Source organism: Muntiacus reevesi, chromosome 2 (genome assembly GCF_963930625.1).
Source record: "Muntiacus reevesi chromosome 2, mMunRee1.1, whole genome shotgun sequence".
NCBI lineage: Eukaryota > Metazoa > Chordata > Mammalia > Artiodactyla > Cervidae > Muntiacus > Muntiacus reevesi.
The window spans coordinates 90,967,335-91,103,321 of record NC_089250.1 but is presented as its reverse complement, the minus strand read 5'-3'; the positions used below and the strand labels follow the sequence as shown (position 1 = coordinate 91,103,321).

Genomic DNA, 135,987 nt, shown 5'->3' with positions numbered 1-135,987 from the left:
TTTGTCAGCATTAGCTGGTTCCCTTGTTCAACAAGCCCCTGAACACAGGGGTGCCTGGAACAGGGTCTTCTCCCCAGAGGCCTGTCTCTGGGGATGCACACTCTCGGCGGCAACGCCTGCACCATTCCATTGGTTCTTGTGTGCTTACATGTCACTTGCCGACTGCCGAATCCTTCACCACAAGACACAGAACACTCTGCCCACGTGCCTGTGAGCCACCTAAGAACAAAAACTACAGGAGCTTAGTAGGACGGTCCCTATAGGGACTGTCTTCCAAAGAGAAAGCCCATACCAGCAGTATGACTGTTTCAGGGCAGACACATGTCTCTGGGAGTGGGCAGCAGCACAGTAACTCCCAGCCATACTCTCACATTTCCTTTCACACAGAGGCAACAGAATCACCGTGCAGACACAATAGCATCGGGGTGGGATAAAGTCGTCCTCAGGGAGGCAAGAGCCATCAACTGTGTGGCCTCAGAGATCAGAGACAGGGCAAAATTAGGTGGAAATTTTGGAAAGGTGAATTTCAACTCATTGAAACCAAAGGGAAGAAAAAAGGAGGAAGCACCTGGGTGCTCCTTGTTGGTGGTGGTTGGTCGCTCAGATGTGTCTGATTCTTGCAACCCCACGGGCTGTAGCCCACCAGGCTCCTCTGTCCATGGGATTTTCCAAGCAAGAATACTGAAGTGGGTTGCTACCTCCTCCCCCAGAGGATCTTCCCAAGCCAGGGATCGAACCTGTCTCCTGCAGCTCCTGCATTGGCAGGCAGATTCTTCACCACTCGCGCCATCTGGGAAGATGAACTGGGAGACTGGGACTGACATATACACTACTGTGTATAAAACAAATAACTAATGAAAGCTACTGTATCGCAAAGGGAACTTTACTCAGCATGCTGTGGTGACCTAAACGGGAAGGAAATCCAGAAAAGAGGGGATGTGTGTATACATATGTGACTCACTAACTTTGCTCTACAGTAGAAACACATCGTAAAGCAACTATCCTCCAATAAAAAATAAATAAAAGATGCTTCTGCTTATAGAGTGGACAAGGCGCTCTAGAGAGGAGACAAATTCATGAGGTTCCTGATATGGCCTGTATGAGGAATGACAAAGACATTGGGAACAGTGGGAAACTGACAGGAATGGATGGAAGTGAGAGGAAAGAGGGGTGGGTAGCTTAGGATGTAGTCATTGTGATCTGGAACACTAACTAGGGGCAGATCAGATTTGGTGGAGATTATGAGTTTGATTTTGGATACTTTTTAAGCTATTGATTTGTGTCATCTATGATATCAAAAAGGTTATTAATGGCTTTACCCCTGGGGATGCAGATGATACCACTCTAATGACAGAAAGTGAAGAGAAACTAAAGAGCCTCTTGATGAGGGTGAAGGAGCAGAGTGAAAGAGCCAGCTTAAAACTACATAGTAAAAAAAACTAAATTCATGGCATATGGCTACATTGCTGCATGGCAAATAGAAGGGGAAAACGTGTAAGTAGTGACAGATTTCCTCTTCTTGGGCTTCAAAATCACTGTGGATGGTGACTGTAGCCATGAAATCAGAAGAGGACTGCTTCTTGCCAGGAAAGTGATGAGAAACCTAGACAGTGTGTTGAAAAGCAGAGACATTATTACTCTGTCAACAAAGGTCTGTATAGTCAAGACTGTGGTCTTCCCAGTGAGCATGTGTAATTGTGAGAGCTGGACCAAAAAGAAGGCAGATCACCAAAGAAGTGATGCCTTTGAACTGTGGTGCTGGTGAAAACTCTTGAAAGTCCTTTGGACAGCAAGGATAGCAAACCAGTCAATCTTAAGGGAGATCAACCTGAATATTCACTGGAGGGACTAATGCTGAAGCTGAAGCTCCAGCATTTTGGTCACCTGATGAGAACAGATGCCTCACTGGAAAAGTCCCTGATGCTGGGAAAGACCTAGGGCAGAAGGAGAAGAGGGCATTAGAGGATGAAATGGCTAGACGGCATCACCAATGCAATGAACATGAACTTGGGCAAACTCCAAGAGATGGTGAGGGGCAGGGAGGCCTGGCCTACTACAGTCTATAGGATCACAAAGAGTCAGACACGACAGGCAACTGGATAACACCACCACCTGTGGGGGTAGAGTCTAAGGAATGGTGCTTCTCACGAGTGCCTCTTGTGATGCTGCCCTTCTGCCATATCTCTTAGGTGAACCCATGAAGTCAGCTTCCCTATGCTCTTAAGGTCCATTTGTGAGTGCAGGGAGCAGGTAAGAGTGGCAACTAAGACCAGAAGCTCTGAAATCGGACTAACCTGATTTGAATTCTGGCCCTCGTACCTGTGTGGCCTAGGGGGGTTTTCCAACTGTATAATAGAGAATGAACAACACTGGAGACATCCCTGGAGGTCCAGGGGTTAAGACTCTGAGCTTCCAGTGCAGGGGACTTGGGTTCAATCCCTGATTGGTTAGGTGGTGTAGCATAACTGAAAAAAAAAAGTGAAATAAAATAATTTTTTTATAAAAGAAAATGATTGACTTGATAGATGACTATGAAGTGATCCACATAAACTACTTAGCTGAGCACCAAGTATAGTCCACATAAAACAAATCTTAGTGGTTGAGTCATTCAGTCCAAATTACTGTGCATTTTAAAGCAAGTCAAACCCTGGTAGCAAGGAGAGAAGAGTGACTGCACACACCTCGGGGGGCAGCCCCCGATGTTACAGGGCTATCCCTGTGGCTCCCTGTGGTTACAGGATGTCCCATGGCTCCCGGAACTGGTCACAGAAGGCCTCGCTCACTTCCTCCCATTGGCCATCAGGCACTGGGGTCTCTGACCTTGGGCTCCCAAGTGGCCGCACGTGGCAGAACAATGAGTCCAGTTGCCAAGCTCCCAGAAAGTCTCTGCAGAAAGAAAAGGAATCTCACAGATGGCCGCCGGAGGAAAAGGGATGATGGGCTAGAGACAACCTGGCCAAAGACAACTATGAGCTGCTTTCTGGTTAGCTGCCCATCGGGCTCTCTGAGCAGCACACAGAGAATCTGCCATCAGATGGGGTAAAGTGGCCCTTTAAATCTCATTTTCCCTTGACTAGCTCGTTGTCATAACCGTGGGGGGTTATTACAGCCAGGATGGAGCCTTTAGTCCTGCAGCTGAACTGGAACCCAGTGTGTCTGTTGCCAAATCTACCTCTTTCAAAATACTACCTCACATTTCACAAAGGCCCCTTGACAGTTCAAGGTAAGACATACAGCCTGAGAAAGAGGTTGTCTCATGCCAGCTAGATCTGCCAGAAAAGTCCCAGAGAAGGAGGAGAAACTCTGTGCAGTGGGCCGGCTTCTCAAGAGTCTCCAAGCAGAGCCAAGAGGACAAGAGAGGAGGGTCTCTCTAGGGGATGCCCTAATGGATCCTCTTTCTCAAAAGTGGATCAGACTGAGAGAGATGAAAGATGATTTAGCCAGGAGAAGAGATTAAGCAGACAGGATCAAGATACATTTCAATGCCATTCTTACTTCTCCACTAATTCTTAATCTAAACTTCAGATGAGTCTTGAAGCTGAATAAACAATTTGCCATAGAGCCCTCTGGAAAGGTGAAAATGGGAGTTTCCTTTAAAAAAGCTGAAGTTGACCACCTCCAACAGCCATGGCTTGTTTTCCTTTTAGTCCTCGTTCCAAGCAGTCTTTCCTTTCCCTTCAACACTGGATAAAAAGATGAAGTAGGGCATGACGATGACAGATTTGTGTATGATCATAGAAAGTACCAGATTTTCTTGTAATAATCACAAGTAAGTAATAGCTACCAGCTGTGTCCACAGGTTGCTCCACCGAGTACACCTATGCCTTTAACTGAAGTGTTTCCCGGTGCTTCCTTTTGATTTTGGAATTTTGTCCTAAGTTGCATAACACTTGCAAAACAGAACAGTACACATTTTTTAACTGCCCAACAGTTTATGTAAAACATTTTTTTAGAAATAGCTAAGCTTATTGAGAAGTTTTCAGGTGATAGGTACTGAGTTAAACACTTTAACATCAATTTTCCATTTAATTTTCACAGCCATCTTGTGATTTAGATTATTTTTACTTGCAGAGGTAGAAATGGAAAGAAGCTATGTGACTTTTCCAGGGCCCTGTAGCTGGACTGGAACCCAGTGTGTCTGATGCCATACCTAACTCTATGACACATTTCATAAAGGCAAGAAAATAAGAGCTACCAAGGGACATTTCATGCAAAGATGGGTACAATAAAGGACAGAAAGCAGAAGATATTAAGAGAGGTGGCAAGAATACACAGAAGAACTATACAAAAAAGATCACCATGACCCAGATTACCATGATGGTGTGATCACTCACCTACAGCCAGACATCCTGGAATGTGAAGTCAAGCAGGCCTTAGGAAGCATCACTACAAACAAAGCAAGTGGAGGCAATGGAATTCCAGTTGAGTTATTTCAAATCCTAAAAAATGATGCTGTGAAAGTGCTGCACTCAAAATGCCAGTAAATTTGAAAAACTCAGCAGTGGCCACAGGACTGGAAAAGGTCAGTTTTCATTCCAATCCCAAAGAAAGGCAATGCCAAAGATTGTCCCAACTACTGCACAATTGTACTCATCTCATTCGCTAGCAAAGTAAGGCTCAAAATTCTCCAAGTCATGCTTCAACAGTACGTGAACTGTGAGATTCCAGATGTTCAAGCTGGATTTAGAAAAGGCAGAGGAAGCAGAGATCAAACTGCCAACATCTGTTGGATCATCAAAAAAGCAAGAGTTCCAGAAAACCATCTACTTCTGCTTATTGACTATGTCAAAGCCTTTGGCTGTGTGGATCACAACAAACTGTGGAAAATACTTCAAGAGATGGGAATACCAGGCCACCCAACCTGGGAAATCTGTATGCAGGTCAAGAAGCAACAGTTAGAACCGGACATGGAACAACAGACTGGTTCCAAATCAGGAAAAGAGTACATCAAGGCTGTATATTGTCACCCTGCTTATTTAACTCATATGCAGAGTACATCATGTGAAATGCTGGGCTGGATGAAGCACAAGCTGGAATCAAGATTGTTGAGAGAAATGTCAATTACCTCAGATATGCAGATGACACCACTCTTATGGTAGAAAACAAAGAACAACTAAAGAGCCTCTTGATGAAAGAGAAAGAGGAGAGTGAAAAAGTTGGCTTAAAACTCAACATTCAGAAAACTAAGATCATGGCTTCTGGTTCCATCACTTCATGGCAAAGAGATGGTGAAACAATGGAATCAGTAAGATACTTTATTTTGGGGGGCTTGAAAATCACTGCAGATAGTGACTGTAGCCATGAAATTAAAAGATGCTTTCTCTTTTGAAGAAAAGCTATGACCAACCTAGACAGCATATTAAAAAGCAGAGACATTACTTTGCCAACAAAGGTCCATCTAAACCAAGGCTATGGTTTTCCAGTAGTCATGTATGGATATGAGAGTTGGACCATAAAGAAAGCTGAGCATCGAAGAACTGATGCTTTTGAACTGTGGTGTTGGAGAAGACTCTTGAGAGTCTCTTAGACTGCAAGGAGATCCAACCAGTCAATCCTAAAGGAAATCAGTCCTGAACATTCATTGGAAGGACTGATGCTGAAGCTGAAACTCCAATACTTTGGCCCCCTGATGTGAAGAACTGACTCATTGGAAAAGACCCTGATGCTGGGAAAGATTGAAGTTGGGAAGAGAAGGGGATGACAGAGGATGAGATGGTTGGATGGTATCACTGACTCGATGGACATGAGTTTGACTCAATTCTGGGAGTTAGTGATGGACAGGGAAGCCTGGCATACTGTGGTCCATGAGGTCACAGAGAGTTGGACACAACTGAGTGACTGAACTGAACTACACTGCCCCTTCTCCCAGGCAACTACTTCTTTATTTCTGTCAACATACATCAGTAGTTCTGTTCTTGTGCTTCATACAATATGTACTCTCTTCTGTCTGGCTTCTTTTGTTTAACATAATGTTTTTGAGATTCACCCATATTGTTGTGTATATCAGTAACTCATTCTTTTTATTGCTGAATAGTATTCCATTGTATGAATATACCCTGGTTTGTTTATCCATTCTCCTATTGATGGTTATTATGACGTAAAGATTTCAAAGAACATGCTTGTATGTTTTTCTTTTTTTGTGTGTGAACATTTTTCTTGGGTAAATACCTGTGAATGGAATTGCTGGGTCAAGGGTAGGTGTGTGCTTAACTTTATTAGAAACTGCCACATAGTTTTCCAATGTGGTTGTCCCATTTTATCCATCTATCTGCAGTGCATTGGGAATTTCTATTGATGCCCCAAAGTTTATGTCATCAGTTGATTTTCACTCTTCTGGTAGGTGCGATACTGCATCTCATTGTGCCTTCAATTTTCATTTTCTTGATTCCATCTGTTAGTCTTTTTTGTGAACTTCAAGTCTTTTGCCATTGTCTTCCTCGAGGAGGGGAGAATTCATTGTTCAACTGTAATAGTTCCTCATATATTCTGGATATAAGTTCTTTATCAGACACAGGTACTACCAATCTTTCTGCCAGTCTAAGGCTTATGTATTTATATTCTTAATAGTGTCTTTGATTAGCAGATTTTTTTATGAGGTCCAATTTGATTTTTTTTTCCATTTTATGATGAATGATTTTTAACACAAATGAACTGAAAAAGTAGATCATTATTTCCTCCGATATAGAACTCCTCAGTGGCTTCTCATGTTTTGGGAATAAAACTCCAGTCTTTATGTGGACCTTCAAAGCCTTGAATGATTTGGTCCTCAGAAGCTCTCCAGCTTCATCTCACACCCCTTCTCCTTCTACCCCACTGAACCCTCACCACACGAGTCTTCTTTCTGTTCCTTGACCACGCAAAGCCTGTGCTTACTTTAGAGTCCTCGTGCTTACTGTTCCCTCTGCCAGAAATGCTCTTTCCTCACCTCTTGGGATGGATGGCTCCACCCCATCCTTTAGGTTTGAACTCACATATCACCTCCTCAGAAGGCTAAAGTAGTGATACGCAATCACCATTGGGCTCACCACCCTATTTCCTTTTTTTTTCATAGCACTTTCCACAGAGAAATAACCTGTACACTTATTTGTTTACTGGTTTCTTATCCATCTATCTGACTAGAATGGCAAATTCTTGAGGCTAGACATATTATATACTTATGTGCTCAGCCAGTATTTGTTAAGGTGACAAATGAATTTCTTTGAAATGCTAGCCACTGAAGGGTTGGCATATTCCACAATGTACACACACACATGTGTGTGTGTGTGTGTGTGTGTGTGGTGCATGTGTGTGTGTGTGTGTGCAGGAGGTCGTAGAACAATGTAGGTAGTTTCAATAAATCAAAGTTTTAAATATTCCAAAGATGTCACCTTTACCAGCAATTTCAGCCTCATGATCTTTTAATTATCTGATTTAAAGGCATTCATTTGATTTTCATGTTCCATTCCACATGGAACTTCTCTCTGCCTTTGCACATCCTGATTTCTCTGCCTGGAACATTCTTCTTTCTCCTCCCAGAGCAACATCCCGACTTATGTGGAAACTTGGTTGGCTTCTCCAGAGAGCATTAGGGACCCCTCCTCAGAGCTACTGTGTCCTTTGGAGCTAACTCACTGGAAAAGACCCTGATGCTGGGAAAGACTGAAGGCAAAAGGCAAAGGGGGTGGCAGAGGATGAGGGATGAGATGGTTAAATAGCATCACCGACTCAATGGACATGAATTTGAGCAAACTCCAGGAGACAGTGAGGGACAGGGAAGTGTGGCATACTGCAGTCTACAGGGTCTAAAAGTGTCAGACATGACTTAGTGGCTGAACAACAAACAACTATTACAGTGCTTGTCACTCTGCTTCAAAATATCTGTTCACATGACCATCTCCTTCTCTAGACTATGAGCTTCTCAAGGGCTAGGTCATTTACATATTCCCAGCTCTGGCAAAAGCAAGCAAGCACTGGGGAAATATTTGTTGAACATTGCTATGTTTGTTTCTGAATGTTTGTGTCTCTCTAAGATTTATGTGTCAAATCCTAACACCCAGAAGGTGGAGGCTTTGGGAAGTAATTAGGTCACATAGGCAGAGCCCTCATGAATGAAATTAGTGCCCTAATGAAAGAAACCCCAGGGCCCCTTCATCCCTTTGGCCATAAGAGGACACAGGGAAAAGATGACTGTCTGTGACCCAGGAAGCTGGCCCTCATCAGACATCAGATCTGGTCCTACCTTGATCTTGGATTTCCCTGCCCCCAGAACTGCAAGAAATAAATGCCTGTTGTTTATAAGTCACCCCGTCCATGCTGGTCTGCACTATGTTGTTATGGTGGTGCAAACAGACTAAGATGAATGTTGAATGAATGGATGAAGATGCTTGTAAGGATGGTAGCATGATGTCTAAAATAAGAGAAAATGGATCACTTAAATATCCCTAGATAATGATCTCATAAATAACATGAGCTGGCTTGTTGAATGGTGACTCAACACGATTTTCTCCTTCTATGCTCTCCCTGCATCCACATCTCTAGAGTCTCTATCTGCAGTTACATTCTACATGACATAACCTGAAAATGAAAGACACTAGCTAAAGCTTTAAAAGACTGAAATGATGTAGCCTTTACTGTTCCTATAGAGTAGACATAATAAAACATGAAGTCAGACAGCAACTTTTGTATATCCTTCGCAATTGACTCATTTTAAGCTACAAGGAACTGAGATCAGCAGTACGTGTTCCCTGTGATTCAAGCATTTCTGATTTTTGTCTTTATCCTAAGTACCAAGGATCTTTATTCTCAAGTCTGATATTAAATCTGTAGCTGTAGATATGTCACTATTTTGAGAATAAAGAGTCCCATCATCTTCATGCTTTGCAAGTCCTCAGCCACAGAGTTAAACCTCATTCTCATAAACATTTTGATTTTCTTAACTCTGCCCCTCTCTCTTGGCCTCTTAAAAAATTTTGCAAGACACACTTAGATTAGGTTCTTGTGACTAAGCACTGATACATAACAAAGTTAATATGTGTGGGAAAACATACTTGTGAAAGAAGACCAATGAAAGAATTGATTCAACAATCCTTAGCAAATCTTGCCTCTATAAACATTTACCAAGTTAGCAATCATTTTGCAACTAGAAAACCAATACCTGTGTTACCACAACTAATGATGGGCATTTGGGATATGAGCTCCATGGGCTTCCTCAGGAGTGAATTTTTTTTTAAAGCTTCCATATGGAAGGGATAAGTTGAACAAGTTCTTAGTTACACTAACATATAGCATCTCTACATGTTTTCAGGGTTTACAGCCTAACTAACAAGGTAGGAAAAAATACATTCACCAGAATTCCAGAAGGGACTGGAAGAAGCAGCTGGGGCTGACAGGCTCCTCCCATCCAGACAGCTTTGGGAACAGGACAAGGGGTGATGCTTTATAGGGGGCCTCACATGGTGACAGGTGCACGCTTTTAGGAAGGTTGTGCCTCATAAGTGTAAGAGCAGACGATGGTGGAGGGATGCTGTATATTGTGTGATGTCATTCTTGACTCCTCAGTCACGTGACTAGAGTCATGCACTGCCTGACTGCAGAGATGTCTGAAGAGAAGAGGTGTGTGGGGCAGAACTGAGACACCATTCAGACTCCTGAGTGGAGGAGGGAAGGAAGGGGTAAGGCCAGGACTGACTTCTCAGGGATTTGAGGGAAGGCACTAGCAGTAGACAGGCTAAGCCTACCCCATCTGTTGAAAATCTTCCATATTATGATCCTAGAGAACCACAGAGGTCTTTGGGCCTGGCGTGCTGCAGTCCATGGGGTCACAATGAGTCGGACATGACTTAGAGGCTGAACAACAACAGAAGAGGTACACCAGGGCCTTTCTGGCCAGCACTGAGAGTCCAGGAGGGTGATAGGAACACTGAAAGAGACAACTATATATTTGGGCTCTTGCACACACTTTTATGAGTCTCAGCTTTCCTCATTTATACAGCTGGATAAAATATTACTGCCCCCAACACTGCGCTATTGTAAACATCAGAAGAGGTATGGACATGAAAGTGCTTCCTGCATGACTATCCCAACTCCCCATCTATTTATGTCTCCATGCCTGCACGGTTGTGTCTGACTCTCTGCAACCTTATGGACTGCAGCCCACCAGACTACTCTATCCATGGGATTTCCCAGGCAACAATACTGGAGTGGGTTGCCATTTCCTCCTCCAGGTGATCTTTCTGATTCAGGGATTGAACCTGGGTCTCCTGAATTGCAGGTGGATTTTTTACCTCTGAACCATTGAGGAAACCCATTTATGTCTCAGGGCTCCTCTAACTGCCAGCAAGAAAGGCCATGGAGAAAGCTCTTTCTGTCATCCCCTTAGTTCAGCAGTGAATTCTATGTCATGCCACTTCTGCCATTGATCCAATATTATCAATTTATGAGACATTTATTTAATACTTACACCTGTCTGAGGTGCTGGAGGTACAATGAATGATGTCTCATGTCAGTCTAACTGACTTATGTGATTAACTCTCAATTGCTTCCAAACTCTAGGGGGAAAGAGGAGCATTATTTATTGAGTCTTCAAACCGTTGCAACTTGAAGCTCATCCTGGTGACAAGAGTTTCCTGAGTTCCAGATATTGTCCCTAAAGACAGCAGCAGAAGCATCCAAATGCCATCCTGTGCCAGGGGCTCACTGCAATGACCTTTCCCAAACTCTAATACTGATCCCACTGCAAGCTGTCTTAAGACTCCACTGACTAGTAATTATTGACCACCTGCTGGTTGCTTCATACTATATTATATTCTTAGGGCACAAAAGAAACATTAGACATGGCCTCTACCATGAAGGGACCCACAATTTAGTGGAGGAAACAACTGGAGACTAATGTGTGTCAGGACTCAGTCAGGGACCAAGCGGTGAGACCAGACAAAGGAGAGGTGAGACCAGACAAAGGAGAGGTCCAAAAGAGTCAGAGAAGGATTAACATAGATGAGAATTCAGGTGACTTAAAGGACGGTGAGACAGCTCATTCTTAGGTAGGAGAACAGGACCCTGGAGGAGAATGGGACAAAATTTTTTCCTACATTCCTTGTCTAAGTCACTTTTAAGACATTTTTTCTTAAGCTCTGAGCAGCTACAACAATCCATTTCCCCTAAGACTAACTTTGTTTAAGCGCAGAACTAACTAATGATTATATAACAACAATGTATCTTGCTTGAGGACATGTTTCTACTTCTTAACAAAAACCTTCTGACAATCCTGTTATTTTAAGATGTATGTTGTGAGACTGGGTCTAGAAAGACCTTTAAAACCACGAGATATTCTTTTAATCTGTTGCTAGTAACCAATTGAAAAAGTATATAAAGCCATACCCTAACAAGTGAGAGGGGCATTCACCACCCCCTTCTGAGGTCTATGTCAGAAGCTTTGTCTGTCCCTTTTTCACTGTAATAAAACTTTGGCAATATGAAGTTCTGAGGGACTGAAACTGTGTCTTTGGTCAAACAGCAAAATTCTCTCTTTTGGAGATTATGAATCCGACACTGTTCACCTTAAGCTACCAATGGGAGGTATTGGGGCAGCATGACTAACTCACTGAAGAACACCTCTTCCTGGGAGACCAGTATGAATGGAAGCCAGATTACCAGGGAAGCTGCATAGTGTGTGTGTGTGGTGTTGGATCACAGGTAGGGAAGCTGTGTGTGTGTGTGTGTGTGTGTGTGTGGTGTTGGATCACAGGGTAAGAAGCTGTGTGTGTGTGTGTGTGTGTGTGTGTGTGTGTGTGTGTGTGTGTCTGGTTTTGGATTACAGGGAGGGAAGCTCTGTGTGTGTGTGTGTGTGTGGTGTTGGATCACAGGTAGGGAAGCTGTGTGTGTGTGTGTGTGTGTGTGTGTGTGGTGTTGGATCACAGGGTAAGAAGCTCTGTGTGTGTGTGTGTGTGTGTGTCTGGTTTTGGATTACAGGGAGGGAAGCTCTGTGTGTGTGTGTGTGTGTGGTGTTGGATCACAGGCTGGGAAGCTCTGTGTGTGTGTGTGTGTGTGTGGGTGTGTGTGTCTGGTTTTGGATTACAGGGTGGGAAGCTCTGTGTGTGTGTGTGTGTGTGTGTGTGTGTGTGGTGTTGGATCACAGGGTGACAAGCTGTGTGTGTGTGTGTGTGTGTGTCTGGTTTTGGATTACAGGGTGGGAAACTCGGTGTGTGTGTGTGGTGTTGGATCACAGGGTGGGAAGCTGTGTGTGTGTGTGTGTGTGTGTGTGTGTGTGTGTGGTGTTGGATCACAGGGTGGGAAGCTGTGTGTGTGTGTGTGTGTGTGTGTGGTGTTGGATCACAGGGTGGGAAGCTGTGTGTGTTTGTGTGTGTGTGTGTGTGTGTGTGTGTGTCTGGTGTTGGATCACAGGGTGGGAAGCTCTGTGTGTGTGTGTGTGTGTGTGTGTGTGTGTGTGTGTGGTGTTGGATCACAGTGCGGGAAACTGCATTGCCTAGAAGAGAGTTTAGTTATAAATGAAGGAGATGTAGAGCCAGAATGGGCTTCCCAGGTGGTGCTAGCAGTAAAGAACCTGTCTGCCAACGCAGGGGATGAAGGAGATGTGGGTTTGATACCTGGGTTGGGAAGATCCCCTGGAGAACGACATGACAACCTACTTCAGGATGCTTGCCTCGAGGATGCTACAGTAAGCGGAGCCTGGCGGGCTACAGCCCATGGGGTCACAAACAGTCAGACAGGACTGAATCAACGTGGCACAGAAGCATGCACACGGAGGCAGAGTATGAAGGATCTTGATTCTGGGCAGAAAGTTAATATCTCATTGTGGATTCTTAGGCAGAGAAGCAGCAGCAAGGCAGTCACAGCCTTGTGAGAGAAGAACAGGTAAGACAGAGGGTTAAATTTAGAGGCGGTTTGTAAGTGGGCAGTGACAGCAATGGTGAAAGTCATATAACGTCCACTTGTAAACTCCTTGACTCCAGACTCCACAAAACCGGGTCCTACTTTGCACGTATTATGGGAAGCACTTGAAGACAACAAGGACTTGGTGCTTACCAAGCTAGTGGAGGACGGAATTGCTATTGCCTTTCCAAGAGCATTAGTGCCTGTGCAGACACAGGTTCCTTCACTTTCGAGGGAAAGGTTCTGCAACAAAAGGGATCCATTGAAAAGCAAGGAAATATTGTCACTCAGAGATTCTCCTATCATCAACGAAGTAACATCAGGATGAGGCCCACCCCTGGAATAAGAACAGATATGACCGGAAAGCCGTCAAGCCGTAGCCTATCTTCCAGCCAACAGGGCCTTTGGCCAGCCAGCCAGCCAGTCAGTCAGTCAGTCAGCGGCCATGGCGGGTAGCAGCGTGCCACCTTTTGGATCGCCACGGCCATAGCCCCTCTGCGGGAGGATGACCGGGGCCCCGACTCCCAACGCAGGCCGGAGGGCCACTCCGCATTCGGATTGCAAGAAACGAGATGACCGTCCGGTATGCTTGGACTCCACATGATATGCAACCCCACCCCTAACCCCACCCCCCGGCTCCACACCCTTCCCCCCTCCATTCTGGGTATCCCCCCGCACCCCAGTCGGCCCGCCCACACCCTTGCCCACTGACACACTCACACACACACTCCCATACACTCACTCTCTGGCCTTTGCACGGGGGCTGGGTCTTGCCTCAGGTAGCCAAGCCGAAGGGGACCTTTGAGACCTCGGCTGCCAAGACGTCTTGGGGACCCCACGGGGCTCTGCCAGCCCCAGGGCGCCGCGTCCAGCTGGGGCCCGGCCCGAGGCTGACGCCCCGCTCCCTTGGGGCAGCTGCTTCTTCCGCCTGGCCTCTCTCTGAGGTGTGTCAGGGACTGTGCCACTGTGTCTGGCTCGGATCGGATGCCATCCTCCTCCGGTGTCTGCCTCCCGTTTTCTGTCCGTCAGTCGCTGTGTCTCCCTCCCTCTCTGTCTCTGTGTGTGTGTGTGTGTGTGTGTGTGTGTGTGTGTGTGTGTGTGGTGTTGGATCACAGGGTGGGAAGCTGTGTGTGTGTGTGTGTGTGTGTGTGTGTGTGTGTGTCTGGTGTTGGATCACAGGGTGGGAAGCTGTGTGTGTGTGTGTGTGTGTGTGTGTGGTGTTGGATCACAGTGCGGAAAACTGCGTTGCCTAGAACAGAGTTTAGTTATAAATGAAGGAGATGTAGAGCCACAATGGGCTTCCCAGGTGGTGCTAGCAGTAAAGAACCTGTCTGCCAACGCAGGGGATGAAGGAGATGTGGGTTTGATACCTGGGTTGGGAAGATCCCCTGGAGAACGACATGACAACCTACTTCAGTATGCTTGCCTCGAGGATGCTACAGTAAGCGGAGCCTGGCGGGCTACAGCCCATGGGGTCACAAACAGTCAGACAGGACTGAATCAACGTGGCACAGAAGCATGCACACGGAGGCAGAGTATGAAGGATCTTGATTCTGGGCAGAAAGTTAATATCTCATTGTGGATTCTTAGGCAGAGAAGCAGCAGCAAGGCAGTCACAGCCTTGTGAGAGAAGAACAGGTAAGACAGAGGGTTAAATTTAGAGGCGGTTTGTAAGTGGGCAGTGACAGCAATGGTGAAAGTCATATAACGTCCACTTGTAAACTCCTTGACTCCAGACTCCACAAAACCGGGTCCTACTTTGCACGTATTATGGGAAGCACTTGAAGACAACAAGGACTTGGTGCTTACCAAGCTAGTGGAGGACGGAATTGCTATTGCCTTTCCAAGAGCATTAGTGCCTGTGCAGACACAGGTTCCTTCACTTTCGAGGGAAAGGTTCTGCAACAAAAGGGATCCATTGAAAAGCAAGGAAATATTGTCACTCAGAGATTCTCCTATCATCAACCAAGTAACATTAGGATGAGGCCCACCCCTGGAATAAGAACAGATATGACCGGAAAGCCGTCAAGCCGTAGCCTATCTTCCAGCCAACAGGGCCTTTGGCCAGCCAGCCAGCCAGTCAGTCAGTCAGTCAGCGGCCATGGCGGGTAGCAGCGTGCCACCTTTTGGATCGCCACGGCCATAGCCCCTCTGCGGGAGGATGACCGGGGCCCCGACTCCCAACGCAGGCCGGAGGGCCACTCCGCATTCGGATTGCAAGAAACGAGATGACCGTCCGGTATGCTTGGACTCCACATGATATGCAACCCCACCCCTACCCCCACCCCCCGGCTCCACACCCTTCCCCCCTCCATTCTGGGTATCCCCCCGCACCCCAGTCGGCCCGCCCACACCCTTGCCCACTGACACACTCACACACACACTCCCATACACTCACTCTCTGGCCTTTGCACGGGGGCTGGGTCTTGCCTCAGGTAGCCAAGCCGAAGGGAACCTTTGAGACCTCGGCTGCCAAGACGTCTTGGGGACCCCACGGGGCTCTGCCAGCCCCAGGGCGCCGCGTCCAGCTGGGGCCCGGCCCGAGGCTGACGCCCCGCTCCCTTGGGGCAGCTGCTTCTTCCGCCTGGCCTCTCTCTGAGGTGTGTCAGGGACTGTGCCACTGTGTCTGGCTCGGATCGGATGCCATCCTCTCTCCCGTGTCTGCCTGCCGTTTTCTGTCCGTCAGTCTCTGTGTCTCCCTCTGTGTGTGTGTGTGTGTGTGTGTGTGTGTGTGTGTGTGTGTGTCTGCGCGCGCGCGCCCGTCTGCCTGCCTGCCTGCCTGCCTGCATCTCCCTCTCGGCCGTCCTCGAGTCTTGTCTCTGAAGCTCCGTCCCTTTCTGTCTCTGTATCTCCTGACACGCGGCCTCCCGTCGCTTCCTCTGGCCCCGGCCTCTCACAGGTTGCTGGGGCTCTGGCTCTGGCTGACGAGCTTGCCCCGGCCGGCTTGTCTCAGCTGGCGTGGGCGCGTGCGAGTGTCTGTGTGTCCGTCCGTGTGGCTGCCTGTCTGTCGCCCGTGTGCTCTCTCAGGAAGGTCCTGTGCTTGGCTGGCGGCGTGGAGGCAAGTGGGGCCTCGTTCGGCCGAAGGGGCGGGGCTGACGCTCTGCTGTCGACCGCGCTGCTGGCTCCCCGTGGGTTTGGGCACCGGGCAGGTGCCGGGCAGGATGGGCGCTCAGGGCCCCGGCTGGGCTGCGCAGGAGGCCCAGAGGAGGCTCAGAGGTCCCCGGGCGGCGGGCGGCGGCGGGCAGCGGCGGGCCCGGAAGCCGGAGACCTCCGGGGCAACCTGGCCCTGTGCAGCGGACGACGGGATGGGGGTGGGGGCGCCGCCCAGCCCGGGGCGGGCCTGCAGAGGCCCGGGGTGGGAGAGCGCCGAGACCTCCGCGCCCCTCCCGCCCCCGCACGGACGCACGCACGCACGCACGCCGGGACTGCGGCTGGGGGGTCCCGGGAGCCCGGAGGGCCAGGCGGGTGCTGGCAGGGGGTGATGGTGTGCGGGGGCGGGGCGGCGTGCCGGAGTGCGGTGGCGGGTCGACCGGCTCAGGTACAGCGCGCGGCCCGTGGAGAGGTGCGGCCGGCTGGCCCGACCGGCAGGCAGGGCACAGCGAAAGGGAGGCGCGGCGCAGGGCTCTTAGGGAGCCTGGAGGCAGCCGCCTCCGTCTACGGCCATACCACCCTGAACGCGCCCGATCTCGTCTGATCTCGGAAGCTAAGCAGGGTCGGGCCTGGTTAGTACTTGGATGGGAGACCGCCTGGGAATACCGGGTGCTGTAGGCTTTTTGCCTCCCCTCTCCTTTAGCCCCCGCCCCACACCTCCCCCAGCCCCGGCGTGGCCCTGCACCGCAAGCCCCACCAGCCCCTGGCCCCTTGCACCCCAGCGCGCTCACAGCCGTCCGTCGCCTGCCTTCCAGCCGGCGGCCCTCGCAGGCAGCAGCAGCGTGCCAACTCTTGGATCCCCGCGGCCACAGCCCCTCCCCGGGTGGGAGACCGGGGCCGGGGGGTGGGGGTGGGGGTGGGGGTTAGGGGGCCCGATGCCCGCCACAGACCTGGGCTGCCTCCGCGCGGCCCGAGAGCCCCTCCGCTTTCGGCTTCCAAAAACCACATGACCTCCCGGTCTCCGTCTGGGGCTCCCTAGGCAAGCCTCAGTCCATCCCGGGGGCTGCCCCACGCCCCAGCCCCACCCACAACCCTAGTGCCATCCTCGCACGCGACAGCGCGTGCTCTCCCGCGGGCTCACACACACACACACACACGCAGACACACCCCCCCACACACACACACCCACACACCCAGCCCGCCGCCGAGGCAGGTCAGGAGCCAGGGACCACAGGTAAGGGAGATGGAGAAAGAGGGAGAGAGAAACCGCAAGAGGACCACACAGGCTTCCCAACAACCCACGGCCTCCACACCCTCGGCCCTCCAATCTGGGTATCCCCCCGGACCCCAGTCGGCCCGCCCACACCCTTGCCCACTGACACACTCACACACACACTCTCACACACTCACCCTCTGGCCTTTGGGCGGGGGCTGGGTCTTGCCTCAGGTAGCCAAGCCGAAGGGGACCTTTGAGACCTCGGCTGCCAAAGACGTCTTGGGGACCCCACGGGGCTCTGCCAGCCCCAGGGCACCGCGTCCAGCTGGGGCCCGGGCCCAAGGCTGACGCCCCGTCCCTTGGGGCAGCTGCTGCTTCCGCCTGGCCTCTGTCTGATGTGCGTCAGGGACTGTGCCACTGTGTCTGGCTCGGATCGGATGCCATCCTCCTCCGGTGTCTGCCTCCCGTTTTCTGTCCGTCAGTCGCTGTGTCTCCCTCCCTCTCTCTGTCTCTGTGTATGTGTGTGTGTGTGTGTGTGTGTGTGTGTGTGTGTGTGTGTGTGTGGTGTTGGATCACAGGGTGGGAAGCTGTGTGTGTGTGTGTGTGTGTGTGTGTGTGTGTGTGTGTCTGGTGTTGGATCACAGGGTGGGAAGCTGTGTGTGTGTGTGTGTGTGTGTGTGTGGTGTTGGATCACAGTGCGGGAAACTGCGTTGCCTAGAACAGAGTTTAGTTATAAATGAAGGAGATGTAGAGCCAGAATGGGCTTCCCAGGTGGTGCTAGCAGTAAAGAACCTGTCTGCCAACGCAGGGGATGAAGGAGATGTGGGTTTGATACCTGGGTTGGGAAGATCCCCTGGAGAACGACATGACAACCTACTTCAGTATGCTTGCCTCGAGGATGCTACAGTAAGCGGAGCCTGGCGGGCTACAGCCCATGGGGTCACAAACAGTCAGACAGGACTGAATCAACGTGGCACAGAAGCATGCACACGGAGGCAGAGTATGAAGGATCTTGATTCTGGGCAGAAAGTTAATATCTCATTGTGGATTCTTAGGCAGAGAAGCAGCAGCAAGGCAGTCACAGCCTTGTGAGAGAAGAACAGGTAAGACAGAGGGTTAAATTTAGAGGCGGTTTGTAAGTGGGCAGTGACAGCAATGGTGAAAGTCATATAACGTCCACTTGTAAACTCCTTGACTCCAGACTCCACAAAACCGGGTCCTACTTTGCACGTATTATGGGAAGCACTTGAAGACAACAAGGACTTGGTGCTTACCAAGCTAGTGGAGGACGGAATTGCTATTGCCTTTCCAAGAGCATTAGTGCCTGTGCAGACACAGGTTCCTTCACTTTCGAGGGAAAGGTTCTGCAACAAAAGGGATCCATTGAAAAGCAAGGAAATATTGTCACTCAGAGATTCTCCTATCATCAACCAAGTAACATTAGGATGAGGCCCACCCCTGGAATAAGAACAGATATGACCGGAAAGCCGTCAAGCCGTAGCCTATCTTCCAGCCAACAGGGCCTTTGGCCAGCCAGCCAGCCAGTCAGTCAGTCAGTCAGCGGCCATGGCGGGTAGCAGCGTGCCACCTTTTGGATCGCCACGGCCATAGCCCCTCTGCGGGAGGATGACCGGGGCCCCGACTCCCAACGCAGGCCGGAGGGCCACTCCGCATTCGGATTGCAAGAAACGAGATGACCGTCCGGTATGCTTGGACTCCACATGATATGCAACCCCACCCCTACCCCCACCCCCCGGCTCCACACCCTTCCCCCCTCCATTCTGGGTATCCCCCCGCACCCCAGTCGGCCCGCCCACACCCTTGCCCACTGACACACTCACACACACACTCCCATACACTCACTCTCTGGCCTTTGCACGGGGGCTGGGTCTTGCCTCAGGTAGCCAAGCCGAAGGGAACCTTTGAGACCTCGGCTGCCAAGACGTCTTGGGGACCCCACGGGGCTCTGCCAGCCCCAGGGCGCCGCGTCCAGCTGGGGCCCGGCCCGAGGCTGACGCCCCGCTCCCTTGGGGCAGCTGCTTCTTCCGCCTGGCCTCTCTCTGAGGTGTGTCAGGGACTGTGCCACTGTGTCTGGCTCGGATCGGATGCCATCCTCTCTCCCGTGTCTGCCTGCCGTTTTCTGTCCGTCAGTCTCTGTGTCTCCCTCTGTGTGTGTGTGTGTGTGTGTGTGTGTGTGTGTGTCTGCGCGCGCGCGCCCGTCTGCCTGCCTGCCTGCCTGCCTGCATCTCCCTCTCGGCCGTCCTCGAGTCTTGTCTCTGAAGCTCCGTCCCTTTCTGTCTCTGTATCTCCTGACACGCGGCCTCCCGTCGCTTCCTCTGGCCCCGGCCTCTCACAGGTTGCTGGGGCTCTGGCTCTGGCTGACGAGCTTGCCCCGGCCGGCTTGTCTCAGCTGGCGTGGGCGCGTGCGAGTGTCTGTGTGTCCGTCCGTGTGGCTGCCTGTCTGTCGCCCGTGTGCTCTCTCAGGAAGGTCCTGTGCTTGGCTGGCGGCGTGGAGGCAAGTGGGGCCTCGTTCGGCCGAAGGGGCGGGGCTGACGCTCTGCTGTCGACCGCGCTGCTGGCTCCCCGTGGGTTTGGGCACCGGGCAGGTGCCGGGCAGGATGGGCGCTCAGGGCCCCGGCTGGGCTGCGCAGGAGGCCCAGAGGAGGCTCAGAGGTCCCCGGGCGGCGGGCGGCGGCGGGCAGCGGCGGGCCCGGAAGCCGGAGACCTCCGGGGCAACCTGGCCCTGTGCAGCGGACGACGGGATGGGGGTGGGGGCGCCGCCCAGCCCGGGGCGGGCCTGCAGAGGCCCGGGGTGGGAGAGCGCCGAGACCTCCGCGCCCCTCCCGCCCCCGCACGGACGCACGCACGCACGCACGCCAGGACTGCGGCTGGGGGGTCCCGGGAGCCCGGAGGGCCAGGCGGGTGCTGGCAGGGGGTGATGGTGTGCGGGGGCGGGGCGGCGTGCCGGAGTGCGGTGGCGGGTCGACCGGCTCAGGTACAGCGCGCGGCCCGTGGAGAGGTGCGGCCGGCTGGCCCGACCGGCAGGCAGGGCACAGCGAAAGGGAGGCGCGGCGCAGGGCTCTTAGGGAGCCTGGAGGCAGCCGCCTCCGTCTACGGCCATACCACCCTGAACGCGCCCGATCTCGTCTGATCTCGGAAGCTAAGCAGGGTCGGGCCTGGTTAGTACTTGGATGGGAGACCGCCTGGGAATACCGGGTGCTGTAGGCTTTTTGCCTCCCCTCTCCTTTAGCCCCCGCCCCACACCTCCCCCAGCCCCGGCGTGGCCCTGCACCGCAAGCCCCACCAGCCCCTGGCCCCTTGCACCCCAGCGCGCTCACAGCCGTCCGTCGCCTGCCTTCCAGCCGGCGGCCCTCGCAGGCAGCAGCAGCGTGCCAACTCTTGGATCCCCGCGGCCACAGCCCCTCCCCGGGTGGGAGACCGGGGCCGGGGGGTGGGGGTGGGGGTGGGGGTTAGGGGGCCCGATGCCCGCCACAGACCTGGGCTGCCTCCGCGCGGCCCGAGAGCCCCTCCGCTTTCGGCTTCCAAAAACCACATGACCTCCCGGTCTCCGTCTGGGGCTCCCTAGGCAAGCCTCAGTCCATCCCGGGGGCTGCCCCACGCCCCAGCCCCACCCACAACCCTAGTGCCATCCTCGCACGCGACAGCGCGTGCTCTCCCGCGGGCTCACACACACACACACACACGCAGACACACCCCCCCACACACACACACCCACACACCCAGCCCGCCGCCGAGGCAGGTCAGGAGCCAGGGACCACAGGTAAGGGAGATGGAGAAAGAGGGAGAGAGAAACCGCAAGAGGACCACACAGGCTTCCCAACAACCCACGGCCTCCACACCCTCGGCCCTCCAATCTGGGTATCCCCCCGGACCCCAGTCGGCCCGCCCACACCCTTGCGCACTGACACACTCACACACACACTCTCACACACTCACCCTCTGGCCTTTGGGCGGGGGCTGGGTCTTGCCTCAGGTAGCCAAGCCGAAGGGGACCTTTGAGACCTCGGCTGCCAAAGACGTCTTGGGGACCCCACGGGGCTCTGCCAGCCCCAGGGCACCGCGTCCAGCTGGGGCCCGGGCCCAAGGCTGACGCCCCGTCCCTTGGGGCAGCTGCTTCTTCCGCCTGGCCTCTGTCTGATGTGCGTCAGGGACTGTGCCACTGTGTCTGGCTCGGATCGGATGCCATCCTCCTCCGGTGTCTGCCTCCCGTTTTCTGTCCGTCAGTCGCTGTGTCTCCCTCCCTCTCTCTGTCTCTGTGTGTGTGTGTGTGTGTGTGTGGTGTTGGATCACAGGGTGGGAAGCTGTGTGTGTGTGTGTGTGTGTGTGTGTGTGTGTGTGTGTGTGTGTGTGTCTGGTGTTGGATCACAGGGTGGGAAGCTGTGTGTGTGTGTGTGTGTGTGTGTGTGGTGTTGGATCACAGTGCGGGAAACTGCGTTGCCTAGAACAGAGTTTAGTTATAAATGAAGGAGATGTAGAGCCAGAATGGGCTTCCCAGGTGGTGCTAGCAGTAAAGAACCTGTCTGCCAACGCAGGGGATGAAGGAGATGTGGGTTTGATACCTGGGTTGGGAAGATCCCCTGGAGAACGACATGACAACCTACTTCAGTATGCTTGCCTCGAGGATGCTACAGTAAGCGGAGCCTGGCGGGCTACAGCCCATGGGGTCACAAACAGTCAGACAGGACTGAATCAACGTGGCACAGAAGCATGCACACGGAGGCAGAGTATGAAGGATCTTGATTCTGGGCAGAAAGTTAATATCTCATTGTGGATTCTTAGGCAGAGAAGCAGCAGCAAGGCAGTCACAGCCTTGTGAGAGAAGAACAGGTAAGACAGAGGGTTAAATTTAGAGGCGGTTTGTAAGTGGGCAGTGACAGCAATGGTGAAAGTCATATAACGTCTACTTGTAAACTCCTTGACTCCAGACTCCACAAAACCGGGTCCTACTTTGCACGTATTATGGGAAGCACTTGAAGACAACAAGGACTTGGTGCTTACCAAGCTAGTGGAGGACGGAATTGCTATTGCCTTTCCAAGAGCATTAGTGCCTGTGCAGACACAGGTTCCTTCACTTTCGAGGGAAAGGTTCTGCAACAAAAGGGATCCATTGAAAAGCAAGGAAATATTGTCACTCAGAGATTCTCCTATCATCAACCAAGTAACATTAGGATGAGGCCCACCCCTGGAATAAGAACAGATATGACCGGAAAGCCGTCAAGCCGTAGCCTATCTTCCAGCCAACAGGGCCTTTGGCCAGCCAGCCAGCCAGTCAGTCAGTCAGTCAGCGGCCATGGCGGGTAGCAGCGTGCCACCTTTTGGATCGCCACGGCCATAGCCCCTCTGCGGGAGGATGACCGGGGCCCCGACTCCCAACGCAGGCCGGAGGGCCACTCCGCATTCGGATTGCAAGAAACGAGATGACCGTCCGGTATGCTTGGACTCCACATGATATGCAACCCCACCCCTACCCCCACCCCCCGGCTCCACACCCTTCCCCCCTCCATTCTGGGTATCCCCCCGCACCCCAGTCGGCCCGCCCACACCCTTGCCCACTGACACACTCACACACACACTCCCATACACTCACTCTCTGGCCTTTGCACGGGGGCTGGGTCTTGCCTCAGGTAGCCAAGCCGAAGGGAACCTTTGAGACCTCGGCTGCCAAGACGTCTTGGGGACCCCACGGGGCTCTGCCAGCCCCAGGGCGCCGCGTCCAGCTGGGGCCCGGCCCGAGGCTGACGCCCCGCTCCCTTGGGGCAGCTGCTTCTTCCGCCTGGCCTCTCTCTGAGGTGTGTCAGGGACTGTGCCACTGTGTCTGGCTCGGATCGGATGCCATCCTCTCTCCCGTGTCTGCCTGCCGTTTTCTGTCCGTCAGTCTCTGTGTCTCCCTCTGTGTGTGTGTGTGTGTGTGTGTGTGTGTGTGTGTCTGCGCGCGCGCGCCCGTCTGCCTGCCTGCCTGCCTGCCTGCATCTCCCTCTCGGCCGTCCTCGAGTCTTGTCTCTGAAGCTCCGTCCCTTTCTGTCTCTGTATCTCCTGACACGCGGCCTCCCGTCGCTTCCTCTGGCCCCGGCCTCTCACAGGTTGCTGGGGCTCTGGCTCTGGCTGACGAGCTTGCCCCGGCCGGCTTGTCTCAGCTGGCGTGGGCGCGTGCGAGTGTCTGTGTGTCCGTCCGTGTGGCTGCCTGTCTGTCGCCCGTGTGCTCTCTCAGGAAGGTCCTGTGCTTGGCTGGCGGCGTGGAGGCAAGTGGGGCCTCGTTCGGCCGAAGGGGCGGGGCTGACGCTCTGCTGTCGACCGCGCTGCTGGCTCCCCGTGGGTTTGGGCACCGGGCAGGTGCCGGGCAGGATGGGCGCTCAGGGCCCCGGCTGGGCTGCGCAGGAGGCCCAGAGGAGGCTCAGAGGTCCCCGGGCGGCGGGCGGCGGCGGGCAGCGGCGGGCCCGGAAGCCGGAGACCTCCGGGGCAACCTGGCCCTGTGCAGCGGACGACGGGATGGGGGTGGGGGCGCCGCCCAGCCCGGGGCGGGCCTGCAGAGGCCCGGGGTGGGAGAGCGCCGAGACCTCCGCGCCCCTCCCGCCCCCGCACGGACGCACGCACGCACGCACGCCGGGACTGCGGCTGGGGGGTCCCGGGAGCCCGGAGGGCCAGGCGGGTGCTGGCAGGGGGTGATGGTGTGCGGGGGCGGGGCGGCGTGCCGGAGTGCGGTGGCGGGTCGACCGGCTCAGGTACAGCGCGCGGCCCGTGGAGAGGTGCGGCCGGCTGGCCCGACCGGCAGGCAGGGCACAGCGAAAGGGAGGCGCGGCGCAGGGCTCTTAGGGAGCCTGGAGGCAGCCGCCTCCGTCTACGGCCATACCACCCTGAACGCGCCCGATCTCGTCTGATCTCGGAAGCTAAGCAGGGTCGGGCCTGGTTAGTACTTGGATGGGAGACCGCCTGGGAATACCGGGTGCTGTAGGCTTTTTGCCTCCCCTCTCCTTTAGCCCCCGCCCCACACCTCCCCCAGCCCCGGCGTGGCCCTGCACCGCAAGCCCCACCAGCCCCTGGCCCCTTGCACCCCAGCGCGCTCACAGCCGTCCGTCGCCTGCCTTCCAGCCGGCGGCCCTCGCAGGCAGCAGCAGCGTGCCAACTCTTGGATCCCCGCGGCCACAGCCCCTCCCCGGGTGGGAGACCGGGGCCGGGGGGTGGGGGTGGGGGTGGGGGTTAGGGGGCCCGATGCCCGCCACAGACCTGGGCTGCCTCCGCGCGGCCCGAGAGCCCCTCCGCTTTCGGCTTCCAAAAACCACATGACCTCCCGGTCTCCGTCTGGGGCTCCCTAGGCAAGCCTCAGTCCATCCCGGGGGCTGCCCCACGCCCCAGCCCCACCCACAACCCTAGTGCCATCCTCGCACGCGACAGCGCGTGCTCTCCCGCGGGCTCACACACACACACACACACGCAGACACACCCCCCCACACACACACACCCACACACCCAGCCCGCCGCCGAGGCAGGTCAGGAGCCAGGGACCACAGGTAAGGGAGATGGAGAAAGAGGGAGAGAGAAACCGCAAGAGGACCACACAGGCTTCCCAACAACCCACGGCCTCCACACCCTCGGCCCTCCAATCTGGGTATCCCCCCGGACCCCAGTCGGCCCGCCCACACCCTTGCGCACTGACACACTCACACACACACTCTCACACACTCACCCTCTGGCCTTTGGGCGGGGGCTGGGTCTTGCCTCAGGTAGCCAAGCCGAAGGGGACCTTTGAGACCTCGGCTGCCAAAGACGTCTTGGGGACCCCACGGGGCTCTGCCAGCCCCAGGGCACCGCGTCCAGCTGGGGCCCGGGCCCAAGGCTGACGCCCCGTCCCTTGGGGCAGCTGCTTCTTCCGCCTGGCCTCTGTCTGATGTGCGTCAGGGACTGTGCCACTGTGTCTGGCTCGGATCGGATGCCATCCTCCTCCGGTGTCTGCCTCCCGTTTTCTGTCCGTCAGTCGCTGTGTCTCCCTCCCTCTCTCTGTCTCTGTGTGTGTGTGTGTGTGTGTGTGGTGTTGGATCACAGGGTGGGAAGCTGTGTGTGTGTGTGTGTGTGTGTGTGTGTGTGTGTGTGTGTGTGTGTGTCTGGTGTTGGATCACAGGGTGGGAAGCTGTGTGTGTGTGTGTGTGTGTGTGTGTGGTGTTGGATCACAGTGCGGGAAACTGCGTTGCCTAGAACAGAGTTTAGTTATAAATGAAGGAGATGTAGAGCCAGAATGGGCTTCCCAGGTGGTGCTAGCAGTAAAGAACCTGTCTGCCAACGCAGGGGATGAAGGAGATGTGGGTTTGATACCTGGGTTGGGAAGATCCCCTGGAGAACGACATGACAACCTACTTCAGTATGCTTGCCTCGAGGATGCTACAGTAAGCGGAGCCTGGCGGGCTACAGCCCATGGGGTCACAAACAGTCAGACAGGACTGAATCAACGTGGCACAGAAGCATGCACACGGAGGCAGAGTATGAAGGATCTTGATTCTGGGCAGAAAGTTAATATCTCATTGTGGATTCTTAGGCAGAGAAGCAGCAGCAAGGCAGTCACAGCCTTGTGAGAGAAGAACAGGTAAGACAGAGGGTTAAATTTAGAGGCGGTTTGTAAGTGGGCAGTGACAGCAATGGTGAAAGTCATATAACGTCCACTTGTAAACTCCTTGACTCCAGACTCCACAAAACCGGGTCCTACTTTGCACGTATTATGGGAAGCACTTGAAGACAACAAGGACTTGGTGCTTACCAAGCTAGTGGAGGACGGAATTGCTATTGCCTTTCCAAGAGCATTAGTGCCTGTGCAGACACAGGTTCCTTCACTTTCGAGGGAAAGGTTCTGCAACAAAAGGGATCCATTGAAAAGCAAGGAAATATTGTCACTCAGAGATTCTCCTATCATCAACCAAGTAACATTAGGATGAGGCCCACCCCTGGAATAAGAACAGATATGACCGGAAAGCCGTCAAGCCGTAGCCTATCTTCCAGCCAACAGGGCCTTTGGCCAGCCAGCCAGCCAGTCAGTCAGTCAGTCAGCGGCCATGGCGGGTAGCAGCGTGCCACCTTTTGGATCGCCACGGCCATAGCCCCTCTGCGGGAGGATGACCGGGGCCCCGACTCCCAACGCAGGCCGGAGGGCCACTCCGCATTCGGATTGCAAGAAACGAGATGACCGTCCGGTATGCTTGGACTCCACATGATATGCAACCCCACCCCTACCCCCACCCCCCGGCTCCACACCCTTCCCCCCTCCATTCTGGGTATCCCCCCGCACCCCAGTCGGCCCGCCCACACCCTTGCCCACTGACACACTCACACACACACTCCCATACACTCACTCTCTGGCCTTTGCACGGGGGCTGGGTCTTGCCTCAGGTAGCCAAGCCGAAGGGAACCTTTGAGACCTCGGCTGCCAAGACGTCTTGGGGACCCCACGGGGCTCTGCCAGCCCCAGGGCGCCGCGTCCAGCTGGGGCCCGGCCCGAGGCTGACGCCCCGCTCCCTTGGGGCAGCTGCTTCTTCCGCCTGGCCTCTCTCTGAGGTGTGTCAGGGACTGTGCCACTGTGTCTGGCTCGGATCGGATGCCATCCTCTCTCCCGTGTCTGCCTGCCGTTTTCTGTCCGTCAGTCTCTGTGTCTCCCTCTGTGTGTGTGTGTGTGTGTGTGTGTGTGTGTGTGTCTGCGCGCGCGCGCCCGTCTGCCTGCCTGCCTGCCTGCCTGCATCTCCCTCTCGGCCGTCCTCGAGTCTTGTCTCTGAAGCTCCGTCCCTTTCTGTCTCTGTATCTCCTGACACGCGGCCTCCCGTCGCTTCCTCTGGCCCCGGCCTCTCACAGGTTGCTGGGGCTCTGGCTCTGGCTGACGAGCTTGCCCCGGCCGGCTTGTCTCAGCTGGCGTGGGCGCGTGCGAGTGTCTGTGTGTCCGTCCGTGTGGCTGCCTGTCTGTCGCCCGTGTGCTCTCTCAGGAAGGTCCTGTGCTTGGCTGGCGGCGTGGAGGCAAGTGGGGCCTCGTTCGGCCGAAGGGGCGGGGCTGACGCTCTGCTGTCGACCGCGCTGCTGGCTCCCCGTGGGTTTGGGCACCGGGCAGGTGCCGGGCAGGATGGGCGCTCAGGGCCCCGGCTGGGCTGCGCAGGAGGCCCAGAGGAGGCTCAGAGGTCCCCGGGCGGCGGGCGGCGGCGGGCAGCGGCGGGCCCGGAAGCCGGAGACCTCCGGGGCAACCTGGCCCTGTGCAGCGGACGACGGGATGGGGGTGGGGGCGCCGCCCAGCCCGGGGCGGGCCTGCAGAGGCCCGGGGTGGGAGAGCGCCGAGACCTCCGCGCCCCTCCCGCCCCCGCACGGACGCACGCACGCACGCACGCCGGGACTGCGGCTGGGGGGTCCCGGGAGCCCGGAGGGCCAGGCGGGTGCTGGCAGGGGGTGATGGTGTGCGGGGGCGGGGCGGCGTGCCGGAGTGCGGTGGCGGGTCGACCGGCTCAGGTACAGCGCGCGGCCCGTGGAGAGGTGCGGCCGGCTGGCCCGACCGGCAGGCAGGGCACAGCGAAAGGGAGGCGCGGCGCAGGGCTCTTAGGGAGCCTGGAGGCAGCCGCCTCCGTCTACGGCCATACCACCCTGAACGCGCCCGATCTCGTCTGATCTCGGAAGCTAAGCAGGGTCGGGCCTGGTTAGTACTTGGATGGGAGACCGCCTGGGAATACCGGGTGCTGTAGGCTTTTTGCCTCCCCTCTCCTTTAGCCCCCGCCCCACACCTCCCCCAGCCCCGGCGTGGCCCTGCACCGCAAGCCCCACCAGCCCCTGGCCCCTTGCACCCCAGCGCGCTCACAGCCGTCCGTCGCCTGCCTTCCAGCCGGCGGCCCTCGCAGGCAGCAGCAGCGTGCCAACTCTTGGATCCCCGCGGCCACAGCCCCTCCCCGGGTGGGAGACCGGGGCCGGGGGGTGGGGGTGGGGGTGGGGGTTAGGGGGCCCGATGCCCGCCACAGACCTGGGCTGCCTCCGCGCGGCCCGAGAGCCCCTCCGCTTTCGGCTTCCAAAAACCACATGACCTCCCGGTCTCCGTCTGGGGCTCCCTAGGCAAGCCTCAGTCCATCCCGGGGGCTGCCCCACGCCCCAGCCCCACCCACAACCCTAGTGCCATCCTCGCACGCGACAGCGCGTGCTCTCCCGCGGGCTCACACACACACACACACACGCAGACACACCCCCCCCCACACACACACCCACACACCCAGCCCGCCGCCGAGGCAGGTCAGGAGCCAGGGACCACAGGTAAGGGAGATGGAGAAAGAGGGAGAGAGAAACCGCAAGAGGACCACACAGGCTTCCCAACAACCCACGGCCTCCACACCCTCGGCCCTCCAATCTGGGTATCCCCCCGGACCCCAGTCGGCCCGCCCACACCCTTGCCCACTGACACACTCACACACACACTCTCACACACTCACCCTCTGGCCTTTGGGCGGGGGCTGGGTCTTGCCTCAGGTAGCCAAGCCGAAGGGGACCTTTGAGACCTCGGCTGCCAAAGACGTCTTGGGGACCCCACGGGGCTCTGCCAGCCCCAGGGCACCGCGTCCAGCTGGGGCCCGGGCCCAAGGCTGACGCCCCGTCCCTTGGGGCAGCTGCTTCTTCCGCCTGGCCTCTGTCTGATGTGCGTCAGGGACTGTGCCACTGTGTCTGGCTCGGATCGGATGCCATCCTCCTCCGGTGTCTGCCTCCCGTTTTCTGTCCGTCAGTCGCTGTGTCTCCCTCCCTCTCTCTGTCTCTGTGTGTGTGTGTGTGTGTGTGTGGTGTTGGATCACAGGGTGGGAAGCTGTGTGTGTGTGTGTGTGTGTGTGTGTGTGTGTGTGTGTGTGTGTCTGGTGTTGGATCACAGGGTGGGAAGCTGTGTGTGTGTGTGTGTGTGTGTGTGGTGTTGGATCACAGTGCGGGAAACTGCGTTGCCTAGAACAGAGTTTAGTTATAAATGAAGGAGATGTAGAGCCAGAATGGGCTTCCCAGGTGGTGCTAGCAGTAAAGAACCTGTCTGCCAACGCAGGGGATGAAGGAGATGTGGGTTTGATACCTGGGTTGGGAAGATCCCCTGGAGAACGACATGACAACCTACTTCAGTATGCTTGCCTCGAGGATGCTACAGTAAGCGGAGCCTGGCGGGCTACAGCCCATGGGGTCACAAACAGTCAGACAGGACTGAATCAACGTGGCACAGAAGCATGCACACGGAGGCAGAGTATGAAGGATCTTGATTCTGGGCAGAAAGTTAATATCTCATTGTGGATTCTTAGGCAGAGAAGCAGCAGCAAGGCAGTCACAGCCTTGTGAGAGAAGAACAGGTAAGACAGAGGGTTAAATTTAGAGGCGGTTTGTAAGTGGGCAGTGACAGCAATGGTGAAAGTCATATAACGTCCACTTGTAAACTCCTTGACTCCAGACTCCACAAAACCGGGTCCTACTTTGCACGTATTATGGGAAGCACTTGAAGACAACAAGGACTTGGTGCTTACCAAGCTAGTGGAGGACGGAATTGCTATTGCCTTTCCAAGAGCATTAGTGCCTGTGCAGACACAGGTTCCTTCACTTTCGAGGGAAAGGTTCTGCAACAAAAGGGATCCATTGAAAAGCAAGGAAATATTGTCACTCAGAGATTCTCCTATCATCAACCAAGTAACATTAGGATGAGGCCCACCCCTGGAATAAGAACAGATATGACCGGAAAGCCGTCAAGCCGTAGCCTATCTTCCAGCCAACAGGGCCTTTGGCCAGCCAGCCAGCCAGTCAGTCAGTCAGTCAGCGGCCATGGCGGGTAGCAGCGTGCCACCTTTTGGATCGCCACGGCCATAGCCCCTCTGCGGGAGGATGACCGGGGCCCCGACTCCCAACGCAGGCCGGAGGGCCACTCCGCATTCGGATTGCAAGAAACGAGATGACCGTCCGGTATGCTTGGACTCCACATGATATGCAACCCCACCCCTACCCCCACCCCCCGGCTCCACACCCTTCCCCCCTCCATTCTGGGTATCCCCCCGCACCCCAGTCGGCCCGCCCACACCCTTGCCCACTGACACACTCACACACACACTCCCATACACTCACTCTCTGGCCTTTGCACGGGGGCTGGGTCTTGCCTCAGGTAGCCAAGCCGAAGGGAACCTTTGAGACCTCGGCTGCCAAGACGTCTTGGGGACCCCACGGGGCTCTGCCAGCCCCAGGGCGCCGCGTCCAGCTGGGGCCCGGCCCGAGGCTGACGCCCCGCTCCCTTGGGGCAGCTGCTTCTTCCGCCTGGCCTCTCTCTGAGGTGTGTCAGGGACTGTGCCACTGTGTCTGGCTCGGATCGGATGCCATCCTCTCTCCCGTGTCTGCCTGCCGTTTTCTGTCCGTCAGTCTCTGTGTCTCCCTCTGTGTGTGTGTGTGTGTGTGTGTGTGTGTGTGTGTCTGCGCGCGCGCGCCCGTCTGCCTGCCTGCCTGCCTGCCTGCATCTCCCTCTCGGCCGTCCTCGAGTCTTGTCTCTGAAGCTCCGTCCCTTTCTGTCTCTGTATCTCCTGACACGCGGCCTCCCGTCGCTTCCTCTGGCCCCGGCCTCTCACAGGTTGCTGGGGCTCTGGCTCTGGCTGACGAGCTTGCCCCGGCCGGCTTGTCTCAGCTGGCGTGGGCGCGTGCGAGTGTCTGTGTGTCCGTCCGTGTGGCTGCCTGTCTGTCGCCCGTGTGCTCTCTCAGGAAGGTCCTGTGCTTGGCTGGCGGCGTGGAGGCAAGTGGGGCCTCGTTCGGCCGAAGGGGCGGGGCTGACGCTCTGCTGTCGACCGCGCTGCTGGCTCCCCGTGGGTTTGGGCACCGGGCAGGTGCCGGGCAGGATGGGCGCTCAGGGCCCCGGCTGGGCTGCGCAGGAGGCCCAGAGGAGGCTCAGAGGTCCCCGGGCGGCGGGCGGCGGCGGGCAGCGGCGGGCCCGGAAGCCGGAGACCTCCGGGGCAACCTGGCCCTGTGCAGCGGACGACGGGATGGGGGTGGGGGCGCCGCCCAGCCCGGGGCGGGCCTGCAGAGGCCCGGGGTGGGAGAGCGCCGAGACCTCCGCGCCCCTCCCGCCCCCGCACGGACGCACGCACGCACGCACGCCGGGACTGCGGCTGGGGGGTCCCGGGAGCCCGGAGGGCCAGGCGGGTGCTGGCAGGGGGTGATGGTGTGCGGGGGCGGGGCGGCGTGCCGGAGTGCGGTGGCGGGTCGACCGGCTCAGGTACAGCGCGCGGCCCGTGGAGAGGTGCGGCCGGCTGGCCCGACCGGCAGGCAGGGCACAGCGAAAGGGAGGCGCGGCGCAGGGCTCTTAGGGAGCCTGGAGGCAGCCGCCTCCGTCTACGGCCATACCACCCTGAACGCGCCCGATCTCGTCTGATCTCGGAAGCTAAGCAGGGTCGGGCCTGGTTAGTACTTGGATGGGAGACCGCCTGGGAATACCGGGTGCTGTAGGCTTTTTGCCTCCCCTCTCCTTTAGCCCCCGCCCCACACCTCCCCCAGCCCCGGCGTGGCCCTGCACCGCAAGCCCCACCAGCCCCTGGCCCCTTGCACCCCAGCGCGCTCACAGCCGTCCGTCGCCTGCCTTCCAGCCGGCGGCCCTCGCAGGCAGCAGCAGCGTGCCAACTCTTGGATCCCCGCGGCCACAGCCCCTCCCCGGGTGGGAGACCGGGGCCGGGGGGTGGGGGTGGGGGTGGGGGTTAGGGGGCCCGATGCCCGCCACAGACCTGGGCTGCCTCCGCGCGGCCCGAGAGCCCCTCCGCTTTCGGCTTCCAAAAACCACATGACCTCCCGGTCTCCGTCTGGGGCTCCCTAGGCAAGCCTCAGTCCATCCCGGGGGCTGCCCCACGCCCCAGCCCCACCCACAACCCTAGTGCCATCCTCGCACGCGACAGCGCGTGCTCTCCCGCGGGCTCACACACACACACACACACGCAGACACACCCCCCCCCACACACACACCCACACACCCAGCCCGCCGCCGAGGCAGGTCAGGAGCCAGGGACCACAGGTAAGGGAGATGGAGAAAGAGGGAGAGAGAAACCGCAAGAGGACCACACAGGCTTCCCAACAACCCACGGCCTCCACACCCTCGGCCCTCCAATCTGGGTATCCCCCCGGACCCCAGTCGGCCCGCCCACACCCTTGCCCACTGACACACTCACACACACACTCTCACACACTCACCCTCTGGCCTTTGGGCGGGGGCTGGGTCTTGCCTCAGGTAGCCAAGCCGAAGGGGACCTTTGAGACCTCGGCTGCCAAAGACGTCTTGGGGACCCCACGGGGCTCTGCCAGCCCCAGGGCACCGCGTCCAGCTGGGGCCCGGGCCCAAGGCTGACGCCCCGTCCCTTGGGGCAGCTGCTTCTTCCGCCTGGCCTCTGTCTGATGTGCGTCAGGGACTGTGCCACTGTGTCTGGCTCGGATCGGATGCCATCCTCCTCCGGTGTCTGCCTCCCGTTTTCTGTCCGTCAGTCGCTGTGTCTCCCTCCCTCTCTCTGTCTCTGTGTGTGTGTGTGTGTGTGTGTGGTGTTGGATCACAGGGTGGGAAGCTGTGTGTGTGTGTGTGTGTGTGTGTGTGTGTGTGTGTGTGTGTGTGTGTCTGGTGTTGGATCACAGGGTGGGAAGCTGTGTGTGTGTGTGTGTGTGTGTGTGTGGTGTTGGATCACAGTGCGGGAAACTGCGTTGCCTAGAACAGAGTTTAGTTATAAATGAAGGAGATGTAGAGCCAGAATGGGCTTCCCAGGTGGTGCTAGCAGTAAAGAACCTGTCTGCCAACGCAGGGGATGAAGGAGATGTGGGTTTGATACCTGGGTTGGGAAGATCCCCTGGAGAACGACATGACAACCTACTTCAGTATGCTTGCCTCGAGGATGCTACAGTAAGCGGAGCCTGGCGGGCTACAGCCCATGGGGTCACAAACAGTCAGACAGGACTGAATCAACGTGGCACAGAAGCATGCACACGGAGGCAGAGTATGAAGGATCTTGATTCTGGGCAGAAAGTTAATATCTCATTGTGGATTCTTAGGCAGAGAAGCAGCAGCAAGGCAGTCACAGCCTTGTGAGAGAAGAACAGGTAAGACAGAGGGTTAAATTTAGAGGCGGTTTGTAAGTGGGCAGTGACAGCAATGGTGAAAGTCATATAACGTCCACTTGTAAACTCCTTGACTCCAGACTCCACAAAACCGGGTCCTACTTTGCACGTATTATGGGAAGCACTTGAAGACAACAAGGACTTGGTGCTTACCAAGCTAGTGGAGGACGGAATTGCTATTGCCTTTCCAAGAGCATTAGTGCCTGTGCAGACACAGGTTCCTTCACTTTCGAGGGAAAGGTTCTGCAACAAAAGGGATCCATTGAAAAGCAAGGAAATATTGTCACTCAGAGATTCTCCTATCATCAACCAAGTAACATTAGGATGAGGCCCACCCCTGGAATAAGAACAGATATGACCGGAAAGCCGTCAAGCCGTAGCCTATCTTCCAGCCAACAGGGCCTTTGGCCAGCCAGCCAGCCAGTCAGTCAGTCAGTCAGCGGCCATGGCGGGTAGCAGCGTGCCACCTTTTGGATCGCCACGGCCATAGCCCCTCTGCGGGAGGATGACCGGGGCCCCGACTCCCAACGCAGGCCGGAGGGCCACTCCGCATTCGGATTGCAAGAAACGAGATGACCGTCCGGTATGCTTGGACTCCACATGATATGCAACCCCACCCCTACCCCCACCCCCCGGCTCCACACCCTTCCCCCCTCCATTCTGGGTATCCCCCCGCACCCCAGTCGGCCCGCCCACACCCTTGCCCACTGACACACTCACACACACACTCCCATACACTCACTCTCTGGCCTTTGCACGGGGGCTGGGTCTTGCCTCAGGTAGCCAAGCCGAAGGGAACCTTTGAGACCTCGGCTGCCAAGACGTCTTGGGGACCCCACGGGGCTCTGCCAGCCCCAGGGCGCCGCGTCCAGCTGGGGCCCGGCCCGAGGCTGACGCCCCGCTCCCTTGGGGCAGCTGCTTCTTCCGCCTGGCCTCTCTCTGAGGTGTGTCAGGGACTGTGCCACTGTGTCTGGCTCGGATCGGATGCCATCCTCTCTCCCGTGTCTGCCTGCCGTTTTCTGTCCGTCAGTCTCTGTGTCTCCCTCTGTGTGTGTGTGTGTGTGTGTGTGTGTGTGTGTGTGTCTGCGCGCGCGCGCCCGTCTGCCTGCCTGCCTGCCTGCCTGCATCTCCCTCTCGGCCGTCCTCGAGTCTTGTCTCTGAAGCTCCGTCCCTTTCTGTCTCTGTATCTCCTGACACGCGGCCTCCCGTCGCTTCCTCTGGCCCCGGCCTCTCACAGGTTGCTGGGGCTCTGGCTCTGGCTGACGAGCTTGCCCCGGCCGGCTTGTCTCAGCTGGCGTGGGCGCGTGCGAGTGTCTGTGTGTCCGTCCGTGTGGCTGCCTGTCTGTCGCCCGTGTGCTCTCTCAGGAAGGTCCTGTGCTTGGCTGGCGGCGTGGAGGCAAGTGGGGCCTCGTTCGGCCGAAGGGGCGGGGCTGACGCTCTGCTGTCGACCGCGCTGCTGGCTCCCCGTGGGTTTGGGCACCGGGCAGGTGCCGGGCAGGATGGGCGCTCAGGGCCCCGGCTGGGCTGCGCAGGAGGCCCAGAGGAGGCTCAGAGGTCCCCGGGCGGCGGGCGGCGGCGGGCAGCGGCGGGCCCGGAAGCCGGAGACCTCCGGGGCAACCTGGCCCTGTGCAGCGGACGACGGGATGGGGGTGGGGGCGCCGCCCAGCCCGGGGCGGGCCTGCAGAGGCCCGGGGTGGGAGAGCGCCGAGACCTCCGCGCCCCTCCCGCCCCCGCACGGACGCACGCACGCACGCACGCCGGGACTGCGGCTGGGGGGTCCCGGGAGCCCGGAGGGCCAGGCGGGTGCTGGCAGGGGGTGATGGTGTGCGGGGGCGGGGCGGCGTGCCGGAGTGCGGTGGCGGGTCGACCGGCTCAGGTACAGCGCGCGGCCCGTGGAGAGGTGCGGCCGGCTGGCCCGACCGGCAGGCAGGGCACAGCGAAAGGGAGGCGCGGCGCAGGGCTCTTAGGGAGCCTGGAGGCAGCCGCCTCCGTCTACGGCCATACCACCCTGAACGCGCCCGATCTCGTCTGATCTCGGAAGCTAAGCAGGGTCGGGCCTGGTTAGTACTTGGATGGGAGACCGCCTGGGAATACCGGGTGCTGTAGGCTTTTTGCCTCCCCTCTCCTTTAGCCCCCGCCCCACACCTCCCCCAGCCCCGGCGTGGCCCTGCACCGCAAGCCCCACCAGCCCCTGGCCCCTTGCACCCCAGCGCGCTCACAGCCGTCCGTCGCCTGCCTTCCAGCCGGCGGCCCTCGCAGGCAGCAGCAGCGTGCCAACTCTTGGATCCCCGCGGCCACAGCCCCTCCCCGGGTGGGAGACCGGGGCCGGGGGGTGGGGGTGGGGGTGGGGGTTAGGGGGCCCGATGCCCGCCACAGACCTGGGCTGCCTCCGCGCGGCCCGAGAGCCCCTCCGCTTTCGGCTTCCAAAAACCACATGACCTCCCGGTCTCCGTCTGGGGCTCCCTAGGCAAGCCTCAGTCCATCCCGGGGGCTGCCCCACGCCCCAGCCCCACCCACAACCCTAGTGCCATCCTCGCACGCGACAGCGCGTGCTCTCCCGCGGGCTCACACACACACACACACACGCAGACACACCCCCCCACACACACACACCCACACACCCAGCCCGCTGCCGAGGCAGGTCAGGAGCCAGGGACCACAGGTAAGGGAGATGGAGAAAGAGGGAGAGAGAAACCGCAAGAGGACCACACAGGCTTCCCAACAACCCACGGCCTCCACACCCTCGGCCCTCCAATCTGGGTATCCCCCCGGACCCCAGTCGGCCCGCCCACACCCTTGCCCACTGACACACTCACACACACACTCTCACACACTCACCCTCTGGCCTTTGGGCGGGGGCTGGGTCTTGCCTCAGGTAGCCAAGCCGAAGGGGACCTTTGAGACCTCGGCTGCCAAAGACGTCTTGGGGACCCCACGGGGCTCTGCCAGCCCCAGGGCACCGCGTCCAGCTGGGGCCCGGGCCCAAGGCTGACGCCCCGTCCCTTGGGGCAGCTGCTTCTTCCGCCTGGCCTCTGTCTGATGTGCGTCAGGGACTGTGCCACTGTGTCTGGCTCGGATCGGATGCCATCCTCCTCCGGTGTCTGCCTCCCGTTTTCTGTCCGTCAGTCGCTGTGTCTCCCTCCCTCTCTCTGTCTCTGTGTGTGTGTGTGTGTGTGTGTGGTGTTGGATCACAGGGTGGGAAGCTGTGTGTGTGTGTGTGTGTGTGTGTGTGTGTGTGTGTGTGTGTGTGTCTGGTGTTGGATCACAGGGTGGGAAGCTGTGTGTGTGTGTGTGTGTGTGTGTGTGGTGTTGGATCACAGTGCGGGAAACTGCGTTGCCTAGAACAGAGTTTAGTTATAAATGAAGGAGATGTAGAGCCAGAATGGGCTTCCCAGGTGGTGCTAGCAGTAAAGAACCTGTCTGCCAACGCAGGGGATGAAGGAGATGTGGGTTTGATACCTGGGTTGGGAAGATCCCCTGGAGAACGACATGACAACCTACTTCAGTATGCTTGCCTCGAGGATGCTACAGTAAGCGGAGCCTGGCGGGCTACAGCCCATGGGGTCACAAACAGTCAGACAGGACTGAATCAACGTGGCACAGAAGCATGCACACGGAGGCAGAGTATGAAGGATCTTGATTCTGGGCAGAAAGTTAATATCTCATTGTGGATTCTTAGGCAGAGAAGCAGCAGCAAGGCAGTCACAGCCTTGTGAGAGAAGAACAGGTAAGACAGAGGGTTAAATTTAGAGGCGGTTTGTAAGTGGGCAGTGACAGCAATGGTGAAAGTCATATAACGTCCACTTGTAAACTCCTTGACTCCAGACTCCACAAAACCGGGTCCTACTTTGCACGTATTATGGGAAGCACTTGAAGACAACAAGGACTTGGTGCTTACCAAGCTAGTGGAGGACGGAATTGCTATTGCCTTTCCAAGAGCATTAGTGCCTGTGCAGACACAGGTTCCTTCACTTTCGAGGGAAAGGTTCTGCAACAAAAGGGATCCATTGAAAAGCAAGGAAATATTGTCACTCAGAGATTCTCCTATCATCAACCAAGTAACATTAGGATGAGGCCCACCCCTGGAATAAGAACAGATATGACCGGAAAGCCGTCAAGCCGTAGCCTATCTTCCAGCCAACAGGGCCTTTGGCCAGCCAGCCAGCCAGTCAGTCAGTCAGTCAGCGGCCATGGCGGGTAGCAGCGTGCCACCTTTTGGATCGCCACGGCCATAGCCCCTCTGCGGGAGGATGACCGGGGCCCCGACTCCCAACGCAGGCCGGAGGGCCACTCCGCATTCGGATTGCAAGAAACGAGATGACCGTCCGGTATGCTTGGACTCCACATGATATGCAACCCCACCCCTACCCCCACCCCCCGGCTCCACACCCTTCCCCCCTCCATTCTGGGTATCCCCCCGCACCCCAGTCGGCCCGCCCACACCCTTGCCCACTGACACACTCACACACACACTCCCATACACTCACTCTCTGGCCTTTGCACGGGGGCTGGGTCTTGCCTCAGGTAGCCAAGCCGAAGGGAACCTTTGAGACCTCGGCTGCCAAGACGTCTTGGGGACCCCACGGGGCTCTGCCAGCCCCAGGGCGCCGCGTCCAGCTGGGGCCCGGCCCGAGGCTGACGCCCCGCTCCCTTGGGGCAGCTGCTTCTTCCGCCTGGCCTCTCTCTGAGGTGTGTCAGGGACTGTGCCACTGTGTCTGGCTCGGATCGGATGCCATCCTCTCTCCCGTGTCTGCCTGCCGTTTTCTGTCCGTCAGTCTCTGTGTCTCCCTCTGTGTGTGTGTGTGTGTGTGTGTGTGTGTGTGTGTGTCTGCGCGCGCGCGCCCGTCTGCCTGCCTGCCTGCCTGCCTGCATCTCCCTCTCGGCCGTCCTCGAGTCTTGTCTCTGAAGCTCCGTCCCTTTCTGTCTCTGTATCTCCTGACACGCGGCCTCCCGTCGCTTCCTCTGGCCCCGGCCTCTCACAGGTTGCTGGGGCTCTGGCTCTGGCTGACGAGCTTGCCCCGGCCGGCTTGTCTCAGCTGGCGTGGGCGCGTGCGAGTGTCTGTGTGTCCGTCCGTGTGGCTGCCTGTCTGTCGCCCGTGTGCTCTCTCAGGAAGGTCCTGTGCTTGGCTGGCGGCGTGGAGGCAAGTGGGGCCTCGTTCGGCCGAAGGGGCGGGGCTGACGCTCTGCTGTCGACCGCGCTGCTGGCTCCCCGTGGGTTTGGGCACCGGGCAGGTGCCGGGCAGGATGGGCGCTCAGGGCCCCGGCTGGGCTGCGCAGGAGGCCCAGAGGAGGCTCAGAGGTCCCCGGGCGGCGGGCGGCGGCGGGCAGCGGCGGGCCCGGAAGCCGGAGACCTCCGGGGCAACCTGGCCCTGTGCAGCGGACGACGGGATGGGGGTGGGGGCGCCGCCCAGCCCGGGGCGGGCCTGCAGAGGCCCGGGGTGGGAGAGCGCCGAGACCTCCGCGCCCCTCCCGCCCCCGCACGGACGCACGCACGCACGCACGCCGGGACTGCGGCTGGGGGGTCCCGGGAGCCCGGAGGGCCAGGCGGGTGCTGGCAGGGGGTGATGGTGTGCGGGGGCGGGGCGGCGTGCCGGAGTGCGGTGGCGGGTCGACCGGCTCAGGTACAGCGCGCGGCCCGTGGAGAGGTGCGGCCGGCTGGCCCGACCGGCAGGCAGGGCACAGCGAAAGGGAGGCGCGGCGCAGGGCTCTTAGGGAGCCTGGAGGCAGCCGCCTCCGTCTACGGCCATACCACCCTGAACGCGCCCGATCTCGTCTGATCTCGGAAGCTAAGCAGGGTCGGGCCTGGTTAGTACTTGGATGGGAGACCGCCTGGGAATACCGGGTGCTGTAGGCTTTTTGCCTCCCCTCTCCTTTAGCCCCCGCCCCACACCTCCCCCAGCCCCGGCGTGGCCCTGCACCGCAAGCCCCACCAGCCCCTGGCCCCTTGCACCCCAGCGCGCTCACAGCCGTCCGTCGCCTGCCTTCCAGCCGGCGGCCCTCGCAGGCAGCAGCAGCGTGCCAACTCTTGGATCCCCGCGGCCACAGCCCCTCCCCGGGTGGGAGACCGGGGCCGGGGGGTGGGGGTGGGGGTGGGGGTTAGGGGGCCCGATGCCCGCCACAGACCTGGGCTGCCTCCGCGCGGCCTGAGAGCCCCTCCGCTTTCGGCTTCCAAAAACCACATGACCTCCCGGTCTCCGTCTGGGGCTCCCTAGGCAAGCCTCAGTCCATCCCGGGGGCTGCCCCACGCCCCAGCCCCACCCACAACCCTAGTGCCATCCTCGCACGCGACAGCGCGTGCTCTCCCGCGGGCTCACACACACACACACACACGCAGACACACCCCCCCACACACACACACCCACACACCCAGCCCGCCGCCGAGGCAGGTCAGGAGCCAGGGACCACAGGTAAGGGAGATGGAGAAAGAGGGAGAGAGAAACCGCAAGAGGACCACACAGGCTTCCCAACAACCCACGGCCTCCACACCCTCGGCCCTCCAATCTGGGTATCCCCCCGGACCCCAGTCGGCCCGCCCACACCCTTGCCCACTGACACACTCACACACACACTCTCACACACTCACCCTCTGGCCTTTGGGCGGGGGCTGGGTCTTGCCTCAGGTAGCCAAGCCGAAGGGGACCTTTGAGACCTCGGCTGCCAAAGACGTCTTGGGGACCCCACGGGGCTCTGCCAGCCCCAGGGCACCGCGTCCAGCTGGGGCCCGGGCCCAAGGCTGACGCCCCGTCCCTTGGGGCAGCTGCTTCTTCCGCCTGGCCTCTGTCTGATGTGCGTCAGGGACTGTGCCACTGTGTCTGGCTCGGATCGGATGCCATCCTCCTCCGGTGTCTGCCTCCCGTTTTCTGTCCGTCAGTCGCTGTGTCTCCCTCCCTCTCTCTGTCTCTGTGTGTGTGTGTGTGTGTGTGTGGTGTTGGATCACAGGGTGGGAAGCTGTGTGTGTGTGTGTGTGTGTGTGTGTGTGTGTGTGTGTGTGTGTGTGTCTGGTGTTGGATCACAGGGTGGGAAGCTGTGTGTGTGTGTGTGTGTGTGTGTGTGGTGTTGGATCACAGTGCGGGAAACTGCGTTGCCTAGAACAGAGTTTAGTTATAAATGAAGGAGATGTAGAGCCAGAATGGGCTTCCCAGGTGGTGCTAGCAGTAAAGAACCTGTCTGCCAACGCAGGGGATGAAGGAGATGTGGGTTTGATACCTGGGTTGGGAAGATCCCCTGGAGAACGACATGACAACCTACTTCAGTATGCTTGCCTCGAGGATGCTACAGTAAGCGGAGCCTGGCGGGCTACAGCCCATGGGGTCACAAACAGTCAGACAGGACTGAATCAACGTGGCACAGAAGCATGCACACGGAGGCAGAGTATGAAGGATCTTGATTCTGGGCAGAAAGTTAATATCTCATTGTGGATTCTTAGGCAGAGAAGCAGCAGCAAGGCAGTCACAGCCTTGTGAGAGAAGAACAGGTAAGACAGAGGGTTAAATTTAGAGGCGGTTTGTAAGTGGGCAGTGACAGCAATGGTGAAAGTCATATAACGTCCACTTGTAAACTCCTTGACTCCAGACTCCACAAAACCGGGTCCTACTTTGCACGTATTATGGGAAGCACTTGAAGACAACAAGGACTTGGTGCTTACCAAGCTAGTGGAGGACGGAATTGCTATTGCCTTTCCAAGAGCATTAGTGCCTGTGCAGACACAGGTTCCTTCACTTTCGAGGGAAAGGTTCTGCAACAAAAGGGATCCATTGAAAAGCAAGGAAATATTGTCACTCAGAGATTCTCCTATCATCAACCAAGTAACATTAGGATGAGGCCCACCCCTGGAATAAGAACAGATATGACCGGAAAGCCGTCAAGCCGTAGCCTATCTTCCAGCCAACAGGGCCTTTGGCCAGCCAGCCAGCCAGTCAGTCAGTCAGTCAGCGGCCATGGCGGGTAGCAGCGTGCCACCTTTTGGATCGCCACGGCCATAGCCCCTCTGCGGGAGGATGACCGGGGCCCCGACTCCCAACGCAGGCCGGAGGGCCACTCCGCATTCGGATTGCAAGAAACGAGATGACCGTCCGGTATGCTTGGACTCCACATGATATGCAACCCCACCCCTACCCCCACCCCCCGGCTCCACACCCTTCCCCCCTCCATTCTGGGTATCCCCCCGCACCCCAGTCGGCCCGCCCACACCCTTGCCCACTGACACACTCACACACACACTCCCATACACTCACTCTCTGGCCTTTGCACGGGGGCTGGGTCTTGCCTCAGGTAGCCAAGCCGAAGGGAACCTTTGAGACCTCGGCTGCCAAGACGTCTTGGGGACCCCACGGGGCTCTGCCAGCCCCAGGGCGCCGCGTCCAGCTGGGGCCCGGCCCGAGGCTGACGCCCCGCTCCCTTGGGGCAGCTGCTTCTTCCGCCTGGCCTCTCTCTGAGGTGTGTCAGGGACTGTGCCACTGTGTCTGGCTCGGATCGGATGCCATCCTCTCTCCCGTGTCTGCCTGCCGTTTTCTGTCCGTCAGTCTCTGTGTCTCCCTCTGTGTGTGTGTGTGTGTGTGTGTGTGTGTGTGTGTCTGCGCGCGCGCGCCCGTCTGCCTGCCTGCCTGCCTGCCTGCATCTCCCTCTCGGCCGTCCTCGAGTCTTGTCTCTGAAGCTCCGTCCCTTTCTGTCTCTGTATCTCCTGACACGCGGCCTCCCGTCGCTTCCTCTGGCCCCGGCCTCTCACAGGTTGCTGGGGCTCTGGCTCTGGCTGACGAGCTTGCCCCGGCCGGCTTGTCTCAGCTGGCGTGGGCGCGTGCGAGTGTCTGTGTGTCCGTCCGTGTGGCTGCCTGTCTGTCGCCCGTGTGCTCTCTCAGGAAGGTCCTGTGCTTGGCTGGCGGCGTGGAGGCAAGTGGGGCCTCGTTCGGCCGAAGGGGCGGGGCTGACGCTCTGCTGTCGACCGCGCTGCTGGCTCCCCGTGGGTTTGGGCACCGGGCAGGTGCCGGGCAGGATGGGCGCTCAGGGCCCCGGCTGGGCTGCGCAGGAGGCCCAGAGGAGGCTCAGAGGTCCCCGGGCGGCGGGCGGCGGCGGGCAGCGGCGGGCCCGGAAGCCGGAGACCTCCGGGGCAACCTGGCCCTGTGCAGCGGACGACGGGATGGGGGTGGGGGCGCCGCCCAGCCCGGGGCGGGCCTGCAGAGGCCCGGGGTGGGAGAGCGCCGAGACCTCCGCGCCCCTCCCGCCCCCGCACGGACGCACGCACGCACGCACGCCGGGACTGCGGCTGGGGGGTCCCGGGAGCCCGGAGGGCCAGGCGGGTGCTGGCAGGGGGTGATGGTGTGCGGGGGCGGGGCGGCGTGCCGGAGTGCGGTGGCGGGTCGACCGGCTCAGGTACAGCGCGCGGCCCGTGGAGAGGTGCGGCCGGCTGGCCCGACCGGCAGGCAGGGCACAGCGAAAGGGAGGCGCGGCGCAGGGCTCTTAGGGAGCCTGGAGGCAGCCGCCTCCGTCTACGGCCATACCACCCTGAACGCGCCCGATCTCGTCTGATCTCGGAAGCTAAGCAGGGTCGGGCCTGGTTAGTACTTGGATGGGAGACCGCCTGGGAATACCGGGTGCTGTAGGCTTTTTGCCTCCCCTCTCCTTTAGCCCCCGCCCCACACCTCCCCCAGCCCCGGCGTGGCCCTGCACCGCAAGCCCCACCAGCCCCTGGCCCCTTGCACCCCAGCGCGCTCACAGCCGTCCGTCGCCTGCCTTCCAGCCGGCGGCCCTCGCAGGCAGCAGCAGCGTGCCAACTCTTGGATCCCCGCGGCCACAGCCCCTCCCCGGGTGGGAGACCGGGGCCGGGGGGTGGGGGTGGGGGTGGGGGTTAGGGGGCCCGATGCCCGCCACAGACCTGGGCTGCCTCCGCGCGGCCCGAGAGCCCCTCCGCTTTCGGCTTCCAAAAACCACATGACCTCCCGGTCTCCGTCTGGGGCTCCCTAGGCAAGCCTCAGTCCATCCCGGGGGCTGCCCCACGCCCCAGCCCCACCCACAACCCTAGTGCCATCCTCGCACGCGACAGCGCGTGCTCTCCCGCGGGCTCACACACACACACACACACGCAGACACACCCCCCCCCACACACACACCCACACACCCAGCCCGCCGCCGAGGCAGGTCAGGAGCCAGGGACCACAGGTAAGGGAGATGGAGAAAGAGGGAGAGAGAAACCGCAAGAGGACCACACAGGCTTCCCAACAACCCACGGCCTCCACACCCTCGGCCCTCCAATCTGGGTATCCCCCCGGACCCCAGTCGGCCCGCCCACACCCTTGCCCACTGACACACTCACACACACACTCTCACACACTCACCCTCTGGCCTTTGGGCGGGGGCTGGGTCTTGCCTCAGGTAGCCAAGCCGAAGGGGACCTTTGAGACCTCGGCTGCCAAAGACGTCTTGGGGACCCCACGGGGCTCTGCCAGCCCCAGGGCACCGCGTCCAGCTGGGGCCCGGGCCCAAGGCTGACGCCCCGTCCCTTGGGGCAGCTGCTTCTTCCGCCTGGCCTCTGTCTGATGTGCGTCAGGGACTGTGCCACTGTGTCTGGCTCGGATCGGATGCCATCCTCCTCCGGTGTCTGCCTCCCGTTTTCTGTCCGTCAGTCGCTGTGTCTCCCTCCCTCTCTCTGTCTCTGTGTGTGTGTGTGTGTGTGTGTGGTGTTGGATCACAGGGTGGGAAGCTGTGTGTGTGTGTGTGTGTGTGTGTGTGTGTGTGTGTGTGTGTGTCTGGTGTTGGATCACAGGGTGGGAAGCTGTGTGTGTGTGTGTGTGTGTGTGTGGTGTTGGATCACAGTGCGGGAAACTGCGTTGCCTAGAACAGAGTTTAGTTATAAATGAAGGAGATGTAGAGCCAGAATGGGCTTCCCAGGTGGTGCTAGCAGTAAAGAACCTGTCTGCCAACGCAGGGGATGAAGGAGATGTGGGTTTGATACCTGGGTTGGGAAGATCCCCTGGAGAACGACATGACAACCTACTTCAGTATGCTTGCCTCGAGGATGCTACAGTAAGCGGAGCCTGGCGGGCTACAGCCCATGGGGTCACAAACAGTCAGACAGGACTGAATCAACGTGGCACAGAAGCATGCACACGGAGGCAGAGTATGAAGGATCTTGATTCTGGGCAGAAAGTTAATATCTCATTGTGGATTCTTAGGCAGAGAAGCAGCAGCAAGGCAGTCACAGCCTTGTGAGAGAAGAACAGGTAAGACAGAGGGTTAAATTTAGAGGCGGTTTGTAAGTGGGCAGTGACAGCAATGGTGAAAGTCATATAACGTCCACTTGTAAACTCCTTGACTCCAGACTCCACAAAACCGGGTCCTACTTTGCACGTATTATGGGAAGCACTTGAAGACAACAAGGACTTGGTGCTTACCAAGCTAGTGGAGGACGGAATTGCTATTGCCTTTCCAAGAGCATTAGTGCCTGTGCAGACACAGGTTCCTTCACTTTCGAGGGAAAGGTTCTGCAACAAAAGGGATCCATTGAAAAGCAAGGAAATATTGTCACTCAGAGATTCTCCTATCATCAACCAAGTAACATTAGGATGAGGCCCACCCCTGGAATAAGAACAGATATGACCGGAAAGCCGTCAAGCCGTAGCCTATCTTCCAGCCAACAGGGCCTTTGGCCAGCCAGCCAGCCAGTCAGTCAGTCAGTCAGCGGCCATGGCGGGTAGCAGCGTGCCACCTTTTGGATCGCCACGGCCATAGCCCCTCTGCGGGAGGATGACCGGGGCCCCGACTCCCAACGCAGGCCGGAGGGCCACTCCGCATTCGGATTGCAAGAAACGAGATGACCGTCCGGTATGCTTGGACTCCACATGATATGCAACCCCACCCCTACCCCCACCCCCCGGCTCCACACCCTTCCCCCCTCCATTCTGGGTATCCCCCCGCACCCCAGTCGGCCCGCCCACACCCTTGCCCACTGACACACTCACACACACACTCCCATACACTCACTCTCTGGCCTTTGCACGGGGGCTGGGTCTTGCCTCAGGTAGCCAAGCCGAAGGGAACCTTTGAGACCTCGGCTGCCAAGACGTCTTGGGGACCCCACGGGGCTCTGCCAGCCCCAGGGCGCCGCGTCCAGCTGGGGCCCGGCCCGAGGCTGACGCCCCGCTCCCTTGGGGCAGCTGCTTCTTCCGCCTGGCCTCTCTCTGAGGTGTGTCAGGGACTGTGCCACTGTGTCTGGCTCGGATCGGATGCCATCCTCTCTCCCGTGTCTGCCTGCCGTTTTCTGTCCGTCAGTCTCTGTGTCTCCCTCTGTGTGTGTGTGTGTGTGTGTGTGTGTGTGTGTGTCTGCGCGCGCGCGCCCGTCTGCCTGCCTGCCTGCCTGCCTGCATCTCCCTCTCGGCCGTCCTCGAGTCTTGTCTCTGAAGCTCCGTCCCTTTCTGTCTCTGTATCTCCTGACACGCGGCCTCCCGTCGCTTCCTCTGGCCCCGGCCTCTCACAGGTTGCTGGGGCTCTGGCTCTGGCTGACGAGCTTGCCCCGGCCGGCTTGTCTCAGCTGGCGTGGGCGCGTGCGAGTGTCTGTGTGTCCGTCCGTGTGGCTGCCTGTCTGTCGCCCGTGTGCTCTCTCAGGAAGGTCCTGTGCTTGGCTGGCGGCGTGGAGGCAAGTGGGGCCTCGTTCGGCCGAAGGGGCGGGGCTGACGCTCTGCTGTCGACCGCGCTGCTGGCTCCCCGTGGGTTTGGGCACCGGGCAGGTGCCGGGCAGGATGGGCGCTCAGGGCCCCGGCTGGGCTGCGCAGGAGGCCCAGAGGAGGCTCAGAGGTCCCCGGGCGGCGGGCGGCGGCGGGCAGCGGCGGGCCCGGAAGCCGGAGACCTCCGGGGCAACCTGGCCCTGTGCAGCGGACGACGGGATGGGGGTGGGGGCGCCGCCCAGCCCGGGGCGGGCCTGCAGAGGCCCGGGGTGGGAGAGCGCCGAGACCTCCGCGCCCCTCCCGCCCCCGCACGGACGCACGCACGCACGCACGCCGGGACTGCGGCTGGGGGGTCCCGGGAGCCCGGAGGGCCAGGCGGGTGCTGGCAGGGGGTGATGGTGTGCGGGGGCGGGGCGGCGTGCCGGAGTGCGGTGGCGGGTCGACCGGCTCAGGTACAGCGCGCGGCCCGTGGAGAGGTGCGGCCGGCTGGCCCGACCGGCAGGCAGGGCACAGCGAAAGGGAGGCGCGGCGCAGGGCTCTTAGGGAGCCTGGAGGCAGCCGCCTCCGTCTACGGCCATACCACCCTGAACGCGCCCGATCTCGTCTGATCTCGGAAGCTAAGCAGGGTCGGGCCTGGTTAGTACTTGGATGGGAGACCGCCTGGGAATACCGGGTGCTGTAGGCTTTTTGCCTCCCCTCTCCTTTAGCCCCCGCCCCACACCTCCCCCAGCCCCGGCGTGGCCCTGCACCGCAAGCCCCACCAGCCCCTGGCCCCTTGCACCCCAGCGCGCTCACAGCCGTCCGTCGCCTGCCTTCCAGCCGGCGGCCCTCGCAGGCAGCAGCAGCGTGCCAACTCTTGGATCCCCGCGGCCACAGCCCCTCCCCGGGTGGGAGACCGGGGCCGGGGGGTGGGGGTGGGGGTGGGGGTTAGGGGGCCCGATGCCCGCCACAGACCTGGGCTGCCTCCGCGCGGCCCGAGAGCCCCTCCGCTTTCGGCTTCCAAAAACCACATGACCTCCCGGTCTCCGTCTGGGGCTCCCTAGGCAAGCCTCAGTCCATCCCGGGGGCTGCCCCACGCCCCAGCCCCACCCACAACCCTAGTGCCATCCTCGCACGCGACAGCGCGTGCTCTCCCGCGGGCTCACACACACACACACACACGCAGACACACCCCCCCCCACACACACACCCACACACCCAGCCCGCCGCCGAGGCAGGTCAGGAGCCAGGGACCACAGGTAAGGGAGATGGAGAAAGAGGGAGAGAGAAACCGCAAGAGGACCACACAGGCTTCCCAACAACCCACGGCCTCCACACCCTCGGCCCTCCAATCTGGGTATCCCCCCGGACCCCAGTCGGCCCGCCCACACCCTTGCCCACTGACACACTCACACACACACTCTCACACACTCACCCTCTGGCCTTTGGGCGGGGGCTGGGTCTTGCCTCAGGTAGCCAAGCCGAAGGGGACCTTTGAGACCTCGGCTGCCAAAGACGTCTTGGGGACCCCACGGGGCTCTGCCAGCCCCAGGGCACCGCGTCCAGCTGGGGCCCGGGCCCAAGGCTGACGCCCCGTCCCTTGGGGCAGCTGCTTCTTCCGCCTGGCCTCTGTCTGATGTGCGTCAGGGACTGTGCCACTGTGTCTGGCTCGGATCGGATGCCATCCTCCTCCGGTGTCTGCCTCCCGTTTTCTGTCCGTCAGTCGCTGTGTCTCCCTCCCTCTCTCTGTCTCTGTGTGTGTGTGTGTGTGTGTGTGGTGTTGGATCACAGGGTGGGAAGCTGTGTGTGTGTGTGTGTGTGTGTGTGTGTGTGTGTGTGTGTGTGTGTGTCTGGTGTTGGATCACAGGGTGGGAAGCTGTGTGTGTGTGTGTGTGTGTGTGTGTGGTGTTGGATCACAGTGCGGGAAACTGCGTTGCCTAGAACAGAGTTTAGTTATAAATGAAGGAGATGTAGAGCCAGAATGGGCTTCCCAGGTGGTGCTAGCAGTAAAGAACCTGTCTGCCAACGCAGGGGATGAAGGAGATGTGGGTTTGATACCTGGGTTGGGAAGATCCCCTGGAGAACGACATGACAACCTACTTCAGTATGCTTGCCTCGAGGATGCTACAGTAAGCGGAGCCTGGCGGGCTACAGCCCATGGGGTCACAAACAGTCAGACAGGACTGAATCAACGTGGCACAGAAGCATGCACACGGAGGCAGAGTATGAAGGATCTTGATTCTGGGCAGAAAGTTAATATCTCATTGTGGATTCTTAGGCAGAGAAGCAGCAGCAAGGCAGTCACAGCCTTGTGAGAGAAGAACAGGTAAGACAGAGGGTTAAATTTAGAGGCGGTTTGTAAGTGGGCAGTGACAGCAATGGTGAAAGTCATATAACGTCCACTTGTAAACTCCTTGACTCCAGACTCCACAAAACCGGGTCCTACTTTGCACGTATTATGGGAAGCACTTGAAGACAACAAGGACTTGGTGCTTACCAAGCTAGTGGAGGACGGAATTGCTATTGCCTTTCCAAGAGCATTAGTGCCTGTGCAGACACAGGTTCCTTCACTTTCGAGGGAAAGGTTCTGCAACAAAAGGGATCCATTGAAAAGCAAGGAAATATTGTCACTCAGAGATTCTCCTATCATCAACCAAGTAACATTAGGATGAGGCCCACCCCTGGAATAAGAACAGATATGACCGGAAAGCCGTCAAGCCGTAGCCTATCTTCCAGCCAACAGGGCCTTTGGCCAGCCAGCCAGCCAGTCAGTCAGTCAGTCAGCGGCCATGGCGGGTAGCAGCGTGCCACCTTTTGGATCGCCACGGCCATAGCCCCTCTGCGGGAGGATGACCGGGGCCCCGACTCCCAACGCAGGCCGGAGGGCCACTCCGCATTCGGATTGCAAGAAACGAGATGACCGTCCGGTATGCTTGGACTCCACATGATATGCAACCCCACCCCTACCCCCACCCCCCGGCTCCACACCCTTCCCCCCTCCATTCTGGGTATCCCCCCGCACCCCAGTCGGCCCGCCCACACCCTTGCCCACTGACACACTCACACACACACTCCCATACACTCACTCTCTGGCCTTTGCACGGGGGCTGGGTCTTGCCTCAGGTAGCCAAGCCGAAGGGAACCTTTGAGACCTCGGCTGCCAAGACGTCTTGGGGACCCCACGGGGCTCTGCCAGCCCCAGGGCGCCGCGTCCAGCTGGGGCCCGGCCCGAGGCTGACGCCCCGCTCCCTTGGGGCAGCTGCTTCTTCCGCCTGGCCTCTCTCTGAGGTGTGTCAGGGACTGTGCCACTGTGTCTGGCTCGGATCGGATGCCATCCTCTCTCCCGTGTCTGCCTGCCGTTTTCTGTCCGTCAGTCTCTGTGTCTCCCTCTGTGTGTGTGTGTGTGTGTGTGTGTGTGTGTGTGTCTGCGCGCGCGCGCCCGTCTGCCTGCCTGCCTGCCTGCCTGCATCTCCCTCTCGGCCGTCCTCGAGTCTTGTCTCTGAAGCTCCGTCCCTTTCTGTCTCTGTATCTCCTGACACGCGGCCTCCCGTCGCTTCCTCTGGCCCCGGCCTCTCACAGGTTGCTGGGGCTCTGGCTCTGGCTGACGAGCTTGCCCCGGCCGGCTTGTCTCAGCTGGCGTGGGCGCGTGCGAGTGTCTGTGTGTCCGTCCGTGTGGCTGCCTGTCTGTCGCCCGTGTGCTCTCTCAGGAAGGTCCTGTGCTTGGCTGGCGGCGTGGAGGCAAGTGGGGCCTCGTTCGGCCGAAGGGGCGGGGCTGACGCTCTGCTGTCGACCGCGCTGCTGGCTCCCCGTGGGTTTGGGCACCGGGCAGGTGCCGGGCAGGATGGGCGCTCAGGGCCCCGGCTGGGCTGCGCAGGAGGCCCAGAGGAGGCTCAGAGGTCCCCGGGCGGCGGGCGGCGGCGGGCAGCGGCGGGCCCGGAAGCCGGAGACCTCCGGGGCAACCTGGCCCTGTGCAGCGGACGACGGGATGGGGGTGGGGGCGCCGCCCAGCCCGGGGCGGGCCTGCAGAGGCCCGGGGTGGGAGAGCGCCGAGACCTCCGCGCCCCTCCCGCCCCCGCACGGACGCACGCACGCACGCACGCCGGGACTGCGGCTGGGGGGTCCCGGGAGCCCGGAGGGCCAGGCGGGTGCTGGCAGGGGGTGATGGTGTGCGGGGGCGGGGCGGCGTGCCGGAGTGCGGTGGCGGGTCGACCGGCTCAGGTACAGCGCGCGGCCCGTGGAGAGGTGCGGCCGGCTGGCCCGACCGGCAGGCAGGGCACAGCGAAAGGGAGGCGCGGCGCAGGGCTCTTAGGGAGCCTGGAGGCAGCCGCCTCCGTCTACGGCCATACCACCCTGAACGCGCCCGATCTCGTCTGATCTCGGAAGCTAAGCAGGGTCGGGCCTGGTTAGTACTTGGATGGGAGACCGCCTGGGAATACCGGGTGCTGTAGGCTTTTTGCCTCCCCTCTCCTTTAGCCCCCGCCCCACACCTCCCCCAGCCCCGGCGTGGCCCTGCACCGCAAGCCCCACCAGCCCCTGGCCCCTTGCACCCCAGCGCGCTCACAGCCGTCCGTCGCCTGCCTTCCAGCCGGCGGCCCTCGCAGGCAGCAGCAGCGTGCCAACTCTTGGATCCCCGCGGCCACAGCCCCTCCCCGGGTGGGAGACCGGGGCCGGGGGGTGGGGGTGGGGGTGGGGGTTAGGGGGCCCGATGCCCGCCACAGACCTGGGCTGCCTCCGCGCGGCCCGAGAGCCCCTCCGCTTTCGGCTTCCAAAAACCACATGACCTCCCGGTCTCCGTCTGGGGCTCCCTAGGCAAGCCTCAGTCCATCCCGGGGGCTGCCCCACGCCCCAGCCCCACCCACAACCCTAGTGCCATCCTCGCACGCGACAGCGCGTGCTCTCCCGCGGGCTCACACACACACACACACACGCAGACACACCCCCCCCCACACACACACCCACACACCCAGCCCGCCGCCGAGGCAGGTCAGGAGCCAGGGACCACAGGTAAGGGAGATGGAGAAAGAGGGAGAGAGAAACCGCAAGAGGACCACACAGGCTTCCCAACAACCCACGGCCTCCACACCCTCGGCCCTCCAATCTGGGTATCCCCCCGGACCCCAGTCGGCCCGCCCACACCCTTGCCCACTGACACACTCACACACACACTCTCACACACTCACCCTCTGGCCTTTGGGCGGGGGCTGGGTCTTGCCTCAGGTAGCCAAGCCGAAGGGGACCTTTGAGACCTCGGCTGCCAAAGACGTCTTGGGGACCCCACGGGGCTCTGCCAGCCCCAGGGCACCGCGTCCAGCTGGGGCCCGGGCCCAAGGCTGACGCCCCGTCCCTTGGGGCAGCTGCTTCTTCCGCCTGGCCTCTGTCTGATGTGCGTCAGGGACTGTGCCACTGTGTCTGGCTCGGATCGGATGCCATCCTCCTCCGGTGTCTGCCTCCCGTTTTCTGTCCGTCAGTCGCTGTGTCTCCCTCCCTCTCTCTGTCTCTGTGTGTGTGTGTGTGTGTGTGTGGTGTTGGATCACAGGGTGGGAAGCTGTGTGTGTGTGTGTGTGTGTGTGTGTGTGTGTGTGTGTGTGTGTGTGTGTCTGGTGTTGGATCACAGGGTGGGAAGCTGTGTGTGTGTGTGTGTGTGTGTGTGTGGTGTTGGATCACAGTGCGGGAAACTGCGTTGCCTAGAACAGAGTTTAGTTATAAATGAAGGAGATGTAGAGCCAGAATGGGCTTCCCAGGTGGTGCTAGCAGTAAAGAACCTGTCTGCCAACGCAGGGGATGAAGGAGATGTGGGTTTGATACCTGGGTTGGGAAGATCCCCTGGAGAACGACATGACAACCTACTTCAGTATGCTTGCCTCGAGGATGCTACAGTAAGCGGAGCCTGGCGGGCTACAGCCCATGGGGTCACAAACAGTCAGACAGGACTGAATCAACGTGGCACAGAAGCATGCACACGGAGGCAGAGTATGAAGGATCTTGATTCTGGGCAGAAAGTTAATATCTCATTGTGGATTCTTAGGCAGAGAAGCAGCAGCAAGGCAGTCACAGCCTTGTGAGAGAAGAACAGGTAAGACAGAGGGTTAAATTTAGAGGCGGTTTGTAAGTGGGCAGTGACAGCAATGGTGAAAGTCATATAACGTCCACTTGTAAACTCCTTGACTCCAGACTCCACAAAACCGGGTCCTACTTTGCACGTATTATGGGAAGCACTTGAAGACAACAAGGACTTGGTGCTTACCAAGCTAGTGGAGGACGGAATTGCTATTGCCTTTCCAAGAGCATTAGTGCCTGTGCAGACACAGGTTCCTTCACTTTCGAGGGAAAGGTTCTGCAACAAAAGGGATCCATTGAAAAGCAAGGAAATATTGTCACTCAGAGATTCTCCTATCATCAACCAAGTAACATTAGGATGAGGCCCACCCCTGGAATAAGAACAGATATGACCGGAAAGCCGTCAAGCCGTAGCCTATCTTCCAGCCAACAGGGCCTTTGGCCAGCCAGCCAGCCAGTCAGTCAGTCAGTCAGCGGCCATGGCGGGTAGCAGCGTGCCACCTTTTGGATCGCCACGGCCATAGCCCCTCTGCGGGAGGATGACCGGGGCCCCGACTCCCAACGCAGGCCGGAGGGCCACTCCGCATTCGGATTGCAAGAAACGAGATGACCGTCCGGTATGCTTGGACTCCACATGATATGCAACCCCACCCCTACCCCCACCCCCCGGCTCCACACCCTTCCCCCCTCCATTCTGGGTATCCCCCCGCACCCCAGTCGGCCCGCCCACACCCTTGCCCACTGACACACTCACACACACACTCCCATACACTCACTCTCTGGCCTTTGCACGGGGGCTGGGTCTTGCCTCAGGTAGCCAAGCCGAAGGGAACCTTTGAGACCTCGGCTGCCAAGACGTCTTGGGGACCCCACGGGGCTCTGCCAGCCCCAGGGCGCCGCGTCCAGCTGGGGCCCGGCCCGAGGCTGACGCCCCGCTCCCTTGGGGCAGCTGCTTCTTCCGCCTGGCCTCTCTCTGAGGTGTGTCAGGGACTGTGCCACTGTGTCTGGCTCGGATCGGATGCCATCCTCTCTCCCGTGTCTGCCTGCCGTTTTCTGTCCGTCAGTCTCTGTGTCTCCCTCTGTGTGTGTGTGTGTGTGTGTGTGTGTGTGTCTGCGCGCGCGCGCCCGTCTGCCTGCCTGCCTGCCTGCCTGCATCTCCCTCTCGGCCGTCCTCGAGTCTTGTCTCTGAAGCTCCGTCCCTTTCTGTCTCTGTATCTCCTGACACGCGGCCTCCCGTCGCTTCCTCTGGCCCCGGCCTCTCACAGGTTGCTGGGGCTCTGGCTCTGGCTGACGAGCTTGCCCCGGCCGGCTTGTCTCAGCTGGCGTGGGCGCGTGCGAGTGTCTGTGTGTCCGTCCGTGTGGCTGCCTGTCTGTCGCCCGTGTGCTCTCTCAGGAAGGTCCTGTGCTTGGCTGGCGGCGTGGAGGCAAGTGGGGCCTCGTTCGGCCGAAGGGGCGGGGCTGACGCTCTGCTGTCGACCGCGCTGCTGGCTCCCCGTGGGTTTGGGCACCGGGCAGGTGCCGGGCAGGATGGGCGCTCAGGGCCCCGGCTGGGCTGCGCAGGAGGCCCAGAGGAGGCTCAGAGGTCCCCGGGCGGCGGGCGGCGGCGGGCAGCGGCGGGCCCGGAAGCCGGAGACCTCCGGGGCAACCTGGCCCTGTGCAGCGGACGACGGGATGGGGGTGGGGGCGCCGCCCAGCCCGGGGCGGGCCTGCAGAGGCCCGGGGTAGGAGAGCGCCGAGACCTCCGCGCCCCTCCCGCCCCCGCACGGACGCACGCACGCACGCACGCCGGGACTGCGGCTGGGGGGTCCCGGGAGCCCGGAGGGCCAGGCGGGTGCTGGCAGGGGGTGATGGTGTGCGGGGGCGGGGCGGCGTGCCGGAGTGCGGTGGCGGGTCGACCGGCTCAGGTACAGCGCGCGGCCCGTGGAGAGGTGCGGCCGGCTGGCCCGACCGGCAGGCAGGGCACAGCGAAAGGGAGGCGCGGCGCAGGGCTCTTAGGGAGCCTGGAGGCAGCCGCCTCCGTCTACGGCCATACCACCCTGAACGCGCCCGATCTCGTCTGATCTCGGAAGCTAAGCAGGGTCGGGCCTGGTTAGTACTTGGATGGGAGACCGCCTGGGAATACCGGGTGCTGTAGGCTTTTTGCCTCCCCTCTCCTTTAGCCCCCGCCCCACACCTCCCCCAGCCCCGGCGTGGCCCTGCACCGCAAGCCCCACCAGCCCCTGGCCCCTTGCACCCCAGCGCGCTCACAGCCGTCCGTCGCCTGCCTTCCAGCCGGCGGCCCTCGCAGGCAGCAGCAGCGTGCCAACTCTTGGATCCCCGCGGCCACAGCCCCTCCCCGGGTGGGAGACCGGGGCCGGGGGGTGGGGGTGGGGGTGGGGGTTAGGGGGCCCGATGCCCGCCACAGACCTGGGCTGCCTCCGCGCGGCCCGAGAGCCCCTCCGCTTTCGGCTTCCAAAAACCACATGACCTCCCGGTCTCCGTCTGGGGCTCCCTAGGCAAGCCTCAGTCCATCCCGGGGGCTGCCCCACGCCCCAGCCCCACCCACAACCCTAGTGCCATCCTCGCACGCGACAGCGCGTGCTCTCCCGCGGGCTCACACACACACACACACACGCAGACACACCCCCCCACACACACACACCCACACACCCAGCCCGCCGCCGAGGCAGGTCAGGAGCCAGGGACCACAGGTAAGGGAGATGGAGAAAGAGGGAGAGAGAAACCGCAAGAGGACCACACAGGCTTCCCAACAACCCACGGCCTCCACACCCTCGGCCCTCCAATCTGGGTATCCCCCCGGACCCCAGTCGGCCCGCCCACACCCTTGCCCACTGACACACTCACACACACACTCTCACACACTCACCCTCTGGCCTTTGGGCGGGGGCTGGGTCTTGCCTCAGGTAGCCAAGCCGAAGGGGACCTTTGAGACCTCGGCTGCCAAAGACGTCTTGGGGACCCCACGGGGCTCTGCCAGCCCCAGGGCACCGCGTCCAGCTGGGGCCCGGGCCCAAGGCTGACGCCCCGTCCCTTGGGGCAGCTGCTTCTTCCGCCTGGCCTCTGTCTGATGTGCGTCAGGGACTGTGCCACTGTGTCTGGCTCGGATCGGATGCCATCCTCCTCCGGTGTCTGCCTCCCGTTTTCTGTCCGTCAGTCGCTGTGTCTCCCTCCCTCTCTCTGTCTCTGTGTGTGTGTGTGTGTGTGTGTGGTGTTGGATCACAGGGTGGGAAGCTGTGTGTGTGTGTGTGTGTGTGTGTGTGTGTGTGTGTGTGTGTGTGTCTGGTGTTGGATCACAGGGTGGGAAGCTGTGTGTGTGTGTGTGTGTGTGTGTGTGGTGTTGGATCACAGTGCGGGAAACTGCGTTGCCTAGAACAGAGTTTAGTTATAAATGAAGGAGATGTAGAGCCAGAATGGGCTTCCCAGGTGGTGCTAGCAGTAAAGAACCTGTCTGCCAACGCAGGGGATGAAGGAGATGTGGGTTTGATACCTGGGTTGGGAAGATCCCCTGGAGAACGACATGACAACCTACTTCAGTATGCTTGCCTCGAGGATGCTACAGTAAGCGGAGCCTGGCGGGCTACAGCCCATGGGGTCACAAACAGTCAGACAGGACTGAATCAACGTGGCACAGAAGCATGCACACGGAGGCAGAGTATGAAGGATCTTGATTCTGGGCAGAAAGTTAATATCTCATTGTGGATTCTTAGGCAGAGAAGCAGCAGCAAGGCAGTCACAGCCTTGTGAGAGAAGAACAGGTAAGACAGAGGGTTAAATTTAGAGGCGGTTTGTAAGTGGGCAGTGACAGCAATGGTGAAAGTCATATAACGTCCACTTGTAAACTCCTTGACTCCAGACTCCACAAAACCGGGTCCTACTTTGCACGTATTATGGGAAGCACTTGAAGACAACAAGGACTTGGTGCTTACCAAGCTAGTGGAGGACGGAATTGCTATTGCCTTTCCAAGAGCATTAGTGCCTGTGCAGACACAGGTTCCTTCACTTTCGAGGGAAAGGTTCTGCAACAAAAGGGATCCATTGAAAAGCAAGGAAATATTGTCACTCAGAGATTCTCCTATCATCAACCAAGTAACATTAGGATGAGGCCCACCCCTGGAATAAGAACAGATATGACCGGAAAGCCGTCAAGCCGTAGCCTATCTTCCAGCCAACAGGGCCTTTGGCCAGCCAGCCAGCCAGTCAGTCAGTCAGTCAGCGGCCATGGCGGGTAGCAGCGTGCCACCTTTTGGATCGCCACGGCCATAGCCCCTCTGCGGGAGGATGACCGGGGCCCCGACTCCCAACGCAGGCCGGAGGGCCACTCCGCATTCGGATTGCAAGAAACGAGATGACCGTCCGGTATGCTTGGACTCCACATGATATGCAACCCCACCCCTACCCCCACCCCCCGGCTCCACACCCTTCCCCCCTCCATTCTGGGTATCCCCCCGCACCCCAGTCGGCCCGCCCACACCCTTGCCCACTGACACACTCACACACACACTCCCATACACTCACTCTCTGGCCTTTGCACGGGGGCTGGGTCTTGCCTCAGGTAGCCAAGCCGAAGGGAACCTTTGAGACCTCGGCTGCCAAGACGTCTTGGGGACCCCACGGGGCTCTGCCAGCCCCAGGGCGCCGCGTCCAGCTGGGGCCCGGCCCGAGGCTGACGCCCCGCTCCCTTGGGGCAGCTGCTTCTTCCGCCTGGCCTCTCTCTGAGGTGTGTCAGGGACTGTGCCACTGTGTCTGGCTCGGATCGGATGCCATCCTCTCTCCCGTGTCTGCCTGCCGTTTTCTGTCCGTCAGTCTCTGTGTCTCCCTCTGTGTGTGTGTGTGTGTGTGTGTGTGTGTGTGTGTCTGCGCGCGCGCGCCCGTCTGCCTGCCTGCCTGCCTGCCTGCATCTCCCTCTCGGCCGTCCTCGAGTCTTGTCTCTGAAGCTCCGTCCCTTTCTGTCTCTGTATCTCCTGACACGCGGCCTCCCGTCGCTTCCTCTGGCCCCGGCCTCTCACAGGTTGCTGGGGCTCTGGCTCTGGCTGACGAGCTTGCCCCGGCCGGCTTGTCTCAGCTGGCGTGGGCGCGTGCGAGTGTCTGTGTGTCCGTCCGTGTGGCTGCCTGTCTGTCGCCCGTGTGCTCTCTCAGGAAGGTCCTGTGCTTGGCTGGCGGCGTGGAGGCAAGTGGGGCCTCGTTCGGCCGAAGGGGCGGGGCTGACGCTCTGCTGTCGACCGCGCTGCTGGCTCCCCGTGGGTTTGGGCACCGGGCAGGTGCCGGGCAGGATGGGCGCTCAGGGCCCCGGCTGGGCTGCGCAGGAGGCCCAGAGGAGGCTCAGAGGTCCCCGGGCGGCGGGCGGCGGCGGGCAGCGGCGGGCCCGGAAGCCGGAGACCTCCGGGGCAACCTGGCCCTGTGCAGCGGACGACGGGATGGGGGTGGGGGCGCCGCCCAGCCCGGGGCGGGCCTGCAGAGGCCCGGGGTGGGAGAGCGCCGAGACCTCCGCGCCCCTCCCGCCCCCGCACGGACGCACGCACGCACGCACGCCGGGACTGCGGCTGGGGGGTCCCGGGAGCCCGGAGGGCCAGGCGGGTGCTGGCAGGGGGTGATGGTGTGCGGGGGCGGGGCGGCGTGCCGGAGTGCGGTGGCGGGTCGACCGGCTCAGGTACAGCGCGCGGCCCGTGGAGAGGTGCGGCCGGCTGGCCCGACCGGCAGGCAGGGCACAGCGAAAGGGAGGCGCGGCGCAGGGCTCTTAGGGAGCCTGGAGGCAGCCGCCTCCGTCTACGGCCATACCACCCTGAACGCGCCCGATCTCGTCTGATCTCGGAAGCTAAGCAGGGTCGGGCCTGGTTAGTACTTGGATGGGAGACCGCCTGGGAATACCGGGTGCTGTAGGCTTTTTGCCTCCCCTCTCCTTTAGCCCCCGCCCCACACCTCCCCCAGCCCCGGCGTGGCCCTGCACCGCAAGCCCCACCAGCCCCTGGCCCCTTGCACCCCAGCGCGCTCACAGCCGTCCGTCGCCTGCCTTCCAGCCGGCGGCCCTCGCAGGCAGCAGCAGCGTGCCAACTCTTGGATCCCCGCGGCCACAGCCCCTCCCCGGGTGGGAGACCGGGGCCGGGGGGTGGGGGTGGGGGTGGGGGTTAGGGGGCCCGATGCCCGCCACAGACCTGGGCTGCCTCCGCGCGGCCCGAGAGCCCCTCCGCTTTCGGCTTCCAAAAACCACATGACCTCCCGGTCTCCGTCTGGGGCTCCCTAGGCAAGCCTCAGTCCATCCCGGGGGCTGCCCCACGCCCCAGCCCCACCCACAACCCTAGTGCCATCCTCGCACGCGACAGCGCGTGCTCTCCCGCGGGCTCACACACACACACACACACGCAGACACACCCCCCCACACACACACACCCACACACCCAGCCCGCTGCCGAGGCAGGTCAGGAGCCAGGGACCACAGGTAAGGGAGATGGAGAAAGAGGGAGAGAGAAACCGCAAGAGGACCACACAGGCTTCCCAACAACCCACGGCCTCCACACCCTCGGCCCTCCAATCTGGGTATCCCCCCGGACCCCAGTCGGCCCGCCCACACCCTTGCCCACTGACACACTCACACACACACTCTCACACACTCACCCTCTGGCCTTTGGGCGGGGGCTGGGTCTTGCCTCAGGTAGCCAAGCCGAAGGGGACCTTTGAGACCTCGGCTGCCAAAGACGTCTTGGGGACCCCACGGGGCTCTGCCAGCCCCAGGGCACCGCGTCCAGCTGGGGCCCGGGCCCAAGGCTGACGCCCCGTCCCTTGGGGCAGCTGCTTCTTCCGCCTGGCCTCTGTCTGATGTGCGTCAGGGACTGTGCCACTGTGTCTGGCTCGGATCGGATGCCATCCTCCTCCGGTGTCTGCCTCCCGTTTTCTGTCCGTCAGTCGCTGTGTCTCCCTCCCTCTCTCTGTCTCTGTGTGTGTGTGTGTGTGTGTGTGGTGTTGGATCACAGGGTGGGAAGCTGTGTGTGTGTGTGTGTGTGTGTGTGTGTGTGTGTGTGTGTGTGTGTCTGGTGTTGGATCACAGGGTGGGAAGCTGTGTGTGTGTGTGTGTGTGTGTGTGTGGTGTTGGATCACAGTGCGGGAAACTGCGTTGCCTAGAACAGAGTTTAGTTATAAATGAAGGAGATGTAGAGCCAGAATGGGCTTCCCAGGTGGTGCTAGCAGTAAAGAACCTGTCTGCCAACGCAGGGGATGAAGGAGATGTGGGTTTGATACCTGGGTTGGGAAGATCCCCTGGAGAACGACATGACAACCTACTTCAGTATGCTTGCCTCGAGGATGCTACAGTAAGCGGAGCCTGGCGGGCTACAGCCCATGGGGTCACAAACAGTCAGACAGGACTGAATCAACGTGGCACAGAAGCATGCACACGGAGGCAGAGTATGAAGGATCTTGATTCTGGGCAGAAAGTTAATATCTCATTGTGGATTCTTAGGCAGAGAAGCAGCAGCAAGGCAGTCACAGCCTTGTGAGAGAAGAACAGGTAAGACAGAGGGTTAAATTTAGAGGCGGTTTGTAAGTGGGCAGTGACAGCAATGGTGAAAGTCATATAACGTCCACTTGTAAACTCCTTGACTCCAGACTCCACAAAACCGGGTCCTACTTTGCACGTATTATGGGAAGCACTTGAAGACAACAAGGACTTGGTGCTTACCAAGCTAGTGGAGGACGGAATTGCTATTGCCTTTCCAAGAGCATTAGTGCCTGTGCAGACACAGGTTCCTTCACTTTCGAGGGAAAGGTTCTGCAACAAAAGGGATCCATTGAAAAGCAAGGAAATATTGTCACTCAGAGATTCTCCTATCATCAACCAAGTAACATTAGGATGAGGCCCACCCCTGGAATAAGAACAGATATGACCGGAAAGCCGTCAAGCCGTAGCCTATCTTCCAGCCAACAGGGCCTTTGGCCAGCCAGCCAGCCAGTCAGTCAGTCAGTCAGCGGCCATGGCGGGTAGCAGCGTGCCACCTTTTGGATCGCCACGGCCATAGCCCCTCTGCGGGAGGATGACCGGGGCCCCGACTCCCAACGCAGGCCGGAGGGCCACTCCGCATTCGGATTGCAAGAAACGAGATGACCGTCCGGTATGCTTGGACTCCACATGATATGCAACCCCACCCCTACCCCCACCCCCCGGCTCCACACCCTTCCCCCCTCCATTCTGGGTATCCCCCCGCACCCCAGTCGGCCCGCCCACACCCTTGCCCACTGACACACTCACACACACACTCCCATACACTCACTCTCTGGCCTTTGCACGGGGGCTGGGTCTTGCCTCAGGTAGCCAAGCCGAAGGGAACCTTTGAGACCTCGGCTGCCAAGACGTCTTGGGGACCCCACGGGGCTCTGCCAGCCCCAGGGCGCCGCGTCCAGCTGGGGCCCGGCCCGAGGCTGACGCCCCGCTCCCTTGGGGCAGCTGCTTCTTCCGCCTGGCCTCTCTCTGAGGTGTGTCAGGGACTGTGCCACTGTGTCTGGCTCGGATCGGATGCCATCCTCTCTCCCGTGTCTGCCTGCCGTTTTCTGTCCGTCAGTCTCTGTGTCTCCCTCTGTGTGTGTGTGTGTGTGTGTGTGTGTGTGTGTGTGTCTGCGCGCGCGCGCCCGTCTGCCTGCCTGCCTGCCTGCCTGCATCTCCCTCTCGGCCGTCCTCGAGTCTTGTCTCTGAAGCTCCGTCCCTTTCTGTCTCTGTATCTCCTGACACGCGGCCTCCCGTCGCTTCCTCTGGCCCCGGCCTCTCACAGGTTGCTGGGGCTCTGGCTCTGGCTGACGAGCTTGCCCCGGCCGGCTTGTCTCAGCTGGCGTGGGCGCGTGCGAGTGTCTGTGTGTCCGTCCGTGTGGCTGCCTGTCTGTCGCCCGTGTGCTCTCTCAGGAAGGTCCTGTGCTTGGCTGGCGGCGTGGAGGCAAGTGGGGCCTCGTTCGGCCGAAGGGGCGGGGCTGACGCTCTGCTGTCGACCGCGCTGCTGGCTCCCCGTGGGTTTGGGCACCGGGCAGGTGCCGGGCAGGATGGGCGCTCAGGGCCCCGGCTGGGCTGCGCAGGAGGCCCAGAGGAGGCTCAGAGGTCCCCGGGCGGCGGGCGGCGGCGGGCAGCGGCGGGCCCGGAAGCCGGAGACCTCCGGGGCAACCTGGCCCTGTGCAGCGGACGACGGGATGGGGGTGGGGGCGCCGCCCAGCCCGGGGCGGGCCTGCAGAGGCCCGGGGTGGGAGAGCGCCGAGACCTCCGCGCCCCTCCCGCCCCCGCACGGACGCACGCACGCACGCACGCCGGGACTGCGGCTGGGGGGTCCCGGGAGCCCGGAGGGCCAGGCGGGTGCTGGCAGGGGGTGATGGTGTGCGGGGGCGGGGCGGCGTGCCGGAGTGCGGTGGCGGGTCGACCGGCTCAGGTACAGCGCGCGGCCCGTGGAGAGGTGCGGCCGGCTGGCCCGACCGGCAGGCAGGGCACAGCGAAAGGGAGGCGCGGCGCAGGGCTCTTAGGGAGCCTGGAGGCAGCCGCCTCCGTCTACGGCCATACCACCCTGAACGCGCCCGATCTCGTCTGATCTCGGAAGCTAAGCAGGGTCGGGCCTGGTTAGTACTTGGATGGGAGACCGCCTGGGAATACCGGGTGCTGTAGGCTTTTTGCCTCCCCTCTCCTTTAGCCCCCGCCCCACACCTCCCCCAGCCCCGGCGTGGCCCTGCACCGCAAGCCCCACCAGCCCCTGGCCCCTTGCACCCCAGCGCGCTCACAGCCGTCCGTCGCCTGCCTTCCAGCCGGCGGCCCTCGCAGGCAGCAGCAGCGTGCCAACTCTTGGATCCCCGCGGCCACAGCCCCTCCCCGGGTGGGAGACCGGGGCCGGGGGGTGGGGGTGGGGGTGGGGGTTAGGGGGCCCGATGCCCGCCACAGACCTGGGCTGCCTCCGCGCGGCCTGAGAGCCCCTCCGCTTTCGGCTTCCAAAAACCACATGACCTCCCGGTCTCCGTCTGGGGCTCCCTAGGCAAGCCTCAGTCCATCCCGGGGGCTGCCCCACGCCCCAGCCCCACCCACAACCCTAGTGCCATCCTCGCACGCGACAGCGCGTGCTCTCCCGCGGGCTCACACACACACACACACACGCAGACACACCCCCCCACACACACACACCCACACACCCAGCCCGCCGCCGAGGCAGGTCAGGAGCCAGGGACCACAGGTAAGGGAGATGGAGAAAGAGGGAGAGAGAAACCGCAAGAGGACCACACAGGCTTCCCAACAACCCACGGCCTCCACACCCTCGGCCCTCCAATCTGGGTATCCCCCCGGACCCCAGTCGGCCCGCCCACACCCTTGCCCACTGACACACTCACACACACACTCTCACACACTCACCCTCTGGCCTTTGGGCGGGGGCTGGGTCTTGCCTCAGGTAGCCAAGCCGAAGGGGACCTTTGAGACCTCGGCTGCCAAAGACGTCTTGGGGACCCCACGGGGCTCTGCCAGCCCCAGGGCACCGCGTCCAGCTGGGGCCCGGGCCCAAGGCTGACGCCCCGTCCCTTGGGGCAGCTGCTTCTTCCGCCTGGCCTCTGTCTGATGTGCGTCAGGGACTGTGCCACTGTGTCTGGCTCGGATCGGATGCCATCCTCCTCCGGTGTCTGCCTCCCGTTTTCTGTCCGTCAGTCGCTGTGTCTCCCTCCCTCTCTCTGTCTCTGTGTGTGTGTGTGTGTGTGTGTGGTGTTGGATCACAGGGTGGGAAGCTGTGTGTGTGTGTGTGTGTGTGTGTGTGTGTGTGTGTGTGTGTGTGTGTCTGGTGTTGGATCACAGGGTGGGAAGCTGTGTGTGTGTGTGTGTGTGTGTGTGTGGTGTTGGATCACAGTGCGGGAAACTGCGTTGCCTAGAACAGAGTTTAGTTATAAATGAAGGAGATGTAGAGCCAGAATGGGCTTCCCAGGTGGTGCTAGCAGTAAAGAACCTGTCTGCCAACGCAGGGGATGAAGGAGATGTGGGTTTGATACCTGGGTTGGGAAGATCCCCTGGAGAACGACATGACAACCTACTTCAGTATGCTTGCCTCGAGGATGCTACAGTAAGCGGAGCCTGGCGGGCTACAGCCCATGGGGTCACAAACAGTCAGACAGGACTGAATCAACGTGGCACAGAAGCATGCACACGGAGGCAGAGTATGAAGGATCTTGATTCTGGGCAGAAAGTTAATATCTCATTGTGGATTCTTAGGCAGAGAAGCAGCAGCAAGGCAGTCACAGCCTTGTGAGAGAAGAACAGGTAAGACAGAGGGTTAAATTTAGAGGCGGTTTGTAAGTGGGCAGTGACAGCAATGGTGAAAGTCATATAACGTCCACTTGTAAACTCCTTGACTCCAGACTCCACAAAACCGGGTCCTACTTTGCACGTATTATGGGAAGCACTTGAAGACAACAAGGACTTGGTGCTTACCAAGCTAGTGGAGGACGGAATTGCTATTGCCTTTCCAAGAGCATTAGTGCCTGTGCAGACACAGGTTCCTTCACTTTCGAGGGAAAGGTTCTGCAACAAAAGGGATCCATTGAAAAGCAAGGAAATATTGTCACTCAGAGATTCTCCTATCATCAACCAAGTAACATTAGGATGAGGCCCACCCCTGGAATAAGAACAGATATGACCGGAAAGCCGTCAAGCCGTAGCCTATCTTCCAGCCAACAGGGCCTTTGGCCAGCCAGCCAGCCAGTCAGTCAGTCAGTCAGCGGCCATGGCGGGTAGCAGCGTGCCACCTTTTGGATCGCCACGGCCATAGCCCCTCTGCGGGAGGATGACCGGGGCCCCGACTCCCAACGCAGGCCGGAGGGCCACTCCGCATTCGGATTGCAAGAAACGAGATGACCGTCCGGTATGCTTGGACTCCACATGATATGCAACCCCACCCCTACCCCCACCCCCCGGCTCCACACCCTTCCCCCCTCCATTCTGGGTATCCCCCCGCACCCCAGTCGGCCCGCCCACACCCTTGCCCACTGACACACTCACACACACACTCCCATACACTCACTCTCTGGCCTTTGCACGGGGGCTGGGTCTTGCCTCAGGTAGCCAAGCCGAAGGGAACCTTTGAGACCTCGGCTGCCAAGACGTCTTGGGGACCCCACGGGGCTCTGCCAGCCCCAGGGCGCCGCGTCCAGCTGGGGCCCGGCCCGAGGCTGACGCCCCGCTCCCTTGGGGCAGCTGCTTCTTCCGCCTGGCCTCTCTCTGAGGTGTGTCAGGGACTGTGCCACTGTGTCTGGCTCGGATCGGATGCCATCCTCTCTCCCGTGTCTGCCTGCCGTTTTCTGTCCGTCAGTCTCTGTGTCTCCCTCTGTGTGTGTGTGTGTGTGTGTGTGTGTGTGTGTGTCTGCGCGCGCGCGCCCGTCTGCCTGCCTGCCTGCCTGCCTGCATCTCCCTCTCGGCCGTCCTCGAGTCTTGTCTCTGAAGCTCCGTCCCTTTCTGTCTCTGTATCTCCTGACACGCGGCCTCCCGTCGCTTCCTCTGGCCCCGGCCTCTCACAGGTTGCTGGGGCTCTGGCTCTGGCTGACGAGCTTGCCCCGGCCGGCTTGTCTCAGCTGGCGTGGGCGCGTGCGAGTGTCTGTGTGTCCGTCCGTGTGGCTGCCTGTCTGTCGCCCGTGTGCTCTCTCAGGAAGGTCCTGTGCTTGGCTGGCGGCGTGGAGGCAAGTGGGGCCTCGTTCGGCCGAAGGGGCGGGGCTGACGCTCTGCTGTCGACCGCGCTGCTGGCTCCCCGTGGGTTTGGGCACCGGGCAGGTGCCGGGCAGGATGGGCGCTCAGGGCCCCGGCTGGGCTGCGCAGGAGGCCCAGAGGAGGCTCAGAGGTCCCCGGGCGGCGGGCGGCGGCGGGCAGCGGCGGGCCCGGAAGCCGGAGACCTCCGGGGCAACCTGGCCCTGTGCAGCGGACGACGGGATGGGGGTGGGGGCGCCGCCCAGCCCGGGGCGGGCCTGCAGAGGCCCGGGGTGGGAGAGCGCCGAGACCTCCGCGCCCCTCCCGCCCCCGCACGGACGCACGCACGCACGCACGCCGGGACTGCGGCTGGGGGGTCCCGGGAGCCCGGAGGGCCAGGCGGGTGCTGGCAGGGGGTGATGGTGTGCGGGGGCGGGGCGGCGTGCCGGAGTGCGGTGGCGGGTCGACCGGCTCAGGTACAGCGCGCGGCCCGTGGAGAGGTGCGGCCGGCTGGCCCGACCGGCAGGCAGGGCACAGCGAAAGGGAGGCGCGGCGCAGGGCTCTTAGGGAGCCTGGAGGCAGCCGCCTCCGTCTACGGCCATACCACCCTGAACGCGCCCGATCTCGTCTGATCTCGGAAGCTAAGCAGGGTCGGGCCTGGTTAGTACTTGGATGGGAGACCGCCTGGGAATACCGGGTGCTGTAGGCTTTTTGCCTCCCCTCTCCTTTAGCCCCCGCCCCACACCTCCCCCAGCCCCGGCGTGGCCCTGCACCGCAAGCCCCACCAGCCCCTGGCCCCTTGCACCCCAGCGCGCTCACAGCCGTCCGTCGCCTGCCTTCCAGCCGGCGGCCCTCGCAGGCAGCAGCAGCGTGCCAACTCTTGGATCCCCGCGGCCACAGCCCCTCCCCGGGTGGGAGACCGGGGCCGGGGGGTGGGGGTGGGGGTGGGGGTTAGGGGGCCCGATGCCCGCCACAGACCTGGGCTGCCTCCGCGCGGCCCGAGAGCCCCTCCGCTTTCGGCTTCCAAAAACCACATGACCTCCCGGTCTCCGTCTGGGGCTCCCTAGGCAAGCCTCAGTCCATCCCGGGGGCTGCCCCACGCCCCAGCCCCACCCACAACCCTAGTGCCATCCTCGCACGCGACAGCGCGTGCTCTCCCGCGGGCTCACACACACACACACACACGCAGACACACCCCCCCCCACACACACACCCACACACCCAGCCCGCCGCCGAGGCAGGTCAGGAGCCAGGGACCACAGGTAAGGGAGATGGAGAAAGAGGGAGAGAGAAACCGCAAGAGGACCACACAGGCTTCCCAACAACCCACGGCCTCCACACCCTCGGCCCTCCAATCTGGGTATCCCCCCGGACCCCAGTCGGCCCGCCCACACCCTTGCCCACTGACACACTCACACACACACTCTCACACACTCACCCTCTGGCCTTTGGGCGGGGGCTGGGTCTTGCCTCAGGTAGCCAAGCCGAAGGGGACCTTTGAGACCTCGGCTGCCAAAGACGTCTTGGGGACCCCACGGGGCTCTGCCAGCCCCAGGGCACCGCGTCCAGCTGGGGCCCGGGCCCAAGGCTGACGCCCCGTCCCTTGGGGCAGCTGCTTCTTCCGCCTGGCCTCTGTCTGATGTGCGTCAGGGACTGTGCCACTGTGTCTGGCTCGGATCGGATGCCATCCTCCTCCGGTGTCTGCCTCCCGTTTTCTGTCCGTCAGTCGCTGTGTCTCCCTCCCTCTCTCTGTCTCTGTGTGTGTGTGTGTGTGTGTGTGGTGTTGGATCACAGGGTGGGAAGCTGTGTGTGTGTGTGTGTGTGTGTGTGTGTGTGTGTGTGTGTGTGTCTGGTGTTGGATCACAGGGTGGGAAGCTGTGTGTGTGTGTGTGTGTGTGTGTGGTGTTGGATCACAGTGCGGGAAACTGCGTTGCCTAGAACAGAGTTTAGTTATAAATGAAGGAGATGTAGAGCCAGAATGGGCTTCCCAGGTGGTGCTAGCAGTAAAGAACCTGTCTGCCAACGCAGGGGATGAAGGAGATGTGGGTTTGATACCTGGGTTGGGAAGATCCCCTGGAGAACGACATGACAACCTACTTCAGTATGCTTGCCTCGAGGATGCTACAGTAAGCGGAGCCTGGCGGGCTACAGCCCATGGGGTCACAAACAGTCAGACAGGACTGAATCAACGTGGCACAGAAGCATGCACACGGAGGCAGAGTATGAAGGATCTTGATTCTGGGCAGAAAGTTAATATCTCATTGTGGATTCTTAGGCAGAGAAGCAGCAGCAAGGCAGTCACAGCCTTGTGAGAGAAGAACAGGTAAGACAGAGGGTTAAATTTAGAGGCGGTTTGTAAGTGGGCAGTGACAGCAATGGTGAAAGTCATATAACGTCCACTTGTAAACTCCTTGACTCCAGACTCCACAAAACCGGGTCCTACTTTGCACGTATTATGGGAAGCACTTGAAGACAACAAGGACTTGGTGCTTACCAAGCTAGTGGAGGACGGAATTGCTATTGCCTTTCCAAGAGCATTAGTGCCTGTGCAGACACAGGTTCCTTCACTTTCGAGGGAAAGGTTCTGCAACAAAAGGGATCCATTGAAAAGCAAGGAAATATTGTCACTCAGAGATTCTCCTATCATCAACCAAGTAACATTAGGATGAGGCCCACCCCTGGAATAAGAACAGATATGACCGGAAAGCCGTCAAGCCGTAGCCTATCTTCCAGCCAACAGGGCCTTTGGCCAGCCAGCCAGCCAGTCAGTCAGTCAGTCAGCGGCCATGGCGGGTAGCAGCGTGCCACCTTTTGGATCGCCACGGCCATAGCCCCTCTGCGGGAGGATGACCGGGGCCCCGACTCCCAACGCAGGCCGGAGGGCCACTCCGCATTCGGATTGCAAGAAACGAGATGACCGTCCGGTATGCTTGGACTCCACATGATATGCAACCCCACCCCTACCCCCACCCCCCGGCTCCACACCCTTCCCCCCTCCATTCTGGGTATCCCCCCGCACCCCAGTCGGCCCGCCCACACCCTTGCCCACTGACACACTCACACACACACTCCCATACACTCACTCTCTGGCCTTTGCACGGGGGCTGGGTCTTGCCTCAGGTAGCCAAGCCGAAGGGAACCTTTGAGACCTCGGCTGCCAAGACGTCTTGGGGACCCCACGGGGCTCTGCCAGCCCCAGGGCGCCGCGTCCAGCTGGGGCCCGGCCCGAGGCTGACGCCCCGCTCCCTTGGGGCAGCTGCTTCTTCCGCCTGGCCTCTCTCTGAGGTGTGTCAGGGACTGTGCCACTGTGTCTGGCTCGGATCGGATGCCATCCTCTCTCCCGTGTCTGCCTGCCGTTTTCTGTCCGTCAGTCTCTGTGTCTCCCTCTGTGTGTGTGTGTGTGTGTGTGTGTGTGTGTGTGTCTGCGCGCGCGCGCCCGTCTGCCTGCCTGCCTGCCTGCCTGCATCTCCCTCTCGGCCGTCCTCGAGTCTTGTCTCTGAAGCTCCGTCCCTTTCTGTCTCTGTATCTCCTGACACGCGGCCTCCCGTCGCTTCCTCTGGCCCCGGCCTCTCACAGGTTGCTGGGGCTCTGGCTCTGGCTGACGAGCTTGCCCCGGCCGGCTTGTCTCAGCTGGCGTGGGCGCGTGCGAGTGTCTGTGTGTCCGTCCGTGTGGCTGCCTGTCTGTCGCCCGTGTGCTCTCTCAGGAAGGTCCTGTGCTTGGCTGGCGGCGTGGAGGCAAGTGGGGCCTCGTTCGGCCGAAGGGGCGGGGCTGACGCTCTGCTGTCGACCGCGCTGCTGGCTCCCCGTGGGTTTGGGCACCGGGCAGGTGCCGGGCAGGATGGGCGCTCAGGGCCCCGGCTGGGCTGCGCAGGAGGCCCAGAGGAGGCTCAGAGGTCCCCGGGCGGCGGGCGGCGGCGGGCAGCGGCGGGCCCGGAAGCCGGAGACCTCCGGGGCAACCTGGCCCTGTGCAGCGGACGACGGGATGGGGGTGGGGGCGCCGCCCAGCCCGGGGCGGGCCTGCAGAGGCCCGGGGTGGGAGAGCGCCGAGACCTCCGCGCCCCTCCCGCCCCCGCACGGACGCACGCACGCACGCACGCCGGGACTGCGGCTGGGGGGTCCCGGGAGCCCGGAGGGCCAGGCGGGTGCTGGCAGGGGGTGATGGTGTGCGGGGGCGGGGCGGCGTGCCGGAGTGCGGTGGCGGGTCGACCGGCTCAGGTACAGCGCGCGGCCCGTGGAGAGGTGCGGCCGGCTGGCCCGACCGGCAGGCAGGGCACAGCGAAAGGGAGGCGCGGCGCAGGGCTCTTAGGGAGCCTGGAGGCAGCCGCCTCCGTCTACGGCCATACCACCCTGAACGCGCCCGATCTCGTCTGATCTCGGAAGCTAAGCAGGGTCGGGCCTGGTTAGTACTTGGATGGGAGACCGCCTGGGAATACCGGGTGCTGTAGGCTTTTTGCCTCCCCTCTCCTTTAGCCCCCGCCCCACACCTCCCCCAGCCCCGGCGTGGCCCTGCACCGCAAGCCCCACCAGCCCCTGGCCCCTTGCACCCCAGCGCGCTCACAGCCGTCCGTCGCCTGCCTTCCAGCCGGCGGCCCTCGCAGGCAGCAGCAGCGTGCCAACTCTTGGATCCCCGCGGCCACAGCCCCTCCCCGGGTGGGAGACCGGGGCCGGGGGGTGGGGGTGGGGGTGGGGGTTAGGGGGCCCGATGCCCGCCACAGACCTGGGCTGCCTCCGCGCGGCCCGAGAGCCCCTCCGCTTTCGGCTTCCAAAAACCACATGACCTCCCGGTCTCCGTCTGGGGCTCCCTAGGCAAGCCTCAGTCCATCCCGGGGGCTGCCCCACGCCCCAGCCCCACCCACAACCCTAGTGCCATCCTCGCACGCGACAGCGCGTGCTCTCCCGCGGGCTCACACACACACACACACACGCAGACACACCCCCCCCCACACACACACCCACACACCCAGCCCGCCGCCGAGGCAGGTCAGGAGCCAGGGACCACAGGTAAGGGAGATGGAGAAAGAGGGAGAGAGAAACCGCAAGAGGACCACACAGGCTTCCCAACAACCCACGGCCTCCACACCCTCGGCCCTCCAATCTGGGTATCCCCCCGGACCCCAGTCGGCCCGCCCACACCCTTGCCCACTGACACACTCACACACACACTCTCACACACTCACCCTCTGGCCTTTGGGCGGGGGCTGGGTCTTGCCTCAGGTAGCCAAGCCGAAGGGGACCTTTGAGACCTCGGCTGCCAAAGACGTCTTGGGGACCCCACGGGGCTCTGCCAGCCCCAGGGCACCGCGTCCAGCTGGGGCCCGGGCCCAAGGCTGACGCCCCGTCCCTTGGGGCAGCTGCTTCTTCCGCCTGGCCTCTGTCTGATGTGCGTCAGGGACTGTGCCACTGTGTCTGGCTCGGATCGGATGCCATCCTCCTCCGGTGTCTGCCTCCCGTTTTCTGTCCGTCAGTCGCTGTGTCTCCCTCCCTCTCTCTGTCTCTGTGTGTGTGTGTGTGTGTGTGTGGTGTTGGATCACAGGGTGGGAAGCTGTGTGTGTGTGTGTGTGTGTGTGTGTGTGTGTGTGTGTGTGTGTGTGTCTGGTGTTGGATCACAGGGTGGGAAGCTGTGTGTGTGTGTGTGTGTGTGTGTGTGGTGTTGGATCACAGTGCGGGAAACTGCGTTGCCTAGAACAGAGTTTAGTTATAAATGAAGGAGATGTAGAGCCAGAATGGGCTTCCCAGGTGGTGCTAGCAGTAAAGAACCTGTCTGCCAACGCAGGGGATGAAGGAGATGTGGGTTTGATACCTGGGTTGGGAAGATCCCCTGGAGAACGACATGACAACCTACTTCAGTATGCTTGCCTCGAGGATGCTACAGTAAGCGGAGCCTGGCGGGCTACAGCCCATGGGGTCACAAACAGTCAGACAGGACTGAATCAACGTGGCACAGAAGCATGCACACGGAGGCAGAGTATGAAGGATCTTGATTCTGGGCAGAAAGTTAATATCTCATTGTGGATTCTTAGGCAGAGAAGCAGCAGCAAGGCAGTCACAGCCTTGTGAGAGAAGAACAGGTAAGACAGAGGGTTAAATTTAGAGGCGGTTTGTAAGTGGGCAGTGACAGCAATGGTGAAAGTCATATAACGTCCACTTGTAAACTCCTTGACTCCAGACTCCACAAAACCGGGTCCTACTTTGCACGTATTATGGGAAGCACTTGAAGACAACAAGGACTTGGTGCTTACCAAGCTAGTGGAGGACGGAATTGCTATTGCCTTTCCAAGAGCATTAGTGCCTGTGCAGACACAGGTTCCTTCACTTTCGAGGGAAAGGTTCTGCAACAAAAGGGATCCATTGAAAAGCAAGGAAATATTGTCACTCAGAGATTCTCCTATCATCAACCAAGTAACATTAGGATGAGGCCCACCCCTGGAATAAGAACAGATATGACCGGAAAGCCGTCAAGCCGTAGCCTATCTTCCAGCCAACAGGGCCTTTGGCCAGCCAGCCAGCCAGTCAGTCAGTCAGTCAGCGGCCATGGCGGGTAGCAGCGTGCCACCTTTTGGATCGCCACGGCCATAGCCCCTCTGCGGGAGGATGACCGGGGCCCCGACTCCCAACGCAGGCCGGAGGGCCACTCCGCATTCGGATTGCAAGAAACGAGATGACCGTCCGGTATGCTTGGACTCCACATGATATGCAACCCCACCCCTACCCCCACCCCCCGGCTCCACACCCTTCCCCCCTCCATTCTGGGTATCCCCCCGCACCCCAGTCGGCCCGCCCACACCCTTGCCCACTGACACACTCACACACACACTCCCATACACTCACTCTCTGGCCTTTGCACGGGGGCTGGGTCTTGCCTCAGGTAGCCAAGCCGAAGGGAACCTTTGAGACCTCGGCTGCCAAGACGTCTTGGGGACCCCACGGGGCTCTGCCAGCCCCAGGGCGCCGCGTCCAGCTGGGGCCCGGCCCGAGGCTGACGCCCCGCTCCCTTGGGGCAGCTGCTTCTTCCGCCTGGCCTCTCTCTGAGGTGTGTCAGGGACTGTGCCACTGTGTCTGGCTCGGATCGGATGCCATCCTCTCTCCCGTGTCTGCCTGCCGTTTTCTGTCCGTCAGTCTCTGTGTCTCCCTCTGTGTGTGTGTGTGTGTGTGTGTGTGTGTGTGTGTCTGCGCGCGCGCGCCCGTCTGCCTGCCTGCCTGCCTGCCTGCATCTCCCTCTCGGCCGTCCTCGAGTCTTGTCTCTGAAGCTCCGTCCCTTTCTGTCTCTGTATCTCCTGACACGCGGCCTCCCGTCGCTTCCTCTGGCCCCGGCCTCTCACAGGTTGCTGGGGCTCTGGCTCTGGCTGACGAGCTTGCCCCGGCCGGCTTGTCTCAGCTGGCGTGGGCGCGTGCGAGTGTCTGTGTGTCCGTCCGTGTGGCTGCCTGTCTGTCGCCCGTGTGCTCTCTCAGGAAGGTCCTGTGCTTGGCTGGCGGCGTGGAGGCAAGTGGGGCCTCGTTCGGCCGAAGGGGCGGGGCTGACGCTCTGCTGTCGACCGCGCTGCTGGCTCCCCGTGGGTTTGGGCACCGGGCAGGTGCCGGGCAGGATGGGCGCTCAGGGCCCCGGCTGGGCTGCGCAGGAGGCCCAGAGGAGGCTCAGAGGTCCCCGGGCGGCGGGCGGCGGCGGGCAGCGGCGGGCCCGGAAGCCGGAGACCTCCGGGGCAACCTGGCCCTGTGCAGCGGACGACGGGATGGGGGTGGGGGCGCCGCCCAGCCCGGGGCGGGCCTGCAGAGGCCCGGGGTGGGAGAGCGCCGAGACCTCCGCGCCCCTCCCGCCCCCGCACGGACGCACGCACGCACGCACGCCGGGACTGCGGCTGGGGGGTCCCGGGAGCCCGGAGGGCCAGGCGGGTGCTGGCAGGGGGTGATGGTGTGCGGGGGCGGGGCGGCGTGCCGGAGTGCGGTGGCGGGTCGACCGGCTCAGGTACAGCGCGCGGCCCGTGGAGAGGTGCGGCCGGCTGGCCCGACCGGCAGGCAGGGCACAGCGAAAGGGAGGCGCGGCGCAGGGCTCTTAGGGAGCCTGGAGGCAGCCGCCTCCGTCTACGGCCATACCACCCTGAACGCGCCCGATCTCGTCTGATCTCGGAAGCTAAGCAGGGTCGGGCCTGGTTAGTACTTGGATGGGAGACCGCCTGGGAATACCGGGTGCTGTAGGCTTTTTGCCTCCCCTCTCCTTTAGCCCCCGCCCCACACCTCCCCCAGCCCCGGCGTGGCCCTGCACCGCAAGCCCCACCAGCCCCTGGCCCCTTGCACCCCAGCGCGCTCACAGCCGTCCGTCGCCTGCCTTCCAGCCGGCGGCCCTCGCAGGCAGCAGCAGCGTGCCAACTCTTGGATCCCCGCGGCCACAGCCCCTCCCCGGGTGGGAGACCGGGGCCGGGGGGTGGGGGTGGGGGTGGGGGTTAGGGGGCCCGATGCCCGCCACAGACCTGGGCTGCCTCCGCGCGGCCCGAGAGCCCCTCCGCTTTCGGCTTCCAAAAACCACATGACCTCCCGGTCTCCGTCTGGGGCTCCCTAGGCAAGCCTCAGTCCATCCCGGGGGCTGCCCCACGCCCCAGCCCCACCCACAACCCTAGTGCCATCCTCGCACGCGACAGCGCGTGCTCTCCCGCGGGCTCACACACACACACACACACGCAGACACACCCCCCCCCACACACACACCCACACACCCAGCCCGCCGCCGAGGCAGGTCAGGAGCCAGGGACCACAGGTAAGGGAGATGGAGAAAGAGGGAGAGAGAAACCGCAAGAGGACCACACAGGCTTCCCAACAACCCACGGCCTCCACACCCTCGGCCCTCCAATCTGGGTATCCCCCCGGACCCCAGTCGGCCCGCCCACACCCTTGCCCACTGACACACTCACACACACACTCTCACACACTCACCCTCTGGCCTTTGGGCGGGGGCTGGGTCTTGCCTCAGGTAGCCAAGCCGAAGGGGACCTTTGAGACCTCGGCTGCCAAAGACGTCTTGGGGACCCCACGGGGCTCTGCCAGCCCCAGGGCACCGCGTCCAGCTGGGGCCCGGGCCCAAGGCTGACGCCCCGTCCCTTGGGGCAGCTGCTTCTTCCGCCTGGCCTCTGTCTGATGTGCGTCAGGGACTGTGCCACTGTGTCTGGCTCGGATCGGATGCCATCCTCCTCCGGTGTCTGCCTCCCGTTTTCTGTCCGTCAGTCGCTGTGTCTCCCTCCCTCTCTCTGTCTCTGTGTGTGTGTGTGTGTGTGTGTGGTGTTGGATCACAGGGTGGGAAGCTGTGTGTGTGTGTGTGTGTGTGTGTGTGTGTGTGTGTGTGTGTGTGTGTGTCTGGTGTTGGATCACAGGGTGGGAAGCTGTGTGTGTGTGTGTGTGTGTGTGTGTGGTGTTGGATCACAGTGCGGGAAACTGCGTTGCCTAGAACAGAGTTTAGTTATAAATGAAGGAGATGTAGAGCCAGAATGGGCTTCCCAGGTGGTGCTAGCAGTAAAGAACCTGTCTGCCAACGCAGGGGATGAAGGAGATGTGGGTTTGATACCTGGGTTGGGAAGATCCCCTGGAGAACGACATGACAACCTACTTCAGTATGCTTGCCTCGAGGATGCTACAGTAAGCGGAGCCTGGCGGGCTACAGCCCATGGGGTCACAAACAGTCAGACAGGACTGAATCAACGTGGCACAGAAGCATGCACACGGAGGCAGAGTATGAAGGATCTTGATTCTGGGCAGAAAGTTAATATCTCATTGTGGATTCTTAGGCAGAGAAGCAGCAGCAAGGCAGTCACAGCCTTGTGAGAGAAGAACAGGTAAGACAGAGGGTTAAATTTAGAGGCGGTTTGTAAGTGGGCAGTGACAGCAATGGTGAAAGTCATATAACGTCCACTTGTAAACTCCTTGACTCCAGACTCCACAAAACCGGGTCCTACTTTGCACGTATTATGGGAAGCACTTGAAGACAACAAGGACTTGGTGCTTACCAAGCTAGTGGAGGACGGAATTGCTATTGCCTTTCCAAGAGCATTAGTGCCTGTGCAGACACAGGTTCCTTCACTTTCGAGGGAAAGGTTCTGCAACAAAAGGGATCCATTGAAAAGCAAGGAAATATTGTCACTCAGAGATTCTCCTATCATCAACCAAGTAACATTAGGATGAGGCCCACCCCTGGAATAAGAACAGATATGACCGGAAAGCCGTCAAGCCGTAGCCTATCTTCCAGCCAACAGGGCCTTTGGCCAGCCAGCCAGCCAGTCAGTCAGTCAGTCAGCGGCCATGGCGGGTAGCAGCGTGCCACCTTTTGGATCGCCACGGCCATAGCCCCTCTGCGGGAGGATGACCGGGGCCCCGACTCCCAACGCAGGCCGGAGGGCCACTCCGCATTCGGATTGCAAGAAACGAGATGACCGTCCGGTATGCTTGGACTCCACATGATATGCAACCCCACCCCTACCCCCACCCCCCGGCTCCACACCCTTCCCCCCTCCATTCTGGGTATCCCCCCGCACCCCAGTCGGCCCGCCCACACCCTTGCCCACTGACACACTCACACACACACTCCCATACACTCACTCTCTGGCCTTTGCACGGGGGCTGGGTCTTGCCTCAGGTAGCCAAGCCGAAGGGAACCTTTGAGACCTCGGCTGCCAAGACGTCTTGGGGACCCCACGGGGCTCTGCCAGCCCCAGGGCGCCGCGTCCAGCTGGGGCCCGGCCCGAGGCTGACGCCCCGCTCCCTTGGGGCAGCTGCTTCTTCCGCCTGGCCTCTCTCTGAGGTGTGTCAGGGACTGTGCCACTGTGTCTGGCTCGGATCGGATGCCATCCTCTCTCCCGTGTCTGCCTGCCGTTTTCTGTCCGTCAGTCTCTGTGTCTCCCTCTGTGTGTGTGTGTGTGTGTGTGTGTGTGTGTCTGCGCGCGCGCGCCCGTCTGCCTGCCTGCCTGCCTGCCTGCATCTCCCTCTCGGCCGTCCTCGAGTCTTGTCTCTGAAGCTCCGTCCCTTTCTGTCTCTGTATCTCCTGACACGCGGCCTCCCGTCGCTTCCTCTGGCCCCGGCCTCTCACAGGTTGCTGGGGCTCTGGCTCTGGCTGACGAGCTTGCCCCGGCCGGCTTGTCTCAGCTGGCGTGGGCGCGTGCGAGTGTCTGTGTGTCCGTCCGTGTGGCTGCCTGTCTGTCGCCCGTGTGCTCTCTCAGGAAGGTCCTGTGCTTGGCTGGCGGCGTGGAGGCAAGTGGGGCCTCGTTCGGCCGAAGGGGCGGGGCTGACGCTCTGCTGTCGACCGCGCTGCTGGCTCCCCGTGGGTTTGGGCACCGGGCAGGTGCCGGGCAGGATGGGCGCTCAGGGCCCCGGCTGGGCTGCGCAGGAGGCCCAGAGGAGGCTCAGAGGTCCCCGGGCGGCGGGCGGCGGCGGGCAGCGGCGGGCCCGGAAGCCGGAGACCTCCGGGGCAACCTGGCCCTGTGCAGCGGACGACGGGATGGGGGTGGGGGCGCCGCCCAGCCCGGGGCGGGCCTGCAGAGGCCCGGGGTAGGAGAGCGCCGAGACCTCCGCGCCCCTCCCGCCCCCGCACGGACGCACGCACGCACGCACGCCGGGACTGCGGCTGGGGGGTCCCGGGAGCCCGGAGGGCCAGGCGGGTGCTGGCAGGGGGTGATGGTGTGCGGGGGCGGGGCGGCGTGCCGGAGTGCGGTGGCGGGTCGACCGGCTCAGGTACAGCGCGCGGCCCGTGGAGAGGTGCGGCCGGCTGGCCCGACCGGCAGGCAGGGCACAGCGAAAGGGAGGCGCGGCGCAGGGCTCTTAGGGAGCCTGGAGGCAGCCGCCTCCGTCTACGGCCATACCACCCTGAACGCGCCCGATCTCGTCTGATCTCGGAAGCTAAGCAGGGTCGGGCCTGGTTAGTACTTGGATGGGAGACCGCCTGGGAATACCGGGTGCTGTAGGCTTTTTGCCTCCCCTCTCCTTTAGCCCCCGCCCCACACCTCCCCCAGCCCCGGCGTGGCCCTGCACCGCAAGCCCCACCAGCCCCTGGCCCCTTGCACCCCAGCGCGCTCACAGCCGTCCGTCGCCTGCCTTCCAGCCGGCGGCCCTCGCAGGCAGCAGCAGCGTGCCAACTCTTGGATCCCCGCGGCCACAGCCCCTCCCCGGGTGGGAGACCGGGGCCGGGGGGTGGGGGTGGGGGTGGGGGTTAGGGGGCCCGATGCCCGCCACAGACCTGAGCTGCCTCCGCGCGGCCCGAGAGCCCCTCCGCTTTCGGCTTCCAAAAACCACATGACCTCCCGGTCTCCGTCTGGGGCTCCCTAGGCAAGCCTCAGTCCATCCCGGGGGCTGCCCCACGCCCCAGCCCCACCCACAACCCTAGTGCCATCCTCGCACGCGACAGCGCGTGCTCTCCCGCGGGCTCACACACACACACACACACGCAGACACACCCCCCCACACACACACACCCACACACCCAGCCCGCCGCCGAGGCAGGTCAGGAGCCAGGGACCACAGGTAAGGGAGATGGAGAAAGAGGGAGAGAGAAACCGCAAGAGGACCACACAGGCTTCCCAACAACCCACGGCCTCCACACCCTCGGCCCTCCAATCTGGGTATCCCCCCGGACCCCAGTCGGCCCGCCCACACCCTTGCCCACTGACACACTCACACACACACTCTCACACACTCACCCTCTGGCCTTTGGGCGGGGGCTGGGTCTTGCCTCAGGTAGCCAAGCCGAAGGGGACCTTTGAGACCTCGGCTGCCAAAGACGTCTTGGGGACCCCACGGGGCTCTGCCAGCCCCAGGGCACCGCGTCCAGCTGGGGCCCGGGCCCAAGGCTGACGCCCCGTCCCTTGGGGCAGCTGCTTCTTCCGCCTGGCCTCTGTCTGAGGTGGGTCAGGGACTGTGCCACTGTGTCTGGCTCGGATCGGATGCCATCCTCCTCCGGTGTCTACCTCCCGTTTTCTGTCCGTCAGTCGCTGTGTCTCCCTCCCTCTCTCTGTCTCTGTGTGTGTGTGTGTGTGTGTGTGGTGTTGGATCACAGGGTGGGAAGCTGTGTGTGTGTGTGTGTGTGTGTGTGTGTGTGTGTGTGTGTGTGTCTGGTGTTGGATCACAGGGTGGGAAGCTGTGTGTGTGTGTGTGTGTGTGTGTGTGGTGTTGGATCACAGTGCGGGAAACTGCGTTGCCTAGAACAGAGTTTAGTTATAAATGAAGGAGATGTAGAGCCAGAATGGGCTTCCCAGGTGGTGCTAGCAGTAAAGAACCTGTCTGCCAACGCAGGGGATGAAGGAGATGTGGGTTTGATACCTGGGTTGGGAAGATCCCCTGGAGAACGACATGACAACCTACTTCAGTATGCTTGCCTCGAGGATGCTACAGTAAGCGGAGCCTGGCGGGCTACAGCCCATGGGGTCACAAACAGTCAGACAGGACTGAATCAACGTGGCACAGAAGCATGCACACGGAGGCAGAGTATGAAGGATCTTGATTCTGGGCAGAAAGTTAATATCTCATTGTGGATTCTTAGGCAGAGAAGCAGCAGCAAGGCAGTCACAGCCTTGTGAGAGAAGAACAGGTAAGACAGAGGGTTAAATTTAGAGGCGGTTTGTAAGTGGGCAGTGACAGCAATGGTGAAAGTCATATAACGTCCACTTGTAAACTCCTTGACTCCAGACTCCACAAAACCGGGTCCTACTTTGCACGTATTATGGGAAGCACTTGAAGACAACAAGGACTTGGTGCTTACCAAGCTAGTGGAGGACGGAATTGCTATTGCCTTTCCAAGAGCATTAGTGCCTGTGCAGACACAGGTTCCTTCACTTTCGAGGGAAAGGTTCTGCAACAAAAGGGATCCATTGAAAAGCAAGGAAATATTGTCACTCAGAGATTCTCCTATCATCAACCAAGTAACATTAGGATGAGGCCCACCCCTGGAATAAGAACAGATATGACCGGAAAGCCGTCAAGCCGTAGCCTATCTTCCAGCCAACAGGGCCTTTGGCCAGCCAGCCAGCCAGTCAGTCAGTCAGTCAGCGGCCATGGCGGGTAGCAGCGTGCCACCTTTTGGATCGCCACGGCCATAGCCCCTCTGCGGGAGGATGACCGGGGCCCCGACTCCCAACGCAGGCCGGAGGGCCACTCCGCATTCGGATTGCAAGAAACGAGATGACCGTCCGGTATGCTTGGACTCCACATGATATGCAACCCCACCCCTACCCCCACCCCCCGGCTCCACACCCTTCCCCCCTCCATTCTGGGTATCCCCCCGCACCCCAGTCGGCCCGCCCACACCCTTGCCCACTGACACACTCACACACACACTCCCATACACTCACTCTCTGGCCTTTGCACGGGGGCTGGGTCTTGCCTCAGGTAGCCAAGCCGAAGGGAACCTTTGAGACCTCGGCTGCCAAGACGTCTTGGGGACCCCACGGGGCTCTGCCAGCCCCAGGGCGCCGCGTCCAGCTGGGGCCCGGCCCGAGGCTGACGCCCCGCTCCCTTGGGGCAGCTGCTTCTTCCGCCTGGCCTCTCTCTGAGGTGTGTCAGGGACTGTGCCACTGTGTCTGGCTCGGATCGGATGCCATCCTCTCTCCCGTGTCTGCCTGCCGTTTTCTGTCCGTCAGTCTCTGTGTCTCCCTCTGTGTGTGTGTGTGTGTGTGTGTGTGTGTGTGTGTCTGCGCGCGCGCGCCCGTCTGCCTGCCTGCCTGCCTGCCTGCATCTCCCTCTCGGCCGTCCTCGAGTCTTGTCTCTGAAGCTCCGTCCCTTTCTGTCTCTGTATCTCCTGACACGCGGCCTCCCGTCGCTTCCTCTGGCCCCGGCCTCTCACAGGTTGCTGGGGCTCTGGCTCTGGCTGACGAGCTTGCCCCGGCCGGCTTGTCTCAGCTGGCGTGGGCGCGTGCGAGTGTCTGTGTGTCCGTCCGTGTGGCTGCCTGTCTGTCGCCCGTGTGCTCTCTCAGGAAGGTCCTGTGCTTGGCTGGCGGCGTGGAGGCAAGTGGGGCCTCGTTCGGCCGAAGGGGCGGGGCTGACGCTCTGCTGTCGACCGCGCTGCTGGCTCCCCGTGGGTTTGGGCACCGGGCAGGTGCCGGGCAGGATGGGCGCTCAGGGCCCCGGCTGGGCTGCGCAGGAGGCCCAGAGGAGGCTCAGAGGTCCCCGGGCGGCGGGCGGCGGCGGGCAGCGGCGGGCCCGGAAGCCGGAGACCTCCGGGGCAACCTGGCCCTGTGCAGCGGACGACGGGATGGGGGTGGGGGCGCCGCCCAGCCCGGGGCGGGCCTGCAGAGGCCCGGGGTGGGAGAGCGCCGAGACCTCCGCGCCCCTCCCGCCCCCGCACGGACGCACGCACGCACGCACGCCGGGACTGCGGCTGGGGGGTCCCGGGAGCCCGGAGGGCCAGGCGGGTGCTGGCAGGGGGTGATGGTGTGCGGGGGCGGGGCGGCGTGCCGGAGTGCGGTGGCGGGTCGACCGGCTCAGGTACAGCGCGCGGCCCGTGGAGAGGTGCGGCCGGCTGGCCCGACCGGCAGGCAGGGCACAGCGAAAGGGAGGCGCGGCGCAGGGCTCTTAGGGAGCCTGGAGGCAGCCGCCTCCGTCTACGGCCATACCACCCTGAACGCGCCCGATCTCGTCTGATCTCGGAAGCTAAGCAGGGTCGGGCCTGGTTAGTACTTGGATGGGAGACCGCCTGGGAATACCGGGTGCTGTAGGCTTTTTGCCTCCCCTCTCCTTTAGCCCCCGCCCCACACCTCCCCCAGCCCCGGCGTGGCCCTGCACCGCAAGCCCCACCAGCCCCTGGCCCCTTGCACCCCAGCGCGCTCACAGCCGTCCGTCGCCTGCCTTCCAGCCGGCGGCCCTCGCAGGCAGCAGCAGCGTGCCAACTCTTGGATCCCCGCGGCCACAGCCCCTCCCCGGGTGGGAGACCGGGGCCGGGGGGTGGGGGTGGGGGTGGGGGTTAGGGGGCCCGATGCCCGCCACAGACCTGGGCTGCCTCCGCGCGGCCCGAGAGCCCCTCCGCTTTCGGCTTCCAAAAACCACATGACCTCCCGGTCTCCGTCTGGGGCTCCCTAGGCAAGCCTCAGTCCATCCCGGGGGCTGCCCCACGCCCCAGCCCCACCCACAACCCTAGTGCCATCCTCGCACGCGACAGCGCGTGCTCTCCCGCGGGCTCACACACACACACACACACGCAGACACACCCCCCCACACACACACACCCACACACCCAGCCCGCCGCCGAGGCAGGTCAGGAGCCAGGGACCACAGGTAAGGGAGATGGAGAAAGAGGGAGAGAGAAACCGCAAGAGGACCACACAGGCTTCCCAACAACCCACGGCCTCCACACCCTCGGCCCTCCAATCTGGGTATCCCCCCGGACCCCAGTCGGCCCGCCCACACCCTTGCCCACTGACACACTCACACACACACTCTCACACACTCACCCTCTGGCCTTTGGGCGGGGGCTGGGTCTTGCCTCAGGTAGCCAAGCCGAAGGGGACCTTTGAGACCTCGGCTGCCAAAGACGTCTTGGGGACCCCACGGGGCTCTGCCAGCCCCAGGGCACCGCGTCCAGCTGGGGCCCGGGCCCAAGGCTGACGCCCCGTCCCTTGGGGCAGCTGCTTCTTCCGCCTGGCCTCTGTCTGATGTGCGTCAGGGACTGTGCCACTGTGTCTGGCTCGGATCGGATGCCATCCTCCTCCGGTGTCTGCCTCCCGTTTTCTGTCCGTCAGTCGCTGTGTCTCCCTCCCTCTCTCTGTCTCTGTGTGTGTGTGTGTGTGTGTGTGGTGTTGGATCACAGGGTGGGAAGCTGTGTGTGTGTGTGTGTGTGTGTGTGTGTGTGTGTGTGTGTGTGTCTGGTGTTGGATCACAGGGTGGGAAGCTGTGTGTGTGTGTGTGTGTGTGTGTGTGTGGTGTTGGATCACAGTGCGGGAAACTGCGTTGCCTAGAACAGAGTTTAGTTATAAATGAAGGAGATGTAGAGCCAGAATGGGCTTCCCAGGTGGTGCTAGCAGTAAAGAACCTGTCTGCCAACGCAGGGGATGAAGGAGATGTGGGTTTGATACCTGGGTTGGGAAGATCCCCTGGAGAACGACATGACAACCTACTTCAGTATGCTTGCCTCGAGGATGCTACAGTAAGCGGAGCCTGGCGGGCTACAGCCCATGGGGTCACAAACAGTCAGACAGGACTGAATCAACGTGGCACAGAAGCATGCACACGGAGGCAGAGTATGAAGGATCTTGATTCTGGGCAGAAAGTTAATATCTCATTGTGGATTCTTAGGCAGAGAAGCAGCAGCAAGGCAGTCACAGCCTTGTGAGAGAAGAACAGGTAAGACAGAGGGTTAAATTTAGAGGCGGTTTGTAAGTGGGCAGTGACAGCAATGGTGAAAGTCATATAACGTCCACTTGTAAACTCCTTGACTCCAGACTCCACAAAACCGGGTCCTACTTTGCACGTATTATGGGAAGCACTTGAAGACAACAAGGACTTGGTGCTTACCAAGCTAGTGGAGGACGGAATTGCTATTGCCTTTCCAAGAGCATTAGTGCCTGTGCAGACACAGGTTCCTTCACTTTCGAGGGAAAGGTTCTGCAACAAAAGGGATCCATTGAAAAGCAAGGAAATATTGTCACTCAGAGATTCTCCTATCATCAACCAAGTAACATTAGGATGAGGCCCACCCCTGGAATAAGAACAGATATGACCGGAAAGCCGTCAAGCCGTAGCCTATCTTCCAGCCAACAGGGCCTTTGGCCAGCCAGCCAGCCAGTCAGTCAGTCAGTCAGCGGCCATGGCGGGTAGCAGCGTGCCACCTTTTGGATCGCCACGGCCATAGCCCCTCTGCGGGAGGATGACCGGGGCCCCGACTCCCAACGCAGGCCGGAGGGCCACTCCGCATTCGGATTGCAAGAAACGAGATGACCGTCCGGTATGCTTGGACTCCACATGATATGCAACCCCACCCCTACCCCCACCCCCCGGCTCCACACCCTTCCCCCCTCCATTCTGGGTATCCCCCCGCACCCCAGTCGGCCCGCCCACACCCTTGCCCACTGACACACTCACACACACACTCCCATACACTCACTCTCTGGCCTTTGCACGGGGGCTGGGTCTTGCCTCAGGTAGCCAAGCCGAAGGGGACCTTTGAGACCTCGGCTGCCAAGACGTCTTGGGGACCCCACGGGGCTCTGCCAGCCCCAGGGCGCCGCGTCCAGCTGGGGCCCGGCCCGAGGCTGACGCCCCGCTCCCTTGGGGCAGCTGCTTCTTCCGCCTGGCCTCTCTCTGAGGTGTGTCAGGGACTGTGCCACTGTGTCTGGCTCGGATCGGATGCCATCCTCTCTCCCGTGTCTGCCTGCCGTTTTCTGTCCGTCAGTCTCTGTGTCTCCCTCTGTGTGTGTGTGTGTGTGTGTGTGTGTGTGTGTGTCTGCGCGCGCGCGCCCATCTGCCTGCCTGCCTGCCTGCCTGCATCTCCCTCTCGGCCGTCCTCGAGTCTTGTCTCTGAAGCTCCGTCCCTTTCTGTCTCTGTATCTCCTGACACGCGGCCTCCCGTCGCTTCCTCTGGCCCCGGCCTCTCACAGGTTGCTGGGGCTCTGGCTCTGGCTGACGAGCTTGCCCCGGCCGGCTTGTCTCAGCTGGCGTGGGCGCGTGCGAGTGTCTGTGTGTCCGTCCGTGTGGCTGCCTGTCTGTCGCCCGTGTGCTCTCTCAGGAAGGTCCTGTGCTTGGCTGGCGGCGTGGAGGCAAGTGGGGCCTCGTTCGGCCGAAGGGGCGGGGCTGACGCTCTGCTGTCGACCGCGCTGCTGGCTCCCCGTGGGTTTGGGCACCGGGCAGGTGCCGGGCAGGATGGGCGCTCAGGGCCCCGGCTGGGCTGCGCAGGAGGCCCAGAGGAGGCTCAGAGGTCCCCGGGCGGCGGGCGGCGGCGGGCAGCGGCGGGCCCGGAAGCCGGAGACCTCCGGGGCAACCTGGCCCTGTGCAGCGGACGACGGGATGGGGGTGGGGGCGCCGCCCAGCCCGGGGCGGGCCTGCAGAGGCCCGGGGTGGGAGAGCGCCGAGACCTCCGCGCCCCTCCCGCCCCCGCACGGACGCACGCACGCACGCACGCCGGGACTGCGGCTGGGGGGTCCCGGGAGCCCGGAGGGCCAGGCGGGTGCTGGCAGGGGGTGATGGTGTGCGGGGGCGGGGCGGCGTGCCGGAGTGCGGTGGCGGGTCGACCGGCTCGCGCGCGGCCCGTGGAGAGGTGCGGCCGGCTGGCCCGACCGGCAGGCAGGCACAGCGAAAGGGAGGCGCGGCGCAGGGCTCTTAGGGAGCCTGGAGGCAGCCGCCTCCGTCTACGGCCATACCACCCTGAACGCGCCCGATCTCGTCTGATCTCGGAAGCTAAGCAGGGTCGGGCCTGGTTAGTACTTGGATGGGAGACCGCCTGGGAATACCGGGTGCTGTAGGCTTTTTGCCTCCCCTCTCCTTTAGCCCCCGCCCCACACCTCCCCCAGCCCCGGCGTGGCCCTGCACCGCAAGCCCCACCAGCCCCTGGCCCCTTGCACCCCAGCGCGCTCACAGCCGTCCGTCGCCTGCCTTCCAGCCGGCGGCCCTCGCAGGCAGCAGCAGCGTGCCAACTCTTGGATCCCCGCGGCCACAGCCCCTCCCCGGGTGGGAGACCGGGGCCGGGGGGTGGGGGTGGGGGTGGGGGTTAGGGGGCCCGATGCCCGCCACAGACCTGGGCTGCCTCCGCGCGGCCCGAGAGCCCCTCCGCTTTCGGCTTCCAAAAACCACATGACCTCCCGGTCTCCGTCTGGGGCTCCCTAGGCAAGCCTCAGTCCATCCCGGGGGCTGCCCCACGCCCCAGCCCCACCCACAACCCTAGTGCCATCCTCGCACGCGACAGCGCGTGCTCTCCCGCGGGCTCACACACACACACACACACGCAGACACACCCCCCCACACACACACACCCACACACCCAGCCCGCCGCCGAGGCAGGTCAGGAGCCAGGGACCACAGGTAAGGGAGATGGAGAAAGAGGGAGAGAGAAACCGCAAGAGGACCACACAGGCTTCCCAACAACCCACGGCCTCCACACCCTCGGCCCTCCAATCTGGGTATCCCCCCGGACCCCAGTCGGCCCGCCCACACCCTTGCCCACTGACACACTCACACACACACTCTCACACACTCACCCTCTGGCCTTTGGGCGGGGGCTGGGTCTTGCCTCAGGTAGCCAAGCCGAAGGGGACCTTTGAGACCTCGGCTGCCAAAGACGTCTTGGGGACCCCACGGGGCTCTGCCAGCCCCAGGGCACCGCGTCCAGCTGGGGCCCGGGCCCAAGGCTGACGCCCCGTCCCTTGGGGCAGCTGCTTCTTCCGCCTGGCCTCTGTCTGATGTGCGTCAGGGACTGTGCCACTGTGTCTGGCTCGGATCGGATGCCATCCTCCTCCGGTGTCTGCCTCCCGTTTTCTGTCCGTCAGTCGCTGTGTCTCCCTCCCTCTCTCTGTCTCTGTGTGTGTGTGTGTGTGTGTGTGGTGTTGGATCACAGGGTGGGAAGCTGTGTGTGTGTGTGTGTGTGTGTGTGTGTGTGTGTGTGTGTGTGTCTGGTGTTGGATCACAGGGTGGGAAGCTGTGTGTGTGTGTGTGTGTGTGTGTGTGGTGTTGGATCACAGTGCGGGAAACTGCGTTGCCTAGAACAGAGTTTAGTTATAAATGAAGGAGATGTAGAGCCAGAATGGGCTTCCCAGGTGGTGCTAGCAGTAAAGAACCTGTCTGCCAACGCAGGGGATGAAGGAGATGTGGGTTTGATACCTGGGTTGGGAAGATCCCCTGGAGAACGACATGACAACCTACTTCAGTATGCTTGCCTCGAGGATGCTACAGTAAGCGGAGCCTGGCGGGCTACAGCCCATGGGGTCACAAACAGTCAGACAGGACTGAATCAACGTGGCACAGAAGCATGCACACGGAGGCAGAGTATGAAGGATCTTGATTCTGGGCAGAAAGTTAATATCTCATTGTGGATTCTTAGGCAGAGAAGCAGCAGCAAGGCAGTCACAGCCTTGTGAGAGAAGAACAGGTAAGACAGAGGGTTAAATTTAGAGGCGGTTTGTAAGTGGGCAGTGACAGCAATGGTGAAAGTCATATAACGTCCACTTGTAAACTCCTTGACTCCAGACTCCACAAAACCGGGTCCTACTTTGCACGTATTATGGGAAGCACTTGAAGACAACAAGGACTTGGTGCTTACCAAGCTAGTGGAGGACGGAATTGCTATTGCCTTTCCAAGAGCATTAGTGCCTGTGCAGACACAGGTTCCTTCACTTTCGAGGGAAAGGTTCTGCAACAAAAGGGATCCATTGAAAAGCAAGGAAATATTGTCACTCAGAGATTCTCCTATCATCAACCAAGTAACATTAGGATGAGGCCCACCCCTGGAATAAGAACAGATATGACCGGAAAGCCGTCAAGCCGTAGCCTATCTTCCAGCCAACAGGGCCTTTGGCCAGCCAGCCAGCCAGTCAGTCAGTCAGTCAGCGGCCATGGCGGGTAGCAGCGTGCCACCTTTTGGATCGCCACGGCCATAGCCCCTCTGCGGGAGGATGACCGGGGCCCCGACTCCCAACGCAGGCCGGAGGGCCACTCCGCATTCGGATTGCAAGAAACGAGATGACCGTCCGGTATGCTTGGACTCCACATGATATGCAACCCCACCCCTACCCCCACCCCCCGGCTCCACACCCTTCCCCCCTCCATTCTGGGTATCCCCCCGCACCCCAGTCGGCCCGCCCACACCCTTGCCCACTGACACACTCACACACACACTCCCATACACTCACTCTCTGGCCTTTGCACGGGGGCTGGGTCTTGCCTCAGGTAGCCAAGCCGAAGGGGACCTTTGAGACCTCGGCTGCCAAGACGTCTTGGGGACCCCACGGGGCTCTGCCAGCCCCAGGGCGCCGCGTCCAGCTGGGGCCCGGCCCGAGGCTGACGCCCCGCTCCCTTGGGGCAGCTGCTTCTTCCGCCTGGCCTCTCTCTGAGGTGTGTCAGGGACTGTGCCACTGTGTCTGGCTCGGATCGGATGCCATCCTCTCTCCCGTGTCTGCCTGCCGTTTTCTGTCCGTCAGTCTCTGTGTCTCCCTCTGTGTGTGTGTGTGTGTGTGTGTGTGTGTGTGTGTCTGCGCGCGCGCGCCCGTCTGCCTGCCTGCCTGCCTGCCTGCATCTCCCTCTCGGCCGTCCTCGAGTCTTGTCTCTGAAGCTCCGTCCCTTTCTGTCTCTGTATCTCCTGACACGCGGCCTCCCGTCGCTTCCTCTGGCCCCGGCCTCTCACAGGTTGCTGGGGCTCTGGCTCTGGCTGACGAGCTTGCCCCGGCCGGCTTGTCTCAGCTGGCGTGGGCGCGTGCGAGTGTCTGTGTGTCCGTCCGTGTGGCTGCCTGTCTGTCGCCCGTGTGCTCTCTCAGGAAGGTCCTGTGCTTGGCTGGCGGCGTGGAGGCAAGTGGGGCCTCGTTCGGCCGAAGGGGCGGGGCTGACGCTCTGCTGTCGACCGCGCTGCTGGCTCCCCGTGGGTTTGGGCACCGGGCAGGTGCCGGGCAGGATGGGCGCTCAGGGCCCCGGCTGGGCTGCGCAGGAGGCCCAGAGGAGGCTCAGAGGTCCCCGGGCGGCGGGCGGCGGCGGGCAGCGGCGGGCCCGGAAGCCGGAGACCTCCGGGGCAACCTGGCCCTGTGCAGCGGACGACGGGATGGGGGTGGGGGCGCCGCCCAGCCCGGGGCGGGCCTGCAGAGGCCCGGGGTGGGAGAGCGCCGAGACCTCCGCGCCCCTCCCGCCCCCGCACGGACGCACGCACGCACGCACGCCGGGACTGCGGCTGGGGGGTCCCGGGAGCCCGGAGGGCCAGGCGGGTGCTGGCAGGGGGTGATGGTGTGCGGGGGCGGGGCGGCGTGCCGGAGTGCGGTGGCGGGTCGACCGGCTCGCGCGCGGCCCGTGGAGAGGTGCGGCTGGCTGGCCCGACCGGCAGGCAGGCACAGCGAAAGGGAGGCGCGGCGCAGGGCTCTTAGGGAGCCTGGAGGCAGCCGCCTCCGTCTACGGCCATACCACCCTGAACGCGCCCGATCTCGTCTGATCTCGGAAGCTAAGCAGGGTCGGGCCTGGTTAGTACTTGGATGGGAGACCGCCTGGGAATACCGGGTGCTGTAGGCTTTTTGCCTCCCCTCTCCTTTAGCCCCCGCCCCACACCTCCCCCAGCCCCGGCGTGGCCCTGCACCGCAAGCCCCACCAGCCCCTGGCCCCTTGCACCCCAGCGCGCTCACAGCCGTCCGTCGCCTGCCTTCCAGCCGGCGGCCCTCGCAGGCAGCAGCAGCGTGCCAACTCTTGGATCCCCGCGGCCACAGCCCCTCCCCGGGTGGGAGACCGGGGCCGGGGGGTGGGGGTGGGGGTGGGGGTTAGGGGGCCCGATGCCCGCCACAGACCTGGGCTGCCTCCGCGCGGCCCGAGAGCCCCTCCGCTTTCGGCTTCCAAAAACCACATGACCTCCCGGTCTCCGTCTGGGGCTCCCTAGGCAAGCCTCAGTCCATCCCGGGGGCTGCCCCACGCCCCAGCCCCACCCACAACCCTAGTGCCATCCTCGCACGCGACAGCGCGTGCTCTCCCGCGGGCTCACACACACACACACACACGCAGACACACCCCCCCACACACACACACCCACACACCCAGCCCGCCGCCGAGGCAGGTCAGGAGCCAGGGACCACAGGTAAGGGAGATGGAGAAAGAGGGAGAGAGAAACCGCAAGAGGACCACACAGGCTTCCCAACAACCCACGGCCTCCACACCCTCGGCCCTCCAATCTGGGTATCCCCCCGGACCCCAGTCGGCCCGCCCACACCCTTGCCCACTGACACACTCACACACACACTCTCACACACTCACCCTCTGGCCTTTGGGCGGGGGCTGGGTCTTGCCTCAGGTAGCCAAGCCGAAGGGGACCTTTGAGACCTCGGCTGCCAAAGACGTCTTGGGGACCCCACGGGGCTCTGCCAGCCCCAGGGCACCGCGTCCAGCTGGGGCCCGGGCCCAAGGCTGACGCCCCGTCCCTTGGGGCAGCTGCTTCTTCCGCCTGGCCTCTGTCTGATGTGCGTCAGGGACTGTGCCACTGTGTCTGGCTCGGATCGGATGCCATCCTCCTCCGGTGTCTGCCTCCCGTTTTCTGTCCGTCAGTCGCTGTGTCTCCCTCCCTCTCTCTGTCTCTGTGTGTGTGTGTGTGTGTGTGTGGTGTTGGATCACAGGGTGGGAAGCTGTGTGTGTGTGTGTGTGTGTGTGTGTGTGTGTGTGTGTGTGTCTGGTGTTGGATCACAGGGTGGGAAGCTGTGTGTGTGTGTGTGTGTGTGTGTGTGGTGTTGGATCACAGTGCGGGAAACTGCGTTGCCTAGAACAGAGTTTAGTTATAAATGAAGGAGATGTAGAGCCAGAATGGGCTTCCCAGGTGGTGCTAGCAGTAAAGAACCTGTCTGCCAACGCAGGGGATGAAGGAGATGTGGGTTTGATACCTGGGTTGGGAAGATCCCCTGGAGAACGACATGACAACCTACTTCAGTATGCTTGCCTCGAGGATGCTACAGTAAGCGGAGCCTGGCGGGCTACAGCCCATGGGGTCACAAACAGTCAGACAGGACTGAATCAACGTGGCACAGAAGCATGCACACGGAGGCAGAGTATGAAGGATCTTGATTCTGGGCAGAAAGTTAATATCTCATTGTGGATTCTTAGGCAGAGAAGCAGCAGCAAGGCAGTCACAGCCTTGTGAGAGAAGAACAGGTAAGACAGAGGGTTAAATTTAGAGGCGGTTTGTAAGTGGGCAGTGACAGCAATGGTGAAAGTCATATAACGTCCACTTGTAAACTCCTTGACTCCAGACTCCACAAAACCGGGTCCTACTTTGCACGTATTATGGGAAGCACTTGAAGACAACAAGGACTTGGTGCTTACCAAGCTAGTGGAGGACGGAATTGCTATTGCCTTTCCAAGAGCATTAGTGCCTGTGCAGACACAGGTTCCTTCACTTTCGAGGGAAAGGTTCTGCAACAAAAGGGATCCATTGAAAAGCAAGGAAATATTGTCACTCAGAGATTCTCCTATCATCAACCAAGTAACATTAGGATGAGGCCCACCCCTGGAATAAGAACAGATATGACCGGAAAGCCGTCAAGCCGTAGCCTATCTTCCAGCCAACAGGGCCTTTGGCCAGCCAGCCAGCCAGTCAGTCAGTCAGTCAGCGGCCATGGCGGGTAGCAGCGTGCCACCTTTTGGATCGCCACGGCCATAGCCCCTCTGCGGGAGGATGACCGGGGCCCCGACTCCCAACGCAGGCCGGAGGGCCACTCCGCATTCGGATTGCAAGAAACGAGATGACCGTCCGGTATGCTTGGACTCCACATGATATGCAACCCCACCCCTACCCCCACCCCCCGGCTCCACACCCTTCCCCCCTCCATTCTGGGTATCCCCCCGCACCCCAGTCGGCCCGCCCACACCCTTGCCCACTGACACACTCACACACACACTCCCATACACTCACTCTCTGGCCTTTGCACGGGGGCTGGGTCTTGCCTCAGGTAGCCAAGCCGAAGGGAACCTTTGAGACCTCGGCTGCCAAGACGTCTTGGGGACCCCACGGGGCTCTGCCAGCCCCAGGGCGCCGCGTCCAGCTGGGGCCCGGCCCGAGGCTGACGCCCCGCTCCCTTGGGGCAGCTGCTTCTTCCGCCTGGCCTCTCTCTGAGGTGTGTCAGGGACTGTGCCACTGTGTCTGGCTCGGATCGGATGCCATCCTCTCTCCCGTGTCTGCCTGCCGTTTTCTGTCCGTCAGTCTCTGTGTCTCCCTCTGTGTGTGTGTGTGTGTGTGTGTGTGTGTGTGTGTGTGTCTGCGCGCGCGCGCCCGTCTGCCTGCCTGCCTGCCTGCCTGCATCTCCCTCTCGGCCGTCCTCGAGTCTTGTCTCTGAAGCTCCGTCCCTTTCTGTCTCTGTATCTCCTGACACGCGGCCTCCCGTCGCTTCCTCTGGCCCCGGCCTCTCACAGGTTGCTGGGGCTCTGGCTCTGGCTGACGAGCTTGCCCCGGCCGGCTTGTCTCAGCTGGCGTGGGCGCGTGCGAGTGTCTGTGTGTCCGTCCGTGTGGCTGCCTGTCTGTCGCCCGTGTGCTCTCTCAGGAAGGTCCTGTGCTTGGCTGGCGGCGTGGAGGCAAGTGGGGCCTCGTTCGGCCGAAGGGGCGGGGCTGACGCTCTGCTGTCGACCGCGCTGCTGGCTCCCCGTGGGTTTGGGCACCGGGCAGGTGCCGGGCAGGATGGGCGCTCAGGGCCCCGGCTGGGCTGCGCAGGAGGCCCAGAGGAGGCTCAGAGGTCCCCGGGCGGCGGGCGGCGGCGGGCAGCGGCGGGCCCGGAAGCCAGAGACCTCCGGGGCAACCTGGCCCTGTGCAGCGGACGACGGGATGGGGGTGGGGGCGCCGCCCAGCCCGGGGCGGGCCTGCAGAGGCCCGGGGTGGGAGAGCGCCGAGACCTCCGCGCCCCTCCCGCCCCCGCACGGACGCACGCACGCACGCACGCCGGGACTGCGGCTGGGGGGTCCCGGGAGCCCGGAGGGCCAGGCGGGTGCTGGCAGGGGGTGATGGTGTGCGGGGGCGGGGCGGCGTGCCGGAGTGCGGTGGCGGGTCGACCGGCTCAGGTACAGCGCGCGGCCCGTGGAGAGGTGCGGCCGGCTGGCCCGACCGGCAGGCAGGGCACAGCGAAAGGGAGGCGCGGCGCAGGGCTCTTAGGGAGCCTGGAGGCAGCCGCCTCCGTCTACGGCCATACCACCCTGAACGCGCCCGATCTCGTCTGATCTCGGAAGCTAAGCAGGGTCGGGCCTGGTTAGTACTTGGATGGGAGACCGCCTGGGAATACCGGGTGCTGTAGGCTTTTTGCCTCCCCTCTCCTTTAGCCCCCGCCCCACACCTCCCCCAGCCCCGGCGTGGCCCTGCACCGCAAGCCCCACCAGCCCCTGGCCCCTTGCACCCCAGCGCGCTCACAGCCGTCCGTCGCCTGCCTTGCAGCCGGCGGCCCTCGCAGGCAGCAGCAGCGTGCCAACTCTTGGATCCCCGCGGCCACAGCCCCTCCCCGGGTGGGAGACCGGGGCCGGGGGGTGGGGGTGGGGGTTAGGGGGCCCGATGCCCGCCACAGACCTGGGCTGCCTCCGCGCGGCCCGAGAGCCCCTCCGCTTTCGGCTTCCAAAAACCACATGACCTCCCGGTCTCCGTCTGGGGCTCCCTAGGCAAGCCTCAGTCCATCCCGGGGGCTGCCCCACGCCCCAGCCCCACCCACAACCCTAGTGCCATCCTCGCACGCGACAGCGCGTGCTCTCCCGCGGGCTCACACACACACACACACACGCAGACACACCCCCCCACACACACACACCCACACACCCAGCCCGCCGCCGAGGCAGGTCAGGAGCCAGGGACCACAGGTAAGGGAGATGGAGAAAGAGGGAGAGAGAAACCGCAAGAGGACCACACAGGCTTCCCAACAACCCACGGCCTCCACACCCTCGGCCCTCCAATCTGGGTATCCCCCCGGACCCCAGTCGGCCCGCCCACACCCTTGCCCACTGACACACTCACACACACACTCTCACACACTCACCCTCTGGCCTTTGGGCGGGGGCTGGGTCTTGCCTCAGGTAGCCAAGCCGAAGGGGACCTTTGAGACCTCGGCTGCCAAAGACGTCTTGGGGACCCCACGGGGCTCTGCCAGCCCCAGGGCACCGCGTCCAGCTGGGGCCCGGGCCCAAGGCTGACGCCCCGTCCCTTGGGGCAGCTGCTTCTTCCGCCTGGCCTCTGTCTGATGTGCGTCAGGGACTGTGCCACTGTGTCTGGCTCGGATCGGATGCCATCCTCCTCCGGTGTCTGCCTCCCGTTTTCTGTCCGTCAGTCGCTGTGTCTCCCTCCCTCTCTCTGTCTCTGTGTGTGTGTGTGTGTGTGTGTGGTGTTGGATCACAGGGTGGGAAGCTGTGTGTGTGTGTGTGTGTGTGTGTGTGTGTGTGTGTGTGTGTGTGTCTGGTGTTGGATCACAGGGTGGGAAGCTGTGTGTGTGTGTGTGTGTGTGTGTGTGGTGTTGGATCACAGTGCGGGAAACTGCGTTGCCTAGAACAGAGTTTAGTTATAAATGAAGGAGATGTAGAGCCAGAATGGGCTTCCCAGGTGGTGCTAGCAGTAAAGAACCTGTCTGCCAACGCAGGGGATGAAGGAGATGTGGGTTTGATACCTGGGTTGGGAAGATCCCCTGGAGAACGACATGACAACCTACTTCAGTATGCTTGCCTCGAGGATGCTACAGTAAGCGGAGCCTGGCGGGCTACAGCCCATGGGGTCACAAACAGTCAGACAGGACTGAATCAACGTGGCACAGAAGCATGCACACGGAGGCAGAGTATGAAGGATCTTGATTCTGGGCAGAAAGTTAATATCTCATTGTGGATTCTTAGGCAGAGAAGCAGCAGCAAGGCAGTCACAGCCTTGTGAGAGAAGAACAGGTAAGACAGAGGGTTAAATTTAGAGGCGGTTTGTAAGTGGGCAGTGACAGCAATGGTGAAAGTCATATAACGTCCACTTGTAAACTCCTTGACTCCAGACTCCACAAAACCGGGTCCTACTTTGCACGTATTATGGGAAGCACTTGAAGACAACAAGGACTTGGTGCTTACCAAGCTAGTGGAGGACGGAATTGCTATTGCCTTTCCAAGAGCATTAGTGCCTGTGCAGACACAGGTTCCTTCACTTTCGAGGGAAAGGTTCTGCAACAAAAGGGATCCATTGAAAAGCAAGGAAATATTGTCACTCAGAGATTCTCCTATCATCAACCAAGTAACATTAGGATGAGGCCCACCCCTGGAATAAGAACAGATATGACCGGAAAGCCGTCAAGCCGTAGCCTATCTTCCAGCCAACAGGGCCTTTGGCCAGCCAGCCAGCCAGTCAGTCAGTCAGTCAGCGGCCATGGCGGGTAGCAGCGTGCCACCTTTTGGATCGCCACGGCCATAGCCCCTCTGCGGGAGGATGACCGGGGCCCTGACTCCCAACGCAGGCCGGAGGGCCACTCCGCATTCGGATTGCAAGAAACGAGATGACCGTCCGGTATGCTTGGACTCCACATGATATGCAACCCCACCCCTACCCCCACCCCCCGGCTCCACACCCTTCCCCCCTCCATTCTGGGTATCCCCCCGCACCCCAGTCGGCCCGCCCACACCCTTGCCCACTGACACACTCACACACACACTCCCATACACTCACTCTCTGGCCTTTGCACGGGGGCTGGGTCTTGCCTCAGGTAGCCAAGCCGAAGGGAACCTTTGAGACCTCGGCTGCCAAGACGTCTTGGGGACCCCACGGGGCTCTGCCAGCCCCAGGGCGCCGCGTCCAGCTGGGGCCCGGCCCGAGGCTGACGCCCCGCTCCCTTGGGGCAGCTGCTTCTTCCGCCTGGCCTCTCTCTGAGGTGTGTCAGGGACTGTGCCACTGTGTCTGGCTCGGATCGGATGCCATCCTCTCTCCCGTGTCTGCCTGCCGTTTTCTGTCCGTCAGTCTCTGTGTCTCCCTCTGTGTGTGTGTGTGTGTGTGTGTGTGTGTGTGTCTGCGCGCGCGCGCCCGTCTGCCTGCCTGCCTGCCTGCCTGCATCTCCCTCTCGGCCGTCCTCGAGTCTTGTCTCTGAAGCTCCGTCCCTTTCTGTCTCTGTATCTCCTGACACGCGGCCTCCCGTCGCTTCCTCTGGCCCCGGCCTCTCACAGGTTGCTGGGGCTCTGGCTCTGGCTGACGAGCTTGCCCCGGCCGGCTTGTCTCAGCTGGCGTGGGCGCGTGCGAGTGTCTGTGTGTCCGTCCGTGTGGCTGCCTGTCTGTCGCCCGTGTGCTCTCTCAGGAAGGTCCTGTGCTTGGCTGGCGGCGTGGAGGCAAGTGGGGCCTCGTTCGGCCGAAGGGGCGGGGCTGACGCTCTGCTGTCGACCGCGCTGCTGGCTCCCCGTGGGTTTGGGCACCGGGCAGGTGCCGGGCAGGATGGGCGCTCAGGGCCCCGGCTGGGCTGCGCAGGAGGCCCAGAGGAGGCTCAGAGGTCCCCGGGCGGCGGGCGGCGGCGGGCAGCGGCGGGCCCGGAAGCCGGAGACCTCCGGGGCAACCTGGCCCTGTGCAGCGGACGACGGGATGGGGGTGGGGGCGCCGCCCAGCCCGGGGCGGGCCTGCAGAGGCCCGGGGTAGGAGAGCGCCGAGACCTCCGCGCCCCTCCCGCCCCCGCACGGACGCACGCACGCACGCACGCCGGGACTGCGGCTGGGGGGTCCCGGGAGCCCGGAGGGCCAGGCGGGTGCTGGCAGGGGGTGATGGTGTGCGGGGGCGGGGCGGCGTGCCGGAGTGCGGTGGCGGGTCGACCGGCTCAGGTACAGCGCGCGGCCCGTGGAGAGGTGCGGCCGGCTGGCCCGACCGGCAGGCAGGGCACAGCGAAAGGGAGGCGCGGCGCAGGGCTCTTAGGGAGCCTGGAGGCAGCCGCCTCCGTCTACGGTCATACCACCCTGAACGCGCCCGATCTCGTCTGATCTCGGAAGCTAAGCAGGGTCGGGCCTGGTTAGTACTTGGATGGGAGACCGCCTGGGAATACCGGGTGCTGTAGGCTTTTTGCCTCCCCTCTCCTTTAGCCCCCGCCCCACACCTCCCCCAGCCCCGGCGTGGCCCTGCACCGCAAGCCCCACCAGCCCCTGGCCCCTTGCACCCCAGCGCGCTCACAGCCGTCCGTCGCCTGCCTTGCAGCCGGCGGCCCTCGCAGGCAGCAGCAGCGTGCCAACTCTTGGATCCCCGCGGCCACAGCCCCTCCCCGGGTGGGAGACCGGGGCCGGGGGGTGGGGGTGGGGGTGGGGGTTAGGGGGCCCGATGCCCGCCACAGACCTGGGCTGCCTCCGCGCGGCCCGAGAGCCCCTCCGCTTTCGGCTTCCAAAAACCACATGACCTCCCGGTCTCCGTCTGGGGCTCCCTAGGCAAGCCTCAGTCCATCCCGGGGGCTGCCCCACGCCCCAGCCCCACCCACAACCCTAGTGCCATCCTCGCACGCGACAGCGCGTGCTCTCCCGCGGGCTCACACACACACACACACACGCAGACACACCCCCCCCCACACACACACCCACACACCCAGCCCGCCGCCGAGGCAGGTCAGGAGCCAGGGACCACAGGTAAGGGAGATGGAGAAAGAGGGAGAGAGAAACCGCAAGAGGACCACACAGGCTTCCCAACAACCCACGGCCTCCACACCCTCGGCCCTCCAATCTGGGTATCCCCCCGGACCCCAGTCGGCCCGCCCACACCCTTGCCCACTGACACACTCACACACACACTCTCACACACTCACCCTCTGGCCTTTGGGCGGGGGCTGGGTCTTGCCTCAGGTAGCCAAGCCGAAGGGGACCTTTGAGACCTCGGCTGCCAAAGACGTCTTGGGGACCCCACGGGGCTCTGCCAGCCCCAGGGCACCGCGTCCAGCTGGGGCCCGGGCCCAAGGCTGACGCCCCGTCCCTTGGGGCAGCTGCTTCTTCCGCCTGGCCTCTGTCTGATGTGCGTCAGGGACTGTGCCACTGTGTCTGGCTCGGATCGGATGCCATCCTCCTCCGGTGTCTGCCTCCCGTTTTCTGTCCGTCAGTCGCTGTGTCTCCCTCCCTCTCTCTGTCTCTGTGTGTGTGTGTGTGTGTGTGTGGTGTTGGATCACAGGGTGGGAAGCTGTGTGTGTGTGTGTGTGTGTGTGTGTGTGTGTGTGTGTGTGTGTGTCTGCGCGCGCGCGCCCGTCTGCCTGCCTGCCTGCCTGCCTGCATCTCCCTCTCGGCCGTCCTCGAGTCTTGTCTCTGAAGCTCCGTCCCTTTCTGTCTCTGTATCTCCTGACACGCGGCCTCCCGTCGCTTCCTCTGGCCCCGGCCTCTCACAGGTTGCTGGGGCTCTGGCTCTGGCTGACGAGCTTGCCCCGGCCGGCTTGTCTCAGCTGGCGTGGGCGCGTGCGAGTGTCTGTGTGTCCGTCCGTGTGGCTGCCTGTCTGTCGCCCGTGTGCTCTCTCAGGAAGGTCCTGTGCTTGGCTGGCGGCGTGGAGGCAAGTGGGGCCTCGTTCGGCCGAAGGGGCGGGGCTGACGCTCTGCTGTCGACCGCGCTGCTGGCTCCCCGTGGGTTTGGGCACCGGGCAGGTGCCGGGCAGGATGGGCGCTCAGGGCCCCGGCTGGGCTGCGCAGGAGGCCCAGAGGAGGCTCAGAGGTCCCCGGGCGGCGGGCGGCGGCGGGCAGCGGCGGGCCCGGAAGCCGGAGACCTCCGGGGCAACCTGGCCCTGTGCAGCGGACGACGGGATGGGGGTGGGGGCGCCGCCCAGCCCGGGGCGGGCCTGCAGAGGCCCGGGGTAGGAGAGCGCCGAGACCTCCGCGCCCCTCCCGCCCCCGCACGGACGCACGCACGCACGCACGCCGGGACTGCGGCTGGGGGGTCCCGGGAGCCCGGAGGGCCAGGCGGGTGCTGGCAGGGGGTGATGGTGTGCGGGGGCGGGGCGGCGTGCCGGAGTGCGGTGGCGGGTCGACCGGCTCAGGTACAGCGCGCGGCCCGTGGAGAGGTGCGGCCGGCTGGCCCGACCGGCAGGCAGGGCACAGCGAAAGGGAGGCGCGGCGCAGGGCTCTTAGGGAGCCTGGAGGCAGCCGCCTCCGTCTACGGTCATACCACCCTGAACGCGCCCGATCTCGTCTGATCTCGGAAGCTAAGCAGGGTCGGGCCTGGTTAGTACTTGGATGGGAGACCGCCTGGGAATACCGGGTGCTGTAGGCTTTTTGCCTCCCCTCTCCTTTAGCCCCCGCCCCACACCTCCCCCAGCCCCGGCGTGGCCCTGCACCGCAAGCCCCACCAGCCCCTGGCCCCTTGCACCCCAGCGCGCTCACAGCCGTCCGTCGCCTGCCTTGCAGCCGGCGGCCCTCGCAGGCAGCAGCAGCGTGCCAACTCTTGGATCCCCGCGGCCACAGCCCCTCCCCGGGTGGGAGACCGGGGCCGGGGGGTGGGGGTGGGGGTGGGGGTTAGGGGGCCCGATGCCCGCCACAGACCTGGGCTGCCTCCGCGCGGCCCGAGAGCCCCTCCGCTTTCGGCTTCCAAAAACCACATGACCTCCCGGTCTCCGTCTGGGGCTCCCTAGGCAAGCCTCAGTCCATCCCGGGGGCTGCCCCACGCCCCAGCCCCACCCACAACCCTAGTGCCATCCTCGCACGCGACAGCGCGTGCTCTCCCGCGGGCTCACACACACACACACACACGCAGACACACCCCCCCACACACACACACCCACACACCCAGCCCGCCGCCGAGGCAGGTCAGGAGCCAGGGACCACAGGTAAGGGAGATGGAGAAAGAGGGAGAGAGAAACCGCAAGAGGACCACACAGGCTTCCCAACAACCCACGGCCTCCACACCCTCGGCCCTCCAATCTGGGTATCCCCCCGGACCCCAGTCGGCCCGCCCACACCCTTGCCCACTGACACACTCACACACACACTCTCACACACTCACCCTCTGGCCTTTGGGCGGGGGCTGGGTCTTGCCTCAGGTAGCCAAGCCGAAGGGGACCTTTGAGACCTCGGCTGCCAAAGACGTCTTGGGGACCCCACGGGGCTCTGCCAGCCCCAGGGCACCGCGTCCAGCTGGGGCCCGGGCCCAAGGCTGACGCCCCGTCCCTTGGGGCAGCTGCTTCTTCCGCCTGGCCTCTGTCTGATGTGCGTCAGGGACTGTGCCACTGTGTCTGGCTCGGATCGGATGCCATCCTCCTCCGGTGTCTGCCTCCCGTTTTCTGTCCGTCAGTCGCTGTGTCTCCCTCCCTCTCTCTGTCTCTGTGTGTGTGTGTGTGTGTGTGTGGTGTTGGATCACAGGGTGGGAAGCTGTGTGTGTGTGTGTGTGTGTGTGTGTGTGTGTGTGTGTGTGTGTGTGTCTGGTGTTGGATCACAGGGTGGGAAGCTGTGTGTGTGTGTGTGTGTGTGTGTGTGGTGTTGGATCACAGTGCGGGAAACTGCGTTGCCTAGAACAGAGTTTAGTTATAAATGAAGGAGATGTAGAGCCAGAATGGGCTTCCCAGGTGGTGCTAGCAGTAAAGAACCTGTCTGCCAACGCAGGGGATGAAGGAGATGTGGGTTTGATACCTGGGTTGGGAAGATCCCCTGGAGAACGACATGACAACCTACTTCAGTATGCTTGCCTCGAGGATGCTACAGTAAGCGGAGCCTGGCGGGCTACAGCCCATGGGGTCACAAACAGTCAGACAGGACTGAATCAACGTGGCACAGAAGCATGCACACGGAGGCAGAGTATGAAGGATCTTGATTCTGGGCAGAAAGTTAATATCTCATTGTGGATTCTTAGGCAGAGAAGCAGCAGCAAGGCAGTCACAGCCTTGTGAGAGAAGAACAGGTAAGACAGAGGGTTAAATTTAGAGGCGGTTTGTAAGTGGGCAGTGACAGCAATGGTGAAAGTCATATAACGTCCACTTGTAAACTCCTTGACTCCAGACTCCACAAAACCGGGTCCTACTTTGCACGTATTATGGGAAGCACTTGAAGACAACAAGGACTTGGTGCTTACCAAGCTAGTGGAGGACGGAATTGCTATTGCCTTTCCAAGAGCATTAGTGCCTGTGCAGACACAGGTTCCTTCACTTTCGAGGGAAAGGTTCTGCAACAAAAGGGATCCATTGAAAAGCAAGGAAATATTGTCACTCAGAGATTCTCCTATCATCAACCAAGTAACATTAGGATGAGGCCCACCCCTGGAATAAGAACAGATATGACCGGAAAGCCGTCAAGCCGTAGCCTATCTTCCAGCCAACAGGGCCTTTGGCCAGCCAGCCAGCCAGTCAGTCAGTCAGTCAGCGGCCATGGCGGGTAGCAGCGTGCCACCTTTTGGATCGCCACGGCCATAGCCCCTCTGCGGGAGGATGACCGGGGCCCTGACTCCCAACGCAGGCCGGAGGGCCACTCCGCATTCGGATTGCAAGAAACGAGATGACCGTCCGGTATGCTTGGACTCCACATGATATGCAACCCCACCCCTACCCCCACCCCCCGGCTCCACACCCTTCCCCCCTCCATTCTGGGTATCCCCCCGCACCCCAGTCGGCCCGCCCACACCCTTGCCCACTGACACACTCACACACACACTCCCATACACTCACTCTCTGGCCTTTGCACGGGGGCTGGGTCTTGCCTCAGGTAGCCAAGCCGAAGGGAACCTTTGAGACCTCGGCTGCCAAGACGTCTTGGGGACCCCACGGGGCTCTGCCAGCCCCAGGGCGCCGCGTCCAGCTGGGGCCCGGCCCGAGGCTGACGCCCCGCTCCCTTGGGGCAGCTGCTTCTTCCGCCTGGCCTCTCTCTGAGGTGTGTCAGGGACTGTGCCACTGTGTCTGGCTCGGATCGGATGCCATCCTCTCTCCCGTGTCTGCCTGCCGTTTTCTGTCCGTCAGTCTCTGTGTCTCCCTCTGTGTGTGTGTGTGTGTGTGTGTGTGTGTGTGTCTGCGCGCGCGCGCCCGTCTGCCTGCCTGCCTGCCTGCCTGCATCTCCCTCTCGGCCGTCCTCGAGTCTTGTCTCTGAAGCTCCGTCCCTTTCTGTCTCTGTATCTCCTGACACGCGGCCTCCCGTCGCTTCCTCTGGCCCCGGCCTCTCACAGGTTGCTGGGGCTCTGGCTCTGGCTGACGAGCTTGCCCCGGCCGGCTTGTCTCAGCTGGCGTGGGCGCGTGCGAGTGTCTGTGTGTCCGTCCGTGTGGCTGCCTGTCTGTCGCCCGTGTGCTCTCTCAGGAAGGTCCTGTGCTTGGCTGGCGGCGTGGAGGCAAGTGGGGCCTCGTTCGGCCGAAGGGGCGGGGCTGACGCTCTGCTGTCGACCGCGCTGCTGGCTCCCCGTGGGTTTGGGCACCGGGCAGGTGCCGGGCAGGATGGGCGCTCAGGGCCCCGGCTGGGCTGCGCAGGAGGCCCAGAGGAGGCTCAGAGGTCCCCGGGCGGCGGGCGGCGGCGGGCAGCGGCGGGCCCGGAAGCCGGAGACCTCCGGGGCAACCTGGCCCTGTGCAGCGGACGACGGGATGGGGGTGGGGGCGCCGCCCAGCCCGGGGCGGGCCTGCAGAGGCCCGGGGTAGGAGAGCGCCGAGACCTCCGCGCCCCTCCCGCCCCCGCACGGACGCACGCACGCACGCACGCCGGGACTGCGGCTGGGGGGTCCCGGGAGCCCGGAGGGCCAGGCGGGTGCTGGCAGGGGGTGATGGTGTGCGGGGGCGGGGCGGCGTGCCGGAGTGCGGTGGCGGGTCGACCGGCTCAGGTACAGCGCGCGGCCCGTGGAGAGGTGCGGCCGGCTGGCCCGACCGGCAGGCAGGGCACAGCGAAAGGGAGGCGCGGCGCAGGGCTCTTAGGGAGCCTGGAGGCAGCCGCCTCCGTCTACGGTCATACCACCCTGAACGCGCCCGATCTCGTCTGATCTCGGAAGCTAAGCAGGGTCGGGCCTGGTTAGTACTTGGATGGGAGACCGCCTGGGAATACCGGGTGCTGTAGGCTTTTTGCCTCCCCTCTCCTTTAGCCCCCGCCCCACACCTCCCCCAGCCCCGGCGTGGCCCTGCACCGCAAGCCCCACCAGCCCCTGGCCCCTTGCACCCCAGCGCGCTCACAGCCGTCCGTCGCCTGCCTTGCAGCCGGCGGCCCTCGCAGGCAGCAGCAGCGTGCCAACTCTTGGATCCCCGCGGCCACAGCCCCTCCCCGGGTGGGAGACCGGGGCCGGGGGGTGGGGGTGGGGGTGGGGGTTAGGGGGCCCGATGCCCGCCACAGACCTGGGCTGCCTCCGCGCGGCCCGAGAGCCCCTCCGCTTTCGGCTTCCAAAAACCACATGACCTCCCGGTCTCCGTCTGGGGCTCCCTAGGCAAGCCTCAGTCCATCCCGGGGGCTGCCCCACGCCCCAGCCCCACCCACAACCCTAGTGCCATCCTCGCACGCGACAGCGCGTGCTCTCCCGCGGGCTCACACACACACACACACACGCAGACACACCCCCCCCCACACACACACCCACACACCCAGCCCGCCGCCGAGGCAGGTCAGGAGCCAGGGACCACAGGTAAGGGAGATGGAGAAAGAGGGAGAGAGAAACCGCAAGAGGACCACACAGGCTTCCCAACAACCCACGGCCTCCACACCCTCGGCCCTCCAATCTGGGTATCCCCCCGGACCCCAGTCGGCCCGCCCACACCCTTGCCCACTGACACACTCACACACACACTCTCACACACTCACCCTCTGGCCTTTGGGCGGGGGCTGGGTCTTGCCTCAGGTAGCCAAGCCGAAGGGGACCTTTGAGACCTCGGCTGCCAAAGACGTCTTGGGGACCCCACGGGGCTCTGCCAGCCCCAGGGCACCGCGTCCAGCTGGGGCCCGGGCCCAAGGCTGACGCCCCGTCCCTTGGGGCAGCTGCTTCTTCCGTCTGGCCTCTGTCTGATGTGCGTCAGGGACTGTGCCACTGTGTCTGGCTCGGATCGGATGCCATCCTCCTCCGGTGTCTGCCTCCCGTTTTCTGTCCGTCAGTCGCTGTGTCTCCCTCCCTCTCTCTGTCTCTGTGTGTGTGTGTGTGTGTGTGTGGTGTTGGATCACAGGGTGGGAAGCTGTGTGTGTGTGTGTGTGTGTGTGTGTGTGTGTGTCTGGTGTTGGATCACAGGGTGGGAAGCTGTGTGTGTGTGTGTGTGTGTGTGTGTGTGGTGTTGGATCACAGTGCGGGAAACTGCGTTGCCTAGAACAGAGTTTAGTTATAAATGAAGGAGATGTAGAGCCAGAATGGGCTTCCCAGGTGGTGCTAGCAGTAAAGAACCTGTCTGCCAACGCAGGGGATGAAGGAGATGTGGGTTTGATACCTGGGTTGGGAAGATCCCCTGGAGAACGACATGACAACCTACTTCAGTATGCTTGCCTCGAGGATGCTACAGTAAGCGGAGCCTGGCGGGCTACAGCCCATGGGGTCACAAACAGTCAGACAGGACTGAATCAACGTGGCACAGAAGCATGCACACGGAGGCAGAGTATGAAGGATCTTGATTCTGGGCAGAAAGTTAATATCTCATTGTGGATTCTTAGGCAGAGAAGCAGCAGCAAGGCAGTCACAGCCTTGTGAGAGAAGAACAGGTAAGACAGAGGGTTAAATTTAGAGGCGGTTTGTAAGTGGGCAGTGACAGCAATGGTGAAAGTCATATAACGTCCACTTGTAAACTCCTTGACTCCAGACTCCACAAAACCGGGTCCTACTTTGCACGTATTATGGGAAGCACTTGAAGACAACAAGGACTTGGTGCTTACCAAGCTAGTGGAGGACGGAATTGCTATTGCCTTTCCAAGAGCATTAGTGCCTGTGCAGACACAGGTTCCTTCACTTTCGAGGGAAAGGTTCTGCAACAAAAGGGATCCATTGAAAAGCAAGGAAATATTGTCACTCAGAGATTCTCCTATCATCAACCAAGTAACATTAGGATGAGGCCCACCCCTGGAATAAGAACAGATATGACCGGAAAGCCGTCAAGCCGTAGCCTATCTTCCAGCCAACAGGGCCTTTGGCCAGCCAGCCAGCCAGTCAGTCAGTCAGTCAGCGGCCATGGCGGGTAGCAGCGTGCCACCTTTTGGATCGCCACGGCCATAGCCCCTCTGCGGGAGGATGACCGGGGCCCTGACTCCCAACGCAGGCCGGAGGGCCACTCCGCATTCGGATTGCAAGAAACGAGATGACCGTCCGGTATGCTTGGACTCCACATGATATGCAACCCCACCCCTACCCCCACCCCCCGGCTCCACACCCTTCCCCCCTCCATTCTGGGTATCCCCCCGCACCCCAGTCGGCCCGCCCACACCCTTGCCCACTGACACACTCACACACACACTCCCATACACTCACTCTCTGGCCTTTGCACGGGGGCTGGGTCTTGCCTCAGGTAGCCAAGCCGAAGGGAACCTTTGAGACCTCGGCTGCCAAGACGTCTTGGGGACCCCACGGGGCTCTGCCAGCCCCAGGGCGCCGCGTCCAGCTGGGGCCCGGCCCGAGGCTGACGCCCCGCTCCCTTGGGGCAGCTGCTTCTTCCGCCTGGCCTCTCTCTGAGGTGTGTCAGGGACTGTGCCACTGTGTCTGGCTCGGATCGGATGCCATCCTCTCTCCCGTGTCTGCCTGCCGTTTTCTGTCCGTCAGTCTCTGTGTCTCCCTCTGTGTGTGTGTGTGTGTGTGTGTGTGTGTGTCTGCGCGCGCGCGCCCGTCTGCCTGCCTGCCTGCCTGCCTGCATCTCCCTCTCGGCCGTCCTCGAGTCTTGTCTCTGAAGCTCCGTCCCTTTCTGTCTCTGTATCTCCTGACACGCGGCCTCCCGTCGCTTCCTCTGGCCCCGGCCTCTCACAGGTTGCTGGGGCTCTGGCTCTGGCTGACGAGCTTGCCCCGGCCGGCTTGTCTCAGCTGGCGTGGGCGCGTGCGAGTGTCTGTGTGTCCGTCCGTGTGGCTGCCTGTCTGTCGCCCGTGTGCTCTCTCAGGAAGGTCCTGTGCTTGGCTGGCGGCGTGGAGGCAAGTGGGGCCTCGTTCGGCCGAAGGGGCGGGGCTGACGCTCTGCTGTCGACCGCGCTGCTGGCTCCCCGTGGGTTTGGGCACCGGGCAGGTGCCGGGCAGGATGGGCGCTCAGGGCCCCGGCTGGGCTGCGCAGGAGGCCCAGAGGAGGCTCAGAGGTCCCCGGGCGGCGGGCGGCGGCGGGCAGCGGCGGGTCCGGAAGCCGGAGACCTCCGGGGCAACCTGGCCCTGTGCAGCGGACGACGGGATGGGGGTGGGGGCGCCGCCCAGCCCGGGGCGGGCCTGCAGAGGCCCGGGGTAGGAGAGCGCCGAGACCTCCGCGCCCCTCCCGCCCCCGCACGGACGCACGCACGCACGCACGCCGGGACTGCGGCTGGGGGGTCCCGGGAGCCCGGAGGGCCAGGCGGGTGCTGGCAGGGGGTGATGGTGTGCGGGGGCGGGGCGGCGTGCCGGAGTGCGGTGGCGGGTCGACCGGCTCAGGTACAGCGCGCGGCCCGTGGAGAGGTGCGGCCGGCTGGCCCGACCGGCAGGCAGGGCACAGCGAAAGGGAGGCGCGGCGCAGGGCTCTTAGGGAGCCTGGAGGCAGCCGCCTCCGTCTACGGCCATACCACCCTGAACGCGCCCGATCTCGTCTGATCTCGGAAGCTAAGCAGGGTCGGGCCTGGTTAGTACTTGGATGGGAGACCGCCTGGGAATACCGGGTGCTGTAGGCTTTTTGCCTCCCCTCTCCTTTAGCCCCCGCCCCACACCTCCCCCAGCCCCGGCGTGGCCCTGCACCGCAAGCCCCACCAGCCCCTGGCCCCTTGCACCCCAGCGCGCTCACAGCCGTCCGTCGCCTGCCTTCCAGCCGGCGGCCCTCGCAGGCAGCAGCAGCGTGCCAACTCTTGGATCCCCGCGGCCACAGCCCCTCCCCGGGTGGGAGACCGGGGCCGGGGGGTGGGGGTGGGGGTGGGGGTTAGGGGGCCCGATGCCCGCCACAGACCTGGGCTGCCTCCGCGCGGCCCGAGAGCCCCTCCGCTTTCGGCTTCCAAAAACCACATGACCTCCCGGTCTCCGTCTGGGGCTCCCTAGGCAAGCCTCAGTCCATCCCGGGGGCTGCCCCACGCCCCAGCCCCACCCACAACCCTAGTGCCATCCTCGCACGCGACAGCGCGTGCTCTCCCGCGGGCTCACACACACACACACACACGCAGACACACCCCCCCCCACACACACACCCACACACCCAGCCCGCCGCCGAGGCAGGTCAGGAGCCAGGGACCACAGGTAAGGGAGATGGAGAAAGAGGGAGAGAGAAACCGCAAGAGGACCACACAGGCTTCCCAACAACCCACGGCCTCCACACCCTCGGCCCTCCAATCTGGGTATCCCCCCGGACCCCAGTCGGCCCGCCCACACCCTTGCCCACTGACACACTCACACACACACTCTCACACACTCACCCTCTGGCCTTTGGGCGGGGGCTGGGTCTTGCCTCAGGTAGCCAAGCCGAAGGGGACCTTTGAGACCTCGGCTGCCAAAGACGTCTTGGGGACCCCACGGGGCTCTGCCAGCCCCAGGGCACCGCGTCCAGCTGGGGCCCGGGCCCAAGGCTGACGCCCCGTCCCTTGGGGCAGCTGCTTCTTCCGCCTGGCCTCTGTCTGATGTGCGTCAGGGACTGTGCCACTGTGTCTGGCTCGGATCGGATGCCATCCTCCTCCGGTGTCTGCCTCCCGTTTTCTGTCCGTCAGTCGCTGTGTCTCCCTCCCTCTCTCTGTCTCTGTGTGTGTGTGTGTGTGTGTGTGGTGTTGGATCACAGGGTGGGAAGCTGTGTGTGTGTGTGTGTGTGTGTGTGTGTGTGTGTCTGGTGTTGGATCACAGGGTGGGAAGCTGTGTGTGTGTGTGTGTGTGTGTGTGTGGTGTTGGATCACAGTGCGGGAAACTGCGTTGCCTAGAACAGAGTTTAGTTATAAATGAAGGAGATGTAGAGCCAGAATGGGCTTCCCAGGTGGTGCTAGCAGTAAAGAACCTGTCTGCCAACGCAGGGGATGAAGGAGATGTGGGTTTGATACCTGGGTTGGGAAGATCCCCTGGAGAACGACATGACAACCTACTTCAGTATGCTTGCCTCGAGGATGCTACAGTAAGCGGAGCCTGGCGGGCTACAGCCCATGGGGTCACAAACAGTCAGACAGGACTGAATCAACGTGGCACAGAAGCATGCACACGGAGGCAGAGTATGAAGGATCTTGATTCTGGGCAGAAAGTTAATATCTCATTGTGGATTCTTAGGCAGAGAAGCAGCAGCAAGGCAGTCACAGCCTTGTGAGAGAAGAACAGGTAAGACAGAGGGTTAAATTTAGAGGCGGTTTGTAAGTGGGCAGTGACAGCAATGGTGAAAGTCATATAACGTCCACTTGTAAACTCCTTGACTCCAGACTCCACAAAACCGGGTCCTACTTTGCACGTATTATGGGAAGCACTTGAAGACAACAAGGACTTGGTGCTTACCAAGCTAGTGGAGGACGGAATTGCTATTGCCTTTCCAAGAGCATTAGTGCCTGTGCAGACACAGGTTCCTTCACTTTCGAGGGAAAGGTTCTGCAACAAAAGGGATCCATTGAAAAGCAAGGAAATATTGTCACTCAGAGATTCTCCTATCATCAACCAAGTAACATTAGGATGAGGCCCACCCCTGGAATAAGAACAGATATGACCGGAAAGCCGTCAAGCCGTAGCCTATCTTCCAGCCAACAGGGCCTTTGGCCAGCCAGCCAGCCAGTCAGTCAGTCAGTCAGCGGCCATGGCGGGTAGCAGCGTGCCACCTTTTGGATCGCCACGGCCATAGCCCCTCTGCGGGAGGATGACCGGGGCCCTGACTCCCAACGCAGGCCGGAGGGCCACTCCGCATTCGGATTGCAAGAAACGAGATGACCGTCCGGTATGCTTGGACTCCACATGATATGCAACCCCACCCCTACCCCCACCCCCCGGCTCCACACCCTTCCCCCCTCCATTCTGGGTATCCCCCCGCACCCCAGTCGGCCCGCCCACACCCTTGCCCACTGACACACTCACACACACACTCCCATACACTCACTCTCTGGCCTTTGCACGGGGGCTGGGTCTTGCCTCAGGTAGCCAAGCCGAAGGGAACCTTTGAGACCTCGGCTGCCAAGACGTCTTGGGGACCCCACGGGGCTCTGCCAGCCCCAGGGCGCCGCGTCCAGCTGGGGCCCGGCCCGAGGCTGACGCCCCGCTCCCTTGGGGCAGCTGCTTCTTCCGCCTGGCCTCTCTCTGAGGTGTGTCAGGGACTGTGCCACTGTGTCTGGCTCGGATCGGATGCCATCCTCTCTCCCGTGTCTGCCTGCCGTTTTCTGTCCGTCAGTCTCTGTGTCTCCCTCTGTGTGTGTGTGTGTGTGTGTGTGTGTGTGTGTCTGCGCGCGCGCGCCCGTCTGCCTGCCTGCCTGCCTGCCTGCATCTCCCTCTCGGCCGTCCTCGAGTCTTGTCTCTGAAGCTCCGTCCCTTTCTGTCTCTGTATCTCCTGACACGCGGCCTCCCGTCGCTTCCTCTGGCCCCGGCCTCTCACAGGTTGCTGGGGCTCTGGCTCTGGCTGACGAGCTTGCCCCGGCCGGCTTGTCTCAGCTGGCGTGGGCGCGTGCGAGTGTCTGTGTGTCCGTCCGTGTGGCTGCCTGTCTGTCGCCCGTGTGCTCTCTCAGGAAGGTCCTGTGCTTGGCTGGCGGCGTGGAGGCAAGTGGGGCCTCGTTCGGCCGAAGGGGCGGGGCTGACGCTCTGCTGTCGACCGCGCTGCTGGCTCCCCGTGGGTTTGGGCACCGGGCAGGTGCCGGGCAGGATGGGCGCTCAGGGCCCCGGCTGGGCTGCGCAGGAGGCCCAGAGGAGGCTCAGAGGTCCCCGGGCGGCGGGCGGCGGCGGGCAGCGGCGGGCCCGGAAGCCGGAGACCTCCGGGGCAACCTGGCCCTGTGCAGCGGACGACGGGATGGGGGTGGGGGCGCCGCCCAGCCCGGGGCGGGCCTGCAGAGGCCCGGGGTAGGAGAGCGCCGAGACCTCCGCGCCCCTCCCGCCCCCGCACGGACGCACGCACGCACGCACGCCGGGACTGCGGCTGGGGGGTCCCGGGAGCCCGGAGGGCCAGGCGGGTGCTGGCAGGGGGTGATGGTGTGCGGGGGCGGGGCGGCGTGCCGGAGTGCGGTGGCGGGTCGACCGGCTCAGGTACAGCGCGCGGCCCGTGGAGAGGTGCGGCCGGCTGGCCCGACCGGCAGGCAGGGCACAGCGAAAGGGAGGCGCGGCGCAGGGCTCTTAGGGAGCCTGGAGGCAGCCGCCTCCGTCTACGGTCATACCACCCTGAACGCGCCCGATCTCGTCTGATCTCGGAAGCTAAGCAGGGTCGGGCCTGGTTAGTACTTGGATGGGAGACCGCCTGGGAATACCGGGTGCTGTAGGCTTTTTGCCTCCCCTCTCCTTTAGCCCCCGCCCCACACCTCCCCCAGCCCCGGCGTGGCCCTGCACCGCAAGCCCCACCAGCCCCTGGCCCCTTGCACCCCAGCGCGCTCACAGCCGTCCGTCGCCTGCCTTGCAGCCGGCGGCCCTCGCAGGCAGCAGCAGCGTGCCAACTCTTGGATCCCCGCGGCCACAGCCCCTCCCCGGGTGGGAGACCGGGGCCGGGGGGTGGGGGTGGGGGTGGGGGTTAGGGGGCCCGATGCCCGCCACAGACCTGGGCTGCCTCCGCGCGGCCCGAGAGCCCCTCCGCTTTCGGCTTCCAAAAACCACATGACCTCCCGGTCTCCGTCTGGGGCTCCCTAGGCAAGCCTCAGTCCATCCCGGGGGCTGCCCCACGCCCCAGCCCCACCCACAACCCTAGTGCCATCCTCGCACGCGACAGCGCGTGCTCTCCCGCGGGCTCACACACACACACACACACGCAGACACACCCCCCCCCACACACACACCCACACACCCAGCCCGCCGCCGAGGCAGGTCAGGAGCCAGGGACCACAGGTAAGGGAGATGGAGAAAGAGGGAGAGAGAAACCGCAAGAGGACCACACAGGCTTCCCAACAACCCACGGCCTCCACACCCTCGGCCCTCCAATCTGGGTATCCCCCCGGACCCCAGTCGGCCCGCCCACACCCTTGCCCACTGACACACTCACACACACACTCTCACACACTCACCCTCTGGCCTTTGGGCGGGGGCTGGGTCTTGCCTCAGGTAGCCAAGCCGAAGGGGACCTTTGAGACCTCGGCTGCCAAAGACGTCTTGGGGACCCCACGGGGCTCTGCCAGCCCCAGGGCACCGCGTCCAGCTGGGGCCCGGGCCCAAGGCTGACGCCCCGTCCCTTGGGGCAGCTGCTTCTTCCGTCTGGCCTCTGTCTGATGTGCGTCAGGGACTGTGCCACTGTGTCTGGCTCGGATCGGATGCCATCCTCCTCCGGTGTCTGCCTCCCGTTTTCTGTCCGTCAGTCGCTGTGTCTCCCTCCCTCTCTCTGTCTCTGTGTGTGTGTGTGTGTGTGTGTGGTGTTGGATCACAGGGTGGGAAGCTGTGTGTGTGTGTGTGTGTGTGTGTGTGTGTGTGTCTGGTGTTGGATCACAGGGTGGGAAGCTGTGTGTGTGTGTGTGTGTGTGTGTGTGTGGTGTTGGATCACAGTGCGGGAAACTGCGTTGCCTAGAACAGAGTTTAGTTATAAATGAAGGAGATGTAGAGCCAGAATGGGCTTCCCAGGTGGTGCTAGCAGTAAAGAACCTGTCTGCCAACGCAGGGGATGAAGGAGATGTGGGTTTGATACCTGGGTTGGGAAGATCCCCTGGAGAACGACATGACAACCTACTTCAGTATGCTTGCCTCGAGGATGCTACAGTAAGCGGAGCCTGGCGGGCTACAGCCCATGGGGTCACAAACAGTCAGACAGGACTGAATCAACGTGGCACAGAAGCATGCACACGGAGGCAGAGTATGAAGGATCTTGATTCTGGGCAGAAAGTTAATATCTCATTGTGGATTCTTAGGCAGAGAAGCAGCAGCAAGGCAGTCACAGCCTTGTGAGAGAAGAACAGGTAAGACAGAGGGTTAAATTTAGAGGCGGTTTGTAAGTGGGCAGTGACAGCAATGGTGAAAGTCATATAACGTCCACTTGTAAACTCCTTGACTCCAGACTCCACAAAACCGGGTCCTACTTTGCACGTATTATGGGAAGCACTTGAAGACAACAAGGACTTGGTGCTTACCAAGCTAGTGGAGGACGGAATTGCTATTGCCTTTCCAAGAGCATTAGTGCCTGTGCAGACACAGGTTCCTTCACTTTCGAGGGAAAGGTTCTGCAACAAAAGGGATCCATTGAAAAGCAAGGAAATATTGTCACTCAGAGATTCTCCTATCATCAACCAAGTAACATTAGGATGAGGCCCACCCCTGGAATAAGAACAGATATGACCGGAAAGCCGTCAAGCCGTAGCCTATCTTCCAGCCAACAGGGCCTTTGGCCAGCCAGCCAGCCAGTCAGTCAGTCAGTCAGCGGCCATGGCGGGTAGCAGCGTGCCACCTTTTGGATCGCCACGGCCATAGCCCCTCTGCGGGAGGATGACCGGGGCCCTGACTCCCAACGCAGGCCGGAGGGCCACTCCGCATTCGGATTGCAAGAAACGAGATGACCGTCCGGTATGCTTGGACTCCACATGATATGCAACCCCACCCCTACCCCCACCCCCCGGCTCCACACCCTTCCCCCCTCCATTCTGGGTATCCCCCCGCACCCCAGTCGGCCCGCCCACACCCTTGCCCACTGACACACTCACACACACACTCCCATACACTCACTCTCTGGCCTTTGCACGGGGGCTGGGTCTTGCCTCAGGTAGCCAAGCCGAAGGGAACCTTTGAGACCTCGGCTGCCAAGACGTCTTGGGGACCCCACGGGGCTCTGCCAGCCCCAGGGCGCCGCGTCCAGCTGGGGCCCGGCCCGAGGCTGACGCCCCGCTCCCTTGGGGCAGCTGCTTCTTCCGCCTGGCCTCTCTCTGAGGTGTGTCAGGGACTGTGCCACTGTGTCTGGCTCGGATCGGATGCCATCCTCTCTCCCGTGTCTGCCTGCCGTTTTCTGTCCGTCAGTCTCTGTGTCTCCCTCTGTGTGTGTGTGTGTGTGTGTGTGTGTGTGTCTGCGCGCGCGCGCCCGTCTGCCTGCCTGCCTGCCTGCCTGCATCTCCCTCTCGGCCGTCCTCGAGTCTTGTCTCTGAAGCTCCGTCCCTTTCTGTCTCTGTATCTCCTGACACGCGGCCTCCCGTCGCTTCCTCTGGCCCCGGCCTCTCACAGGTTGCTGGGGCTCTGGCTCTGGCTGACGAGCTTGCCCCGGCCGGCTTGTCTCAGCTGGCGTGGGCGCGTGCGAGTGTCTGTGTGTCCGTCCGTGTGGCTGCCTGTCTGTCGCCCGTGTGCTCTCTCAGGAAGGTCCTGTGCTTGGCTGGCGGCGTGGAGGCAAGTGGGGCCTCGTTCGGCCGAAGGGGCGGGGCTGACGCTCTGCTGTCGACCGCGCTGCTGGCTCCCCGTGGGTTTGGGCACCGGGCAGGTGCCGGGCAGGATGGGCGCTCAGGGCCCCGGCTGGGCTGCGCAGGAGGCCCAGAGGAGGCTCAGAGGTCCCCGGGCGGCGGGCGGCGGCGGGCAGCGGCGGGCCCGGAAGCCGGAGACCTCCGGGGCAACCTGGCCCTGTGCAGCGGACGACGGGATGGGGGTGGGGGCGCCGCCCAGCCCGGGGCGGGCCTGCAGAGGCCCGGGGTAGGAGAGCGCCGAGACCTCCGCGCCCCTCCCGCCCCCGCACGGACGCACGCACGCACGCACGCCGGGACTGCGGCTGGGGGGTCCCGGGAGCCCGGAGGGCCAGGCGGGTGCTGGCAGGGGGTGATGGTGTGCGGGGGCGGGGCGGCGTGCCGGAGTGCGGTGGCGGGTCGACCGGCTCAGGTACAGCGCGCGGCCCGTGGAGAGGTGCGGCCGGCTGGCCCGACCGGCAGGCAGGGCACAGCGAAAGGGAGGCGCGGCGCAGGGCTCTTAGGGAGCCTGGAGGCAGCCGCCTCCGTCTACGGCCATACCACCCTGAACGCGCCCGATCTCGTCTGATCTCGGAAGCTAAGCAGGGTCGGGCCTGGTTAGTACTTGGATGGGAGACCGCCTGGGAATACCGGGTGCTGTAGGCTTTTTGCCTCCCCTCTCCTTTAGCCCCCGCCCCACACCTCCCCCAGCCCCGGCGTGGCCCTGCACCGCAAGCCCCACCAGCCCCTGGCCCCTTGCACCCCAGCGCGCTCACAGCCGTCCGTCGCCTGCCTTCCAGCCGGCGGCCCTCGCAGGCAGCAGCAGCGTGCCAACTCTTGGATCCCCGCGGCCACAGCCCCTCCCCGGGTGGGAGACCGGGGCCGGGGGGTGGGGGTGGGGGTGGGGGTTAGGGGGCCCGATGCCCGCCACAGACCTGGGCTGCCTCCGCGCGGCCCGAGAGCCCCTCCGCTTTCGGCTTCCAAAAACCACATGACCTCCCGGTCTCCGTCTGGGGCTCCCTAGGCAAGCCTCAGTCCATCCCGGGGGCTGCCCCACGCCCCAGCCCCACCCACAACCCTAGTGCCATCCTCGCACGCGACAGCGCGTGCTCTCCCGCGGGCTCACACACACACACACACACGCAGACACACCCCCCCCCACACACACACCCACACACCCAGCCCGCCGCCGAGGCAGGTCAGGAGCCAGGGACCACAGGTAAGGGAGATGGAGAAAGAGGGAGAGAGAAACCGCAAGAGGACCACACAGGCTTCCCAACAACCCACGGCCTCCACACCCTCGGCCCTCCAATCTGGGTATCCCCCCGGACCCCAGTCGGCCCGCCCACACCCTTGCCCACTGACACACTCACACACACACTCTCACACACTCACCCTCTGGCCTTTGGGCGGGGGCTGGGTCTTGCCTCAGGTAGCCAAGCCGAAGGGGACCTTTGAGACCTCGGCTGCCAAAGACGTCTTGGGGACCCCACGGGGCTCTGCCAGCCCCAGGGCACCGCGTCCAGCTGGGGCCCGGGCCCAAGGCTGACGCCCCGTCCCTTGGGGCAGCTGCTTCTTCCGCCTGGCCTCTGTCTGATGTGCGTCAGGGACTGTGCCACTGTGTCTGGCTCGGATCGGATGCCATCCTCCTCCGGTGTCTGCCTCCCGTTTTCTGTCCGTCAGTCGCTGTGTCTCCCTCCCTCTCTCTGTCTCTGTGTGTGTGTGTGTGTGTGTGTGGTGTTGGATCACAGGGTGGGAAGCTGTGTGTGTGTGTGTGTGTGTGTGTGTGTGTGTGTGTGTGTGTCTGGTGTTGGATCACAGGGTGGGAAGCTGTGTGTGTGTGTGTGTGTGTGTGTGTGGTGTTGGATCACAGTGCGGGAAACTGCGTTGCCTAGAACAGAGTTTAGTTATAAATGAAGGAGATGTAGAGCCAGAATGGGCTTCCCAGGTGGTGCTAGCAGTAAAGAACCTGTCTGCCAACGCAGGGGATGAAGGAGATGTGGGTTTGATACCTGGGTTGGGAAGATCCCCTGGAGAACGACATGACAACCTACTTCAGTATGCTTGCCTCGAGGATGCTACAGTAAGCGGAGCCTGGCGGGCTACAGCCCATGGGGTCACAAACAGTCAGACAGGACTGAATCAACGTGGCACAGAAGCATGCACACGGAGGCAGAGTATGAAGGATCTTGATTCTGGGCAGAAAGTTAATATCTCTTCTTAGGCAGAGAAGCAGCAGCAAGGCAGTCACAGCCTTGTGAGAGAAGAACAGGTAAGACAGAGGGTTAAATTTAGAGGCGGTTTGTAAGTGGGCAGTGACAGCAATGGTGAAAGTCATATAACGTCCACTTGTAAACTCCTTGACTCCAGACTCCACAAAACCGGGTCCTACTTTGCACGTATTATGGGAAGCACTTGAAGACAACAAGGACTTGGTGCTTACCAAGCTAGTGGAGGACGGAATTGCTATTGCCTTTCCAAGAGCATTAGTGCCTGTGCAGACACAGGTTCCTTCACTTTCGAGGGAAAGGTTCTGCAACAAAAGGGATCCATTGAAAAGCAAGGAAATATTGTCACTCAGAGATTCTCCTATCATCAACCAAGTAACATTAGGATGAGGCCCACCCCTGGAATAAGAACAGATATGACCGGAAAGCCGTCAAGCCGTAGCCTATCTTCCAGCCAACAGGGCCTTTGGCCAGCCAGCCAGCCAGTCAGTCAGTCAGTCAGCGGCCATGGCGGGTAGCAGCGTGCCACCTTTTGGATCGCCACGGCCATAGCCCCTCTGCGGGAGGATGACCGGGGCCCCGACTCCCAACGCAGGCCGGAGGGCCACTCCCGCATTCGGATTGCAAGAAACGAGATGACCGTCCGGTATGCTTGGACTCCACATGATATGCAACCCCACCCCTACCCCCCACCCCCCGGCTTCCACACCCTTCCCCCCTCCATTCTGGGTATCCCCCCGCACCCCAGTCGGCCCGCCCACACCCTTGCCCACTGACACACTCACACACACACTCCCATACACTCACTCTCTGGCCTTTGCACGGGGGGGTCTTGCCTCAGGTAGCCAAGCCGAAGGGAACCTTTGAGACCTCGGCTGCCAAGACGTCTTGGGGACCCCACGGGGCTCTGCCAGCCCCAGGGCGCCGCGTCCAGCTGGGGCCCGGCCCGAGGCTGACGCCCCGCTCCCTTGGGGCAGCTGCTTCTTCCGCCTGGCCTCTCTCTGAGGTGTGTCAGGGACTGTGCCACTGTGTCTGGCTCGGATCGGATGCCATCCTCTCTCCCGTGTCTGCCTGCCGTTTTCTGTCCGTCAGTCTCTGTGTCTCCCTCTGTGTGTGTGTGTGTGTGTGTGTGTGTGTGTCTGCGCGCGCGCGCCCGTCTGCCTGCCTGCCTGCCTGCCTGCATCTCCCTCTCGGCCGTCCTCGAGTCTTGTCTCTGAAGCTCCGTCCCTTTCTGTCTCTGTATCTCCTGACACGCGGCCTCCCGTCGCTTCCTCTGGCCCCGGCCTCTCACAGGTTGCTGGGGCTCTGGCTCTGGCTGACGAGCTTGCCCCGGCCGGCTTGTCTCAGCTGGCGTGGGCGCGTGCGAGTGTCTGTGTGTCCGTCCGTGTGGCTGCCTGTCTGTCGCCCGTGTGCTCTCTCAGGAAGGTCCTGTGCTTGGCTGGCGGCGTGGAGGCAAGTGGGGCCTCGTTCGGCCGAAGGGGCGGGGCTGACGCTCTGCTGTCGACCGCGCTGCTGGCTCCCCGTGGGTTTGGGCACCGGGCAGGTGCCGGGCAGGATGGGCGCTCAGGGCCCCGGCTGGGCTGCGCAGGAGGCCCAGAGGAGGCTCAGAGGTCCCCGGGCGGCGGGCGGCGGCGGGCAGCGGCGGGCCCGGAAGCCGGAGACCTCCGGGGCAACCTGGCCCTGTGCAGCGGACGACGGGATGGGGGTGGGGGCGCCGCCCAGCCCGGGGCGGGCCTGCAGAGGCCCGGGGTAGGAGAGCGCCGAGACCTCCGCGCCCCTCCCGCCCCCGCACGGACGCACGCACGCACGCACGCCGGGACTGCGGCTGGGGGGTCCCGGGAGCCCGGAGGGCCAGGCGGGTGCTGGCAGGGGGTGATGGTGTGCGGGGGCGGGGCGGCGTGCCGGAGTGCGGTGGCGGGTCGACCGGCTCAGGTACAGCGCGCGGCCCGTGGAGAGGTGCGGCCGGCTGGCCCGACCGGCAGGCAGGGCACAGCGAAAGGGAGGCGCGGCGCAGGGCTCTTAGGGAGCCTGGAGGCAGCCGCCTCCGTCTACGGTCATACCACCCTGAACGCGCCCGATCTCGTCTGATCTCGGAAGCTAAGCAGGGTCGGGCCTGGTTAGTACTTGGATGGGAGACCGCCTGGGAATACCGGGTGCTGTAGGCTTTTTGCCTCCCCTCTCCTTTAGCCCCCGCCCCACACCTCCCCCAGCCCCGGCGTGGCCCTGCACCGCAAGCCCCACCAGCCCCTGGCCCCTTGCACCCCAGCGCGCTCACAGCCGTCCGTCGCCTGCCTTGCAGCCGGCGGCCCTCGCAGGCAGCAGCAGCGTGCCAACTCTTGGATCCCCGCGGCCACAGCCCCTCCCCGGGTGGGAGACCGGGGCCGGGGGGTGGGGGTGGGGGTGGGGGTTAGGGGGCCCGATGCCCGCCACAGACCTGGGCTGCCTCCGCGCGGCCCGAGAGCCCCTCCGCTTTCGGCTTCCAAAAACCACATGACCTCCCGGTCTCTGTCTGGGGCTCCCTAGGCAAGCCTCAGTCCATCCCGGGGGCTGCCCCACGCCCCAGCCCCACCCACAACCCTAGTGCCATCCTCGCACGCGACAGCGCGTGCTCTCCCGCGGGCTCACACACACACACACACACGCAGACACACCCCCCCCCACACACACACCCACACACCCAGCCCGCCGCCGAGGCAGGTCAGGAGCCAGGGACCACAGGTAAGGGAGATGGAGAAAGAGGGAGAGAGAAACCGCAAGAGGACCACACAGGCTTCCCAACAACCCACGGCCTCCACACCCTCGGCCCTCCAATCTGGGTATCCCCCCGGACCCCAGTCGGCCCGCCCACACCCTTGCCCACTGACACACTCACACACACACTCTCACACACTCACCCTCTGGCCTTTGGGTGGGGGCTGGGTCTTGCCTCAGGTAGCCAAGCCGATGGGGACCTTTGAGACCTCGGCTGCCAAAGACGTCTTGGGGACCCCACGGGGCTCTGCCAGCCCCAGGGCACCGCGTCCAGCTGGGGCCCGGGCCCAAGGCTGACGCCCCGTCCCTTGGGGCAGCTGCTTCTTCCGTCTGGCCTCTGTCTGATGTGCGTCAGGGACTGTGCCACTGTGTCTGGCTCGGATCGGATGCCATCCTCCTCCGGTGTCTGCCTCCCGTTTTCTGTCCGTCAGTCGCTGTGTCTCCCTCCCTCTCTCTGTCTCTGTGTGTGTGTGTGTGTGTGTGTGGTGTTGGATCACAGGGTGGGAAGCTGTGTGTGTGTGTGTGTGTGTGTGTGTGTGTGTGTCTGGTGTTGGATCACAGGGTGGGAAGCTGTGTGTGTGTGTGTGTGTGTGTGTGTGGTGTTGGATCACAGGGTGGAAGCTGTGTGTGTGTGTGTGTGTGTGTGTGTGTGTGTGTGTGTGTGTGTCTGGTGTTGGATCACAGGGTGGGAAGCTGTGTGTGTGTGTGTGTGTGTGTGTGGTGTTGGATCACAGTGCGGGAAACTGCGTTGCCTAGAACAGAGTTTAGTTATAAATGAAGGAGATGTAGAGCCAGAATGGGCTTCCCAGGTGGTGCTAGCAGTAAAGAACCTGTCTGCCAACGCAGGGGATGAAGGAGATGTGGGTTTGATACCTGGGTTGGGAAGATCCCCTGGAGAACGACATGACAACCTACTTCAGTATGCTTGCCTCGAGGATGCTACAGTAAGCGGAGCCTGGCGGGCTACAGCCCATGGGGTCACAAACAGTCAGACAGGACTGAATCAACGTGGCACAGAAGCATGCACACGGAGGCAGAGTATGAAGGATCTTGATTCTGGGCAGAAAGTTAATATCTCATTGTGGATTCTTAGGCAGAGAAGCAGCAGCAAGGCAGTCACAGCCTTGTGAGAGAAGAACAGGTAAGACAGAGGGTTAAATTTAGAGGCGGTTTGTAAGTGGGCAGTGACAGCAATGGTGAAAGTCATATAACGTCCACTTGTAAACTCCTTGACTCCAGACTCCACAAAACCGGGTCCTACTTTGCACGTATTATGGGAAGCACTTGAAGACAACAAGGACTTGGTGCTTACCAAGCTAGTGGAGGACGGAATTGCTATTGCCTTTCCAAGAGCATTAGTGCCTGTGCAGACACAGGTTCCTTCACTTTCGAGGGAAAGGTTCTGCAACAAAAGGGATCCATTGAAAAGCAAGGAAATATTGTCACTCAGAGATTCTCCTATCATCAACCAAGTAACATTAGGATGAGGCCCACCCCTGGAATAAGAACAGATATGACCGGAAAGCCGTCAAGCCGTAGCCTATCTTCCAGCCAACAGGGCCTTTGGCCAGCCAGCCAGCCAGTCAGTCAGTCAGTCAGCGGCCATGGCGGGTAGCAGCGTGCCACCTTTTGGATCGCCACGGCCATAGCCCCTCTGCGGGAGGATGACCGGGGCCCCGACTCCCAACGCAGGCCGGAGGGCCACTCCGCATTCGGATTGCAAGAAACGAGATGACCGTCCGGTATGCTTGGACTCCACATGATATGCAACCCCACCCCTACCCCCACCCCCCGGCTCCACACCCTTCCCCCCTCCATTCTGGGTATCCCCCCGCACCCCAGTCGGCCCGCCCACACCCTTGCCCACTGACACACTCACACACACACTCCCATACACTCACTCTCTGGCCTTTGCACGGGGGCTGGGTCTTGCCTCAGGTAGCCAAGCCGAAGGGAACCTTTGAGACCTCGGCTGCCAAGACGTCTTGGGGACCCCACGGGGCTCTGCCAGCCCCAGGGCGCCGCGTCCAGCTGGGGCCCGGCCCGAGGCTGACGCCCCGCTCCCTTGGGGCAGCTGCTTCTTCCGCCTGGCCTCTCTCTGAGGTGTGTCAGGGACTGTGCCACTGTGTCTGGCTCGGATCGGATGCCATCCTCTCTCCCGTGTCTGCCTGCCGTTTTCTGTCCGTCAGTCTCTGTGTCTCCCTCTGTGTGTGTGTGTGTGTGTGTGTGTGTGTGTCTGCGCGCGCGCGCCCGTCTGCCTGCCTGCCTGCCTGCCTGCATCTCCCTCTCGGCCGTCCTCGAGTCTTGTCTCTGAAGCTCCGTCCCTTTCTGTCTCTGTATCTCCTGACACGCGGCCTCCCGTCGCTTCCTCTGGCCCCGGCCTCTCACAGGTTGCTGGGGCTCTGGCTCTGGCTGACGAGCTTGCCCCGGCCGGCTTGTCTCAGCTGGCGTGGGCGCGTGCGAGTGTCTGTGTGTCCGTCCGTGTGGCTGCCTGTCTGTCGCCCGTGTGCTCTCTCAGGAAGGTCCTGTGCTTGGCTGGCGGCGTGGAGGCAAGTGGGGCCTCGTTCGGCCGAAGGGGCGGGGCTGACGCTCTGCTGTCGACCGCGCTGCTGGCTCCCCGTGGGTTTGGGCACCGGGCAGGTGCCGGGCAGGATGGGCGCTCAGGGCCCCGGCTGGGCTGCGCAGGAGGCCCAGAGGAGGCTCAGAGGTCCCCGGGCGGCGGGCGGCGGCGGGCAGCGGCGGGCCCGGAAGCCGGAGACCTCCGGGGCAACCTGGCCCTGTGCAGCGGACGACGGGATGGGGGTGGGGGCGCCGCCCAGCCCGGGGCGGGCCTGCAGAGGCCCGGGGTGGGAGAGCGCCGAGACCTCCGCGCCCCTCCCGCCCCCGCACGGACGCACGCACGCACGCACGCCGGGACTGCGGCTGGGGGGTCCCGGGAGCCCGGAGGGCCAGGCGGGTGCTGGCAGGGGGTGATGGTGTGCGGGGGCGGGGCGGCGTGCCGGAGTGCGGTGGCGGGTCGACCGGCTCAGGTACAGCGCGCGGCCCGTGGAGAGGTGCGGCCGGCTGGCCCGACCGGCAGGCAGGGCACAGCGAAAGGGAGGCGCGGCGCAGGGCTCTTAGGGAGCCTGGAGGCAGCCGCCTCCGTCTACGGTCATACCACCCTGAACGCGCCCGATCTCGTCTGATCTCGGAAGCTAAGCAGGGTCGGGCCTGGTTAGTACTTGGATGGGAGACCGCCTGGGAATACCGGGTGCTGTAGGCTTTTTGCCTCCCCTCTCCTTTAGCCCCCGCCCCACACCTCCCCCAGCCCCGGCGTGGCCCTGCACCGCAAGCCCCACCAGCCCCTGGCCCCTTGCACCCCAGCGCGCTCACAGCCGTCCGTCGCCTGCCTTCCAGCCGGCGGCCCTCGCAGGCAGCAGCAGCGTGCCAACTCTTGGATCCCCGCGGCCACAGCCCCTCCCCGGGTGGGAGACCGGGGCCGGGGGGTGGGGGTGGGGGTGGGGGTTAGGGGGCCCGATGCCCGCCACAGACCTGGGCTGCCTCCGCGCGGCCCGAGAGCCCCTCCGCTTTCGGCTTCCAAAAACCACATGACCTCCCGGTCTCCGTCTGGGGCTCCCTAGGCAAGCCTCAGTCCATCCCGGGGGCTGCCCCACGCCCCAGCCCCACCCACAACCCTAGTGCCATCCTCGCACGCGACAGCGCGTGCTCTCCCGCGGGCTCACACACACACACACACACGCAGACACACCCCCCCCCACACACACACCCACACACCCAGCCCGCCGCCGAGGCAGGTCAGGAGCCAGGGACCACAGGTAAGGGAGATGGAGAAAGAGGGAGAGAGAAACCGCAAGAGGACCACACAGGCTTCCCAACAACCCACGGCCTCCACACCCTCGGCCCTCCAATCTGGGTATCCCCCCGGACCCCAGTCGGCCCGCCCACACCCTTGCCCACTGACACACTCACACACACACTCTCACACACTCACCCTCTGGCCTTTGGGCGGGGGCTGGGTCTTGCCTCAGGTAGCCAAGCCGAAGGGGACCTTTGAGACCTCGGCTGCCAAAGACGTCTTGGGGACCCCACGGGGCTCTGCCAGCCCCAGGGCACCGCGTCCAGCTGGGGCCCGGGCCCAAGGCTGACGCCCCGTCCCTTGGGGCAGCTGCTTCTTCCGCCTGGCCTCTGTCTGATGTGCGTCAGGGACTGTGCCACTGTGTCTGGCTCGGATCGGATGCCATCCTCCTCCGGTGTCTGCCTCCCGTTTTCTGTCCGTCAGTCGCTGTGTCTCCCTCCCTCTCTCTGTCTCTGTGTGTGTGTGTGTGTGTGTGTGGTGTTGGATCACAGGGTGGGAAGCTGTGTGTGTGTGTGTGTGTGTGTGTGTGTGTGTGTCTGGTGTTGGATCACAGGGTGGGAAGCTGTGTGTGTGTGTGTGTGTGTGTGTGTGGTGTTGGATCACAGTGCGGGAAACTGCGTTGCCTAGAACAGAGTTTAGTTATAAATGAAGGAGATGTAGAGCCAGAATGGGCTTCCCAGGTGGTGCTAGCAGTAAAGAACCTGTCTGCCAACGCAGGGGATGAAGGAGATGTGGGTTTGATACCTGGGTTGGGAAGATCCCCTGGAGAACGACATGACAACCTACTTCAGTATGCTTGCCTCGAGGATGCTACAGTAAGCGGAGCCTGGCGGGCTACAGCCCATGGGGTCACAAACAGTCAGACAGGACTGAATCAACGTGGCACAGAAGCATGCACACGGAGGCAGAGTATGAAGGATCTTGATTCTGGGCAGAAAGTTAATATCTCATTGTGGATTCTTAGGCAGAGAAGCAGCAGCAAGGCAGTCACAGCCTTGTGAGAGAAGAACAGGTAAGACAGAGGGTTAAATTTAGAGGCGGTTTGTAAGTGGGCAGTGACAGCAATGGTGAAAGTCATATAACGTCCACTTGTAAACTCCTTGACTCCAGACTCCACAAAACCGGGTCCTACTTTGCACGTATTATGGGAAGCACTTGAAGACAACAAGGACTTGGTGCTTACCAAGCTAGTGGAGGACGGAATTGCTATTGCCTTTCCAAGAGCATTAGTGCCTGTGCAGACACAGGTTCCTTCACTTTCGAGGGAAAGGTTCTGCAACAAAAGGGATCCATTGAAAAGCAAGGAAATATTGTCACTCAGAGATTCTCCTATCATCAACCAAGTAACATTAGGATGAGGCCCACCCCTGGAATAAGAACAGATATGACCGGAAAGCCGTCAAGCCGTAGCCTATCTTCCAGCCAACAGGGCCTTTGGCCAGCCAGCCAGCCAGTCAGTCAGTCAGTCAGCGGCCATGGCGGGTAGCAGCGTGCCACCTTTTGGATCGCCACGGCCATAGCCCCTCTGCGGGAGGATGACCGGGGCCCCGACTCCCAACGCAGGCCGGAGGGCCACTCCGCATTCGGATTGCAAGAAACGAGATGACCGTCCGGTATGCTTGGACTCCACATGATATGCAACCCCACCCCTACCCCCACCCCCCGGCTCCACACCCTTCCCCCCTCCATTCTGGGTATCCCCCCGCACCCCAGTCGGCCCGCCCACACCCTTGCCCACTGACACACTCACACACACACTCCCATACACTCACTCTCTGGCCTTTGCACGGGGGCTGGGTCTTGCCTCAGGTAGCCAAGCCGAAGGGAACCTTTGAGACCTCGGCTGCCAAGACGTCTTGGGGACCCCACGGGGCTCTGCCAGCCCCAGGGCGCCGCGTCCAGCTGGGGCCCGGCCCGAGGCTGACGCCCCGCTCCCTTGGGGCAGCTGCTTCTTCCGCCTGGCCTCTCTCTGAGGTGTGTCAGGGACTGTGCCACTGTGTCTGGCTCGGATCGGATGCCATCCTCTCTCCCGTGTCTGCCTGCCGTTTTCTGTCCGTCAGTCTCTGTGTCTCCCTCTGTGTGTGTGTGTGTGTGTGTGTGTGTGTGTCTGCGCGCGCGCGCCCGTCTGCCTGCCTGCCTGCCTGCCTGCATCTCCCTCTCGGCCGTCCTCGAGTCTTGTCTCTGAAGCTCCGTCCCTTTCTGTCTCTGTATCTCCTGACACGCGGCCTCCCGTCGCTTCCTCTGGCCCCGGCCTCTCACAGGTTGCTGGGGCTCTGGCTCTGGCTGACGAGCTTGCCCCGGCCGGCTTGTCTCAGCTGGCGTGGGCGCGTGCGAGTGTCTGTGTGTCCGTCCGTGTGGCTGCCTGTCTGTCGCCCGTGTGCTCTCTCAGGAAGGTCCTGTGCTTGGCTGGCGGCGTGGAGGCAAGTGGGGCCTCGTTCGGCCGAAGGGGCGGGGCTGACGCTCTGCTGTCGACCGCGCTGCTGGCTCCCCGTGGGTTTGGGCACCGGGCAGGTGCCGGGCAGGATGGGCGCTCAGGGCCCCGGCTGGGCTGCGCAGGAGGCCCAGAGGAGGCTCAGAGGTCCCCGGGCGGCGGGCGGCGGCGGGCAGCGGCGGGCCCGGAAGCCGGAGACCTCCGGGGCAACCTGGCCCTGTGCAGCGGACGACGGGATGGGGGTGGGGGCGCCGCCCAGCCCGGGGCGGGCCTGCAGAGGCCCGGGGTAGGAGAGCGCCGAGACCTCCGCGCCCCTCCCGCCCCCGCACGGACGCACGCACGCACGCACGCCGGGACTGCGGCTGGGGGGTCCCGGGAGCCCGGAGGGCCAGGCGGGTGCTGGCAGGGGGTGATGGTGTGCGGGGGCGGGGCGGCGTGCCGGAGTGCGGTGGCGGGTCGACCGGCTCAGGTACAGCGCGCGGCCCGTGGAGAGGTGCGGCCGGCTGGCCCGACCGGCAGGCAGGGCACAGCGAAAGGGAGGCGCGGCGCAGGGCTCTTAGGGAGCCTGGAGGCAGCCGCCTCCGTCTACGGTCATACCACCCTGAACGCGCCCGATCTCGTCTGATCTCGGAAGCTAAGCAGGGTCGGGCCTGGTTAGTACTTGGATGGGAGACCGCCTGGGAATACCGGGTGCTGTAGGCTTTTTGCCTCCCCTCTCCTTTAGCCCCCGCCCCACACCTCCCCCAGCCCCGGCGTGGCCCTGCACCGCAAGCCCCACCAGCCCCTGGCCCCTTGCACCCCAGCGCGCTCACAGCCGTCCGTCGCCTGCCTTGCAGCCGGCGGCCCTCGCAGGCAGCAGCAGCGTGCCAACTCTTGGATCCCCGCGGCCACAGCCCCTCCCCGGGTGGGAGACCGGGGCCGGGGGGTGGGGGTGGGGGTGGGGGTTAGGGGGCCCGATGCCCGCCACAGACCTGGGCTGCCTCCGCGCGGCCCGAGAGCCCCTCCGCTTTCGGCTTCCAAAAACCACATGACCTCCCGGTCTCTGTCTGGGGCTCCCTAGGCAAGCCTCAGTCCATCCCGGGGGCTGCCCCACGCCCCAGCCCCACCCACAACCCTAGTGCCATCCTCGCACGCGACAGCGCGTGCTCTCCCGCGGGCTCACACACACACACACACACGCAGACACACCCCCCCCCACACACACACCCACACACCCAGCCCGCCGCCGAGGCAGGTCAGGAGCCAGGGACCACAGGTAAGGGAGATGGAGAAAGAGGGAGAGAGAAACCGCAAGAGGACCACACAGGCTTCCCAACAACCCACGGCCTCCACACCCTCGGCCCTCCAATCTGGGTATCCCCCCGGACCCCAGTCGGCCCGCCCACACCCTTGCCCACTGACACACTCACACACACACTCTCACACACTCACCCTCTGGCCTTTGGGTGGGGGCTGGGTCTTGCCTCAGGTAGCCAAGCCGATGGGGACCTTTGAGACCTCGGCTGCCAAAGACGTCTTGGGGACCCCACGGGGCTCTGCCAGCCCCAGGGCACCGCGTCCAGCTGGGGCCCGGGCCCAAGGCTGACGCCCCGTCCCTTGGGGCAGCTGCTTCTTCCGTCTGGCCTCTGTCTGATGTGCGTCAGGGACTGTGCCACTGTGTCTGGCTCGGATCGGATGCCATCCTCCTCCGGTGTCTGCCTCCCGTTTTCTGTCCGTCAGTCGCTGTGTCTCCCTCCCTCTCTCTGTCTCTGTGTGTGTGTGTGTGTGTGTGTGGTGTTGGATCACAGGGTGGGAAGCTGTGTGTGTGTGTGTGTGTGTGTGTGTGTGTGTGTCTGGTGTTGGATCACAGGGTGGGAAGCTGTGTGTGTGTGTGTGTGTGTGTGTGTGGTGTTGGATCACAGGGTGGAAGCTGTGTGTGTGTGTGTGTGTGTGTGTGTGTGTGTGTGTGTGTGTGTCTGGTGTTGGATCACAGGGTGGGAAGCTGTGTGTGTGTGTGTGTGTGTGTGTGGTGTTGGATCACAGTGCGGGAAACTGCGTTGCCTAGAACAGAGTTTAGTTATAAATGAAGGAGATGTAGAGCCAGAATGGGCTTCCCAGGTGGTGCTAGCAGTAAAGAACCTGTCTGCCAACGCAGGGGATGAAGGAGATGTGGGTTTGATACCTGGGTTGGGAAGATCCCCTGGAGAACGACATGACAACCTACTTCAGTATGCTTGCCTCGAGGATGCTACAGTAAGCGGAGCCTGGCGGGCTACAGCCCATGGGGTCACAAACAGTCAGACAGGACTGAATCAACGTGGCACAGAAGCATGCACACGGAGGCAGAGTATGAAGGATCTTGATTCTGGGCAGAAAGTTAATATCTCATTGTGGATTCTTAGGCAGAGAAGCAGCAGCAAGGCAGTCACAGCCTTGTGAGAGAAGAACAGGTAAGACAGAGGGTTAAATTTAGAGGCGGTTTGTAAGTGGGCAGTGACAGCAATGGTGAAAGTCATATAACGTCCACTTGTAAACTCCTTGACTCCAGACTCCACAAAACCGGGTCCTACTTTGCACGTATTATGGGAAGCACTTGAAGACAACAAGGACTTGGTGCTTACCAAGCTAGTGGAGGACGGAATTGCTATTGCCTTTCCAAGAGCATTAGTGCCTGTGCAGACACAGGTTCCTTCACTTTCGAGGGAAAGGTTCTGCAACAAAAGGGATCCATTGAAAAGCAAGGAAATATTGTCACTCAGAGATTCTCCTATCATCAACCAAGTAACATTAGGATGAGGCCCACCCCTGGAATAAGAACAGATATGACCGGAAAGCCGTCAAGCCGTAGCCTATCTTCCAGCCAACAGGGCCTTTGGCCAGCCAGCCAGCCAGTCAGTCAGTCAGTCAGCGGCCATGGCGGGTAGCAGCGTGCCACCTTTTGGATCGCCACGGCCATAGCCCCTCTGCGGGAGGATGACCGGGGCCCCGACTCCCAACGCAGGCCGGAGGGCCACTCCGCATTCGGATTGCAAGAAACGAGATGACCGTCCGGTATGCTTGGACTCCACATGATATGCAACCCCACCCCTACCCCCACCCCCCGGCTCCACACCCTTCCCCCCTCCATTCTGGGTATCCCCCCGCACCCCAGTCGGCCCGCCCACACCCTTGCCCACTGACACACTCACACACACACTCCCATACACTCACTCTCTGGCCTTTGCACGGGGGCTGGGTCTTGCCTCAGGTAGCCAAGCCGAAGGGAACCTTTGAGACCTCGGCTGCCAAGACGTCTTGGGGACCCCACGGGGCTCTGCCAGCCCCAGGGCGCCGCGTCCAGCTGGGGCCCGGCCCGAGGCTGACGCCCCGCTCCCTTGGGGCAGCTGCTTCTTCCGCCTGGCCTCTCTCTGAGGTGTGTCAGGGACTGTGCCACTGTGTCTGGCTCGGATCGGATGCCATCCTCTCTCCCGTGTCTGCCTGCCGTTTTCTGTCCGTCAGTCTCTGTGTCTCCCTCTGTGTGTGTGTGTGTGTGTGTGTGTGTGTGTCTGCGCGCGCGCGCCCGTCTGCCTGCCTGCCTGCCTGCCTGCATCTCCCTCTCGGCCGTCCTCGAGTCTTGTCTCTGAAGCTCCGTCCCTTTCTGTCTCTGTATCTCCTGACACGCGGCCTCCCGTCGCTTCCTCTGGCCCCGGCCTCTCACAGGTTGCTGGGGCTCTGGCTCTGGCTGACGAGCTTGCCCCGGCCGGCTTGTCTCAGCTGGCGTGGGCGCGTGCGAGTGTCTGTGTGTCCGTCCGTGTGGCTGCCTGTCTGTCGCCCGTGTGCTCTCTCAGGAAGGTCCTGTGCTTGGCTGGCGGCGTGGAGGCAAGTGGGGCCTCGTTCGGCCGAAGGGGCGGGGCTGACGCTCTGCTGTCGACCGCGCTGCTGGCTCCCCGTGGGTTTGGGCACCGGGCAGGTGCCGGGCAGGATGGGCGCTCAGGGCCCCGGCTGGGCTGCGCAGGAGGCCCAGAGGAGGCTCAGAGGTCCCCGGGCGGCGGGCGGCGGCGGGCAGCGGCGGGCCCGGAAGCCGGAGACCTCCGGGGCAACCTGGCCCTGTGCAGCGGACGACGGGATGGGGGTGGGGGCGCCGCCCAGCCCGGGGCGGGCCTGCAGAGGCCCGGGGTGGGAGAGCGCCGAGACCTCCGCGCCCCTCCCGCCCCCGCACGGACGCACGCACGCACGCACGCCGGGACTGCGGCTGGGGGGTCCCGGGAGCCCGGAGGGCCAGGCGGGTGCTGGCAGGGGGTGATGGTGTGCGGGGGCGGGGCGGCGTGCCGGAGTGCGGTGGCGGGTCGACCGGCTCAGGTACAGCGCGCGGCCCGTGGAGAGGTGCGGCCGGCTGGCCCGACCGGCAGGCAGGGCACAGCGAAAGGGAGGCGCGGCGCAGGGCTCTTAGGGAGCCTGGAGGCAGCCGCCTCCGTCTACGGCCATACCACCCTGAACGCGCCCGATCTCGTCTGATCTCGGAAGCTAAGCAGGGTCGGGCCTGGTTAGTACTTGGATGGGAGACCGCCTGGGAATACCGGGTGCTGTAGGCTTTTTGCCTCCCCTCTCCTTTAGCCCCCGCCCCACACCTCCCCCAGCCCCGGCGTGGCCCTGCACCGCAAGCCCCACCAGCCCCTGGCCCCTTGCACCCCAGCGCGCTCACAGCCGTCCGTCGCCTGCCTTCCAGCCGGCGGCCCTCGCAGGCAGCAGCAGCGTGCCAACTCTTGGATCCCCGCGGCCACAGCCCCTCCCCGGGTGGGAGACCGGGGCCGGGGGGTGGGGGTGGGGGTGGGGGTTAGGGGGCCCGATGCCCGCCACAGACCTGGGCTGCCTCCGCGCGGCCCGAGAGCCCCTCCGCTTTCGGCTTCCAAAAACCACATGACCTCCCGGTCTCCGTCTGGGGCTCCCTAGGCAAGCCTCAGTCCATCCCGGGGGCTGCCCCACGCCCCAGCCCCACCCACAACCCTAGTGCCATCCTCGCACGCGACAGCGCGTGCTCTCCCGCGGGCTCACACACACACACACACACGCAGACACACCCCCCCCCACACACACACCCACACACCCAGCCCGCCGCCGAGGCAGGTCAGGAGCCAGGGACCACAGGTAAGGGAGATGGAGAAAGAGGGAGAGAGAAACCGCAAGAGGACCACACAGGCTTCCCAACAACCCACGGCCTCCACACCCTCGGCCCTCCAATCTGGGTATCCCCCCGGACCCCAGTCGGCCCGCCCACACCCTTGCCCACTGACACACTCACACACACACTCTCACACACTCACCCTCTGGCCTTTGGGCGGGGGCTGGGTCTTGCCTCAGGTAGCCAAGCCGAAGGGGACCTTTGAGACCTCGGCTGCCAAAGACGTCTTGGGGACCCCACGGGGCTCTGCCAGCCCCAGGGCACCGCGTCCAGCTGGGGCCCGGGCCCAAGGCTGACGCCCCGTCCCTTGGGGCAGCTGCTTCTTCCGCCTGGCCTCTGTCTGATGTGCGTCAGGGACTGTGCCACTGTGTCTGGCTCGGATCGGATGCCATCCTCCTCCGGTGTCTGCCTCCCGTTTTCTGTCCGTCAGTCGCTGTGTCTCCCTCCCTCTCTCTGTCTCTGTGTGTGTGTGTGTGTGTGTGTGGTGTTGGATCACAGGGTGGGAAGCTGTGTGTGTGTGTGTGTGTGTGTGTGTGTGTGTGTGTGTCTGGTGTTGGATCACAGGGTGGGAAGCTGTGTGTGTGTGTGTGTGTGTGTGTGGTGTTGGATCACAGTGCGGGAAACTGCGTTGCCTAGAACAGAGTTTAGTTATAAATGAAGGAGATGTAGAGCCAGAATGGGCTTCCCAGGTGGTGCTAGCAGTAAAGAACCTGTCTGCCAACGCAGGGGATGAAGGAGATGTGGGTTTGATACCTGGGTTGGGAAGATCCCCTGGAGAACGACATGACAACCTACTTCAGTATGCTTGCCTCGAGGATGCTACAGTAAGCGGAGCCTGGCGGGCTACAGCCCATGGGGTCACAAACAGTCAGACAGGACTGAATCAACGTGGCACAGAAGCATGCACACGGAGGCAGAGTATGAAGGATCTTGATTCTGGGCAGAAAGTTAATATCTCATTGTGGATTCTTAGGCAGAGAAGCAGCAGCAAGGCAGTCACAGCCTTGTGAGAGAAGAACAGGTAAGACAGAGGGTTAAATTTAGAGGCGGTTTGTAAGTGGGCAGTGACAGCAATGGTGAAAGTCATATAACGTCCACTTGTAAACTCCTTGACTCCAGACTCCACAAAACCGGGTCCTACTTTGCACGTATTATGGGAAGCACTTGAAGACAACAAGGACTTGGTGCTTACCAAGCTAGTGGAGGACGGAATTGCTATTGCCTTTCCAAGAGCATTAGTGCCTGTGCAGACACAGGTTCCTTCACTTTCGAGGGAAAGGTTCTGCAACAAAAGGGATCCATTGAAAAGCAAGGAAATATTGTCACTCAGAGATTCTCCTATCATCAACCAAGTAACATTAGGATGAGGCCCACCCCTGGAATAAGAACAGATATGACCGGAAAGCCGTCAAGCCGTAGCCTATCTTCCAGCCAACAGGGCCTTTGGCCAGCCAGCCAGCCAGTCAGTCAGTCAGTCAGCGGCCATGGCGGGTAGCAGCGTGCCACCTTTTGGATCGCCACGGCCATAGCCCCTCTGCGGGAGGATGACCGGGGCCCCGACTCCCAACGCAGGCCGGAGGGCCACTCCGCATTCGGATTGCAAGAAACGAGATGACCGTCCGGTATGCTTGGACTCCACATGATATGCAACCCCACCCCTACCCCCACCCCCCGGCTCCACACCCTTCCCCCCTCCATTCTGGGTATCCCCCCGCACCCCAGTCGGCCCGCCCACACCCTTGCCCACTGACACACTCACACACACACTCCCATACACTCACTCTCTGGCCTTTGCACGGGGGCTGGGTCTTGCCTCAGGTAGCCAAGCCGAAGGGAACCTTTGAGACCTCGGCTGCCAAGACGTCTTGGGGACCCCACGGGGCTCTGCCAGCCCCAGGGCGCCGCGTCCAGCTGGGGCCCGGCCCGAGGCTGACGCCCCGCTCCCTTGGGGCAGCTGCTTCTTCCGCCTGGCCTCTCTCTGAGGTGTGTCAGGGACTGTGCCACTGTGTCTGGCTCGGATCGGATGCCATCCTCTCTCCCGTGTCTGCCTGCCGTTTTCTGTCCGTCAGTCTCTGTGTCTCCCTCTGTGTGTGTGTGTGTGTGTGTGTGTGTGTGTGTGTGTGTCTGCGCGCGCGCGCCCGTCTGCCTGCCTGCCTGCCTGCCTGCATCTCCCTCTCGGCCGTCCTCGAGTCTTGTCTCTGAAGCTCCGTCCCTTTCTGTCTCTGTATCTCCTGACACGCGGCCTCCCGTCGCTTCCTCTGGCCCCGGCCTCTCACAGGTTGCTGGGGCTCTGGCTCTGGCTGACGAGCTTGCCCCGGCCGGCTTGTCTCAGCTGGCGTGGGCGCGTGCGAGTGTCTGTGTGTCCGTCCGTGTGGCTGCCTGTCTGTCGCCCGTGTGCTCTCTCAGGAAGGTCCTGTGCTTGGCTGGCGGCGTGGAGGCAAGTGGGGCCTCGTTCGGCCGAAGGGGCGGGGCTGACGCTCTGCTGTCGACCGCGCTGCTGGCTCCCCGTGGGTTTGGGCACCGGGCAGGTGCCGGGCAGGATGGGCGCTCAGGGCCCCGGCTGGGCTGCGCAGGAGGCCCAGAGGAGGCTCAGAGGTCCCCGGGCGGCGGGCGGCGGCGGGCAGCGGCGGGCCCGGAAGCCGGAGACCTCCGGGGCAACCTGGCCCTGTGCAGCGGACGACGGGATGGGGGTGGGGGCGCCGCCCAGCCCGGGGCGGGCCTGCAGAGGCCCGGGGTGGGAGAGCGCCGAGACCTCCGCGCCCCTCCCGCCCCCGCACGGACGCACGCACGCACGCACGCCGGGACTGCGGCTGGGGGGTCCCGGGAGCCCGGAGGGCCAGGCGGGTGCTGGCAGGGGGTGATGGTGTGCGGGGGCGGGGCGGCGTGCCGGAGTGCGGTGGCGGGTCGACCGGCTCAGGTACAGCGCGCGGCCCGTGGAGAGGTGCGGCCGGCTGGCCCGACCGGCAGGCAGGGCACAGCGAAAGGGAGGCGCGGCGCAGGGCTCTTAGGGAGCCTGGAGGCAGCCGCCTCCGTCTACGGCCATACCACCCTGAACGCGCCCGATCTCGTCTGATCTCGGAAGCTAAGCAGGGTCGGGCCTGGTTAGTACTTGGATGGGAGACCGCCTGGGAATACCGGGTGCTGTAGGCTTTTTGCCTCCCCTCTCCTTTAGCCCCCGCCCCACACCTCCCCCAGCCCCGGCGTGGCCCTGCACCGCAAGCCCCACCAGCCCCTGGCCCCTTGCACCCCAGCGCGCTCACAGCCGTCCGTCGCCTGCCTTCCAGCCGGCGGCCCTCGCAGGCAGCAGCAGCGTGCCAACTCTTGGATCCCCGCGGCCACAGCCCCTCCCCGGGTGGGAGACCGGGGCCGGGGGGTGGGGGTGGGGGTGGGGGTTAGGGGGCCCGATGCCCGCCACAGACCTGGGCTGCCTCCGCGCGGCCCGAGAGCCCCTCCGCTTTCGGCTTCCAAAAACCACATGACCTCCCGGTCTCCGTCTGGGGCTCCCTAGGCAAGCCTCAGTCCATCCCGGGGGCTGCCCCACGCCCCAGCCCCACCCACAACCCTAGTGCCATCCTCGCACGCGACAGCGCGTGCTCTCCCGCGGGCTCACACACACACACACACACGCAGACACACCCCCCCCCACACACACACCCACACACCCAGCCCGCCGCCGAGGCAGGTCAGGAGCCAGGGACCACAGGTAAGGGAGATGGAGAAAGAGGGAGAGAGAAACCGCAAGAGGACCACACAGGCTTCCCAACAACCCACGGCCTCCACACCCTCGGCCCTCCAATCTGGGTATCCCCCCGGACCCCAGTCGGCCCGCCCACACCCTTGCCCACTGACACACTCACACACACACTCTCACACACTCACCCTCTGGCCTTTGGGCGGGGGCTGGGTCTTGCCTCAGGTAGCCAAGCCGAAGGGGACCTTTGAGACCTCGGCTGCCAAAGACGTCTTGGGGACCCCACGGGGCTCTGCCAGCCCCAGGGCACCGCGTCCAGCTGGGGCCCGGGCCCAAGGCTGACGCCCCGTCCCTTGGGGCAGCTGCTTCTTCCGCCTGGCCTCTGTCTGATGTGCGTCAGGGACTGTGCCACTGTGTCTGGCTCGGATCGGATGCCATCCTCCTCCGGTGTCTGCCTCCCGTTTTCTGTCCGTCAGTCGCTGTGTCTCCCTCCCTCTCTCTGTCTCTGTGTGTGTGTGTGTGTGTGTGTGGTGTTGGATCACAGGGTGGGAAGCTGTGTGTGTGTGTGTGTGTGTGTGTGTGTGTGTGTCTGGTGTTGGATCACAGGGTGGGAAGCTGTGTGTGTGTGTGTGTGTGTGTGTGTGGTGTTGGATCACAGTGCGGGAAACTGCGTTGCCTAGAACAGAGTTTAGTTATAAATGAAGGAGATGTAGAGCCAGAATGGGCTTCCCAGGTGGTGCTAGCAGTAAAGAACCTGTCTGCCAACGCAGGGGATGAAGGAGATGTGGGTTTGATACCTGGGTTGGGAAGATCCCCTGGAGAACGACATGACAACCTACTTCAGTATGCTTGCCTCGAGGATGCTACAGTAAGCGGAGCCTGGCGGGCTACAGCCCATGGGGTCACAAACAGTCAGACAGGACTGAATCAACGTGGCACAGAAGCATGCACACGGAGGCAGAGTATGAAGGATCTTGATTCTGGGCAGAAAGTTAATATCTCATTGTGGATTCTTAGGCAGAGAAGCAGCAGCAAGGCAGTCACAGCCTTGTGAGAGAAGAACAGGTAAGACAGAGGGTTAAATTTAGAGGCGGTTTGTAAGTGGGCAGTGACAGCAATGGTGAAAGTCATATAACGTCCACTTGTAAACTCCTTGACTCCAGACTCCACAAAACCGGGTCCTACTTTGCACGTATTATGGGAAGCACTTGAAGACAACAAGGACTTGGTGCTTACCAAGCTAGTGGAGGACGGAATTGCTATTGCCTTTCCAAGAGCATTAGTGCCTGTGCAGACACAGGTTCCTTCACTTTCGAGGGAAAGGTTCTGCAACAAAAGGGATCCATTGAAAAGCAAGGAAATATTGTCACTCAGAGATTCTCCTATCATCAACCAAGTAACATTAGGATGAGGCCCACCCCTGGAATAAGAACAGATATGACCGGAAAGCCGTCAAGCCGTAGCCTATCTTCCAGCCAACAGGGCCTTTGGCCAGCCAGCCAGCCAGTCAGTCAGTCAGTCAGCGGCCATGGCGGGTAGCAGCGTGCCACCTTTTGGATCGCCACGGCCATAGCCCCTCTGCGGGAGGATGACCGGGGCCCCGACTCCCAACGCAGGCCGGAGGGCCACTCCGCATTCAGATTGCAAGAAACGAGATGACCGTCCGGTATGCTTGGACTCCACATGATATGCAACCCCACCCCTACCCCCACCCCCCGGCTCCACACCCTTCCCCCCTCCATTCTGGGTATCCCCCCGCACCCCAGTCGGCCCGCCCACACCCTTGCCCACTGACACACTCACACACACACTCCCATACACTCACTCTCTGGCCTTTGCACGGGGGCTGGGTCTTGCCTCAGGTAGCCAAGCCGAAGGGAACCTTTGAGACCTCGGCTGCCAAGACGTCTTGGGGACCCCACGGGGCTCTGCCAGCCCCAGGGCGCCGCGTCCAGCTGGGACCCGGCCCGAGGCTGACGCCCCGCTCCCTTGGGGCAGCTGCTTCTTCCGCCTGGCCTCTCTCTGAGGTGTGTCAGGGACTGTGCCACTGTGTCTGGCTCGGATCGGATGCCATCCTCTCTCCCGTGTCTGCCTGCCGTTTTCTGTCCGTCAGTCTCTGTGTCTCCCTCTGTGTGTGTGTGTGTGTGTGTGTGTGTGTGTCTGCGCGCGCGCGCCCGTCTGCCTGCCTGCCTGCCTGCCTGCATCTCCCTCTCGGCCGTCCTCGAGTCTTGTCTCTGAAGCTCCGTCCCTTTCTGTCTCTGTATCTCCTGACACGCGGCCTCCCGTCGCTTCCTCTGGCCCCGGCCTCTCACAGGTTGCTGGGGCTCTGGCTCTGGCTGACGAGCTTGCCCCGGCCGGCTTGTCTCAGCTGGCGTGGGCGCGTGCGAGTGTCTGTGTGTCCGTCCGTGTGGCTGCCTGTCTGTCGCCCGTGTGCTCTCTCAGGAAGGTCCTGTGCTTGGCTGGCGGCGTGGAGGCAAGTGGGGCCTCGTTCGGCCGAAGGGGCGGGGCTGACGCTCTGCTGTCGACCGCGCTGCTGGCTCCCCGTGGGTTTGGGCACCGGGCAGGTGCCGGGCAGGATGGGCGCTCAGGGCCCCGGCTGGGCTGCGCAGGAGGCCCAGAGGAGGCTCAGAGGTCCCCGGGCGGCGGGCGGCGGCGGGCAGCGGCGGGCCCGGAAGCCGGAGACCTCCGGGGCAACCTGGCCCTGTGCAGCGGACGACGGGATGGGGGTGGGGGCGCCGCCCAGCCCGGGGCGGGCCTGCAGAGGCCCGGGGTGGGAGAGCGCCGAGACCTCCGCGCCCCTCCCGCCCCCGCACGGACGCACGCACGCACGCACGCCGGGACTGCGGCTGGGGGGTCCCGGGAGCCCGGAGGGCCAGGCGGGTGCTGGCAGGGGGTGATGGTGTGCGGGGGCGGGGCGGCGTGCCGGAGTGCGGTGGCGGGTCGACCGGCTCAGGTACAGCGCGCGGCCCGTGGAGAGGTGCGGCCGGCTGGCCCGACCGGCAGGCAGGGCACAGCGAAAGGGAGGCGCGGCGCAGGGCTCTTAGGGAGCCTGGAGGCAGCCGCCTCCGTCTACGGCCATACCACCCTGAACGCGCCCGATCTCGTCTGATCTCGGAAGCTAAGCAGGGTCGGGCCTGGTTAGTACTTGGATGGGAGACCGCCTGGGAATACCGGGTGCTGTAGGCTTTTTGCCTCCCCTCTCCTTTAGCCCCCGCCCCACACCTCCCCCAGCCCCGGCGTGGCCCTGCACCGCAAGCCCCACCAGCCCCTGGCCCCTTGCACCCCAGCGCGCTCACAGCCGTCCGTCGCCTGCCTTCCAGCCGGCGGCCCTCGCAGGCAGCAGCAGCGTGCCAACTCTTGGATCCCCGCGGCCACAGCCCCTCCCCGGGTGGGAGACCGGGGCCGGGGGGTGGGGGTGGGGGTGGGGGTTAGGGGGCCCGATGCCCGCCACAGACCTGGGCTGCCTCCGCGCGGCCCGAGAGCCCCTCCGCTTTCGGCTTCCAAAAACCACATGACCTCCCGGTCTCCGTCTGGGGCTCCCTAGGCAAGCCTCAGTCCATCCCGGGGGCTGCCCCACGCCCCAGCCCCACCCACAACCCTAGTGCCATCCTCGCACGCGACAGCGCGTGCTCTCCCGCGGGCTCACACACACACACACACACGCAGACACACCCCCCCCCACACACACACCCACACACCCAGCCCGCCGCCGAGGCAGGTCAGGAGCCAGGGACCACAGGTAAGGGAGATGGAGAAAGAGGGAGAGAGAAACCGCAAGAGGACCACACAGGCTTCCCAACAACCCACGGCCTCCACACCCTCGGCCCTCCAATCTGGGTATCCCCCCGGACCCCAGTCGGCCCGCCCACACCCTTGCCCACTGACACACTCACACACACACTCTCACACACTCACCCTCTGGCCTTTGGGCGGGGGCTGGGTCTTGCCTCAGGTAGCCAAGCCGAAGGGGACCTTTGAGACCTCGGCTGCCAAAGACGTCTTGGGGACCCCACGGGGCTCTGCCAGCCCCAGGGCACCGCGTCCAGCTGGGGCCCGGGCCCAAGGCTGACGCCCCGTCCCTTGGGGCAGCTGCTTCTTCCGCCTGGCCTCTGTCTGATGTGCGTCAGGGACTGTGCCACTGTGTCTGGCTCGGATCGGATGCCATCCTCCTCCGGTGTCTGCCTCCCGTTTTCTGTCCGTCAGTCGCTGTGTCTCCCTCC

General features: G+C 62.2%; 33 non-coding genes across 33 annotated transcripts; all 33 read left to right on the top strand.

Annotated features, from left to right (window-relative positions):
- Positions 1–16,519: 16,519 nt before the first annotated feature.
- Positions 16,520–16,638, top strand: LOC136161906 (5S ribosomal RNA). Its single transcript, XR_010661796.1, has one exon. It is a non-coding gene; the product is annotated as a 5S ribosomal RNA (ribosomal RNA).
- Positions 16,639–20,282: 3,644 nt separating this feature from the next.
- On the top strand, positions 20,283–20,401 carry LOC136161905 (5S ribosomal RNA). The gene has a single exon (XR_010661795.1). It is a non-coding gene; the product is annotated as a 5S ribosomal RNA (ribosomal RNA).
- Positions 20,402–24,027: 3,626 nt separating this feature from the next.
- Positions 24,028–24,146, top strand: LOC136161903 (5S ribosomal RNA). Its single transcript, XR_010661793.1, has one exon. It is a non-coding gene; the product is annotated as a 5S ribosomal RNA (ribosomal RNA).
- A 3,626-nt stretch (positions 24,147–27,772) lies between these two features.
- LOC136161902 (5S ribosomal RNA) lies at positions 27,773–27,891 on the top strand. The gene has a single exon (XR_010661792.1). It is a non-coding gene; the product is annotated as a 5S ribosomal RNA (ribosomal RNA).
- A 3,620-nt stretch (positions 27,892–31,511) lies between these two features.
- LOC136161901 (5S ribosomal RNA) lies at positions 31,512–31,630 on the top strand. The gene has a single exon (XR_010661791.1). It is a non-coding gene; the product is annotated as a 5S ribosomal RNA (ribosomal RNA).
- A 3,628-nt stretch (positions 31,631–35,258) lies between these two features.
- On the top strand, positions 35,259–35,377 carry LOC136161900 (5S ribosomal RNA). Its single transcript, XR_010661790.1, has one exon. It is a non-coding gene; the product is annotated as a 5S ribosomal RNA (ribosomal RNA).
- Positions 35,378–39,003: 3,626 nt separating this feature from the next.
- Positions 39,004–39,122, top strand: LOC136161898 (5S ribosomal RNA). The gene has a single exon (XR_010661788.1). It is a non-coding gene; the product is annotated as a 5S ribosomal RNA (ribosomal RNA).
- Positions 39,123–42,748: 3,626 nt separating this feature from the next.
- Positions 42,749–42,867, top strand: LOC136162353 (5S ribosomal RNA). Its single transcript, XR_010662149.1, has one exon. It is a non-coding gene; the product is annotated as a 5S ribosomal RNA (ribosomal RNA).
- Positions 42,868–46,487: 3,620 nt separating this feature from the next.
- On the top strand, positions 46,488–46,606 carry LOC136162341 (5S ribosomal RNA). Its single transcript, XR_010662141.1, has one exon. It is a non-coding gene; the product is annotated as a 5S ribosomal RNA (ribosomal RNA).
- A 3,626-nt stretch (positions 46,607–50,232) lies between these two features.
- On the top strand, positions 50,233–50,351 carry LOC136162329 (5S ribosomal RNA). The gene has a single exon (XR_010662130.1). It is a non-coding gene; the product is annotated as a 5S ribosomal RNA (ribosomal RNA).
- Positions 50,352–53,975: 3,624 nt separating this feature from the next.
- On the top strand, positions 53,976–54,094 carry LOC136162317 (5S ribosomal RNA). Its single transcript, XR_010662120.1, has one exon. It is a non-coding gene; the product is annotated as a 5S ribosomal RNA (ribosomal RNA).
- A 3,624-nt stretch (positions 54,095–57,718) lies between these two features.
- Positions 57,719–57,837, top strand: LOC136162306 (5S ribosomal RNA). The gene has a single exon (XR_010662109.1). It is a non-coding gene; the product is annotated as a 5S ribosomal RNA (ribosomal RNA).
- Positions 57,838–61,463: 3,626 nt separating this feature from the next.
- On the top strand, positions 61,464–61,582 carry LOC136162293 (5S ribosomal RNA). Its single transcript, XR_010662097.1, has one exon. It is a non-coding gene; the product is annotated as a 5S ribosomal RNA (ribosomal RNA).
- A 3,626-nt stretch (positions 61,583–65,208) lies between these two features.
- On the top strand, positions 65,209–65,327 carry LOC136162281 (5S ribosomal RNA). The gene has a single exon (XR_010662087.1). It is a non-coding gene; the product is annotated as a 5S ribosomal RNA (ribosomal RNA).
- A 3,620-nt stretch (positions 65,328–68,947) lies between these two features.
- LOC136162269 (5S ribosomal RNA) lies at positions 68,948–69,066 on the top strand. The gene has a single exon (XR_010662076.1). It is a non-coding gene; the product is annotated as a 5S ribosomal RNA (ribosomal RNA).
- A 3,626-nt stretch (positions 69,067–72,692) lies between these two features.
- On the top strand, positions 72,693–72,811 carry LOC136162258 (5S ribosomal RNA). The gene has a single exon (XR_010662066.1). It is a non-coding gene; the product is annotated as a 5S ribosomal RNA (ribosomal RNA).
- A 3,624-nt stretch (positions 72,812–76,435) lies between these two features.
- Positions 76,436–76,554, top strand: LOC136162246 (5S ribosomal RNA). Its single transcript, XR_010662055.1, has one exon. It is a non-coding gene; the product is annotated as a 5S ribosomal RNA (ribosomal RNA).
- A 3,622-nt stretch (positions 76,555–80,176) lies between these two features.
- Positions 80,177–80,295, top strand: LOC136162234 (5S ribosomal RNA). The gene has a single exon (XR_010662044.1). It is a non-coding gene; the product is annotated as a 5S ribosomal RNA (ribosomal RNA).
- A 3,616-nt stretch (positions 80,296–83,911) lies between these two features.
- On the top strand, positions 83,912–84,030 carry LOC136162223 (5S ribosomal RNA). The gene has a single exon (XR_010662040.1). It is a non-coding gene; the product is annotated as a 5S ribosomal RNA (ribosomal RNA).
- Positions 84,031–87,644: 3,614 nt separating this feature from the next.
- LOC136162211 (5S ribosomal RNA) lies at positions 87,645–87,763 on the top strand. The gene has a single exon (XR_010662030.1). It is a non-coding gene; the product is annotated as a 5S ribosomal RNA (ribosomal RNA).
- A 3,624-nt stretch (positions 87,764–91,387) lies between these two features.
- Positions 91,388–91,506, top strand: LOC136162199 (5S ribosomal RNA). Its single transcript, XR_010662020.1, has one exon. It is a non-coding gene; the product is annotated as a 5S ribosomal RNA (ribosomal RNA).
- A 3,616-nt stretch (positions 91,507–95,122) lies between these two features.
- LOC136161914 (5S ribosomal RNA) lies at positions 95,123–95,241 on the top strand. The gene has a single exon (XR_010661804.1). It is a non-coding gene; the product is annotated as a 5S ribosomal RNA (ribosomal RNA).
- A 2,049-nt stretch (positions 95,242–97,290) lies between these two features.
- On the top strand, positions 97,291–97,409 carry LOC136161913 (5S ribosomal RNA). Its single transcript, XR_010661803.1, has one exon. It is a non-coding gene; the product is annotated as a 5S ribosomal RNA (ribosomal RNA).
- A 3,624-nt stretch (positions 97,410–101,033) lies between these two features.
- Positions 101,034–101,152, top strand: LOC136161912 (5S ribosomal RNA). The gene has a single exon (XR_010661802.1). It is a non-coding gene; the product is annotated as a 5S ribosomal RNA (ribosomal RNA).
- Positions 101,153–104,762: 3,610 nt separating this feature from the next.
- On the top strand, positions 104,763–104,881 carry LOC136162187 (5S ribosomal RNA). The gene has a single exon (XR_010662009.1). It is a non-coding gene; the product is annotated as a 5S ribosomal RNA (ribosomal RNA).
- A 3,610-nt stretch (positions 104,882–108,491) lies between these two features.
- On the top strand, positions 108,492–108,610 carry LOC136161911 (5S ribosomal RNA). The gene has a single exon (XR_010661801.1). It is a non-coding gene; the product is annotated as a 5S ribosomal RNA (ribosomal RNA).
- A 3,610-nt stretch (positions 108,611–112,220) lies between these two features.
- LOC136162175 (5S ribosomal RNA) lies at positions 112,221–112,339 on the top strand. The gene has a single exon (XR_010662005.1). It is a non-coding gene; the product is annotated as a 5S ribosomal RNA (ribosomal RNA).
- Positions 112,340–115,947: 3,608 nt separating this feature from the next.
- LOC136161910 (5S ribosomal RNA) lies at positions 115,948–116,066 on the top strand. Its single transcript, XR_010661800.1, has one exon. It is a non-coding gene; the product is annotated as a 5S ribosomal RNA (ribosomal RNA).
- A 3,729-nt stretch (positions 116,067–119,795) lies between these two features.
- LOC136161909 (5S ribosomal RNA) lies at positions 119,796–119,914 on the top strand. The gene has a single exon (XR_010661799.1). It is a non-coding gene; the product is annotated as a 5S ribosomal RNA (ribosomal RNA).
- Positions 119,915–123,522: 3,608 nt separating this feature from the next.
- Positions 123,523–123,641, top strand: LOC136161908 (5S ribosomal RNA). Its single transcript, XR_010661798.1, has one exon. It is a non-coding gene; the product is annotated as a 5S ribosomal RNA (ribosomal RNA).
- A 3,729-nt stretch (positions 123,642–127,370) lies between these two features.
- LOC136162162 (5S ribosomal RNA) lies at positions 127,371–127,489 on the top strand. Its single transcript, XR_010661997.1, has one exon. It is a non-coding gene; the product is annotated as a 5S ribosomal RNA (ribosomal RNA).
- A 3,618-nt stretch (positions 127,490–131,107) lies between these two features.
- On the top strand, positions 131,108–131,226 carry LOC136162151 (5S ribosomal RNA). Its single transcript, XR_010661989.1, has one exon. It is a non-coding gene; the product is annotated as a 5S ribosomal RNA (ribosomal RNA).
- A 3,608-nt stretch (positions 131,227–134,834) lies between these two features.
- Positions 134,835–134,953, top strand: LOC136162140 (5S ribosomal RNA). The gene has a single exon (XR_010661981.1). It is a non-coding gene; the product is annotated as a 5S ribosomal RNA (ribosomal RNA).
- The last annotated feature ends 1,034 nt before the right edge of the window (positions 134,954–135,987 follow it).